Consider the following 142,967-nt stretch of genomic DNA (forward strand, 5'->3'; position numbering starts at 1 on the left):
CAATGCGCTCTTGTCCTAGGCTGCAGTATTTTGTGTTGTGTACATTCATTAAAGTATTATAGGAATGAAAAGTACTGTTGAAAAAGTTATTTGCAAACTGTCACAGCATAAAAGAACACTTGGTTTAGTGGGCTGCTAGGAAATTTAGTGAGCTGTTAAGAAATTTAGCCGATGCATTTTGAGTTAATATATGTTTTCCTTCAGATGGTAACTTCTCAGTTATCTTGGGGTGGAGGTTGCACAGCTGTTGAAAGCTGTTGAGCTTGTTAAATCTCCTTTCTTAAATATGGTGTATCTTTGTTGTTGTTGTCCTCAGTTTCAAAGATGTTAAGAAAAGTTCACAGATGGTCTGCCAGTTGAGATGGCAATCTGCTTAAACATTTGAGCAATCCAAAGTGGTTGTAGAACGTATCTTGGGCAGTGAAACTGCTTCTGTGACAACTTGCCAAATTCAAGGTATGAGGAAGATTCAAGCTGAGTGGCAGTGGGAGGGGAGGAGATGGTTAGTAAGAGACTTGCTGGAAGCTGCCTATCTGTGTCAAAGGGTCTCCTGTTTGCAGTTCTAGACAGGCACTGCTGACTCACATCTGAGCTGACTACTTATGCTGAGAGTTTCTAACAGATTAACTCTTTCTGTAGCTTTTGCTAAACAGACTTGGCTTATCTGTAGGTATCTGTAGAAAAGTATTACATGGGTTTGTACCATGTTTGTTGTGACAAAGTGCAGTTCTGGGACATAAACTATTAGCTGACTTAAAATAGAAATGTCGTTGGCTTGTGAAGCATCATGGAATTATGTATCCCATGGGAAAACTGGGAGGGCAGTCCTGTATACACATGCTGCCATATGCCCTGGGACAGCAGATTCCTTTTAAATTTTTTTTTCCTTCTCTTAGAACTGAAGAGCGGCCAGAAGCAGTTTCTGGGGGTTTTCTTGTTGGTTTTGGTTTGTTTCAGATCCAGACTTCTCTTCATATTCTCCCTTATCACAGCTACATGTTCTCCTGGAAGGATAGGTACACCTGGACACATGGGTGTAAAGACCAATTTGACTGGACAGCTGTTAAGTTACACAATTAAAGTGCAATGAAAGATATTTAGGATATAGAATTCCAGGATGAAGCATTTGAACAGATAGCTAGGAAACAATTTTTTGTCACTTTGGTGGGAGGAAACCTTATGTGGTAAGGTGTTAATAAACTATTTTGATACAGTTATTATGTTCTGTTCAGACTTAAAGCTTAATGAGACATTTAAAGTATAGTTATTTAATTTGTGCTTCAGAGTGAGTTTTCTACCCCAGATTTACATTCCTTCCCCTTTTCTACCTGTGTTCATCAAGGCCTTAACTTTCTTTAACTGTGAGAGATTACCTGTGGCTGACTCATTTGTTGCCACACAAGCCAGAAAAAGGCCATTATGGAGTCATCTGAAGCTCTTCAGTATATCTTGATTTTTGTCAGTCACCTGTACTAAGATGCTAAGATAACTTATCCCAGCCCTTAGGGCATGGTTAGAGCAGGTCCCCATAGATGCATTTACATTAAAAAAAAAAAAAAAAAAAAAAGAAAAAAAAAAAAAAAAAAAAAAAAAAAGAAAACCCCCGGATGATAAATATACGTATCTTAGGTAGTTTGATAATTTCTAAAAAACAAAGTCCTCTTCTCTTTAACTTTCATTTGAAATGACGATAATTGCTCTGCTAACTTATTAACACTCTCTCTTGACCTGTTTTCCCCAGATGAGTTCATAGTTGCCAGGTGTTTTGAGAAGCATTGTGTTAGAATCCACAGACACTCCTGGTTTCTTCTCACTGTGGGGTTGTTTAAGATGAGGTAACATTCTTTCCAGTGAGCTGTTGCATTTTATGATTGCTGGTTTGGAGGGAACTTGCACCAGCTTGCAGGTGTTTGGGGTTTAGTTGATCTGGGATGCTTGCCTTTACAAAGTACCATATGTGTTAAGGGAAGAGATTCTAGCTGGAATGTGTGGAATTTCAGTAAGACTCAAGTCATATAAAAGGCATGTGCTTTAGGTATGGGAAGGTACTCCTGTTAGTGCTGTACAAAGCATGGGATAAATAGTTGCTATGTAAGCTGTTGGTGATTATACTCAGAAATTGCAGAGCTGAACTTTTAAAACAGTTCTAAAGACTTCACTTAGTGCTTGTGTTCTTATGCCCATTTGCTATTAAAATACGTGAGTCACCTTATTTTATTTTAAATAATTGTGTAGGTGATTTGCTCCTGTAATTCTGTTATAAGGCTATACATTCCTATCTCCCACTGCTGCTATCCCTTTCCCATTTTGAATTGTCATTACACCAAATACAGTTAGATTCAAATATTTCAAATATAACTTATTATAAGGGGTTTGCAAATTTTATTATTGTCTTCCTGTTATTCTGACTTTAAAAACAAAAATGTTTTCTTAAAATCATGTCATAAACTGTCATTTAAGAGAGTAAATTATGTGACTCATGAACTCATTTGAGATGCTAGGCATGATTACTTATAAACAAGGATTGTATTTTTTCCTGAGAAAGGGCTTTAAAGAGATGAGAGTGTTCTGAAATTTTATCAGTGTTTGAGGCCTGATGGGGGGGGTTGTTTGTTTTTGGTTTGTTTTTTTTTCCTAGTCTATATCTGCTTTCTGGAGACTCATAGTTACGTTTAATTACCAAGTGGTGGTTACTGCCTCATCCAGAACTTAGATGTGAAGAAGATTAAGTCTGCATTGTAGCAAAAGGACCAAGACAGGAAATATATAGCTTTTTCTGATCTGTCCTTCACACACATTCCAGTGAGGCTTGCTGTTTTCTCTTGTGTGAGAGTAAGGGGAATGGTTGTTAGAACAAAAACAACCAGTCTGTCTTGGATAGATTTGTGTTACGAGACTTTGTGTTCCCAGGAGACTATAAATTTAGCATGCTGTCTGAAAGTTTCTGATAGAGCTATGAGATCCAGAGCATGACAGAAATGACTGGCCTGTTACTGATGGGAGCTACCAAACAACTGAGAAGGGGTAATCTCCTTGAAATATTTTAAACAAACTTTCAAATAGTGATGGGGGAATAGTTGAGCTGGAAAGAATACTGCCAAAGGCAGCTTTAACATAATGGCTTTAACAAGTTAGCTCTCAAAAAAGTTTTTGTTCCTTACCAAGGTAACAAGACTAACACCCTTCTACAATCTCTGGCTCATAATATTACTCTCCCTTCTGTTTTTCCTTTCTAGTTTCTCTCTTACTTCAGTTTGCCTTTGAGGTTTCAGGGTTAAGCGCTGCTGGATAAATGTTAGACATACAATTTGATAGCTGTTTGAAAAACATTCCTTTTTCATGAATTTAAACTGCTTGCTAAACAAGTCAGGCCCAGATCTGGGCAGCTGTTTTGTCTGTGTAAGGACTTCTGTTGCTGGTGTTGCTGTTTTGAGCGTTCAGGGCGGTAATGGGGGAAAGAAGCCTGGCTCTTTAAAGGGAGAATGCCATTCAGCAGGATTCTCAATGTGTTCTACTTAAACAGAGAGAGGCTGCTCCATGAAGGAAAGATTGCACTATTTCACAACAGTCAGTTTCTGTTAGTGCTTAGCCAGCTGAATCCTAACTTTGGGACCTTTGCTGCTTCTGTGGCTTTCTATAACTCATTTTTATTGGAATACTATCAGCCACTTCTGGAGCTGTAGCTCTGCCCCTGCCACGATCAATACATTGCCACAAAGTATAATGAAGGAATGTGTTGGAATACATCTGGTAGTGAAATCTTCATCTTCCTTGCTGGTCAAATGAGCAATATCCTGCCTAATGCTGTAAATTTCATCTGTCTCTTCGTGCTCACCGATAGTGCACACGTGCATACTTCAGAGAGTTAATGGATATTCCTGGAAACTGTAGGGAAGATTTCCTTTCCACTTGGGTCATACTGCTTCCTCTTACATTTCCATATATCACAACAAAAACAAGCATACCTTCTGCTAAAAATAGGTGTTTCCTTTATTTACGATGCATATGAACATTCAGAGTAGGTGGTATAAAGCAAGTTATTTCTGTCACTAGTGTCTCTGAATGCTCAGGATACAGTGCACTGCTGCAGTTTCTTTTCATAAAGATTGCATAGCAAGAAGGAACATTTTAGGCCTGCGATTTTTGCCTGCTCTGGCTGCAGATGTAGAACTGCAAAGGTGGCGTTGGAGCACTAGAGAAGCCCAAATGAGCTGATTCTTGTCCTTTTGTAACACACTGCTGATGTACAGTGTGAAAACCAGATACATACTACAATATCATCACTTTAAGGGATTTTCCTTCATTGTTTAAAGCTGCTAAATGAGTTTTTCCTGTCTCCTTTAAAGGTCCAGGTGTGTTTGTGTGTGGGAAGGAAAATGTGCTGCTAAAACCTGCCATGCTCTTCCCTCAGCAGTCGAGCAGCTGCCGGGGAGTTCTTGTATCTTAGTGGTAGAGAAGTCCCAAAGTTATTTCACATTAGAGGGGTCAGAAAATAGGGCTTAAGCAGTTTTGCACACCTAGCTACTCATTTTTATGCATACTGTTGTGGCAGGACAGGGATTCTGATTTGCTAAAAAGGGATTTAAAATCTAAAAATTTGTCTGTCTCTTAGATGTGCACAGCTCAATATATTTTAGGGCTTGGTACAAATATATGCAGTTAGTTACTTAGATGACCTAAAGAGAAATGATGATGAGCCTTGTGGAAAGATGGGGAATAAGGGAATGGTGCTCTGGGGACAGAAATGTTGGAATTAGTTTGTTAAGATAATTAAATTATCTGTTGGGCAAATTACTTGAGACTCTTTAGAGACCAAGACTGAATTTCCTTTCTGTTGGGAGCTAGAATCATCTAGTGAGGAAAGACTTAATTCTATTTTTATCTTTTACTCAATAAATACTTGGCTGTAAAATTTTTGCCTACTATCCCAAATAATCTGAAACTGATCATATGGATGTGGGAAACAAGACTGAATTTTTTTAACCCCTAGTCTGGTTAGATGGAGGGAGTGATCCATGGTGGGAAAAGTCTGAATGACAAAGGGCAGATTTGTTGTTTTTAAGAAGCAGACGCTAGCATCTGTTAGAGTAGCTCAGGTTTAGTGATCAGCAAGGGGAGTTGGTTAGGGAGCAGTTTAGTTATTGAGAAAAAGGACTGGCAAAGACTGAAGAAAAGTGACTGATCTATCAGCAGGATGTATATGTCTTTGGCCATGTTGTTTCAAAGCTGAGGATATCTGCATGTTTATGTTAACACTGGGTCTCCTTGTCCTTGGAACGAAATTGCCTCATCAGCAGAGCCCCTTAGGGGATTGCAAGTCTACCCAAGACGTCATCCTCCTCTTATAAAAGGGGGAAAACTGCCAGTTCCAGTGTCTGTGACCCCGTCCTCCCCCTCCCTTCAGCTTACAGAGCATCAAGGGGAGGACCTTCTGCAAACTTCACATCTTGCTCTCCCTTGGAGTATTCATTTTTGTCCTCGCAGTAATTTGACCCTGGGCTGTTCCAACTTGCCTGTAGTGAATAAGCAGAGGACTGCATATTGAAAGACTTGAGTTTTCTCACTAGGAACAGTTTTCTGATAAAAGGATGAGAATGTCTTGGAAATTTTGAATGAGATTAAGGTTGAGAGGTCCTCTTGGATTACTTTTTTTCTTTAACATATCTATGCCTATATAAAGAGAAGTCTTTAAGGGCTTGTAACTGTTGAGAAAAGAATCAACATGACACTGCTGGAACCAGAAATGCAGATGACAACACTTCAATCAGGTACCACTCCAAACATATCCTGTGGTTAATTTTTGCTAGTGAATCATGGTTGTTGAACTGTATAGGAAGTGCCAGGAGGCTGTGTGACTTCAGATAAAGACAAATCAGAGAACTGTGGTGATTTCATATGCAGGTTGCAGATGGGTACTTTTTGGATGATAAGTACGGTTCAATTTTAGAGCTTCAAAATTCTCTCTTCTTCCCTTGTTGGTCTCCAGTGTTAAATTTATGTGGCTTATGAAGATGAAAAAACTCCAATCAAAGCTAAGACTTCATCTAGAGACTTGTTCCTCCACTTAGCTTTTCACTGATTTATGTGTTTTTACTGTTAATTATTTTTCTGATTAAACATATTCTTGTTACTTTGGAGAGATTTTAAATTGTGTAGTTTAGGAAAAACTTGTATTAGAAACTTTCCAATATTTGTTTTGCGTCTGGAAAGTCTGTTTCCTTGAGAATGGCAGTGGTTTTTGTTTACATGATTCATTGGTAAGTACTGGGGCCTTCTGGTGATACTGTGCTTACCCCTTAGATAGGTACAGGGTTGCATTTCTCACATGTTAGCCATGCTAGAATGAGAATTATCTGTCAATGGGAGCATGAGATACTTCTGTAGGGTGTTTTTATCTGGGGCTCTAGGACATGATGTAGTCATGAAAATAAATATATATATAGATATATAGATATATAGATATAGATATGAATGGCCTTTGTTTTGTGGATGGGAACAGAGACTGTAACCTTGGTAAGATTTGACCACAACCTTGTAGTAGCCTAGGAGTTGGGGTTTGTGTACTCTTAATCTCTTGGGCAGCCTTGTCTGAAAAGCAGCACATAGGTAATGCCACAAGTGTGAAGACAAACTTGTTCCTGAAAGTCAAATGCTTTTTCATTTCCTTAAGTAGTGAGTGGGAAAGAGACACATAAAACAATAATTTCTTAGTTTAATTCCCCCCCCCCCCCCCCCCCCCCCAATTGCTGGGGTTTTTTTGGTTATTTTCGGTTTGTTTTGTTTTTTTAGGTTTCTTTTCCTGAATTGACCACGTTAGTTTCCCTAACTTAATTTTGTGTGTTTTTTAAATATCTCTGAAAGTTTTTTATGTCTATAAAGATTCTGTTTGACCTTTATTTTATAGTCCTGACATATTCTTTGTTGTTTAGAGAACCAAAGTATGTTTTTTTGTATCTCCTGTTGTAGATAGGAAGGACAGGCCTAGATCTTATGTAGTGTTTGTCTCAGTTTAGAAGAGGGTTTGTACATAATACATCATTCCTGTAGCTGGACTCTTGCAGTCTGTGACTTTGGAGTTAGGGTGTAGACACTAACAAGGTGTTTGGTATTGAAGAGAATGCATAGGGCTGGATAGTATCTTATCTGGCTTTGTGGGGAAGAAAGCTCTTATGTGAAGGCCTGAAAAAAGATGTTGACTTTAACATGCTTTATTTCTAATAAGTTTTTTAATTCCCCCCCCCCCCCCCCACGCCAACAAAGAACAGCCATGAAATTTATATTTCAGGGTTCCTGTAATTGAATTTGTGCATTATATTCTCAGGAAGGTGACATAATTAAGGAACATTTGTAAAAATTAGGAAAACTGCCTTCATAGTAGTATTGCTTTTTGTCAAAACTGTGTGGTTGTGTTTCTTGTCTCTCCAAATTATGGTAACTCCTGAGGTTTTCATTTAATTCTGAGGGTGAGAGTTTCTCCCACTAAAGAGTACTTGTATGGGGCTTTTGCTTAAGTCCCCTAACCCTAGTCCTAGATTATGCAGGGTTGTTCTGTAATGTTGAGGCAATTTCCTGGCAAGCTTAGTTTACCTTAATGAGGGATACAGATTTATTGCACCTCTTCCATCAGCAGCCACTCTCTCCTCTTCTGGATCAACCACTGCTGGAAAAATCTTAAGCAAGAAGTAGGTGAATGTTTACATAAATGGATTCACAAGATTGGTGGGGAAATGGAGTGTGACAACAGGAACATTATAAGTTTAAAAAATTTGTCTTGAATAGTGGATTCTAGATACAAGTTTCTAGATAAGGAAAACAGCTACTTGATGATGAGGCCAATTTGTTCAGTTGTAATACTTAGAGACTTCAGATGATGTTGGTCTCTGCTCTTGTTTGGCTTAGCAAGGTAGTTGTGTGTTGGGCAAACTATTTGAGACTTCAGAGGCTGAAATTGGATTTCCTGTCTTTTGAGAGCTAGAATGAGGAAAAAAACTTAGCTGAGGAAAGACTTAACTTCTCAAATCCTCTTCATCCTGATGTTCATCTCCAGAAGCCCTACTGGAAAAATGGAAAATGGAAACAGTTGTCCCAGTCAACTCCTCAAAGTTTCCAGACATCCACTGAAGAAATAGGAGAATCATGGCCTAAGCTGGGTAAATAAATTATCCTGGTAGAGTTTACACAGGTTGCACTCCATAGACCAAAAGTTCTTCAAGACCACAGGTCATGAGTGCTTACTTACTGCTTGGGTATTGATGGGAGTCCACTCAAGAAGCAGGAGTAGCTGAAGCCATTGCTGACTCAGGACATAGTGTCTGTATTCCATGTTGGTGGGCATGTGAAAAGCAGCTCCTTTTATGCTAAAGATGAGAAAACATTCTTAATGTTTTGGAGAAAGAAATGAGGGGGACATTACAGCTTTACTCTTCTGGAAGCAGAATAGCTTAAGCAGAGAGAACTGTTTCTTCAGAACAAAGAATAACTGAAGCAAGAATAATATGAACAGTGAGGTGCATATTGTATTAACCAGAGAAAAGTTAAAAATGCCTGTCAAACTGAAAAAAAGGAGGAGTAAGAAAACCAATGCAGGTGGTGACAGCGGAGGAAGGAAAAAGTAAAAGTGAAAATCAAGGTGAAAAGACATTCCAAAAAAGCAGTAGACCCAGGGGGAAAAAAAAAAAAAAAGCAAAAATAAGACCAAAAATGTAACAAACTCTATTTGACATCTCATTGGACTACTAAACTTATTTAAAGAACTGGTGTTACTGATCCAATCATTCAAAAAGGAGACATACACAGTGGGGTGAAATTCCTCATTCGGTTTCAAGTGTGTAGTTTTGGAACCAGCCCTGTGCCAGTTTGTGTGTTTTCATTCTGCTGACAATGAAGCTGATGTGTGATCTGTACCAAGCTCTTAGCAGTGGGAACTCTCTCTTTAGTGTTTTTTTTCTCCAAGAATCACTTGGTCTTTTTTGCTGCCTTGACTCTTTCAGCATCTGAATCATTTGTTTTCTTTATATTTATTTGCTGATTCCAAAAGCTTGCTGTTTCCTTCCCATTATATACTTCAACCTAATCTCTCCATGTAGCCTCTTTTTTTGTTCCTCTGAAACCTTTTTGTTATTTGTTTCATTATCTAATTATCCCATATAGGGATCTTGCAAATTCTTTTGCCGTTGGTCACTTTTCAGTCAGGATATGGACTGAACAAAAAATAGTTTTTGTTGTTACCTGGCTTTGTAACAGACTGGCCACTAAAGGAATGAGCAATGAATATTATGTTTTCTTTTCCTTTTTTTTTTTTTTAATGGAGAGGCAAGAGTGCTAGAAGCATACTTTATTTTGGACACAATCTACAATTTAATAACACTTAAATATTTTTGAACAGCCATATGAGGGACTCATGCAACTGGGGGAAACCTCAGGAGTCTTGGGTGTGCCTCTATATGCAGGTTCTGTGTTTAAATAACAAATGCAAACTTTCAAATATACTTTCACTTTCTTTTTAATTTATTTGGTTTTGTCACAAATTCCTTTTTATGGCTTCTAGCAGGTGGCTGGGCAGAGGTGTGCATGCAGTACACATACAGAGGTGCAACCACCCAGAGAGAAACCCTAAATTTCAGGTTGTTTTTTGCCAACGTTTTGCATGGATGGAGAAGAGTTATGGCCTCTTAGGGTCATGTGGAGTCTAACAGTGCATTGCCAGAATTAATGGATGTTAGCACTTGGACAAATGGCTACTTCTGTTAATGAATTCTATTTCCTTATGGTTTTGCTCTACTTAAAACCTTTGTTTTCTGTTCCGGGTAGCTTTGGTTTGTTTCAGCGCACAACAATGTTGTTTGCAGTGTCTTGGTATATATTGAATGTTAACAATTGTCCCATTTCAATCTTCTTTCTGTGAGTATACTGAAAAAAATTAAGATTTTTCAGTGTAGGGTAGTCTATTGAATAGCATCTTTGGGTTTTGATATGTTTGTTTTGTTGACCTGCTGAAAAAAAAAGCTTAAAGTCTATTAGATATGAAGACAGGTATGCAAACCCAGAAGCAGGTGGTTCTAAACTGTCAGAAGTTTGGTTTAGATGAACAAGAGGGTTTTTTTCCATGCATGCTTAGAGAACAAAAGAAGAGCTGTTTTGAAGTCAGCACTGTAAATGAGCACAGAAATAATTTAGTTCTCTGTAGTGGATAAAACTTGACTTCTGTGGTCTAATTTGCTTTGTATCCAGCTGGTTCTGAAAAAGGAACAATTCTTTCAGCTAAAAATTAGTGTTATTTTGAATCAAATGCAAAACTTCCCTCATTTTCTGGGGAAAAGTTGGATTTTTGAGCTACTTTAGCAGATTAGGGATATATTAAATTCAATTTAGAAAAAATCAGCGCTGATCCCTTAATTCTTTCTTTCAAAACACAACCGCCAGGCTCTTTTTCTTCCCTCTTTACAGGATTTAAGTGCTTTAGGGATGTCAGCTGCTAAACTGCTTTTAAAGGGAAGAAAGGGGACAGACAGCATATCTGTGTATTCTTAGAAGGGATATGTCCCCCTCCTCAGCTCTTTCAGGAGTGGCAAATGTCAGAGCTGCAGTTTGTTGTTGGTGTTCTCATTCCTGTTTTAAATAGATTTGAAATTCAGTATTGGCTTTTAGTACATGAGGAATGACCTTTCCTTGATGCAGTAAAATGCTTTCTAACTTCATCTTGTCTTTTTCAAGCATCAGTTACGTGGATTTTTTTTTCTTTGCTGTTGTTTCCATTTTCTAATGAGAGGTTTTTGTAGTTGTGAAGTTTTTTGCATTTCATTTTGTTTGAATAGTAGAACTTTTATTTTTCTTCTCTTTTCTCCCTCCCTCCCTCCCTCCCTCCCTCCCGTCCTAGAGTTTCTCTCCTTCTCCCTCCCTCCCTCCCTCAACTTGGAATTTCAAGATTGCAGTGAGCTCTTGAATCAACACAATTGGGATTTTGGTTTTGGGTGGAGGGTGGAGCTGAGGGGAGAACATTCCTGGCTCTATAGTTTGCATCATCACTACTTTAAAAATAGAACTTTTGATTTCTGTTTGGCATCGATGGCATTTGGAAATGTAACCTTTTGTATCTAGGTAGAAAGTTCCTGGGAAGTGTAAAGAGTTCCCCGGTTACTGGTGCAGCTCCCCGGGTGTGTATATTCTGAGTAGTGATAAAATGACTCTTCACTGGCTTTTAACCAGAATCCTGCATGTGATTCAAAGACTGAACAAAGCTATGTGAACCTCATCGTCATCATGCAGTGGGAATTCTTTCCGAAGCAGCAAATGGGATGTTCCTGAAGTCAGCTTTAAATATGGAAATTTTTGTGCTGGAGCTGCAAACTGCACAAAGTTCTGGGTTGGCTGTTATAAGACGTGGAGAGAGGAGTGCACAGCTGTAAGCTGCACATTAGTGAGTTATTCCATTCATGAAAGATCTGAACATAACCTTTTGCTACCTTTTATCCTGTGATTAACTATTGAGTAAGCAAATCACAGTGTGATTGTGTTAGCCAAAGCAGAGTTAAAGGATTGTACTGAAACTAAATATATAAAGGATGCTTTTCTTTTTTCTATTTTTTTTTGTGTCAAGAATGACAGTATACAATAAAGAGTACTCATTAAAATAATTTAGTTGAGCAGTACCTATTTCTACTGACAACCTTAAACTTAAACAAGAAACTCCTGGAACTCTCTTTAACCCTGTAGTAAGTATTTGTTGAAGCATTAAATCATCTTTTGAAAATAATTTTTTTTTCTCCATCTGCTTTGAGAATACTCTGTTTATTCTTTTTATACAGCAAGTGTTACCCTATAGGTTAAAAAAGAGAGAGTAGGAAAACAACCATTCAGGCAGCTTTTTGCCCTTATCCCTTCTGTGAAGTAAGATTAACTTGCAGGGGGACACAGACAGGCTGCACTTGTTCTAAAACAGTAAAGATGTGGTAGACACAAAATGATTATTCACTGACTGCTTTGTCTCATAACCCTTCTTATGGCTTCAGCTTACTTTAAAATCCAGCTTCTGAGAACTAACTTTAGGGGTGTGTGTGTGAGCATTTTAACCAGTTTCCAGCGTACACAGTAAGACTGTCATCATCATACTGCAATTTTTGGTATCATTCATCAATTGTTATTAAAAACAAAACAAATGTTTAAAATGCATGTAAAATCATGTCAGGTTTTTTTAATATGTTGTAACTGTAATCAAAACAGAGTCTTCATTTCTGTGAAATTAGTGCATTATGTATAATGGGCCCTGTTTAGTTGTTGTCATCATACTCTGAGTTACCCACTCACATGATGAATATGAATCAACTTTTCTTTAGGAGCATAGTTCAAATGCATTGGAAGAAAGAAGTGAAAAAGGATTACTTTAATTAGGTTCTTATTTGGGGTCTTTAGGCACACTTGTACAGGAATTATTATTGATTTTGTATCTAGGCTCAGATTGATAATTTTTATTTTTGTGATTCAGGCAGATCATAGTCATCTTCATGGCCTGCCACTGATTTAGGTTCTGGATTAATATCTGAGTGTGTGCTGTGCTGAGTCTCTAAACTGGTATGATGATTACAGCACATTCTTTGCCCAAAGGGATGCACTGCAGACACACATCTGTTCTGTCTCCCAGTTACCTGGTGATTCCTTGCTATCCAGTGTTTGCCAGATTTTAGAGATGACTAATGTTTAACAAAGTGCTCAAGTTTCCATGCCTGTGTGATAGCAGAAATTTACATTAGTGTTTATAATCAGGATTTTTTAAAATAATGGGATCCAAGTCTACATTTTGATTGTAGACATTAAAGTACAATTTTTTTGTGTCTAAGCATCAATGTAAATCAATCCCTAATGTTCTAATGTGTGCTCAGAGCTGTATAGATCAGTGGTAGGGATTATAGGTAAGTCTTGAGGTTTTGGGAATGTCTCTGATGTTATTGTTTGATATTATGTGGAAGCTACTGTAAATAAATTTTTGTAGTAACCTGTTTGCTGTCTGCTTTTACCAGTCTCAAATGACTCCTACACCACAAAAATGCTTCCAAAACCAAACAAAAAAAACCCAAAATCTGAAGTAACCTACAGCTTCATGTTGCATCTGGATTCTCCTTGCTGCGGAGCTGCCGCACCTCGGTTCAGACTTACAGCACCCTCTGCTGTTCTGACCTTAGGGCTCTTCCAAGGAGAGACTGGCGTTTCTTCCAGATTGTCTTTTTAAATGGAGAGACCTCAGCTGGCTGTCGTGAGTTGGTCTGGTTTTTCATTTGTGGCTAAGGAAACAAGAGCCCTGCTTTATGGGGGTGAATCTTTGCCTTAGTAGAAGAAATATTGACCCACTTTCCCCTCAATTTCTTTGTCAGGAGAATTTTGCTATCAAAATCAATATAGAAAACTGGTTTAATTACATTGGCACAGTTCCCTTTTGTGATTAACCTTAGTGTGGTTTAAGAATGCTGTCTAATGTAGCAATAGTTTAGGTAGGTAAGAGTCAAGAAGCGATGGAACTGGAATTACTCTTCAGGGTTGCAGAGCCCCCTCCTCTGCTGCTGCAAGTAATCCTGTCATATAGTCCTCTACAAAAAGTTATTGAGCACTGCTTTAAAAAGTGTTAGATTTTGCACTCATGCTGGACAGCTGTCCTAGAGTTTCTCTCCTTGGTTAAGTCTTCTAATTTTCAATATTAAATGTGTCGGTGGGTTTCAGTGCAAATAACTCATTGTAGTTTAACTGATGCAAACCTTAATGCAGGCAAAATATTCTCCCTAGAAGGAGCTCCATCTACTTAAAATATTCTTAAAGTAGGCAAGTGCTAAAATAGTATCTGCTAATGTGACCTGCTTAATGGTTTTTTTTGTATCTTTCTGTAGTGATGCTTATTTTTAAATCAGATCTTCTGTGTAGTGTTAATGATGCTTCCCAGGCATTATGCACAGCATTGGATCCCCAACAGGATATGAACCTATTTAATTAACTCATGTGAAAAGTAGGTTGAGAAATGTATTTGTAGTTCTTTGTAGTCTTCCATTTTCTTTGCCCTGCTTGTTTTTCCTCAAAAAAGAGTACATTCCAAATAAAGAAGCTGCAGCTTCCAGTGAAGCACAAGCAGGCTTGATGAGTCTGTAATCACAACTGACCTTGAAGAGATTTTTTTATTTTATTTTATTTTATTTTTACGTTTGCTGGAGATACTCTAGTTGAAGCTCTTGTTCCTTGTCTGTGTTTTTCAATATTTGAGATTTGGACTTTGTGTTCACTGATGTCAACTCAAATATATGCCTTTTGAAAATATATTGAGTGTTTTTGATTTATTAAAGTTACTATGTGACACTGAGGTACCACTGATGAAAAATTGCAACTTGCGAAACATTTGCTTCAGAAAGTACCTTGAGCTTGACTTACTGCAAAACATTCCCTGAGCTTAGAGTCTTCAATGTTCTTTCACTAAAAACTGAAATAAACAGAAAACTTTTCAGTATACCTTTGCTGATTTCATGTTACCTCTGAATAAGTAAGAACAAGATCCAGATTAATAGACTCCTTTTGGATAAACCACTGTTGCTAATCTTACCTTGAAAATTGAGAGATTAATGAGAGTCTGGAATATGTACTGTATGAAAAGTGGTCTCTAAGGCAGGAAAATTTCAGCCCATGTAACAGTCAAAGCATCTTTTAAGTTAAAGCTAGAAAGTTATTGGCAACTTTAAATGGTCCAGAAAAGAACAGCAATTTGAAACAGACTTGCAGTGCTCTACAGAATTTAACTTTTGTTTGTTTGCTGTTTAATTTATTATGATTTCTATATAGTGCACAACATACAATCTCCATTCTGGGATTTTAAAAAATTTTTTTGTTCTTATGATTATTTTTCTTCTTCTCTTTGTACTGGGCTTTTGCATTATGGTGACAGACAAAGTGGCTGCATATAATAAGAGACTGCTCCACTCCTCCCAGTTTTCCTTGGAGAGAGGCAGTCACTGTTTGCTGTGGTTGTTGATTTAGTGCCTGGGAAGAATGAGGTTTTTTTGGACCCCTTCCTCATCTCTCTCTTGCTAAGGGAGCCTGCGTCATTGAGAAATGTTTAACCTTCTGGCCCTGAAGCAGGACTGGAAACTTCGCTGCAAAATCTAGAAGCTAAAACTGGATCTTGCAAATGTTATTTATGTGAGCTGCTCTTTCCTTTGATTTAATTGGGACAGGAGATTGCAGAGCTTGATTTAGAATTTTGAGTAGCATCTAATTTGGAGAGTTAGCAGGGGGGAAAATAATTTCTTTAGTGAAAAATGGTGAGTAACTGATTTAGGGGAAGAAGAGAGAAGAACTGGGAGCAGAAAACGGAAAAGTGTGGGAGGACTTAGTGGAGAAAATGTCCTAAGATCATAATTCTGGCATTGTCAAGTACTTGACTACTTCTTTCTAACTTGTATCAGGAGGCTGGCTGTGTGTAGTTTTATTCCTGTAACAGCAGTTGGTTTTGTAGAGCCAGGGGCCTAAATTGTGGTGGGAACCTCATTTCCAGGGGGTTGATTTAATAGCAGATACTGCTTCTTGTGTATGTCTTATTTTCCCAGACTGCCCACTTTTTCCTTCTGCCTCCTCCCCCATCCTGGACCATGAGGGTTCTTCTAACACTTCTGCAGAATTTCCAGATGTCTGGCTGCCCTGCTGCAACTTCACTCCACTAACCGAGAGGGAAGAAGACATTCAGAAATCCCAAACATTTCTGCAGCATAATCATAATAAATCTGACATATCATGAAACTGTTGTACTTGTGCTAATTAAGTGTCTAGTGTGCTTGTAGTACAAAGAATAATCCTGATGTGCCCACAGAGTGTTGATTTTATTTCACATGCTCTGGCTGTCTATACACAGCACATGCCTGTATGTTTATCTTCAAGATATTCCAAACAGAAATGTGGCAGCTCTGTCTCTTGGGACCCAATATCTTTATGGTAAACTAAACTAAAGAAACTAAATTGAAACAAAAAATTAAGAAGCTTGTCTCAAGGGTGAAATAACACAAAACAGTTTAAATTATTTGTCCCAATGATTTGTTGTGAGCAGTGGAAGGGAGGGGAAGGGGTTGTACTTTCCTTCACTCCTGTTTTGTAGCAGCAGTAGCAGCTCAGTGCACCTGCTGCTTAGCCCCAGCTAGCTTGGACAACTGGACTTTCTTGTGAGGCGTCTAATTCACTTTTGAAAACAAAGCCATTAAAACCCCCTCACTTTTCTGATAGATCAGTGACTCTAATTAACTCACTGAACTTTCTTATGAAACCTAGGGCCCTCAAAAAGAAGGAATGATTAGAGCATTATGCCAGATTATTTCATGTGGCTTGGGTAATAGCACTTCAACTCTGTACTGAACAGTGAAGCTGAGGAAGCAGATAAACAGTTTCAGCTCTGAAATTTTAAGTAGGGTGAGAAAACTACTGCATTCTAGGTCATGGAGCCTATAAATGGTGGCAGTGGCTGGGTAGTAAGTCTAAGAGACAGAAAAGATGGGCCAGCAAAGAATAATATACAGTGCATGATAGACTCAAAATGTTAAGAATTAAATTAGAAATGAGTGACTCTTAGGAGAATATTAAAAATATGAGCATTTCCCCAGTATGAGGTTTGCCATGTTAGAATTTGCTTTGATTTTACTCTGAGGTTACCTATTTATGAACAGACAAACAAGTCTCTGGAAAAAGAGTGGTTACACATCTCTCACAGAATGGTTGAAGCTGGAATGTTGTCTTCCCCAGCACCCCTGCTCAAGCAGGTTCCCCTAGAGCCAGTTGCCTAGGACTGTGTTCAGATGGCTTTTGAATATCTCCATAGATGGAGTCTGGCTCTGTGCTCTTTGTACCTTTGTACCTTTCCTTCAGGTTTTTAGATGGATAAGCTCTGTGTTACGGCCATGGCTCTCCTGTACTGGGGACCTCAGAGCTTGAGCCAGCACTCCAGGGGTGGCCTCATCAGGGCTGAGCAGAGTAGGATCACCTCCCATGATCTGCTGGGAGCTACTGCAGCCAAGGATGCCTTCCTTACCCTTGTTTGTCCTAGGGCACATGGCTGTATCATGCTCAACTTGGTGTCCTTTTCTGCCAAACTGCTTTGCAGCCGCTGAGCCCCCAGCGTGTGCTGCTGCAGCCTCCTGGCCCAGCCAGTCAGTTTTCAGTCCACCTCAGTCTCCTCATCAGGCTCAGACTTACTTCATCAGCTTCTCTGGGAGGGTCTTGAGGAGGCAGTGTCAAGGCCTCACTGTGTCAGGACAGACAGGCAGACAGAACCCATTGCTCTCCTCTCTTGCACCAGGTCTGTCTCTGCATGCTGTAGCTTAAACCTAAAGACAGATTTGCTGTTGTGCCCAGGGAAAAGTATTTTCTGATAGGAGAGAATTGTGAGTTCATAGTCAGCTCTGGCCTTACTATAGCATAGTTGCTAAAAGTAAGCATATGGCAATGTCTGTTGTGTTAAAATTGGTTTTGTTCTAAAGAGTTTGTTCACAAGTGACTTCTGTTAAGCCGGCTGTTAGATGTACTGGCAGCGAGCAGCCACATTCTGCCAGATCATAACAACTGGCAGCCATCTAAAAAACATTTATTTTCCCTTTGCATGTTTGTCTCTTCAATTAGATCCTCCACGTGTTTGCTTTTATGCAGTCCCACCTTAATGGTCTCTCTCGTGTCTGGATTCATAAAGTAGATCCAGTAGCCAAGGAAGGGAGGATATGTGGATTTCTAATTCCAGTTCTGACACACAGACTCTGTTATATGTAAATCTCTCTACTTGTGTTAACCTAGTTTATCCAACCAAATTGTTTTTTGTTTTTTGGGTTTTTTTTTAATAGATTTGAATTTATTAGAATGCATAAATGTGAGGTTGTGACTGATACGTTCTGGTAACTTATACCAAAGCAAGAAGGGAAGATCTTAAAGGGGTGTGAGGCAGCTAATGGAAAAGTGTGACTGAAGAGACTTCTCTGCATATTGTTTCAGGTGAACTTACAGATTTAGGAGGAGGCAAGCAGAACAAAAGCTGATGTCTGAATCAGAACATCATGTTCCAAGCACACTTTTCTTTACAGTTATAAGCACTTAGGCTATGTGCCTTCCAATGCTTTTAGGCCAGTTGGTGATTTAAACTCCTAATATTTGGCAGGTTTTGCTGGGGAGAGGATACGCCCTCACAGATACTTGCCTTTTTTCTTTGCTTTCATGGCTGACATTACCAGAAATCCTGAACGTGAGATAAAATTTGTGTTAAGAGTAATCATGCGCCTTGCAAAGGAGGCCTGTATCTTTGTCCCCCCTTCCTTTAGATAAAGGAAAGTAAACCTGTGGTTTGGTTGATACAGAATAGGATTCACTTAAAAATGTAGTCTATGGAGAAGGAATGGTAATACTGTCAGAACTGCATCTTCCTACAGTGATAGGCAAGTGAGTCCCATGAAAGCATTAAAGGATTTCTTCCACCATAACATGACAAGAATATTTTTCTTGCTAATCAAAAGCTGAGTGATTTAGCAGCATCCAGGTAAAAACTATCCCAAATTTAGTCTAAAATTCTCCCCTTTTTGAGATTTGTGCTTTATGTTTCACTTAAGGTCTGAAAGGTATGCATGTGTGGAGGGAGGATGAATCCATACAAGACCCTGGAAGTTCTTTCCAGGATCAGTGTGTTCATATCATGAGTTTAACCGTGTCATGGTTGTGTGCCTTGACATTGTCTCAGGCTCATTTTGTGTTGTAGCTATAGATGACAAAAACTCCAACACACTATACATTTTTATAATGGAAACAAATTCAGTTGCTGAAGCCACCATGAGAGCTTGAGATTGGCATTGATATATCCAGGGAATAGCTGAATTTCAGCACTGAAGGAGGAGTTTGAGCATTTGATGTTGGAAGTGATTTATAGATTTTTGGCAGTGCAAGAACTATACATTACACATTATAAAGAGAAATTTATTTCCTATCTCAAATAATCCTGACAATAGCAGTTTTCTACTGTGAGGTGAGATGAGCATCCATGATGAGGGAAAAGGAGGCCACTGCTTTTGCTGGCAGCTGACCACTGAATTGGTTTAGAGGTGTCATAAAACTTGGGTCTCCTACTCTACCTTAACCAAGCCTCTCCTATTACCTGATTGTGACAAAGGACTTCAGCCACTTTCAGAGAAAAAGTTAAGAGTCAAAAAACTCCACATCTAAAATTATTAGGGTTGGCTACTAACTTATTAAATGAATGGGATGGTTTATGGTCTTTTTAGAATTATATCTCCATTAGTAAGTTGTGAAAAAATCTCTGCAACCTTAAGGAAAAGATAACCTTTAATAACAATCTAGATTCTGAGATTGCAATTCTGTATCAGGTTAACCAAGAATAATGGTCACATTAAGCCTCAACAGTGTTGTTACTGCCCATGTAAGCAGTGTGTTTGGAGAAGGAAGTAGCTTTCTGGCCAAAAGTCAGTCCTGTAATGAAGGTTTACCTAGTAGCAATTCTGCTAGTATAAGCTGAGAAGTAAATGAAGGGTTTGCTAGTCCTTCCACAAGCAGTGTGTGAACACAGAGTACAGCCTGGCTGTTTCCTCTCTTGTTTAGGTACTTTAAAAATAGACTGCATTTTCCAAGTGTTTGCAGGTAACCTTCTTTTGCAGTAAGTGCAGTAAGTAGGAGGGTTTCACAGAGAAGAAACCTTTTCTTGCTTTGTTTAAAGGATGTGGGAGAGAGAAGTGTAGGATAGCTTTTGCTCAACAACCACAGGAATTAGTGACATAACTTCTCAAACTCTTAGACATGCCTTAACATGAGGGGAAGGGTATCTTCCTCCTGTCATTTCCCAGTTACTCCCTCCTAAAACCAATTTACTGTTTTAAGACAAATTCAAATTGCTTCCTTTTCCACTCTATCCCGCTCACTAACCCCCTTGGTCTGGCAGCCAGAACTTCCTCTGTTTTTCTGCTCTTGAGAGCAAAACCAAATGTTTTGGACTTTGCTATTTTCACTTGTTCATAGTGGTTTAAATTAAAGTCTGGAATATCTGTAAGAGGAAATGTTTTGAAATGTTTTGAAAAGTCTTGTGCTCAGTGTTCTCCACTGGTCACAGTGTATACTCACATGTCAGTGCTGTTCACTTAAGAGTTGGACTTGATGCTCTTGTGGGTTCCTTCCAACTCAGTATTCTGTGTCATTCTGTGTGTGTGATTTCTGCAGCCTCTGAGTGTTCCTGCTTGTGGGCAGTGGTGGGGAAATGCACATCTGCACCTGTGTGAGCACATCTGCCTACCCCTGGAGAAGCTGAAATTATTTGGGGAGCATGTGGGTGAATTAGCAGTTTAACTGTAGGCAGGAAGGCTGATAAGAACAATTTTAACTCGAACCTTGAGTGACTGTCTCTGGCTTGAAACCTCTGACTCTTTTATAACAAGTAAACTATTGATCTTAGGTAAGAGCAAGGAACTGTTACTTCCTTTGGTCTGAGTAATTATGTTAGAGCAAGTTGGGTAATAGCTGAACTAAAGGAATATATGGAATTCTGTTGTGATTCCCGCTGGAGCAGCTCTCAGTTAAGGCCCTGCACTGGAGATACTCACCCCACATTTGAGATGTGGTTCTTGATGTGTGAGCTCTCACTGTGAAGCTCGTTGGCTTAGCCAAGGTAATTTGAGCTAATCTTTCTAACTTTGCACTGGAACAGAGTGAGAGCATTCATACAACCAGTTCTGGGGGGCTCACAATGGGGTGGTAACTTGAAGAAGGGCTAGTAACTTTGAACTGTAAAGAGGTATGCAACAGTGTTTGCATCTAACCAGAAGTTATCAACCAAAATGGTAAAAATAACAAATAAGATGTGCTTGGATATGTGTTTTTCATTTACTTGCTTGTTTTTGTTGGGCTTATATGCACAGTGGGCTGTAGTTGTTTGGGAACTGGTTGTAAAACTTCTTTCTCTTAATCCCTCTGCTTTTGTTCTACCCTCTACTGTGAAGTTTTCTGTCATGGACCGAGTCCTTCCACTGCTTTGGTCAGAGAAATCCAGCATTTCTTCTTCTCTGGGCTCAAAATCTCTCCTTGGGCAGCACCTTTTTGTAGTCAAGGAGTGTATATACAGCTTTTTAGAGCATGGAATTGACAGAACTGCTGTCAGTGGTTTTCTGAAGAAAATCCATCTAAATTAACCAACTTGTCTTTAAACGTTGCACCATTTTCTTTGACCATATAGGTGACACCTTCTGAGCAGATGTTACCCTCATGTAGTAGTATCAGGAGCATGTGCTGCATAGTGCTTTTGTTTGCACATGATTTAGAGTATTACAGACCTCTGGACCATTTCCTTCTCTTTATCACACCCAGCCTGCTCAGTGCAGTGGGTCCTGGAGGGAGGGAGGAGGAGAGGCAGGTCCATAAGTGAACCAACATCTTTGCTTCCCTTCCTCTCTCTTTTCCCTCTTTTCAGCCCTTGTAGCAATATTTCTGGAGTCTCTTTGCAGTACTGAGCTCCTGATCTAGGGAGGGGAGAGGTGGGAAAATCAAAAGTTTTGGCTTTGTTGTGGCACACTTTGCTCCTCAGGTCTGCAGAGCCTGGGAGAGAGGCAAGGCTGAGTTACTTATTGTTAGCAGAGGGGGATGGGATTGCTGCTGCTGCCTTTCCACACCTCACTTACCATGTTGACTTGCATTGCTGGTTGGAAACTGCTTATCTATGGAGTTAATCAAATGCAGATCAGAGTTGCATTCCTTGGGCTCAACTGATTCTTCTTGGTCCAGTGTTTTGCAGATAGGGATCGAGGATTTCATGTGCTTTGTGTTTTCAGGGAAAGGCAAACTGACATCTTGGCTGAATCCCAAGGAATGGAGTGGGTGGCAGAGTTTATATATGGGCTGGGGGTTGATTTGGCTCTGGCTGCTGTGTAAAGTTCACTTTGACAGCTGAAAGATGCAGAGAGAAGCACTTTCAGAATTAGAGACAGTGAGGTAATGAGAAAGTGACATAGGAAAGGAAGTGGAGGGGGGAAGGTGGGGGGAAGGGAGGGCTCAAAACTCGCCTTGACATCATCTGATAGGTTTTCCACCCTGTGCAGCAGCTATTTTTATGCTTTCAATTCGCAGTAATTACAGCTCAATGACAGCCAGCTTGCCAAAAGCAGGGGTGGTGGTATATCCCAGAGTGGGTTGGAGGACTGAAGAGCTGCTCAAAAGCTACAACAAAAGTCCAGGTTCCCAGGCATGATTCCTGCTGCTGTGACCTATTTTTACATCTGCATGGTGGTTTAGCTTTGGCTACCTGTCATGTCTAGGAGTTTTCTCAATGCTGAATGGCAGCGCTAGCTGTCACCAGCTGGTTGAAAATACAAGAGTAGGTAAATTTCAGGGTCTTCCTGAGAACTGGAGAAACAAAAGTGTGCGGTGCTCCCAGCCTCGCTTTTCTTCCTCTTCCTAAAGGTCATTGTTGGTGGGAGGCATTGTTGGTGGATCCTGGGAATATCCACAGCGAACTCACATTACATAGATGTGATCCCTAGCTGAGAAATAAGCAACACAAGTGTCAGTGTGCAGTCTGTATTTATTTTGAAGTATAAAATGAATTGAGTTGTAAGACATCAGAGCTTCACAGTGATGTAGTGCAGCATTCTATTATTTTCCCAGCTTTTGTCTACTTGCTAGAAATCTCAATCAGATCTTCAAATGTGGTGGGCTCATACTTCTCTCTTAGGATTTATCTGGCTTAGACCTTGGCTGAGATCTCTCTCATGTTGCCTGAGTAAGTTTTTAGCAGTGCATTGTTTATATTTCATCACTAAATTATGTGCGTGCATCATTGCAGGCGTTGTGTCCTGTGAGAACGTTATTGTTGGGGGAAAGAGGAGAACCTGCATTGAACTGCAGAGAGGACTGGAGGTGAAAGGAGGAGAAAAATGCACATTTGAAGGTGGTGATGGAGATTATGAATACATTTTCTATCTGTTTAATAATTTGAATTTAAAAGTGCAGTATTTTTGGGGGGAAATAAACTAATGATGCAGTTTTGTGTTACAGCTGAACTCATCTAAAGTCTACTCTGTTAAGATTGGTGTGGCCCCTCTCTCCCTTCCCCTGGCTTTTGAAGATAGAAAGGTACAAGAAATTAATTCATTAAAATTTAGGTGTATTTGAGGTACCACTACCTACTCATTACTTTGAGTGGTACCTGAAATGCAAGTGCTGCATTCCATGCCCTCCAGGCCTCAGAAGGAGCAGCAGTATCCATGCAAGCCTGTGTGCTCCTGATGCAGCATCTTGAGTAAGAATACATCCACATATTCTGTGTCTTTTTTCACACTTGAAAGTCAAAGGATGTACAGCTCAATTCATGTCTCATGGGCAGATTATGAAAACTGGGCCTCATGTTTTTCAGATGAGAAATCTGTGGCAAATACTTAGGTGCCCTTGGTAAAGGTGATTGTTTTGCCAACAGCACTTCTGCCAATTCCAGGGTAAAAGTTGTGCAAGACACTGAATGTTGGGTGTGCATTAGTGGGGTTGATCCTACTTTTCTGGAGTGGTTAAGCAACTGAAACTGTTGTTGGAATTCTAGCTCTGCTGTGAAATGGGTTTTCCAATCAATTTCCAGAGTAACTGTCAGAGTCACTTGTTCTGACAGTGCATTGATATTTCTGTCCATGTGATCGCTGATCAGACTTTCACATCTCTTACCAGTACACCAGGATCCACTAAAACAAATCAAACTTTAAAAAACTTTTCTATGTTTATAAACAAGTGGGAATGGTATCAGTGTTTTGTACAAGACAGGTTGCTCTTGGCCTTTACCTCTGTAGCTGCATCTTGTCATTTTTACCATCCAGATGGTATATTTTTGCCAGGAAAAGTAGGCCTGGGTCTGGCACTGGATAATTGTTTTTTAGTTATTACAATTATGGGACCTCCCTGCTCAGAGTTTCAGGCCTGACTCAGTGTGCAGTTTTGTGTTGCTGCTGAAAGGGGAGGTCTGGACAATGTGTTGCTTTATCTTCTCCTTCATCCTGTCTTTGGAACTCTTGTGGTGTGCTGGGTCTCTTTCCCAAGGCAGCTCTCCGCAGTGCAGTGACTGCTAATGCTCACGCAAAAACAGGCTCTTCTATTTATGCAGTAATTTGACCTTACTGGCTAAAGTTCACTGTGACACTGAACCTTCACCTGACTTTTACAAATCCTAAAATTAAGATGAAAATTTCTGTTGAGTATACGGTGGTAATTCAGGAGTAGTGCAATTACAGAGCTTTATATTATCACCAAAGGTGTATTTTTGCTCAGGGGAAGCCTGGAATTTTGATTCTTTCCTGGGTGAAGGTTGGACATTTCAAAGTAAGACGAGTACTGTTGAAAGTACTCAGAAATGTCACTGATGCCATCTAGCATTTGGTTGAACACTACTTTTCTTAGATATTAGTTTCATTATTAGAGACATTTTTTCCCTGATGTGATTCCAGCCTTGCTTTATAAAATGGCTTGAATGCCTCTCAAACTGTTTGGAAATGAGAAAATTTTGTCTTGATTGGGATGGGAATAGAATATGAATTGGAAACTGTTCCTGCAGTGTTTAGAGTATTAATCTTTTTATTTTTGTAATGTCCATGTGGTTATCTTAGTTTAGGTGTGTAGGATGACACTGATTACTATTCATCTTTTTTTTTTTTTCCCTGGAAAGATAACACGAATACTTTTTTTAGGTATATGTAATCATTGGGTTTTTTTGATTTTTTTTGATTTTTTTTTTAAAAAATTTTTACCCCAGACTTCATTGCGCTTCTTATGATTCATGCTTAGCAAAATTAAAAACCACCATAGCTACCAGCTGTACTGGTGAGAGTACCTCCTGGTTGTTGCTCAGCTGGAATGTGTCTTTCCCTGGCCACTTCTAATGCCAGTGCCATGCTGGGCAGTGTGTATAACCAAAATTTGTCAGCCTTGTGGCATCTGTTCATGATACACATGAAATAAGATGAGGTGGCTGCCCCCATACAAACAGAGATTCTGAAGTTCTGGTGCTTGCAGTAGAGGGTTATTGATTTGGGGCTGCAGATTACCTTCAGGTAGGTGTTTCTACTAGGTTGGGAGAATGGATTTAATGGAAGAGGGGGAGAGAATAGTGCTTGAACAGCAGTAGCCTGCTCTTACCTGCATGTGGTCTCAGGGCAAATGCATATGAAGACTCTGTTTCTCAGATTATCAGTTTAGCTTTCCCCACAGCTAGTACTCTTGTTTCTAAGGGTTTGAGCAAGAAGAGGGAAAAAGCACGTGGCTTCTGCACTCCGACAGGGGTATTCTCCTAGCTGTGCACACAGCGTGCTTACAGTTGGGAGATGCAGGGGGAGAGAGGGTTCTGCTCTATCACATGATATTGCCTGTCTGGCAGGTGTCTGCAGTGTGAGTAGAGAAACCAACTGTTCACTATTTTGGGTGAATGAGGTTGGCTGTTACTGCAAGTGGCCCCACAAAGAAGTCCACGCATCTGTTGATAAGCAGTGCTCTGCATACTGGGTGCCCGAATGCTTATAGCTGCTTGCTGAAACAGTGAAGTTTCTGTTTGAGCTTTGAGATCATAGGAAGGAAAATTTTGCCAAGAGCCTTGCTGGTTTTAATCTTTAGATGTTGGCTGTCAGGCTTTGTCTGTGCCTACAGAACCTCTCTGTTCTGATGCAAGCACAGCCTTGGAATCGAGCAGTAAACTGATTTTTTTTCTGCTCTACCGCTTGGTGCAGTGACCGAAACCTGGTAGAGAGGAATTGCAGTTGGGTCTCTTGGATTAAGGATTAAGCACCCCTTCACTTGCCTGGACGTCTCCCGTATTTCAGAATCCGCCTTCAGGTCCAGGGATTTCCTCTAACATGTTGGATAAAGCCAAGACACTCCAGCCTGCCTATGTGGGGATTGTGCCACTCGCAGAGACTGTGTCAAAGCAAGGCAAGAGCTGCTCAAGCACGTATCAGGATTCATACCACAGCTTACGAGAAGGTTAGCAGGCTCTGCTCTCTTTGTTGTAGGCACTGTATAATTCATTTGTGGGGGGTTTTGATTTTTTTTTTTGTGTTGTTGTGGTTTTTTTCCCCTCTTGCATATTGAATCTGCCTGTTTTTTTGCTGTCTGGGCAGTAGTCCAGATTTTGGGTTTCCCACTGACTCCTGTGACCTCTTGTCCCTGAGGGTGTTCAAGCATGTCACTTGACAAGCCTGGAGCTCTGTATGAAGTGACTTGCAGTGCTGAGATCTTGAGACAATTGCATTTGGAAATTTTGGTTTCAAACTTTAAATTTCTTCTTCTCCCCTACATCTGTAGGCCTCTTGTGAGCAATGTTTTAAGGCTGTTTCATTAAAGGTGAAAAGGCTTGTTCTGAGTGACAACTATGCCTTGAAGAGGATAAGAGTACCATGTTTTAAGTGTCTTTATGTTCCTGTTTTGAGAGTGTACAAGGAGTGTTGTGTATATATCTAAATGTGATTTTGCTTTAGTTGTTGGTATTCTGCAAATATGTGTGATTTTTTATGAGAATTTACCAATTCTGAAAGATTATGTAGACAGAGAGAGGTCACATTCCAGGGAGTGATATCTAAAAGGAAAGAAAAGGATCTGGAGGGATTGAAAAAGATTGAGAAGACAAAACCAGGCAGTGATCCATTCATAGTGCACAGCATTATAAACATCAACAAACAGGAACTGGGAAAAGATTACAGAGAAAAATGGCAGAACATCACAAAAAGCCAATGGCAAGCAGCAAGGTTTATGTTTTATCAGAAATACTGGATCTGTCTAGCTACGTGTGAAATTTTAGTAGGAACTTGCAGAAGGAAACAATGATCTGGAGTACAGTGGCCTTAGAATAAGGTGATGACTGATTTTAAGAGCGAGTAATGTCATCTGAAAGGAGGGGAAAATAACCTTCTGACATTTTGCACAGCAAAGCAAGATAAAGAAGGGGTGGGTGTTGAGGACAATAATCCAGATAGAATAAGGCCATGTTTGTTGCATAAAGATGGCCAGTGTGTGGAAGAGGATTTTAGCAGTTACATTTAGAGGATTTTTCTCTGGTACATAGTTTAGTCCTGCTGGAGCTGCCAGACAAAACTGTTAGGTTTCTGCTTCCAGTTGTCACTCCCCCTACCAAACTTATTTAACATCTATCAAGAGCTAGCTTGTTGTTAATTTTTAAAAATATTACCATTTTTGTGGCATGTTTTCATTGGAATATTCTTTGTTGAAATACTGTGGAGAAGGAAAAGAAAACTGAAGTCCCAAGTCCTCAAATTCAAGTTCAGGAGTTATAAATCCATTAGTATAGGCAGTGTTCCCAGATTTCTTTATCTGCTTTGGAGACATAGATCTGCAGCACATCAATCTTCAGAGGAAAAAAACAACCCAAAATTTAAAAAAGCCAGAACTTGCATCTGTCCTCTGTTTGCAAGCATTGGTTTTCACAGAAGGTGAGTACTTTGCATTTGGATGTACCAGGTTACATCTTTCATCCAATCACTAAATATCACAAACTGTACAGTGGGATAACGTGTGTAAGGAAAAAGCAATTCTGTCTAATTTTAATCAATATAAAAAGGTTTGCTGCTGTCTCAAGCTGAAGTGAATTAAGGCCATTGAAATCTTGTATAATTCTGGTTATTGGAAAAGCTATGTTGACTCTGCAAAGTCCAGCAATACCATCAGCCTACCCCATGGCTAATCCATGATGCTCTAAAGTCACATGTGATGAGGAAAGCTGCTTTCCACCAGCTACCAAATTAAAGTTAGGAAAGAGAAAGTGATGCTGCCAGCTTCTTTCCTGTCAGATGAAGAAAATAATAACACTTTAGGTTTGCTGCTGCTCCATTCAAGTCTCCTGTGGTCTTGGGATGCCTGTTGTATTTATTCTGTAGCATGCACTGTATTTTGCAGAGCCAGTTCTTACGGGCAGCAGAGGAGCAGATGCATCCATGTGTAAACCCTTATGGAAGTCCAGAATTAGCATTGAACTGAGACTGATGACAGTTGTGTCTTAGTTTTTGGTCCCCATAAAAATGAGATAGCTTAGTTTCATTGTCCCCAAGACATAAAAAGCATGCATTTCTCTTCCTCACTCTTAATCAAACTGGACAAATAAGGGCTGTCTATACTAATGCTGACAATGCTCATCTATTCTCTTAATGGGTCTCATGAGAAGCAGCTATCTGGAATAGACTACATCTTGCTTCCTGATTTCTGGAAAACAGATGTCTCCTAAATCTGATTTATTTCCTTTTTTTGAATTAGGACTTGACATTGAAGTTTGGGAACTGGTGATCCTTTCTACACAGAAATGGATTTGACATGCAGAAGTCAAAGAACTTAAGCTTGTATTTTTCAAAGTATGTGTTGGGGCAGTTATTTGCAAAATTCCTAGAATTCAGGAATCCATAAACATGTTTTCTATTCAAGAATGCCTCGGAATGATTTAATCTTCAAATACTGGGGCCCAGTTTGCAGTTCCTGGATCAGTTAACACAACAGTGTGGTAGCCCCTCATGAGAGATATGAAGAGGGAATTGCAGAACGCTACTCAAAACCCAGTTAGCATTCACATGAGTTTAGCTTAGAATTAAGTACTTCCAAAACTAAATTCCAACTTTTCCACTTCTGTACTACATCTGTGCGACATGAAACTTTTTTTTTCTTTTTCTTTTTCTTTTTTTTTTTTTTTTTTTTTTTTTTTTTTTTTCTTTTAACAATTCTATTTTAGTGTATGAAATACAATAGATTTTTTTCTTTTTTTTTTTTTTTTTTTTTTTTTTTTTTTTTGGCAAGTCCTCCCTTCAAAAGCATTCGGTGTGACTCGGGGCCTGACAGTGAAACTCACCTGTCTTTTTCCAAGATTTGTATCTCAGGGCCCAGACACAGGAACAAGTTCCTGCATGCCATCTGATCTGCACAAACTGTGTGCACATTCCTGGTCCACAGCAAATGGGAGGTAATTTGAGTTAGCTTAGCCTTTGATTAAACTATTAATATCTGTTCAGTACTTTGAAGAGATCAGAGTCGTGCGAGTGCTTGTTAGCGTTTCACTTTGTTCAGGAGTCATCTAGACCTTATTGTCATTACACCTGCAGCACTGAAGGTCCAGCTGGCCCTGGCCCCACCTCATCCAGGAGGGGTCAGGAGACCTGCATGGGTAGAGTTGGAAGCTCCCAGTCCCAAGAAGATCCCCAGCAAGAGGGCAGCCCCTGTGCCCAAGGCATCTCACAGGAATGCAGGGTGACATTTTTCTGTAAAGGGTGATTTGTGTCTTCTGCTTCAGAGTGGACCTGAAGCTGCTGTGGGGAGATGTGTGAGCAATGCAAATTCATGGAGAAGCAGTGTCAGAAACCAGTCACAAAACACACAGATGCCTTTCTGAATTATGGCCTAATGCATCCCACTGTTTGGAATTATTTATGCAAATAGTGCTCTGACACATTAAAACACAGAAAATGTGTTGAATGTACGGGGAGCTGATGTGCTCTGGCATTCTTATGGCAGATCCAGAGGCACACCAGACTCCCTGTATCCTCTTGCTGCAACCACAGCCTGTGACTATGCTTCAAAGTAAGAGGTGCAGTGAAGGTGAGATAATGATATATTTATGTGAAGTGGCTTGAAATTGACTGTCAATTTAAATTTATTTTTGCTTAATAGTGTGCCTTGTTTGACTGTGAGGACTAGAGGTGTTTCAGGGTATTTGTTAACTCTGTGACATGAGTGGGAAGCTTGGGGAAAAGAGTTAACACTGAATGACCAGGGTTTGTGTAAGTCAGTTGTTATCAGTGGAAGAAGAGTCATAGCATTATCCCTGGAGCTGAATTCACATGTTTTTTCAGTCCTGATGCTCTAATGTGTTTTTTATTTTTTTGGATATGACATGTTTTCCCCTCTTGCAGTTTACTAAACTATTCCTGTCAGTGTAATGATCCCCAGCTGTTGCTTCAGCCCTAGCTATTTTCATGCTGGGAATGGGAAGAGGAGGAGGAGGAGAGGGACAGAGGCTAACTTGTTTACCACACTGTGATTTACTTAATTTGTCAAAAATGGCTATTACAGTGCTTTCTGTAGTGCAAAGTAATACTAAAAGGAAAGAGCTGCAGACTTGGCACTGCAAGAGTAAGGAGATGGATGGACTTAACACATGCAGAAAACAGAAAAGAGTAGAAACTGGGTGTGGTGCGATGAGTACAGCTGTCAGTAGCATTTATGCAGGCAATGCTTTGAACTGGTAATGATACCAAGTAAAATTTCCAGTAAGTACTTTCCTGCCCTGTCAACTGAATTTTCTTCTCAGTGGAACTGAGCTTCATATTCAGTGGCAGTGGTGCTGAGGTACTGATACTCCCAGCAACTGGGACACATATTAATAGAGCTTGAAAACACTTGAGTGGCTTTCAGATTTTTGATTTTTTTAAAATAATTATCTGTTTATTTTTCAAGAAAACATCTCTTTCTATACTTCTAAACAGCAAATGACTGATGCTTAGACTTCCCAGGAGCTGTTGAAAAGCAGCTGCTTTTTTTGAAAATGGAACTATGATATTGAAACTCAAACTGCTTTCTTTGATCCAGAAAAAGTGTTTGGAGTCCTTGCCCAAGCATGAGGGTCAGTGACAGGAGTGGGTTTTCCTTCTGCTTTTGGATCCATCTCAGGCTGCCTGTGTAAATCTTTTCTCAGTATTCTATCATGCACAAGATCTGTCAGTAGTCACCTCTGATTTTTCATCATGCAGTCACACCTGCAAGTCATTGATCAACAGCTTAGTCAATATCTATACCAAAAATAAGTGCCCGCTCAGATCTTTCGTTTCATGCCCAACTCCCATATCTCCTGTCTTTTCTGAGCATTGAATTACTGATTTTGTCACCTGCTGCATCAATAAATTTCAATCCAAAAGGTAGAAGCAGCACATTTTTTGGCAAGAACCTCTGCAACCTATGGGTAGAAAATGGGATACGACTCCTGCTGTGGCTTAGATTTATTCAATTAAAATGTGTAGTGAGCCTGTGAGGCAAATTGTGCTGCTTTTTCTTGCAGGAGGCTCCTCAGGATGCATCATCTGCCCAAGGGCATTAACAGGGAGCAGAATTCATCGTTTCTTTCTTTTACTTGGGCTAGTAAAGTAGATGCAATGTTTTTCCCTGGCACTATGTAATATTTACTCACCTGGTATCTCTCCAAACTAAGAGCAGACCTGCAGTAGCTGAAATACCTTGCAATATGGTGGTTGCTAGAAGAAGTACAATTTTTTTTTGCTTGTTGGTGTATTCAGGAGAGACGAGATGGGTAGAAGAACTGTGCAGGTGATCTTCTGCCAGAGTTTATAGTGCAGATAATATAATCAACATTCTTTCAAGTGAACAAAGGTTTGAACTTTCCAGCCTGCAGCTTTGCCATCTAAAGTTATTGGCCTGATGTAGCTAACAAGAAATGGGAAAGAAGTTGGTGATAAGGAAGAGGGACATAAATTCTTTGCAAAATTGACTGTGAAAATTGGTGAAACCCAAGCTTTCTTGACAATCTTATTTTAAAACTGGCTTTCAGAAATAAAGAGCTGTAGAAAAAAAAAAAAAACTTTTGTAAAAATATAGGGTTTTGGGAGTTTTCAGTGGAAGTGCCTATGATGGACTTTTCTCCATCACAGGGACAGGAATCATCTGTTGCAATCCTCCTTACAAAGACCTTGTTCTGTGGTCTCTGCCCCCAAAGGTGGCTCAAAGGCCTGTCACCATTCTGAGGGTATTTCCCATAACAACTGCTGTACCAGCTGGCACATTTAACATCTTTTTGGTAACCTTCCTCACTGAAACACTTGTCAGGCACAAACATTGTGCTGCCCAGCTGGGTTGCTGGGGGCAGAGCTGAGTGATGCTCTCTGGGTGATGGAAGGAAGAGATCCAGTTTTGACTTTCTCTGCATGGAGTTTCTGTAGCTTCCTGCTGCTCTGTGTCTCTGCAGCAGAAAGTGCATGGAGAATACAGCTGTGTTTTTGTAGGAGTGGCAGTAGGTATGATCTTTGGTTACTCACCTCTGCAAATCTCACAGCACTGCTGGAAGCCAGAAGCTCCCGTTGCATAATTTGATCAGTATTGAAAGCAACATGTAACCTGTCCCTGCAAATTGCTGTGTGTTCTGTTTCTTATTTTGGTGGATGTTCTTTTTAGTTGCTTTCACCATCCTAAGCATTCCTGCCTCTTTCTGTGTTACACTTAGGTGTGAAGGTCCTTCTAAGGCTGCTTGCAGCCCTTTTTCACACTCTGATGGGAAACTCTCCCTTTTCAGAAGACAGCATTTTAGAAGTAGATGCTAAACTAACTGTACCTTTGTGTCTCTCTGAGAGACTCTATTACTGCTGCTAATAATATCTGTCACATTGGCTGCAGGCAGTGTAGAGCGAGGATTGTATCTTCAGGACTGACATGTGACAGTGAATCTTAACTACAGCTGCAAACGCTGTCCCCTGCAGCCACCTCCCTGCCCCAGTGCTGCAGGGAGGGACACAAGGGAAACGTGGCTGCCCTTCCCCTGCCTTTGTTCAGGATGTGGATGAAAGCCCACCTCCATTACCAGTTGGAGAGAATCTTGAAGTGTGTGTAATCTGCTGCTGCTGGCAGTCCCCTCTGTGCCCTTCAGCAGAGGACTGAGCCAGCAGGAACATTTTAAACATCTGCAGAATTTGTCCACCAGTCTGAAGTCAGTGGTCATGCAGGCCATTCGGGGTTTTTTTGGTTTGCTGATTGATCTGTTACACAGAATAACATTATTTAAATATTTATAGCTATGATAGCACATTAAGCCTCATAGGTCAAACTGCTCAATGCTGTGGATCTTCCCTCTTGGCAAAAACCACAACAGCCAGTCCTGGAGATGTGTAGTCCAGAGTTTTTTTGAAAGAAAGTAAATATCCATTGAGAAAGGAGGTTAAAAACTGTGGCTAGATGATGTATCATCAGTGAAAAGATTCTGAGGGACTTTGATGTGTTTTTTATGTGTAATGCAAATTCTGGGAATCAGCTTCCACACTGGGCTCCTGTGGAGGAACTGATTTCTGCTGTAGAATGATATGATGGGCATGGCTTGCAACGTTTTTTACAAGTAGCAACAGAATTCTAATAGAATTTATACTTAAGCAATAAAGAAGGTGTCAGACTGTCAGAGGCCAGGATCTTTATTTGAACCTCAGATGCCATGACTGTGTTCTTCGCAGTCTTTGAGAAAACAGCAAAGATGTTTTTAACAACCATGAGTTAAAGAAATATGGTAATTCCTTGTAGTATCCATCTGAAAATTCTTGCTAAGAGAGAATCCTGGGGCTTGGATAGAAGCTGGTGAAAGGAATGCTGACTAGATAGGGAATGCTCTGAGTCTTCCTTTTGCATGTAATATGCACCTTGGACAAAACCACTTTTGTTTCATGTCCCACGAAGCACAGTGAAGCAGCTGAAGCTGGGAGATGCTCAAGCTAGCTGATTTATAATTATAAGGCCTGGCTTTCTGAATTCCCGGTATAACTAGTTAAATATTACTTTTAAAGAACTGCAGGTTTTGTATTTAAATTTGCAAAGTTCTAAGTAATTTTTTCTACTACTTGTGGTAAAACACATTTGCTCTCATTTGCATTTGGTTTCAGTAAACCAAAGATCTTTAGGTGGTTAAAAATCCAAAATGGTCTTGGAAATACAGAATTGTTCCATGTTTTAGTGGAAAAACCCAAAACACAGCTCATATGTCAAGGTGTCCCAGCTGAAATTTTGCCAAAGAAATTCTGTGGTGTCTTGACCATTAGATGATTCCTGTGAAGGGAACTTTCACCCTCTATCTGCAGAGGGTGCCCTGTGGCAGAAGGAAGGCTGAGTCACTGGGCCAAACCCAGTCTCAGAAATGTTTGAGGAAGTTTGTGACCTTGATCTATGAGGCTGTTTGTGCACTGGAGCACTCTGCTGTAGTAGAAATTGAAGTATGGGAGGTGAATTATGAAGGAAAAGTATTTGACCGTATCTCCTTTGCTGCAAGGGGCATGGAAAGATTTGCTCATCAATTTTAGTGTTATAAACATATTGAATCAATCATGTGTTTTATGGATGTGTCTGGGCACTGTCTCAGTGCTTGATTTTCTTTCTGCTTGTAAGAAACCCACAAAAACACATCCCTTGAACTCAGAGTTTTAAATACAATGAAAAATTGTTCAGATTTTGGCATACCTCAAAACACTTGATTTTTTAATACTGTATAGTTTTTGGAAGAAAAATATAAACAACTCCTGTGTAGCATCTTCATGGAAAATGGAATGGTTGGAGCTCTTTCTTCTTTTAGGCAGAGATACCCCTATCTCTCCAAGAAAAAAATTTAAAGGGTCTGAACTTGTGTTTCCCTTGTGTAGCTTGCCTTTTGTACTGTCACCTTAGTAGACAGCTATAGATCTAATTGTCAGGATATAGCAACCCATTCCTTCTTTTTTCTTCATTTGTCCCCATCTGCCATGTCAAATTAAATTATCTGGGAGAATTTCTTTCTAGAGTCTTCTTTGCAGGCTGGTTAAGGGCAATGTTAGTTCCTCCTTGTTCATTGTTCCATGGAAAAATACAAATCAGTATAGACTGTGACTCAAGTTTACACAGGGAAGTGGGAAATTCTCTGTGTTTTTCCCTCCTCAAGAATTCTCTTCCAGCTATAAATAGTAACAATGGATATATAGATGGCATCAACAAGTACTGATTACAGTTAATATTTACTGTATTATGATACCAGGGTCAATTTTAGGTAGACCTTTCCACCTAGGTATTTTGTTACAGGTCATCTTGTTGGATCATGCATGGTGGCCAGATTCCATGGAAATGGATATGTGCCTAGTTACTCACATGCTTAGTTTTCACCTAGCCAGTACTACTGAGACAAAATGATTTTATAAGAATCAGTACCCTGCACAGAAAGGAAACCAACTTTTCCTGTTGACAAGCTTGTTGTGCATTTTTACATGTTGCATATCTTACTAAATATACCTTGTTGCATGTATTTCAGGTGAGTTTCTTAAAGTTGTATTTTAAGAGTTTCAGCAAGTGCTGAGAGGGATTATAGGTGTACCAAGATTTTATGGTTAAGAATGGGCTTCTGTGTGTTCAGTAGAAACACTTATGTACTAATAGTAACAAACAAATCTGGTTTTAAAATTTGAGTATCAAAGAAGACAAAACTGGCATTGCATTCAATGTAGCAGTGAATAAAATTGCTTTAACCCCTAAATCTTAAATGTTTAATGGAAGTGGCAGGAGTTAAGTCATGAAGGAAGAAGGTAAAGGTAAATACTGAAAAATGCACAGCAACTGCTAGTCTTAATTTTAATTAAACATGAAAAGAACCCTGCAAAATTCAGCATAACTTCCATGGTTATATCAAGTTTGCATTTATTTGGAGTCAGGTACATGAGTAGCTCCTGTGAAATAAACACGTTCAGTTGTGTGCAATATTGAGACCAAAACTCAGAAGTAACCAAGTAAACTTCTAAGGCTATGAACTGGTTCTTCCTCTAGGATCTCCACATTTTACCACCAAAGCCAGTGCTGACTTGAGCCTTGGAGTAACTGTTCTGTCCTGTCTAGATTTAGATCATATTATGTCTTGGTAGCTGGATGGTGCTACTGATTTTGTTTGTTTTATAGTGCTGTGTCCTAACAAAACTAAAATTGCTGTAAATGCTGATTTGATCTTCTAAATACAGTTTTTAATTAACATTAATGCGATGTCTACATTTATCAAATTTGATATTAAGCCTCACAACTGGCCTGCTGAGGTAGCTTGTTGTTCTGTGCCCTGTGAGCCAGCTACCTTGTGGTAAAATGAGAATGGAAATAGATCCTTTTACTTTTGACTGTTTGCTTCTGATTTCATATTCTTTGGGGAGCACTTTCCTCTGTAGGCTGGGATTTTTCATTCTGCTAAATAAGCTGTATCAAAGAATCTCTATTTGTCTCCACTAAGAGAACTACTTAATGCCTCATAACATTGACTCATTAAAAGATAATGCAGTATTCCACCATCCTTTGAAAACATCTGTTTAAATTTTTCCTATTTCACATTCCTCTTCCAGTGACATCCTCCCTAACCTGTTTTGGTTTTTTTTTTTTGCCAAAACCAGTCTTCTGGAATTTGCTCCTATAGACCATCAACAGGCATGTTACACATGCCTGCTGCATGCTATGTCAATGATTTTATATGACCCAAGAATATTTTGAGCTGTAGAAGCTTAGAAGAGTGTGATTTTATCAAGAAACGAGTCCTTCTTGTTCTGAGAGTGACAGTCAGTTCATTTTCTCTTTTCCTTGTCTTTTTGTGTTCTTAATTGACCAGTCACTATTTTTTTTCTGTACTTTTCATCTGCTTTTTAAAGCTGCTGGGCATTTGAGAGCGTGCAGGCTTTTAGAAGTGCTGGACAGTCAAAAACAACACTGGTGTGATATGCCCTCCATTGCATCCTTGAATTATTGCTAGTGCATCCACTGTGAAGTATTTTGGAAGTTGTTGCTTTGGAGGTGAAGAAACTGTTCTGTTTTTTAAGAATCACTTGATTGAGGGTTTAGGTCTACCTCAGGCAGAATCATACTCCTGTTCTCACCTGTACAAATGTTTCATGCTTTCATAAGCTTCCTAAGAGGATAAGAAATAAGAGGTGGTCATGAAAAAAGGTTCAAGTCCTCTATACAAGAACTCTCTATGAAGCAGTGTTCCCCAAACTGGTCCAAGACACCTTTCCATCTCAGCATGTTGCAGCAGCATGTGCTAATTTCTGCATTTCTCTGAAAAAAATCTACTTTCATCACTCTCAGAACCTGCAGTTTGGAGCTGCTCCCGATCCCAGTTTTGTTTCCTGTTCAGGATGTGCTTCACAAACCTCCTCTTCGGGCGTGGGGAGAGTGGTCCCAGTCCTGCTTCTCACAGAGGGAAGACCACAGCATGAATATAAATAAGTGGCTTTTGCCTCTAGTGTGAAAGGTTGTTGTAACAGTTGAAGAGACCAAACCAAATTTTCTCTCTATTCTTTACCCTTTCAAACTCCATTTTCTCCCTAGCATGGTTGCTAAGGAAGAGCAGAGGAAGCTGCCTGCATTTTAATAGCAGCCCTTGCTGCTTCAGTAGAGAAAAGACGAAGTGGAATGTGAGATAGTCTCAAAAAGTAAAGAAATAAACTTCTGCTTAACTCTCCCTTTGTGCAGACTTGCTTCAAGCTATTCTTTAAAATGCATTGGGATGAACAGAAGCGTATGGCTGCTGCTCCCACTAACAGTGGATGCTTGCAAATTGTGAGGATCAACACTGTGTCTGCTGCTTCTCCTTCACCCCACAGAGGGACATGAATTTTTGGCATCCCCTTCCCAGGGTAGCAAACTGTCAGATAATCCCTGCAGTTTGGGTGTCATTTACAGTCTGCTTCACTTAAATGCTTCTCTGTTAACTGCACAGTCTGCTTAAATGCAAAGCCAGCATGTATTCCCCATCAGCACTGGGGAATGAAATGGATTTAGTGGATTAAAATGCTGTTAGGCTCAGAAGATTGCCTTTAAAAAAGGCCCAAAAAGTTTGCTTTTCTTTGTTGGTAACCCCCATTCTAGCACATTCTGTGTGGTGTGGGGTATGTTGTCAACAGCACCAGAAAAATGCAGCTCTAAAACAGAAAAAGGAATCCACCTCAGCAATTTAAGATTGAAAGTTAATTTTGACCATTGTATTCTCACTCACTGATCACAAACTATCACAGCTGTTTTTTTTCTTACACCTTCTTGTGGACCCTACACATAATTTAGTACACGAACAGCCCTTGGCTGCCTCTGCACAGAGAGGTGTTGCAACTGGAGTTTTGTAGATGCTGCCCTTGCTGGTGAATCTAATCTAGCTTCCTGTTGAAGCATGAAAAAATCTAATGCAAGTCAACATTTGTTTTGTAAGCTGGCACAGCTGAAAAATGCTCAGAGACCATTTTTTGGTGTGAGATGAAGTTTTTCTTACCACATCTCCAAGGGACTGAATTCAGTGGGATATAGCTTCCACAGAAAACAACAGCTGGTGTGCTGCATATTCAAAAGCTGAATTTGGCATTTGCTTCTGGTCAAATGTGACTATTTAATCAGAAAGTAGGAAAAGAATTCTCTTCTTAGTGTAATTAGAGGGGCTGCTGGCTGAGTGGTAAGTGGAAAGGTGGCCTCCATCCTTCTGAGCAGTGGTTACATGGCACTGTGATATTTGAGGTGGAGGCCCCGGTACTGCACAAACAGCTGTGCCAATTTTCTTCAGCAAATACTCTGTGTCATCAGAGTTGTCTTTCATTGTTGCATATTAAAATTAAGTTGCTTGCATATGGTGTTACAGAAATTGGAGTGAAAAATTGGAGAGTATGTGTGGGCTGCAGATGGTGGCCTGGAGCCACATCTCCTTAGTCCATAGTCTCTGACCCTCCCCAAGTGAACCTGCTCAGACCTGCCCAGTGCTGGGCCAGTGAAAATGCTCCTGCAATTCCTTTGACACTACAGAAGGGTAGAGGTGTTGAACTAACTGGCAAGTTCCTATTGCAGCTTGTATCAGTGCTGCCTTGTGAGTTTTAAGGGGATGCTGTAGCTGCTCAGTGCTTTCGAAATGGGCTCTCCAGAGGTGCTGAACAATGTACAAATAAATGAGCATTAAATTGCTTTTTACTGTCTTTACTTACGCTTGCACTTTCCTCGACTTAGATAATGAAGTTGGGCTAATTTCATTTGTTCTTCAGTAGTTTTGCTTCCTAATCACGTGGTTTATTCATTGGGTTGCAAGGATGAATTCTTCTATCAGCCAGACTGCTTTCACTGAATTTACAAAATTGATAAATCGCTTCTGTGAGCATACAGCCTTTCTTGTTAATACACAGTTTGTGTCTTGCACTCTGCCATTTTGCATGGGTATCCCAGTCTGAATTCCAGGGAGTTCTGCCTCCTTCAGTCCCTCTGTAGGGTTTTGTTTGGCTCTAGCAGCCTTCCTTCCTTCCTGATCTGCACTGCTGCTCATGCTGTCCCAGTTGTAATCCACCATATGGCTGTGCTTAATCATTACCTTGGTTGGGTGACCTTAAGTATCACTTGGGATTCCTGGCAGGAAAGGTTTTGCAGAAATGTGAGCACAGACTCCCTTTGGTAGCAAGTCTGTCTTCAATATAACATGCACAAGGTCTCCCCACAAGCTGCAGTTCACAGCCGTGTGCTTCTTCTTGCTAGTTTTTAAAAAACAGAAAATACAGGGTATTTTATTAATTTCTTGTCACAAACCTGTCCTGGTACGTGAGACAGTCTTTGAAAAGAGATTTAAATTTTATTTTTCTCTGTTGAAATGCTGAGGTGCAGAATCTGCAGTCTAGTTTCTGCAGTAGTTCTAGTCACGCTGCTAAATGCAGCGTGGTTTAGAAATAGAAGGGCAGGCATGCTGCTGCAGATTTAGGTAATGAGCTGCAAAAAACAACTTAGCTCATCACAGATATCTGCTCTTGCTTCTGCTTACTACCAGTGCACCCCTGAACTACCACCAGAGCTGGAGCTGTCCTGAAAGTTCCCCTGTGGGTGCAAGCTCTTTATATGAATTATATACTGTTAAATCTGAGCTGCCAACACCTGTGGGTTGGTTCCTTGTTGAGAAAGTTTTGTGCTAAGACAAACACAAAATAATCATGACATGCTGTATTTTACTAATAGGGTGACTCTGTTGGTAGTGGCTGTATCGATATTATTTGTCATTTAATACATTTCCCACCTTCAAAGTTCTCCTCTACGCTTCTTAAACTGCTGGCAGTGGTTCTCTATCCTAGCTCACAGATTTCTGTGGAATGTTTTCCTAATTCTTGGAATGGTCCATTAGTGATATGAAAACATTGTTCAAAATTTAATTGAGAACGTTTCATAATTGTGAAATAAATAAGTTGTACCCACCTTTGAGTGGGAAAATCTGACAAGCATACAAATCCCACTAAATATTGCATCTGGTAGAAGGGCATCATTTGGAACTTATTTTCTGGCCAGCAGTTATACACCGTTCTTTGTATGAACTGATTTATTCTTAATTTGAAAACTAATTTACAGGTTAAGTATAGGGATAAAGGAAACAGAACATTGTCCATTAGTGACTGAAAGACTTGCACTTCATTCTGTCCTAGAGTAGCTTTGAATTTCTCTGGTCATTCTAGCCCTTTGGCTGAGCTCCATGTACAACAGCCTTGGACTGGTGCTTGGGACATCTGTTAATCTATATATAGGATTCACACACTTGAACATGTAAACAGGTGATCTCCTAAATATATGAAATGGCATTGGGAACTCCAAGTACTTAGTTAAGCCAAAATGTATTTAGGAGTGAAATAATCCTTTTTGCCCTCCTCCCTGCCACAAAAATAAGCTGTATTGGAAAAAAAAAGTACCTTATGGCTGATTATAACTTGTGCTTAATGTGTAGGTATATACATTCATAAATTACTTAGTGCTTATAAAAAGGGTCCTGAAAATTACTTTTTTTCCCCCTGTTCCTCAGTTTAGTTCTCTTGACAGTTGCTAGTTTCTTGTTGTGAAAGGACATAGGGTTTAAAAATTAAAGGTGCATATAATGGGTAGAGAAAATGGGTAGTAGATGGTAACTAATAAAGAAATAAGATATCTTTAGAAAATTTGTAAGGGAGGCTGCAGTCAGGAAGGGAATTTTAAGTCATTTGATGAAGTCTCTAGCAGTCTGACTGAGAGTCATTTTAAATAAATCTGGGAACAGCAGGGAGACTTCAGAAGAGCAAAAGACCGATAACGTTTTGCATCACTGCTGACAAAGGGTGAGTGAGTAAAGAGTGGCTCATCTGCTGTCAGTTCCAGGAAAAAAAAAAGATGGAAAATTTGATCAAGAATTTAGGTGGTATAAGAATAGCAGTATAATCATGCTGATCAGCTTTTCAGTTTGTGAAAACAGATATGCCCAAATGTGATTCTGTCATTTGGATAAGTGAAATGTGGTTGCTAGGGGTTTTGTCTAGGTGCAACAGACTTTTGTAACATCTTTAACTTAGTAGCATGGTGTATTTTGGTTTTAAGAAGTGTATTTGAATTTAATGAAGTACTGCTTAATTGAATTAAGAACTGATTGTAATGATAGAAAGCAGAAAAGTATTTCTGGTTGAGCTCAACCTGGTGCAGTCTGGAAACACATGCAAGAGGCTGTAACAGTGTGGACAGAACAAATACTAGTGGAGGAATAAATTGTGACATTAAAAAAAATAGTTTAGATCATTTAGGCAAACTGAGACACTTGAGCAAAATGCACATTAATATGGGTGACAATACAGATGTGCATCCAGGAGCAAGAAATGCCAGCCACACATGTGTGGGGCGTTTTTAGCTGAAAATCCCTGGCTGGGAGGTGAAAGGGAAACAGTAGGTGTGGTTAGAAATGTGAGGGAAGGTAGATGGTTATAGCAAGAAAGTGGCTAACAAAAAGAGCTAGCACACCTTACTAAATGTGTAAACAGAAGAGATGAGTAATAATGAGATTATCTGCTGGGGAGATGGGCCTGCTGCTGTAGGTTTGTGCCTTGCCTGCATACATTTAGTAAGATGTGCTAATTTAGGGTGTGGATACATGGGCTCAGTAGGGAAGCAATGCCATGCAGGGAGATTCAATGGGCTGCTCCTGATGGGGCAGAAATCACTTAGTGGCAGTGTGCTGTGGGAAGGATGAAGTGCTGGCAAATACCAGGGGTCCTGGTTGTTCCACTGCAGCTCCTGGCTACGTGGCCATCCTCTTCAACTCACTAATGCACAAACTGGTGCCAGTTTTGACTGGGCTGTGCTCTCTGTCAGTGAGTCCATCCACCAGTCAGGGGGACATGAGAGGTGATGGGGGGAGTGAGAGATTTGACACGGTCTCTCTCAGCAAGGTGTTAGATCAAGATTTGGGTTTTGATAACCTCAAAAGGAATCCAGCAAATGAGAAGCTCTGTGAGCTGTGCTAGCCCTCACACTAGCACAGAAGTCAGAGAGCGATCTCATGCTGGGTGGGAGGAAGAGTCTGGAACTACCACTTCTGTTTGCAGTTTCACAGCCAAATGAAGGGCTTGTTCCTTCCCCTCTCTGTTCCCTCCTCCTCCTTCTGGCTCTTGGCTGATCCCACACACAATTACCATGGTGCTCTGTACATCCTCCTCCCCTCTCTCACTTCCATGTACTAAAAGAAAGTAGTTTCCTGCCCAGGATGCATATATTAAGAAATCATAGTTTGTCTTGAGAAACAGAAGAGAGGTAACTTGTTTGCACACTGTGTGCACAGAGGTGTTTCCACTGGTAGGAGGTACTCCTCTCACTGTCATAAACAGTTTCAGGGAAGGGTACTTCAAGAGTCAGTGGACGTGGAATCCAGAAAAATCCAAGAAGAAAATTAAATGTGATTTAAGTGAAGGTGATTAGGTGCTATGGAAACAACCATAGAAAGGAAGAGATGGATCTCTTTTTTTGTACATATGAAGACCAGAACCCATTTTGGAAGATGTATCTTAGTCAAATGCAAACTGCAGATAGGAGGTTGAAAGAAACAGGTAAAATGTGGTGATGTCTGTAAGTAGACAAAATGGCATCTTCTTAAATTTTTTGATCTCTGCTTTAGGGAGCGTACAATACGAATTTGGATATAATGTATGAAATTAATGTACTGGACAAACAAAGTACTTAAGAAAGGAGACATAAGGGTTATAATGAGATTGTATAGTTAGACTGTAGAGAGCAATTTTGCTCTGTAGTGGTTCCACAACATTCGTGTGGACTTTCATTACGTGGGCTATAAAAAAGGCATAAGAGAAATTCAAATTAAAACAGGGGTGATGAGATGCATTGCATTCATTTTATAATATTTTATGTTGAGCATGCTTAGGAGTTTGGGCTTGATTGCAAATGGATTCAGTGATACTCAGGTTGTCCTATTTTGAGACGTGTGTCACATTCATGTGAATTTTTTCTTCAGTTTTGAAAGGTTGCTTTCATATGGAAGGTGTCTTTGACTGTAAGAACAATCTAGAATTTTGCTTTGATTGTATAGTTTAAAGGGAAGATGCTGTTATAATCTAAATGTTGAATTATTTCTATTCCAGGGATTTGCACTAAAAAATCCCAGCTAATTGCATTTCACACAGGTCACGAATATGTTCTGTTATGCTAAAATAAGTAGAAAAAATTCTAGTGATAAGGGGATTCCTTTTGTAGTGGAAGGACACTTCTAGATGTATCTGTGGTATTTCACTTTCACGAGACATTTCTGAAGGTGAATTTCTGAGCTGAGGAAGGAAATCAGCCTTGTAATTTAGAGTAACGACCAACAATTTTGACATATCGTTTAATCTGCACATAGTAATTAGAGTTTTCAGGAGTCATTAGCAGCTGGGGTGTCACTCTGTGTTTATTGGAGGACTGTCAGCTGGTGTTTCTCTTTGTTTGTTTTTTAATATTAATGGTTTGGAAAGCAGTTGGAGCTCTAGAAAGAACTGAGAAACAGGCCTGGCTTTGTGGATTTTTATCACCCTGCCAAGACCCTGCGCAACTTCCTCTCCCCTGGCTGCAGCAGCCTACGGAAACCTGACTGCTGGGGGCCACTTCTGCAATTGCAGCAGGGCAGGGCAGCAGGGTGGGAGGGGGGTCTTTTCCTTCTGCTGCTCACCAGTGCCTTGGCATCCAAAGAAGAAAACGAGATGCATTTGAAAATGTCTCTTCAGTTGTTTCTTGCACTGATGGGTTTCCTTCTCTCCCTTCTCTCTGCTGTCGTGCAGTGCTGCAGTTGAAGCTCCAGCAGCGACGCACGCGGGAGGAGTTGGTGAGCCAAGGGATCATGCCGCGTAAGTACCACTTCAGTTCTTTCCTTGGCGGCTGGATGCATGTTTTTTGGTGGAGAATGGTTTCCCATATGATTTGAAAGGTCAGGTTCTCCTCTTCTGCTTGGAAAACATCAAGTGTGAGAGCCCCACCCTGTCCCACCCAGCCTGGTCCTTCCGAAGTGTTGGTGCCACCTCCGATACTGAGGAAGAGAGCAATGGCTGCAGTAACTGTACTGCAAAACTAGGCTGGTGCTTCATCTCAGTGCACAGTCTTCTGGAGAACATACTCTGTTAGAAGTGCCATATATACTTGACCCATGCTGGTAATCACTTTTAACAGGCTTCCTGCCTCTGCAGTTTCTGTTCTTACAGTGTGGCAGCTCCCCAGACCTCTGAGGCACTTGTAACTTGGTGTGTACATATTCCATAAACTGACCAAAACCAGGCATGGTGTACAAGGTGTTAACCAGCAAGGGACCCTCTTTTATGTTTGTAGCTAGAAAACAGTTAGAATGAGCCCTATGGGCATCAGTCATTGCCCTTCTTGCAGGGAAAGGCAAAATCTCTGCAGGCTGAGAACACGTACTTTCCTGGGTAAACAGAGAGGATCTACCCTAAAGCCAAGCTTTCAGTGTCAGATTAGCGTTGGAGAAGGTGTTTTTTTGTTTTGCTCCCCTCCTTCCCCCAAAAATGCAAAAGAGGTGACAAATAAGTTTTGTCATGCTTTGGTACCTCTGAACCAGATGACTTACAGGTAACATTTTGAAGTAAGGCCACACAGCAAATGTTTTCTTTTTGAGGTCCTCTCAGTTTCATGCAACAGCTGTAGTAAAATGCAGTGGATCAGATATGTATTTTCTTCTTTCAAAAGCTTTCCTGCTGCCCTGTTTCAGAAGCTTTACTTGAAGATGGTGTAGTAATGAGGATTTTCTCATTTCTTCTGTTTATGGGGAGTAATATGACACAGTGCTGTGACTTAGACTTCGCTGAGGGCTGAAGGTTGGACTGGCAGCTCTCTGACTGAAGAGAACCTGTCAGCAGCACTCTGTCAGCTGAAGTGGCTTGCTGGATGGCAGTGGTGTTCTTTAAGAGGTTTCTGGGGCCCCTGCTTAAAATTTGTGTTACCAAAGCAAAAAGAAAAGATTGTGCTGTCTGGATATATCGTACCTGTTGTCTGTTTTTTAATCTGAGGAGCTTGTATACGAGCTTCTCCAGAATACGCTTACTTGCTTTTGGATGAAAGACTCGTGTCCCAGTAGCTGCCTTTTTACTAATGCTTCTCAGAAGAAAGTGTTCCTGACTTCTTTGTGGTGTCCTGCTTTAGGTGGATATGTATGCAAATACTGTATTAACTTATGTTCAGTACTGGCTTTCTTCAAAGTGTACCTGGCCAAACTTGTGATTCCTGAGAGGGGTCTGTTTTCTAGGCCTTTTGAAAATGAGGCCCTTGCAAGTCATTGAAGTAAGGCTTCCAGAATAATTAGTGAGTCTTAAATTTATTTAAAACATAGTCTAAATTACTAGTCTTTGCAGATTTGTGCCCTTTATTGCTTCATTTATATCTCTTACATGTGAATTTTGTGATGGACCAAAGAAAAACGCTTCGTGAAAATACTGGCAGCACATTAAAAGGTCCTTTCTGCAGTGGAAAAAGCCTCCTTTAACACATCTGTTCTAAACATGATTTGAAATTGGTTTCTCCCAAGTAATGGTATCATTTACCCATACCTGCCAGCTGGAAATAACCACACATAGGGAAATGTTTAAAATGTAATTTGCCTGGGGAGTTTTTGAAGGGAAGATCAGATGTGAGATAAATTGTGATACATAAAGAAAAAAATCCCATTTTTAACCTGAGAAGTAAAGAGGATGACTAGGGACCATGTTCCTCCAGAAGGCATCTCAGCACCATGACAGCTCTACATCTACTTTCAGGAGTTCCAGAATAGATTTTTTTTTACTGCTGGGAATATGCAAGTATCCTGTATTCTTTCTTCCTTTCTTCTCTCTGGCCTGTACCTCTTGTCAGTGAAAACACTGAGGTGCTTAACCTTGTTCTGCTGTCATCTGCTGCTGGGCATGGCTGTGCTGGACTTGTCTGTCCCTCTTGAGTTTGTTAGCCAGGAACCACACAGTCCTTCGTGATGATTCAACAAAAGAGTAAAAGTTGGAATCCAGAGGATGCTTTGGTGCTGAACTAAAAGAGCTGGAGTGCTCTTTGCATGTCAGATGCTGGTTGGCTTCTTTTCTTTCCTTTATTTTCCATCTGGAGAATCTTAACACTCTTGAGAGAACTGTGGTGGTTGCAGTTCTATCTGCATTACAGCTTGTATCAAGAATGTGTTTTTGAAGTGAAGCCCCTGATTGCACCTGCCTGCTGTGCCTTGCTTTGCACCATAAAATGAAGTTTGAGAGCTGGATGAAATTGGAATGAAAGTAAAGTGGAAAATATTCTGCCTAGAGCTAATATGCATTCAGCCCATGGGACCAGACTACAGCTTGTCTGGCACCACACCTCCAATTCACCTTCACATCCAGAGTGGGGATGTCACTTCCTCACCATCAACTTGGTTTCTCTTTTGGTCTTACTGTGCTTTCCTGTGTGTTCCTTTGGATTGGCCTGTGATACAGATCAGTTCCTGTATATCTTGAGGCAAACAGCCATGGAAAAATCCCTGAGCCAAGTGTGGGAGAAGTGAAAGGTTTTGTTTTACATGACAAGCTACGGTACTGTGCAAACTCCCATTGGTACCTTTGGTTCTCCTGTCTGAATCTAAACCCCACATAAGATTTATTCTGCAAATTGGTGCCCTGAAAGAGAAATGTCACTGCAGGCTTCCATCAACACAAGTATTTTGGACACTGTAAATATGAGGAGTGGGAGATGACACGTTTGTGTCACCCTTAAGTGAGAGTAGAGTCATGCTGCTCCTGCTGTGCTTGTTCATAACAGAACTGTGAATTGCTTACTTTGTCCCATGTGGAATTTTGTTTATATGGTAGAGTGGAAAGGCAAATGTCTCAACATTTTTTTACCAAGTACACTTAATCTCACTTAACCTTCCCAACCCACCAGCCACCTACAGTGGGGCTTTGCTCCACTGAAAGATTAGTGTATTGTAGCAAGAAATAAAGCATTTATAGGCAGTGAAAAATGATTCAAAATAATTGCATTTTGTGCTTCATTAATTCTTCTTGCTTTCTGTTACCACTTTGTGTAACCTTTTACTAGTAGCAGGATTCATTAGTTCAAGATTAAAATTCTCAATTGCCCTTAGAAAAATGGTGGGAAGCAAGTCTTCACCTGCAGCTGACATATCTGTGATCTGAGTTAGAATGACAGTATCTTGAAAAAAGGAGAGCTGGATTTTTATGTTTATTCAGGTTTTGGCCTATTTTCTAACAGTGCAAATAGACAAGCCTTTTTGCTATTTGCATTTTTTTGTAGCTATGCAGAGATGATTTTCATCTTCTTGTCCTCACAAAATACAAGTTATACAAAATCTGCTGTCTGTGCTCAACTCTTTGAACTATGTTGTGCTGTAGAGGAACAGTCAGATGCTGTCATTTTTTAGTATTGAGGTTTTAAAGGTTATAGCTATTGTAAAGTTTTTGGGGGGAATGTCAAACACCCCATTTTTCACTCTTGAAGACAGTGTTTAAACAGTAGCTAATGCACATCTGAGTAGAAAGTGATGTGGAAAGTATCTTCAACTAAAACAGCAAAAAATTTTAGGGGAAAGACATTTGGCAAACGTAGCAGTAGTCTGTAATGCAAAATATGTGGCTCTTTTTCTCTTTTGCAAGATTTAAAGCTTCACATGCCGTTTGTTTCATCCATCAGGATTTTGGTCTTTGGCTTCTGGCTGCAAACACTAAGCAACACTAAGCACAGGCAAGAATGCAAGGTTGTTGTATGACACAGTCCTGCAGGAAAGCTGTTTTGACCATCACATCTATCCAAGCAGGCGAAGCAGAAGTAGATAATTTCTGGGAATGTGCCTTGTGTTTCTCTGTAGTGGTGCTGTGTGAGTCTCTGAAAAATGACACAGGCGTCCTTTGAAAAGGGCATTGCCTGCCCTGGAAGCTAGAAGGAGGCTGCTGTACAGGCTGAGAACTTCCAGGAGCTTCTTTTTCACTTCAGTGTATCTGATGTTCGCCAGTTTTTGTGCCCACATCCACCTCCTCTGTATGTTTGTGTTCTGGGATGCAGAGCACGTGGCTGTGTGTAGATCCAAAGAGGATGGAATTTGTGCATGGAGATTCTAAAGGGACTGCTTTAACAGGTGCTGAGGTGTTTCTGTGCCCTAGGTCTGTGCTACCAACACTGGGATGCAGTTTCTGCTGGGATGTGCAACCTGCTGGATGCTCGAGCTTATTTCAGAGTACAAGAGTGCATTTTGTCCTCAGACTCCATGAGGAGAGCATGCCATGGTTCAATCCAGCATGTCACATGATTAGAAATTACTGTAATACAGCAGGCAGTCTAATGATTATCATCTCATTAGCCTTTCATATCACTTGCTGCATTTTTTATTAGCGGTAGGGTTAGTGGACAAAATGTAATATTTGTTATAAAACTAAAATGCAGTGTTTGCTTTTTTGGGAGTCTGTGAGACGTTGCTTAGAATGAATTTTGAAGGAATTGCTATTTAGTGGAGACAGCTGGTGATTTAAGAGTACAGAACACAGGTTATGCTTTGGCATATCAGTGTTGATCATCATCTAGACAAAGCTTGTAGTAGCTGGGCTTCTGCATCCAGCACAGCTACCATCACAAAAATCTAAGGATCTTTGAGATACTGAATTTGGGAAGCAAACTGCTTGCCACATGTGAGTTTCTAAGGTTAAATCATGTCTCTAGACTTCAACATCTCAACCCCAAGATTTGGCCATACAGTCACACTTGTGTTTGTGTAGAGGAGCTAAAAATGCTATTTCTGCTTTAGCCTTTACCTGATAGTCTAACCACTTTTCAGTTTAGAAAAAAAAAAAAATTAAATACTTGAAAATGATGCACTTCTAGCTTTCTTGCTGCATGGCTCTGTAATTAATATTTATGTTAATATTTTCTCATTTATTCTTATTTCTAATTATGAATCTTGTTGACTTATACTGTGTGTGCTAATTGAAGGAGACCTGTCAACCTTTGGTTCCTGTTACATACAATAGCTACAGTAGAACATATTAAATGTCAGAAACAAAACAAAAGCAAATAAAATTTTATAAATTTCAGCTGTTAATTGGCAGTGGGAGCATCTTTCTGTGTGTGTCAGAGAAAGGAGAGGCAGCAAGCTGTTGGAACATGAGAGTAACCCGCAGGTGTAGTATTTTTCATGGCAAGAGTTGTTCTGCCATCATGCTGGTGACTTCAGGGGCAATTCTTCATGCCTCAGATATGTTTTGTCTTCTACATAAGGGCCAGGATAGATGAACTGCTGCGCCTGGGTGGAGTTCTACTGACTTGGAACTGTTGTAGCGTGGCTCCACAGCCGACATTTCAAGGTTGTGATGTGTTCTGTTAGAGCTGCAGCTAAACCCATTGCTTTAACACCCTGAAATATCTCTTGCTGCTACGTAATGTGTCCCCGTCATTCTCTCACCACTTTACATACCAGATCTTTGTAGTGACATTCCTGCAGTTTTATGGAATCTATTTATAGTAATCAAGCAAAAATACAAGTTTTCACTTGGCTGCCATTTTATGCCTGCTGTTCTGCGCATTGGCAGCTGCTTCTCTTTCATGCTTTTAAGCTGGAACTGTAATTTCATTTAGGACAAGGAGTTAAAAACATATATGTGGAATGTAAATAAAGCTGCAGCTAGACTTTTAATATACTCAGTGTCATGCTCTGAGAGTAACACTGGAACACTGAGCAAGTACTGTAAAATTAAAAACAAAAAAATAGAGGACACTTGCTGTAGCTGTCCTCTCCATATTTTCTGTTTCTGGTGTGTTGCACAGAAATCTGTAACTGTTTTTATTTTAGTTTCATTGTATACCTATAACTTGTCTCCAAGGAATTATTTGCTGGTTATTTGACTTTGATAATTTTTCTTAGAGCACAATTTCAAAGCCTTCAGTCTTTGTGTGTAGAAGGCTGGCTGTACATTTAATCTGAGAGTCTCATTGTTATAGGACTAAAAACTGCATCTGCTTTTCTTTTATTTTTAGATACCTGTCTGAGTAGGTTCTCCATGTGTCTGTATGATCTGTGATTAATAAGACACAATTGGAGTAGTAAAGTCATTGTGTTAGGATGGAAATGTGCTGTTTGCCCTTTTTGAAGCTGTAGAAGGAAGACCATGCTCAGGTGTTTGATAGGCTGCATGTGGTCCTTGATCCCTGCCATGATAGAAGGTTTAACTCTGCCAGTTGCAAGAGAAACGTGATAGTTCAGAGGAGTAAAGTCTGACAGGCAATGCAGTTGTTTCCCTTTGTGTTCCCACAGTTGTGTTAGCTTCATTCTTTCTTGTTGTCTGGGAATGGTCTCTCATTTTTGTGACCCCATACCTTTCTCACCCTGGGCACTCTGGAAAGTTATCAGGCATGAAGTCTGGTCCACGAATGCATGGATCAGAGGGTTCCTGGTAGATGTTCCTTATGTCCCTTTTCCTTTCCAGTTCGGAGGTGGCATAATCCTGATTGTAATGAAGCTTTGCCTTTTTTTATTTCAGGATTTAGGTAGTGTCTTTTGAATGCAAAGAGTTAATGGTGATGGATGGAGCAGATTATACATTATTTGTATTTGCTGTAAATGTTTTTTGACACAGAGCCATAGCCATAGTCATCCACAGATCTGATAACTGTTACCATGGGTGACAATTTCCATTTTGCTTCTAAAGAGGATGAACTTTCTGAGAAATTGCACATATGTTAGATTTTAAATTAACTCAGTGTTGGGCCTTGGAAAAATCTTAGTCCTTTCTGCCAGTAATTTCATGTTTACTGTGACAAACGTTTAGGCTTTTCACACAATTAATGAAAATCTTAAACTTCAGCTGCATCGGTGGGATACTCTGTACTGAAGTCACTGCCAGTCTTGCTGAAGGTGGGCTCTGGAGCAGTGCCTGCTGCAGGCCCTGGAAGCAGCTCGGCTGCGAGTGTCTCCATGGTGAGTGAGCTGAGGCACACCGCAGCTCCCCTGCCTGAGTGCTCAGCAGCCAGGGCAAGCCCAGGGAGGGAGCTGGGAAGTGGCTCTTCTTGGGGAAAGCAACTGCCTGAGCCGTGCAGGTTCAGAATGCTGAGCCAGGAGAAGGGCTGGCTCTCTAAGGCGGGGTGTCAGGAGGATGTCAGGGAGGCAGGACCTCAGCTAGGCTTGCACAGCAGCCTGGGGCTCACAGGCGATCTGCTAGCAGGGACTTCGTTTGGCTGCTGTTTTCTGCGTGTGTCTCTGTTGACTGGAGTAGCAGGGCAGTGCTGCTAAGAGCTGCAGCTCTGTGACTGTAATGCTGTGCTTTGGCAGTGCTGGCAACAGAAGCAGCATGGGAAGGATCCTTTCTCCAGTCTTTCATCCGTTTGGGACTGGGAACACTCATAATCCTTCAGTCACAATAACACTCTCATTGAAGGGTGTCACTGAAGGGCAAGCTACATCTGTTTGAATGTCAGAGATGTGTTTCTTACCTTCATAAACATTTGCATTGACTTTTTTATGACAGTCTTAATTTTGAATTTTCTGAGTTTATGCATTTTGGGATTTGAATAATCACGATTTACCAGTTGTTGCTTTTCCCCCTATCTTTAATTTGTTACTCATATTTTACCCTTAATCCAAGGTCATTTATCAGTGTTGAGGTATGGTATCAAGAATTCTGAAGTGTGATCTGTTCTGTGTCTTGAGTGAGAAACTTCCTCAGAGCTGCAGATGGAGAAAAGGATACTCATGGACATCTCCCTTCTCTCAGCTGTGTATTCTCCAGCCCCTTTTCATATTTCTGCAGCACACAGCAGCAGCTCTTTGACACTGCCCCACTGGCAAGATGACAACCCCTTCTGTGCATGTGACCCAGTTTTTTAATACCTTTTTCTTCCACGCTGTGAGAAATGCTTTTTGAACATGCTTTTTGAAAGTGGGGTGAAGATGAAGGGAGGAAGAAAGTGCTAAAACTGCCTTGCTCTGTCGTTCAGTTCTGTGTCTCTTAGCAAATCCTATGGGTGGGAGCCCCACCCTCAACCAACGGCGGAAGTCATCGAGCCTATTTCCAGTACTTGTCTCATCTTTTTACGAAAGCATAGTAAACAAGAGAGAGAAACCAGAATTTGGTTGAGAGCAGGGGTATATAGCTGCAGCAGAAGGCCTTCTGTCTTTCTGGATTAAATCAGCATATCTGAGTTAGGGTTTGGATATGTCTCTTTGTCATAGCAAAGGAAGGTTTCTCCTTTCCCTTAGGAATGAGTCTAACTGAGGAGCAAAGTATTGACTCAGTATTCTGAATTTAGCTGTAGCCTTTCTACAAACATTGTGTGTTGTCTTACCAACTGATTTGCAGTTGAAATATCACCTTGTTGTCTATGATGAGCTAGATACTATGGCCAAGGACAGCTCATGTGCTTCCTGTCCTCTGTCAGTCTACAAGTCTGACAGCCTCGAGTAGTGATTTACTGATTACAGAAGGCTTTGCAGCCTCTGCTTCCCACAAAGCACTTGAGCTATGAGGATCTGTGCAGATCCTTTTGCCTTTCTTTCTTCCCTCTGCTTGGTTCCGTGCAAACCTCAGTGTCTTCTGTCAGCTGTATAAGCAAATGCAGAGTGTATGGGTATTTTGGCCTCTTTTTCTCAGCAGTTGGGTCAGTCCCCTTCCCCTGCTGTGTTTCATTCTTAGAGTGTCTCAGTGTGCTTCTGATTCCACTTATTTCTCACACTAGGTGACAGGAACTCAGAGTCTGCCTATGAATATCTTTGAAAGCTTTGCATGGCTAAAATCTGCTTTTGTACACTGTGGGATAAGCCCTGAACAGAAATGTGTGGGCCATTTTACCCAGCTTTTTGTCTCTGCTGTTACGTTGAAGATTTGGATTTGATTCCTGATCCTTGATTCAGTCTGTTGTTCATAGCAGCACCAGTTTGATGCTTTGCAGCAGTGTCTCAAGGCCTGGCTGGATGGGACTTGGAGCAATCTGGTCTAGTGGAAGGTGTCCCTGCAACCATAGCAGGGGGGTTGGAACTACATGATCTTTAAGGTTTCTTCCAACCCAAACCATTCTGTGGTTCTGTGATTCATTCACACTTTGCCATCTGCAAAATGTGGCTTGGACTGGAGGAACACTGAACTCAGGCATTGCAGTTTGCACCCTGTTTCATAGGAATTAATACATTGCTTTGAAGTGAAGATTAGCAACTTTCATCTCTGGGCTTTATATGGAAAGGTGTGGGTGAATGTAGATGCTCTTGTGTGCTGCTGCTTGGTTTTGGGGGTCAGGTGCAAGAACACAGTTGCAATGGATAGCTGCAACATATTTGAAGCAGGGTGGAGGCACAGAACAGTTGCATCATTGATGTGCAGGGAGGTTTCTCGTGGTAGCTAAGGGTGTGGCCACAAAGATGCTAATACTTCAGGAATTCCAGAGATGAACCCTCAAAATGCTCCACAACAGGCAGCAGAGAGACTAAAGAAATAGGATGCTTGTGGTAGGAATTTCATGAGATCCTTGCTAGCCAGCCCATCTGTGGCAGGAAAATCAAGTCCTGCTGTCAGTCATCTGAAGGTGAGGGGTAAAACTCATCCTCCTAACAACAGATGTCACAAACTGCCACAGTTGTCCAAGTGTGACAAAAGTGTGAACAGCTCAGTGGAGGTCACCTGCTGGACTGTGCTGTCCCAAGCGCCATTGGTGATGCTATTGCCCCATCTGTCACTGAGCCTTTCTTAGTGCTTGTTGGGCCATTTGTAACACCAGGCTGTCTTCCTGTGGTGGATGGGGCAATTTGAAGATGTGGGGGCCATGGCTCCGAAGGATGGGGCTCCTGCTAGAGTGCTGGCCTTAAACTCAGCCTCTCATTTCTGACTTTGTCTGGCAGGGCAGTTGTGCTCAGCTTTGCTGACACTATTATTTGTGGAGCTGTGCTGTAAACCAGCATACCAATCCAGGTTAAAATAACTCTTTCAAAACAACTGTGATCAGAGTCTACAGATGATTTTGTCAGCATAACCAAGGGCTGACATGCTTTGACCCAGACCTAGGTACAGGAATGAGGGAGAAATGGAACTGCAGGTTACTGAGGCTGAAAATGCCATGTACGTATCATGTAGAAATAAAATCAAAATGCAGCAGGAGGTAACCTAACTGAAATTGAGCAGAAGTTACTTCTGCATTGTCAACTATTTATTTTCTGCATACAGTGGAAAACAAAAAAATACCAGCTCATACTGCTGTTGTAGTTTGGCAAGTTTGGTGTTTTTTTTCCTCTGGCAGCACTCAGTTCTCATCAGGGCTCACTCAAAGGTAGCTGGACAGTTAGGTCAAGGATTCAAGTTAAGTTTGGAGAGGAGCAGGTGCCATGGAGAGGTGCAGGAGATACTTTATGGCAGCAGTTCCATAGCAGAGCTCCCTGTGCAGTACAATTGGAGCATCGGTGGCAAGGCAAAAACACATGGGACATGGAAAGCGGGGAAAAGGAGATCACTACTGAAGCTGGATCTGCCAGCAGACTAAATATTTGTTGAAATGCTTCCCAGGGAATTCAGGGTATTAAATGTGGTTTTGCACTTCTTGGGTTTAGTAAGGTGCTTGAAACAGCCTTTCCTGATGTTTTTGGAAGCAAGCTGGGACTACTTGAAGCTGCCCTATGCAACTTGTGAGGGAACAGGATTGGAAAAGGCTTGGTGTCAGACTGGGAGGCTGAGTTGAGCAGGGTTGTTGGGTGGGATGGGAAGGGAGAAAATCAGTGTTTGACAGGATTCAGTATTTTCAGTGATGTGATGTAAACAAAGGAACAGTCTGCCTGGTTATTAAGCTCCAGGTTAATAGGCTGGGGGGAGGACAGGAGTGGGACTCCCAGTGTTGGAGAAGCCAACAACATGAGTGAAAGAGAAAGGCAGAATGTCCACATTTTGTAACACCTAGTCAGTGGCTTGAATTGAGGATGAGGAGTGGCTGGCTTGGTACCAGCTCTGCAGAAGAGGATTGGAGAGTGGATGGTGAGACAAGCACAAGTGAACGTTGTTTGTTTTATGTACAAAAACAAGGCAAACTGGCTGGGACATGTGGCTGAGAAGTGTTATTGAATAATCATTTATCTCTATAACAGCCAGTAAAGCCTAGGCTGGAATATGTACCTGGTTCTGGACACTAGGCTTCAACAAAAATGCACCTCAAATGGAAGGAGTCCAAAAGAGACTAAACAAGCAAAGGTCTGGATAATGTTACCTGCAAGGGAAGGTTGAAGAAGCTGCCTTTGGTAATTTTGTATATCAGAAGATTGTAGGAGAACTGAAATTTTCAAAAGGGGTGGATGCAAAGAGGAAGAAAATAAATCGTTCTCTGTAATGTTTGCAGGCAAGGTGGAGAACAAAGAGTATAAAATGTAGGAAGGAAAATATAAGTTAGATATTCAGAAAGGTTTTTGAATAGTAAAAACATTTGTGTAGTGATAATTCCTCTGCAATAATGCTACATTTTTTCATGAGAGGTCTCCAAGAACAGGTTAGACAAACTACTGTAAGGAAGAGTTTAGTGTATTTTACGCAGGCTGAGCAGTCAGAAGGCATCAGGTGATTGGAATTTCCTCATCCCTAACCATCTGTGGTTGTATGTGATACTTCAGGTCCTAAGGGCTGGGGACAGAGTGGGAATGCTGCCCCACACCCCCTGGTTTGCACAGGTTCTGCCCCACCAGCTCAGCCACTCATTCACATACAGTGCCAGAAGGAGCCCCCACAGCTGATAGGGCAGAGAAGGGCAGAGCTTGGGCAGTTTTGGATACTTGTGAGTGGAATGGATGGAGCAGCACTCTGGTGAGCGACCCAGACTGCTTATGAGGCACAGGAACAGTTTTGCAGGGATCAGTGCTAAGTGGCTGGGTAGGATGGGTAGGAGCTGGAAAAGGGGCTTATCTGCACTTTAGGGTCTCCTTTAGACCTCACCCAGACCCTTATTGCTTCAGAGTACTTAATGGGATTATATTTTTCCTTTTTTTAATTTGCTGTAGTTAAGTTAACAGAGTTACTCCACAGCTCTTGGTTAAGTAGTCATTTCAAAGCAAAAAAATATGCAAGGATTAGTTAACTTCAAGTGGAGCATGATTTTACAATAGACACCCTGTTCTGACATATCAACCTCATCCTGGATTGCTGAGGGAAGCAGTGGAGGATTTGTGCCCTCTTGACATTTTCAGAGGTCAAATATGAAGTTCTCTGTCATGTTGCCAGCCCAGAGAGCTACATCCCAGTGCACGTTTCAGAGACCTGGTCATGAGTGTTCTTTGCAAGATTGTTCCTGTGGCAGCTCTGTGTTACTTACTATTAAATGCATGCGTGTTTTTTCTTTTTTCCTTCTCAGGGATTCTTCTCTTGCTTTGTTCTTCTGTATGCAAGAGTTTTCCTGGACTGCCTATGACACCAGCTGAACTCCTGCAGTTGGCTTTCCTGACCATTAGCTGTGGTCAGGGAAATGTCACTTAAAGTTCATCTGCTGCCTCATACTGACAGCAGAGGTAGGCAGGAAGGGGAGAGTAAAGAATTAATTACTGCTGCGTCTGCGCATTCTGCTAGAGAGTTTTTGAAGACTCAAGATGAATCCTGCTTCGCTTGTCTCCAGGGTAGATGTTTCTGCAGGTTTAAATGTCGCTTGCTCTCTTTGTCCAAGTGGACCTGAGCTTTTATTTTGCTTTTGTGTGAGATGCCCACAGTGAAAGGAAAGCAGGTTCAGGTTCAAGCACATGGGAATTCACAAGCAGCTCACTCGACTTGAAAAGAGTATTGCTTGTTCCTTGCTCTTCATTGAAGTGCCATGATCAGGACACCTCATTGCAAGCATCAGCTGAGGCCTTGTTGGTGCCTCAGCTAGATGGGGAAGTTTTCTGCCTTATTTTTGTAGTTATTGCCAAACAATATCCCTACCATACCTCTGATTTATCTCAAAGTGTGTTTCACAGCTTGTGTAAATTTCTCTGGTGATTTCTCTGTAATCAGATTTATGGAACTAGTCTGAGCAGGAACTATTTGCCCCATTGTTGTAGGGGTCTGTATACACACTCACTGTGGTTTTCAGTTATTGTTAATTTATTCTACAAATTATTCTTCATTCACTTCTGTACTCCAAATCCATCTACGATGCCTGGCATGATCAGAATTCCTGCCATGTGGACTGAATTCTACTTCTTACTCCATTGATGTGAACCTAGAGGTGATGCCTTTCCCTGGTCTTAAAAAATTGAGAGCCAGACACGGTTAAGGGATAAGGGTTTTTACTCCAGTATTTTAATAAGGATCCTTATGGTGCATCACTTTGCCGAGGTGGGATGTGCCACAATGCACACACACGATAGATTGTGTATACAATTTACAGACCTCACAAATTAGCATATCCAACAAGGATGCCCCAGTGGGAGGCCTGGATGAATGGTGTGATATTTCCCCATCTGAGGAATTCCCCCATGGATGTGACACATCTCTAGTTTACAGGATATGTTCTAGGGAGGACCTTGGTTTCCCAAGGTAGTGCAGGGCTTTCCGGCCTCCAGCTGCGAGGCCTTTAGGATGTTTGGTCTCCTGGCCTAACAGAATGCTAGGACAATTCTAAATTATCAGACTTAAGGAATTACAAGTATGCATCCTAAGAATATTGAGGATACGTAAAAGGTATATAAAAGAAAAGGCAAAAAATCATCTTGGTATCAGAAGGAGACTCTATATTTCACACAATGTGTCTTAAACCTTTCTGTGGCTGCTCAGTTTCATTCTGTAAGAAAGAGTGTGGAAGGCTCCACATGTGTTAGAATAGTTTCTTACATTGTGTTAATGCAGGGGCTTCTATTTAAGTCTTTTGAGACTTCATTATGAATTTATATTTGAGAAGTACTTAATCACTAGTCTGAAGTGAAAAATAATATCAGCAGGCTATTTTTCACAGGACCTAGATGCAACACTTCAGAGTTACTAACTCTATGAGCTTAGTTTTCTGTCTTCAAAAGGCTTGCAACTTATCTTTTAAGCTGAAGTTCTTTAACTTTTCTGTTTAGCTGGATGGTAATTCAGATGGTTTAAGATATGAGCAATTTAGAAATATGAAAAGAAATTATTACACTCCCTTCAGTGACTTAATACAAACCAGAGTGTGGTCGTTTTTAAAAAACAAAAAAACAAAAAACAAGCTACTTGCAGCTTCAGGGAAACTGTGAGGAGCTCCTGGCACCACCAGCCCCCCACCCCTCTGGTTTTACTGTGGGACGTGAGCGTTGTGTGCTGCAGAGGAGCCAGGCAGAGTGAGAGATTCCTCCAGGGTTAGTGTGGTCCTGGACAGCAGAGGATCAGTTTCTTAAAACCTGATCCATTTTGGCTCTGGTTTTAAACAGGGCCCAAGGGGGTGAGAAGGTCTGTTCTGTGGAGAGCTGAAGTTAATTCCTCAAGCTGTGGTTTTCTGTCACTACACAGACAGATGTACTTTTCTCTCCCAGTGTCCCTATTCTCACAGTAATTCCTCTTACAGAGTGCAGTATTTGTGTGCTGTGGACCCTCAGGGTTTGCAGCCAGTCCTTGCATGTGTACAAAACACAGGCCCAGATTCTGGAAAGACCTGCAGCTTCCTTTAAAAGATTAAAAGATAGTAAAGGGGATTTACAGTTCATTAGCATTGTCCCCCATCCTTCCAGCAGTTTGACCTCTTCAGTGTTTCAGAGCCATTCCCACAAGGGTCCTGGATATTTTACTCTCTACTGAAGCTTGTAAAAGGCTTTTTTTGGGGGGCTGTTTCTGAATCCTGCTCTTGGACCCAACTTTGGGAACAGTGATTAGTTTGACTAGGAGTGTACTTGTTAGGCACTCCAGTGGCCCACAAAAATTTCAGCTCAGTTCCTGTGTCCCTGTGCTGTCAGATGGAGTGTGGCACTTTCCATTGCTTGGTACCAGCTGCAGATCTGCCTCAGTGTGTTGGAAGATGCAGGAGGCAGTTGCTGTGGTGTGTTTGTTAACTTAGTTGGCCTGAAGGGTTGTGCAGTGAGAGAACTTCCATCATTCTAATTAATTTTCTAAATGCTTTTCCTCTCCACAGCTCTGAAAAGTCCAGCTGCATTTCATGAACAAAGAAAGAGTTTGGAGCGTGCCAGGGTAAGATGCAATATAATCTTTAATGTTTTGGGCAAGTCAGGAATAGTATGTCTTGTGTTTTGGGCATCCTGTAGCTGCTAAAGAGATGCAGAAGGGAAGGGTGCATATCATGGATGTAATGCAGCTTTCTGTAGTCAGAGGTGTATTAGATGGGGTGTTCTGAGCTTGCATGTGGTGCTGGTTAACCCTCAGTGAAATGGTTAAATCCATTGAAAATGGTGCCTGGATTTTCCCTGGAGTCATCTTTCTGGAAATGGCTGATACTCTTCTTCCCCAATGTCCAGGCACTTGACATTTTTATTTTTATGGTGTTAGTTTTGCCCTTAAATGCTATTAAATGCTCTTATCATGTGGAGCTTAGTTCCAGCTTTGAGGAAAGTTTCTCTGTTACCTGCACATGCAGTTATTACCTAGGAGAATAGACAAATTGAAAATTCAATAGAGAGGATCCCCCCAAAAATCTTGTGACACTGAAATCACAGACTTGTGGCTCTACAGAAAGAGGAAGCCAGGCATCATACTTCATGTACCACCTTTTCTAACTGGGGAGTTTCTTGATAATTTCTGTTCCTCAAAAGGCCTCTGGGGATATTTTTTTCTGATTAGCCTACAGTGGAATGAATGTTATGACTAAGTTTTGTTTGAAAAGTGAAAGCAACATATGTAAAGAAAAATAACAGCTGTGATTAGAAACTGCAAGGGAAGCCATTTAAACTGTGGAAGGATTGCAACAGGGGCTTTGCATTAAGACCAGTGACCAAAGGGCTTTTGCTTATTTCTCTTGTTTTCCTAAAACCTTACTAAGTTAATATTTTTATGTGGGCAGCTGAGCAACTGTGGTGCAGTTTTCTGACCGACTTTAATACTTATTTTCTCTGAAGGCCCATCCTGATGTCCAGTACTTACCAGTCTATTACCTGCTGCTTCCAGCTTCCCATTCCTCAGCAGTGTAAAGAGTAACATGTTCAGCCTGTCAGGGTCATCTCTGCACATTGCTCCATAACACTTTCTCTAAAGACAGAGCCAAAAGCAGCTCTGGAAGTGAAGTCAGCCTTGTCACAGCATTTAGATTCTGCCCCCCAAGGGACTGCATGGGGTCTTTAGCTTAACAAATAACACATCTTTAGTCAAAGTAAAGAGTATGCCCAAACTACAAGTCGGCCCTGAATGCCAGCAGTACATGAAAGTATTTTCTGTGAACAGTGGATCCAGTGCATTTATCTTTCACGTAAAAAGAAATCTCATGGATGTTTCTCTGACACAAGTTAGTGGTGGTGCATATACAATGGGAAAAGGACTTCAGCTCCTGAGGACGTCCTTCCCAGTTTCTGTTCTGTGGGGCAGCATTGCACAATTGACTGAGGTCATTACAATAGAAGGTCATCTTTAGAGTAAGCTCATTCTCTGGATGCACTGGGACAGGAGATAGGTCCCTTCTCCGTTTTGTGCTTATTTAGATCTCAGTAACAGCTAAAGATGGTTGTTTCTTTTCATTGTGCTGTTCAAGAGTCCTTCACTCCTGTGTCTGATCAGCTGAAAGTGGTTCTTGCTTGTCTGTTTTTGCTGCAGACAGAGGACTATCTGAAACGCAAAATCCGCTCCCGGCCAGAGAGATCAGAGCTGGTTAGGATGCACATTCTGGAAGGTATGGCAAGTGCTGAACATGAAAACATCAACAATAAACTTTATTGTAACTACCTTTTTAACAGCATTCTGCTTTGCCTCTGATCCCCAAGGCTTCCTTCCACTTGGGAATGGGCAGAAGATCATGCCTGTTGCATGATTCCTTGAGAGGGATTCAACTCTCTTTGCTTGGAGATTATTCTCAGTAAAATCTGTTGTGTGAATTCAAATTGTGCAGTTTTGTATAGCTGAGCAGCAATGAAATAGAATGACCATGGATTGCTCTTCTGCTAAGGGAAGACACTATAAAATGTCCAAGAGGGATTGAGGCAGATTTGATGTGATTAATAACAAACCTCAGCTTCAGAGAGGGAGCGCTGTGCTGCTGCTGAGCACCAAGCTTGGGGCACAACCAGGGGGAAAAGATGAATGAGAATTGGGTGGCATCAGTTTGAGAACAGTGGATTTGTCAAAAGGGCTACTGTAGTTATCTCTATAACCTAAATATACATAACATCTCTCATATCTGTAGTGCATAGTTACCTACTGTTATCTATCGACTGTTTTTCTGTAGTTACCTACTGTTATCTACAGTTACCTTTCTGAATAGAATTAAAATACTGCTGAAGGGCATGGCTTGACCATTGTTGGATTGATGCCATTTCACTTACTCTTCCCCAAACAGAGACCTCAGCTGAACCCTCCTTGCAGGCTAAGCAGCTGAAGCTGAAGAGAGCCAGGCTGGCAGATGACCTCAATGAGAAGATAGCGCAGAGGCCAGGGCCCATGGAGCTGGTGGAGAAGAACATCTTGCCTGTGGAATCGAGCCTGAAGGAAGCTATTATTGGTAAGGTCAGAGGAAGGTCTTTGTGGAGGGCATTTCCCACATGTGGCTGTGATTACCTATCAATTCACCTGCATGTCTAAGAGAGTGCAATTCCATGGCTGGTCTCATTTTCTTGGCCCAAAACCACAGGCTTTTGGCCCAAGAATTCGAAAAAGCATATCTTCCTCTGGCCCAGATAATGATGTGGAGACATTAAATTATAGGGAATGTGGACATTCCAGAATAATATGAAAGCAGCTGTATACCCTAAAAACTTGAGAGACTGTTGAAGATTGAATTCCCTAGATTGTCTCCTTAAAATCCCTCTCTCAGTATAACATGTCAACAACGTTGGTCAGGGAGAACCCACTGACTTAGATCAGAAGGGGAGACAGAATATAAACAGGTGTGATGAAACAAAAGATGTCTGTGAACTCAAAAACTTCAGAGGATTCAACCCCTTTAAAAATAAACCAGAACAGATGTAAATCATGCCACTGCCATTCCAAGGGCTGAAAGGAATGCTGAGGAATGGCCTTCCCACTGTCAGCAGTGCTCTTTCCTGTCTCCCCAGACTGAGCAGTCTGTGTGTCTGTGGTTATTCATCCCCTCAAACACGCACAGCTACTGTAAAGACAAATGGGACACAACTGGAAGCAAGATGGAATACTTTCCATAAAAAAGGAAAAGGATAGTGTTGTGAGAGAGCCTGGCTTCAGTACTGAACAAGAAGCAGTTGAGGAAGGGTGAACTTGTGAACTGAAGCATAAGAGATGTGGCTTCCTTCTGACAGAGCAAAGTACATCTCTGGGTTCCTCTTGATTTTAGGTGAGGTGCAAATGACAGTATTTCCCTGCTTAGCAGGATCAATTTGAGAAAATGTACTTTGGTACATTGCAAGTCTACACTCGTGAATTTATCTACTGGGCATGTAGATGGACAGAAATGCTGATAGCAGCCAGGGCCATCACTTAGTCCATAGCCTTTATTGCTTGTAAGTCTAGAGGATAGTTTGGGATTCTGTCTTCCAAGACAGAAGAATCCAAGAGAGATTCTACCTTCCACCATACAGGATGAACGCCAGAGAAGCCATGATTCAACCTTATACTGTCCAGTCTTCTTCTTTGGTGCCAGATGATAATGAAATAAGCCATGCCACAGAGCTGGGTTTGGGCAGACCTGAGTATCTCTTCTTACGCTCACTGATCTTGCCAGGCTAGGAAGCCAGGGAAATGGTTCACCCCAGTCCACACCATTTTATTGTATTGATAGATAGTGAATGTAAACACTTAAACCTGATCCAGTTTGGACTCTGTTCTCTCATTTTTAGCTGCTGCTGTAAGCACAGCTCTCTACATGCCATCATTGTCTTTGTGAAACATCTAGTGTCAAGCCAAGTAATTTCTTATTCCACTTTACGGACCACGATTGATGTTTGTGTTTTTAGTTGGACAGGTGAACTACCCAAAGGTTGCAGACAATTCCTCCTTTGATGAGGACAGCAGTGATGCCCTCTCCCCAGAGCAGCCAGCCAGCCATGAGTCCCAAGGCTCTGTCCCATCGCCGATGGACTCCCGGATTTGTGAGCCTCTCCCTGGCACCACTGGTACATCACTAGCTCAGGTGAGAATGTGGAGGCCTCCTGCAGTGCCCTGGAGCTTCATGCTGATTTGTGGCAGAGGAGCCTAAAAAGTGAGACTAAGTCTTCCCTAAGAGGTGCAGCCTGTGACATTTCACAAGGGTCTTAGTTCTGTGTGGTGTCAGTGACATCCTCCTCTGGTTATTCACAAACCCTCATGGTGGTGTCTTGTAGGAAGTGGGCAGCCATTGCTTGGTGATACAGCCTATGTGCAACTGATCCCAGCAGGAAATGCTGGGAGATACAGGTGTTGGATTTTGATTCTTTTTCTGCCCTAAGAAGTTGTACTGCTTCTCAGGGACAACTGAAGCAGTGGGTTAAAGGCATCAGATTAAAGATTTGAAGCCCATGCTCCTTCCTTCTAAGTGGATACTTCCTGCACTCTGTTAAACTATTTCTCTCCTCTTGTGTGTATTCATTATGACTTTTTCTGTCCCTGCAGGGTTCGTCCCAGTTGCAGATTAGTGCAGATTCCACTGAAACTCTTTTCCTACCTGAGCAGCCACCTCCACCACTGCCACCTCCACCTCTTCTGCCCCCTAGTCTTACCAATGGAGTGGCTCTTACTGCTGCCAAGCCCCCACCAACACTCATTAAGGTACTGTTTTGGCTGATGTCTTCATTGTTGTAGTCTAATGGGAGATAAGAAGGTTACTTTTAAGCAGGTTTGGAGTTGGAAGTATTAGATTAACAGATGCAAGTGGGGGAAACATTTCTCACTAGTGTCTTCCTCTGACACTAATTGTAACATACTTAATGGGGTTTTCTGTTCCATGGTATATTCATCTTCTATAAAATGGATGCTGAATGCAAAATGTTTTGAAACAATCAGTGTTATCTATAATTAGAGTCAATGAGTCTGCACTTGATGAGCAAAGGATCTGGTGTGCTGGGAAAGGTGACCTGCATTATGGTGCAGCATAAGCTGCTGCCACTGTGGTGTCTGTAATGTCTCAGAGAAGCATGGAAAGACCCTGAGGTGAACAAACTAGAGAATTTCAAAATTAAAATCCCACTGTGTGTTCTGGTTTACATGGGGTATTACATTATATCAGTGTTTCCATTCTTACTTGCTTCCTCCTTTTCTTCTAAATAGCAAAGCCAGCCCAAGTCTGCTAGCGAGAAGTCTCAGCGCAGTAAAAAAGCCAAGGAGTTGAAGCCGAAGGTCAAGAAGCTTAAGTATCATCAGTATATTCCCCCGGACCAAAAGCAGGACAAGGGAGCTCCTCCCATGGATTCATCCTATGCCAAAATACTGCAGCAACAGCAGCTCTTTCTCCAGCTTCAGATCCTCAACCAGCAGCAGCAGCACTACAACTATCAGACCATCCTGCCAGCCCCACCTAAGTACGGGTCCGCAGTGGCAGGTCTACTTAGCAGCACTCTTACCAGAGACATGGTCTTCTGGGTGTGAGGGGTGGCCACGGGGTGTGACAGTGTGACACACTCAGCCTCGTAGGTTCCAGAGGGCCTCAAAAAGAGCTGGTGCAAGAAATCAGACCAAAGCAGCTGAAGTGAGTCGGTTGGCACAGCAAGGGGCAGGGATATAGTCGAGAGCACTGGTGTGCTTCAGAGTCTAGGGCAGCACTAGTGACCCAGATGTTTCTGAGTGTGTATGTTTGTGGACAATGAGGGCCTCTGGTGTCTTTCTACTGTGGTTTTGATGTCTGTGTTCTTTCTTTTCTTGCAGGCCTCCAGGAGAGCAGCAGAGTGGTGCCAGTGCCCCTGCCGTACGCAATCTCTCTACCACAGTCAGCAGCACATCTTCAGTATCTTCTGGTTCTAGTGGGCTGATGAGACAAAACAGTAACGCTGCGGTGGGCAAGCCTGGCCCTCTCCCTGCCAACCTGGATGAGATGAAGGTAAATGTCCTGTGAAGCTGAATAGACCCTTTCTGCCATTGCCAGTGGGCAGTACTGAACGATGTTGCTGCTGGTATCTAACTGATAGTTGTTCAGTTAGAAGTTCTCTTAATGTTGCCCTCTTTTTTCCCCCCTTACCAGGTAGCAGAGCTGAAGCAAGAGCTAAAGTTGAGGGCCTTGCCTGTCTCGGGCACAAAGACGGACCTGATTGAGCGTCTCCGAGCTTACCAAGAGCAGAATGGTGCAGCCAGCCAAACAACCCCCACTCCCAAGCCCAGCACAGCAGCCGTCCTCCCTAAAGCTGCTGAAGTGGTGGTGGCCTTCCCAACTGCCAGGCTGAGCACAGGGCCAGCCCTGGTCACCACTGGCATTGCACCAGCCGAAGTAGTTGTGGCCACAGTTACTGGTGGTGGCGTGATGAAGTTTGGGAGCACAGGCTCAACTCCTCCTGTTTCTCCAACTCCTTCTGAGCGCTCGCAAATGAGTACAGGGGATGAAAACTCAGGCACTGGAGATACCTTTGGGGAGATGGTGACTTCACCTCTGACCCAGCTCACCTTGCAGACATCTCCAGTGCAGTTCTTGGTGAAGGAAGAGAGCTCCAAGTCCGCCTCCTGCGGCATAAATGTGGCACCCAAGTCAGAGTGGTGTGGTGCTGGTAACAGCAGAGATGCAGAAGTTAGGGACAAAGACCAGATGCTGCAGGAGAAGGACAAGCAGATTGAGGAACTCACCCGCATGCTGAAACAGAAGCAGCAGCTGGTGGAGATGCTTAGGCTGCAGCTGGAGCAGGAGAAGCGCTCTCAGCAGTCACAGCCAGCCCCAACAGCTGCGGGAGAAGGAACAGCCCTCGCCTCCAAACCAGGAGCGTTTGGCGCCCAGGTCAAGAGTGAAAATGGTTTCCTGAGTTGCCAGTGTGCGAAGCAATCCGGTGGCCAAACAGACCAATTCAGCCCTGCACCAAGCGCTAGCCAAATGGACACTTCGAATCCAAGCCCGGTGCCAAAGAAAGCCGTGATGGTGAAGCAGGAGGAGGCAGAGCCGCCGTGCCAGTCCCACAGCCCGCGGCTTTTCCTTGGCCAGCAAGGGAGCGCCCTCATCAAGGGCACCCCTCCCCCCACCCTCATCACTGACTCCACAGGGACCCACATTGTCCTCACCGTGACCAAGCAGAGCGCCGAGAGGCAGGGCCTCTCTCCCCACGGGATGGCAGGGAGCAGCTGCCCACCCTTGCAGGTAGGCAAGGGTCGGATCCCATCACTGCTGCGGGCAGTCGGTTCCTCTCTCCTTGTCCCACTCAGGTTACCATAGGATGGCCTCACGGGGTGGAAATTCAATACGGTAAATACTGAAAGGGCTGAGTTGCTCACTGTAGTGGTTGGTAGATCGTGGCTTTGTAAAACAGAGCAGTGTAAGCAGATCTTTGGCAAAAAGACTGGAATTTAACAATGATGAGCTGTGTACAGCAATGCACGATGCACGGCTCTGTGCATCACAGGCTGTTCAGCGTTCTTCCAAACGCATGGTTCTGCCTTTTGTCAGGCAGGACCTTGGGCTTGGACTACAAGAGTTTGCTGCTACAGTTCACTGGTTTTTAACAACTATGCCCGTGGTAGTAAAATGAGCAGAGTGTATTTCACCTCTTGTCCTTAACTGTAGAGATCGTAGTTGGAGTGATAGATGGGTCATCTTATCTACCAAGAGGTGAAATCAGACCCTGGGAGCAGACTGTTTGCTTTTTGGCTGCTCTTTGTTTTAATGCATGTCAGTATTTCAGTGTTAACAGAGTCTTTCATCAGAGATGATTTACAAATCCCCTGCTGGCATGAGCTCAGCACTTAACAGAAGTGTTCCGAGTGTTCCTTCCAGGAAGGGATAAATATGCCCAAGTTTGATGGCATAAGTCAAACCTCAGCACCTTCCATGACATCAAAGATAATTTTCATTCTCTGCTGATACATTTCTTGCACTTTCTGCAGAGCAAGTGGCAGTGTCTGCCATTAGTGACAGGCACTGAGCAGGCTGCGTTTGCTGCATAGCAGGTGAGATGTCGGCAGCTGTCTAAACATCAACCTTGTCAGCCTTGAAACCCCAGAGTATCTCACCTGAGCTCCACCACTGCTCTGCTAGGCACAGCTCCTCTGTCAGGTCTGGCAGTCCTTGAGGCGTGTCATGGGCAGCCCAGGGATTTAAGCTGGTACTGCCTCCTCTCTTATGACTCTCAGTCTCATCCAGTCTGATTTCTCTGCTCAGGGAAAGAGAAGGATGGAATTTCATAAAGAATGAAGAGTGGGGAAAAAACAAACTTATGAACGCTGTAAGAAGCCTAAGCCCTGTGTCCATGTCATGTCCGGGGAATAAGCTCTTATGGATACCCTTTTCTTTCCAGAGCGTACAATCATCACCCGCTAAAACTTCCAGCCAACTGCCGTGTCAGGTACCTGCAAACACCCCTCAGCAGCCCACGCAGCAGCAGCAGCAGCAGCAGCAGCAGCAGCAGCAGCAGCAGCAGCAGCCCAGAGGACCAAACCAATCTAAGGTAGTTCACTGCCTGCTCACTTTTCTCCCTTGGTTTTCTTTGCCTGCTGCCAGCATTTGCACCCACAGGCAGTGGGTACAAACCTACCACATTCCAGTGGGTGTTGTCTGTGGATTAAAAACAATGAGGGGCTGGATTGAGCAGCCTTGATTCACAGGGGTGTTCCAGATTCTTGAAGGACTACTGCTGAACAGAAGAGGTGGCTGCTGCTTGGAGAGAGGGTGGTGTGGATCGTGTGGCTGCTGCTGAAGGGGCATGTGAGCTCAGAGGGGTAAAAAGGCTGTGACCTTTTAGTCTCTGGTACTGCTGAGCATGCTGTCATTTCCATTCCCCTGCCCTGAGCATGCCAGTTAATCATCACTTTGTGAAGTGCTATACTGCTTCAGGAAAAAGAGCACCTCTGCCTTTAACTCTCTCCAGGTGCTGGCTGTAAAGAGGCTGTGCTGTACATCTCAACCCTTTCTAGCCTGCTTAGCTGTCTCTCTAAACTGTAATTAAGATAAGGTACAGAAAGATGATGAAGAGTTTTTAGAGCTTGGAGGATCATTTCCAAGTCAGTTCCTGGAAAGGGTATGAAGACAGAAGTAATTTCTAGCATATTTAGAGTGAGAAATCTACTTTGCAAAGGGTCAGTGCATTGGTTTGCTTTGAGACCTTGGAGAAAGTGGAGGAGGTAAATAAAGGCACCTTTTTCCTTGGAGTTCCTTAGCCTTTGTGCTGCAGAGGTGTCTGTACTGACTCTTCCAATCCTTTTGCCTCCCTTTGGGGTCAGAAGCCAGGTCTGCAGGTGGTCACAGGCCAGCTGGCCTACACCAAGTTGTCTTTCTCAGCACCTCCAAACCTGCAGCCTTTCTTCCCCAATGGTTTCCATAAGCAGTCGCTGAAAATTGGTACTTCTGGTAAAACCAGCCCACCCAGTGAGCCAAAAAAGGTACCCTGCCAGCACACCCCATGGCCTGTGCCATGCTTTCCAGCCCTTCTCAGGAAGAGTGGACCTCAGCAGAGCTGGTCTGGGGTCGCTCCTCTACCTGTGGGTCACAGAACAGATGAGCAGCTTTCCAGGGAACACAGGATGGGCAAAGGCATCAATATGTGCACGCATGAAAGTGGCATTCAGCTGCTGCCCAGGGTTCGCTGCTCTAGGGGAGCAAGATTCTGTGTGGGTCATGCATAGCTGCTGTAGAGGGAAAGGCCTGATCCTCCTTCTTATGGGCAGTTATGTGCTGATTCATCTGGTAAAGCTGAGTCATGAGCACCACTTCCTGCAACACTTCTTGGGGTTTCCTTTGGAGCTGTGGTGCTGCTGAGTGCTCTGGTGCTCTCTGCCCACCAGCAGGCTGTGAAACTTGCTGCTAAGTGAAGCTGGCTTGTGCGTCCAAAGCAGGCACTGTAGAGGGAGGTGGGTAGAAGGCAGGCCCTGGATATATTGCACAGAGTAGGCTGAACACTCAAGGGAAATGCCCTTTCCCCTCCAAAGTGATGCAGGAATCCCCCGCTTGGATAGACGAGTCTCTCCCCGTCCAGGAGAAGTGAGGAGGTGGTTTGTGGTGTGGCTGTATTAGCATTGGAAAAATCAGCTAAAGATTTCCAGCTGTGAGTCGAGGGGAAATTTGTCTTCTTCCCCTGCAGTCAGGGCATAGTGCACAGAGTCCAGGGAAGGAGGCAGGCTGCTGTGGGCAGAGCAGTGCAGACTGCTGTGCAGTGCTCACAGGGAGAGGTGATGGTCTCTCAAAGCAGCTGTGAGACAGGAGTTGATGGAGGATTTTTGTTGATCAGGGCTTTTCCCTGATTTGCATTCATTCCCTCTTCTGCCCTCATTCTAAACAGTCCTCATCACAGCCTGGCTCTCCTGCTGCACCTTCCCCCTCCCAGATGGACCTGGAGCAGCAACAGCAGACGCCGCTTTTTGGAACTCCTCCACCTCCTCTTCCTGTTCCCTCGGTCCCAATGAAAGAGCCACCACCAGGCTATGAAGAGGCCATGAAGCAACAGCCAAAGGCCCAGGTGAGAGCAGTTACTCTCCCTGGTTTCCTTGAAGAGCAGATGAAAAGTTGCCATTGTAAATCTGTTTAGTTTCGTGATGTGGGCCAGTGATAGGGAATGGAGACACAGCTGCACTTTCTTGTTGAACATTCTCTGGGGGGTTTGGGGCGAGCCCTAAATCACAGGTGAAAAAATCCCAAGCCGTTCATTGCCATTGCTGACCATACTTTCCCAGCCAGTAACAGAGGACTGGTGTCACGTCATGGTGTGCTCATTCTTGCTAGAAAACAGCCCCATGCCTGGGGCAAGGGAGGAGAGCCAGCAGCCAAGGGTGTTGCTGGAGGTGGAGATTCCCCTGGTAAATAGGAAGCTAATGCTGCACTTGCTCTTCCCAGGAGAACGGCTGTTCCAGCCAGCAGATGGATGACCTGTTTGATATCCTCATCGAAAGTGGAGGTAAGGAGACAAAGCCAGCATTTCCCACAGTCCCTGGGTCTGAGTCTGGGAATTGCAGAGCACAGAGGGCAGAGTCTGTCATGGCCTTACTCTCTTCTACACTGTTCCTACCAGTGCCTTTAGCACTGGCAGTAGTCATTAAGGCAGAGGGAGATGTCAGTCAGGCCTTTATATGATTCTGTGATTCTTGATGGCTCTGCTGCATCAGATTCAGGCACATCACTTCCAAGATACTGGACAGAGATGGGATTTTGTGGAGGTGGGCTGAAAACTCCCCATAGCGAGGCAAGCACGGGCACAGGACGTTTCCTCATGCCAGCTGGTGGTCAGTGATGGCTTAGTCTGGGGAGGGTGTCTGTGGCCCTGGTGGGTGGGAGGGAGGGAGCCTTCTGGTGTTCATCCAGACTTTTTCTTACCTGGCCTGTTTGTTCTCTCTACAGAGATTTCTGCTGACTTCAAGGATCAGTCGTCTCCAGCTGGGAAGGAACCACCTGTGGTCCCAGCCTGTTCCCCACCGCCCAGCAGCCACCACTCCTCCGAGCTGGCGGTGCCGGTGTCCCTGGGGCAGCCGGTGCTCGTGGGCCGCCTGGAGGACTTCCTGGAGAGCAGCACCGGCCTCCCGCTGCTGACGGCAGGCCACGACGGGCCGGAGCCCCTGTCCCTCATTGATGACCTCCACAGTGAGATGCTGAGCAGCTCGGCCATCCTGGACCACCCGCCTTCACCTATGGACACCTCGGAATTGCACTTTGCTCACGAGCCATCTGGGGGCATAGCCCTGGATCTGGCTGAGGCTAACTTGGACAGCATGGACTGGCTGGAGCTGCCAGGGGGTTCTGTCATGAGCCTGGCTCCCCTGAGCACCACGGCTCCCAGCCTCTTTTCCACAGACTTTCTTGATGGACATGATCTGCAGCTGCACTGGGATTCTTGCTTGTAATTCTGTGAGCAGAGACTGAAGGGAATGGGAGTGGGAGGGCACAGGCATGCAGAGGGAAGAGGCCAGTCAACCAAAAAAAAAGAAAAAAGAAAGAGCTCCTAGTATTTGTACTCCTCCCCTAACAGCGTCCTTCCTGCGTGAAGCCGGCAGTGGGCCAGGCCAGGGCAGGGAGAACGGCTTCTGGGGGGGGAACGAGGCAGGAGGAGCTGTGGGGCTGGCGGCCTCCTGCCCACTCCACAGAGCCTGGCCCAGCTGGGGTAAGAACAGAGCCAGCAGCCCCTGGTCCTCCAGGCAGGAGCAATGGCAGCACATTGTTCCCTCAATGGGACAGAGCATGACTGGGCCTGAGCCGTTTCCAGAAGCAGCACTCTGCGCCTTCCTGGGATTGGCGGATGAAGGGGGTTGTGCTCCCCCAGCATGGTTGGTCTTAACGGTTGTGGAAGGGGATTCTACCTCTGGAGCAGGACACAAAGGCAGGAGGGCTGGCTGGGGCCCAGAGCAGCTGCCCTCTGCACCACCTGCCATCTCTCAGGGGAGGGTCTGATCTGCCACAGGGCTGGGAGGAGCTGGGCAGAACAGGCACCTTCCCTAAATGTAGCCAAAGGGAACCAGGGCTCCCCACCAACCTGGTAACGTCTAAGCTGGTTTCCCAAATATTGCTGAGCTTGGCATTGGCAGAGGCCTGCCGGCCTGCCTGCTAGCTTCACTCACTTTGGGCGGCAAAACGGTTTTTTAAGGTGCTAAAATCAGGTCCTTATATGTTAAAACTGCTGTCAGGCACAGCCCATTGCCCCCAGCTCCCATGGCACTCGTGATGTCCCCAGGTGAGCAGAGCAGTCAGCCTGGGCAGGGACACAAAAGTGCCTGGGCATCCTGGGGAGCAGGTGAGGGGCACAGCTGATCAGTAACATATCACTGGGGGCCACGTGCAATCTGTCTCTGCCTTCGCTGTGTTGGTGCCTCACTGTAGCACGTGCCCCAGTGGAAAGCAGCAGCTGGGAATGGATGTTGGACCCCATAGGCAAGGAAGGGGAAGTGGGACTGCAAGAGTGGTGTTGGGTGGCACAGCGCAGGTCCTGGCTCAGTGACTGTGAGGGCAGCTGACCTCTACTATTCCCCCTCTTCTGTCCCACAGGGTAAAAGGCAAAAGTAAATGGGTGCTTACTTTGAGCTGGTGCCCTGTGTCCCGGTAGGGCCCCAGGCTGGTGCCCTGGGGCAAGTGCAGACTGAGGAGTGGGTGGACAAGCCCCCAGGACCTCAGAGCCATGACGATGCCATTGCTTGGGCAGGGCTCTGTGGTGGAACACCAGGCTTGTGGCTCACTCTTATGCTGTTACTCCTGTTACTTTAGAATTCCTGTGTCAGTAGTAATGCACGGCCATACTGAGCAGGTGGGACACGGTTTACGTGAATGTGGGCACCTCGCCACAAGGCTGTTCCTGCTTTGGCCCTGAGCTGGGTCCAGGCTGCTTCTGCTGAGTGAGGTGGGGGAAGCTGTGGCTTCTGAAGTCATGCAGACTGAGGTACTGACCTGCTCAGGCAATTAAAGGATCAGCTGCCATCCTTCTCAGTATCTCCTTGAGGATGCTGTCCCCACCTTTCCCCCATGCTGGGCTGCAGAGCTTCCTGCTGGGGAGGGGTAGCTGTGAGCCATGTGCTGCTTCCCTACAACTTTGGTACCTGGTCCTCATCCCAGGGAGAGGCTGTGCCACAGGGGTGCTGGTACCTCTGCTCCATGGTGAGGCAGGTAAATGCCAACCCTGCATAATGTGCTCTCCCTCAGCCACTGAACTGGCAGCTGGGTGGGGTCACGCCTGTTTGCAGCTGGGAGACACTCCTGCTTTCCTGAGCCCTTTGCTTGTTAACTGATGGGGAGCCACTTTCTTAATCATTAGCAGGGGGAGCCTGCTGGCAGCTTCCTTTCTTACCCCTCCTCTCTCCTCTGGCCCTGAGCTGTAAGCAAGTTGGAGCCTCTTATCTGCCTTCCTCAGTGTCCGGGTTGGGGAGGGCACCACCCCCCCACCACCCCCCCTTCTCAGAGGCTTTCTATTCCTCAAGCTACAGTGTCACATCCTAAAAATCAGAATAAAAGAGTCTGGTGAGCACCCTCTTTATCCTTCTGAGCCCTCCCGGAATTCTCTCCTGGTGCAGCCCAGGTGCTCACTGGGATCAGTGAGTACTTAGCAATCACCTCAAGAGCTTTCACCAGCTCTGCCTGGGCAGCTGCCCAGCTGTGGGGGCAGGAGGCAAGGAGTTCCTAAGGAAGAAAGTATGTGGGGAAAGAGAGGCTCTCCGAGATGCTAGGGGGAAAATGTGAGGCTGCCTGTTTGCCAGACTCAAACAAAATCAGGTTCTTCAGCCCATAGTTGCAGTAGCCCCCAAAAAACCAGCTGTGAGATTTCTTTGGTACAAATAATTACAATTCTGCAGCTCTTAAATAAAGAAGGAAATGATCACTAAAGTGATCAATGCTATGAGCTCCTAGAGGAAGGTGGGAGCACTCCAGCTGCAGTCCTGGCCTGACCCAGCCCTAGTTCCTTGCCCCAGCCAGGTACTCCATTGATTGGCAGAGAGATGCCAATGCCTGATAGCAGGGTAGCCCTTCCCAGAGATTGCTGGTGGACGGCTGAGCTGGCAGCTGCTCCCTTTCATCTTCACCCATCCACCATCATCAGGTGTGAAACTGTAGGAATTTAATGACCCTGACTTTGCCCAACATACTTGCATTGGCTGAAGAGCTTCAAGGAGCCCAGAGGATACAGAACCATGAGCCTCATGTTCTGAGGAGCCCGGCTGACCTGTGGGAGCCCCTCCCTCCAAGGGACTTCTGCCAGGAGAGTGAGTGCTAACCCTGTGCCTGTGGGCAGAGGGGAAGGTAGTGCCTCAGCCCTGGAAATGTTAGAAAGTCTTTTCCCCAAGCAGTGCCCAGAGCAGGCTTGCCCAGTTCTCTGCTTTCTTACTATTATTTCTTTGAATAATAGTTCAATAGTTCTTTGTTGGAAGAGGTATTCCCCTGGACATACATTTTTGCACCCATTGGGAAAAACGAAGTCTGATGTTCTGCCTCTACCTTGAATGTAATCCTGAATCTTTCTGCTGTAACCACTACTTGTTTGTAATGTGTATTTGACTAGCACGCACTCTCCCTTCCACTATGCAGCCACTGGCGAGGGGTGATCAGCACCATCAGAGTCGGATGGTGTTGGGGCATCAGATCCAGAGCGAGTATTCAACTGGAAAAGGATAAAAGTGACAAGTTAATGGGGGAGAGAATGGATCTTTAAATTGAATTATTTTTTCAGTTACAAATATTTGAAGAAAAAAAATCCATTTTATTAAAAAAATTCCAAACAGCCACATTCTCAAAAACTTTTCTGCTATGCTGGTGGGAGGGCTTGGGGCCATTCTGCCTTTTCCAGCTAAGGGTGGGTGGGTGATCCCTCTGTGCCTTTCTCAAACCTGAAAAAAACAGTTTAAGTGGTGGTGGCTCATCCTTCTCAGCTGCAGGGAGATTGCCTCAGTGTATGGAAATTACCTGCCCTGAAACCAGAAGCAGGTTTTACCAGGGACAGCTGTTTGTCTCCCCCAGCCCAGCAGGCTGGTCTGGACTGCAGGTAGTGGTGAGGTGACACTGCCCCTTCTGCAGCCACATTCCAAAGGAATTATCTTCACTGAAGACGCTCACTTTCAAATCAGAATATATGCTGCAACTTCCACCCTCCCACAAGCTTGGACTTCTAACTTAGTTCTCCCAAGGGCCTGTGCCCTCTTACTGTCCCACTTTGCAGCTCAGCTTACACCTGCTTTTTCCAGAGACACTTCTTGTACAGACAACACTGCTGTCCCCACCACCCAGCCCTGCTTTCTGCTAGCCCCTCTGCCTTTCTTAAGGGTCCTCCCTCCACAGTGTCCCTACAACCCATAGTTTCCAGTATTTCTGGCTTTCCTGAGGCTCTGCTGTGGACCTGCTCTTAGGGCTGGTAGCAGAGGCGAGGCAGGGCTGCCACTGCTGGCAGCAGAGCTGGCTCTGCCCTGGCTGCTGCCTGACCTTGTGAGCTGCTCCAATGCAAGGAGCTCCCTCGGTGCCAGCACAGAAATGGGACTGCCAGTGTCAAATGGCAGAAAGGAAAAATTAAACCAAATCCTGGCCCTGTCAAAAAAAAAAAAAAAAAAAAAAAAGACAAAGCCCAGCACTCTCCCAAGACGCAGTTTTTATTTACAAACCCACCAAATAAAGGAAAGTAAGAATCTAGTGTCATCCCATCAGTAGTTTGTGCTCACAGACAAGCGCTTTCAGTAGAAAGTCACAGACTCCGTATCCAGAGCCACCACCACAAAGCAGCAATTCTCCACTCCTGACCCACCTCCCCGTTGCCATCGCAGGGCACGGAGGACGAGTTAGTCTCCCTGAGCCAGCTCCAACCTAAACCTTGTCCTGAGCTACAACGGTGCCAAAATATACATGTTCCTGGAGTAAATTTACAGCTTTTTGGTTAACAGTAAAAATCATCTCAAGACTAAAATGACAGCATGAAATACTCTTGTTTAGAGGAGAGGTGGTTTTTGTCTGCTCCCAGAGTAGACAATGACCATCCCCTAAGGCTGTTACAGTGGTAACAGGCTGGTAAATTTGGGCAACTCCTGTCAACACCCCACACCAGTGCCAGGGAGGTGGGATGAAACTGATGCCAGTTCCCCCTTCTTAGCTCCAAGTCAAAGGAACTTGTACATGTCTCCCTAGCAGAGGGGAGCCCTTGGCCGCCATGGGGAGGGGATGTGCTCTCGCTGCTCCTGTACAGCAGTGAGTCTCTCACCAGCCCAATTCCCCACGCAGCTGCAGTGCCAACTGTCAGTGGCACCAGCTCTCATGGATCAAAGCCACCCCAAAAGGGCCATCTCTTCCCCACAGCTCCAGCCACAGAATGCTCACATCCCCACAGGTGACTGCTGGCCCATGGGGCAGAGCACAATGCCTCCAGCCAGGCTGCTCCCCTGGGCACTGCTGGGGAGGCAGGGCCGAGGAAAGCAGAAGATAGGGGTGGCAGAGATGTGGAAAACTGGGAGGGGGCACTTGCTTTTAGTAGCCAGAACACACTTGTCCCTTTGCAGCATCACCCTCAACCATCAGCCCCCTCGGGTCTGCAGCTCAGCCTCCTGGCACTGCTCCATCTGTCCCAGGTGGTTTGGCAGCCCCCAGGGGGGATTTTGTCACAGATACAAGTGGGTGGGGTGGGGAAGGGCAGGGGGTGAGACATGATGGGGTGGAGGAGAGGAGTGTGGCCATTGAGAAGGTCCCCAGGATGGGGCAGGGTGGGGGTCACCCATCTATGTCCCAGCTGAAGAGATGGTGCTTCACGAGCATGTCTTGCACCCCTTCTTTCAGTGGCTTCTTCTCCTTCTCCTGCAGGATGACACAGAGACCCAGGTCAGTGCACCACACCCAGAAAAACAGAGGTTTTGTCTGCAGGCAGAGCCTGAGGGCACCGAGGCTCTGGCACCCAGAGCAGCTTCCTGCACTTCCCACCTTTGCACAGCTGGCACAGCGAGAGGCCTTTAGTTTGGAGAGCATCGGGGAAAGGGACACTTCCCTCTGCCCCAGCTGGGCAGGCAGTCCCCTCTGCCACCACTGCCCCACAGCTCCTGCCCTGGCAGGGAAAGCAGCCCCATCCACAGCCTCTGGAGCTGGCTCCAGAGGAGGCAGATGATGGGCTGAAGCACAAAGCTGGGAGAGGGAGGCAGTAAGTGAAGCCCCTGGCTGAGTGAAAGAATGAGAGATGCCACCTACTGACCTCCCTCTTTATTGGCAGCTCCCAGTCCTGAGAGAGGCTGAAAGCAAATTTGCCGAGGACTCTGCAACAAAACCAGAAGAGAGCGATGTTAAAATGGACCCCCAGACACACTCCCAGCCTTTGCCACAACTGCTGCCCCAGGCATACAAATACACTGTCTCCCCAGCTTGTCCTGGCATGCCACTAAGCTCACAAGCATGAAATTCCTTGTTTGATGGTGTTGAAAAGACAGCAGCAGTCACTCATTCCCTGTTTTCCCCTCCTCACTGGGCTTCACATCCTCCCAGGCCCAGGCTGGAAGAAGGAGCTTGAAGATGTAACTCAAGTGCAGCCCCTACAGAGCCTGGAGCGGCAGCACAAGGAGGCAGCCCCGGGCTCTGGGGGACTGCAGAAACGCCTGGCTCAGGGCTGCATGCAGCTGGCAATGGCAGGTTCCTCTAGAAAGCAGACCCCTTCCTGCAGCACCTCAGAGTTCTACAGCGCCCTCCCTCTCCCTGGAGCAAGAGAAGTGTCCTGCAGCAGAAGTGCTCAAAGGGGCTGGCACGGGGCGCTCCCTTGCTGGCTGGGAGAAGTAGGACATAAGACATGAACCAGTCCCACCCAGTCCTTTGGCTCTGCCCACTGGCACTGCCCCCCCTGCTGTGGGACACGGCAGCCCAGAGGGGGCAGAAACCCCCTCCCATTCAGCAGCAGGCTGAGAACAAGACACCCTGAAGTGTGCACACACAGGCCTGCTCTGGCTACAGATGCTCCCACTGGGGCCTGAGGCAAGTGGGTTGTGCACACAAAAGCCAGCTTCCACTGAACAACAGCAGGAACCAGGCTGGAGCAGGGCTGATGCCATGGGATTTTCCTTCCAGCTCCCTGGGACTTCACCTGGCTTTGCAGAGCGCAGGAGGGCCAGGAGCATGGATGCCTGGAGCCCCAGGGATGTGTGCCCTGGGCTCCAAGTGACTGCCTTGTGCAAGCTCAGGCACTAAAGCTGCTTTCAGCCCCCGACACCACTCCCTCACCTAACTAGGGAGTCAGTGGGTGACTGAATCCTTCCCAGCCAATGACTGTCCAACTGTCTCCCTAGGACATTCCCTGCTCTCTGCTTGGACTTAAGAGTGCTTGGCAAACGACATGGAGAGCAGTGGGGTTGAAAAGGCAGACTCTCCATCAGAGTAGCAGGAGGCAGGCAAAGGCTGCCTGCTTGTCACAACAGGACCCCAGGAGCCAAGCTCTGCTCTTGGATCAGGCAGGCACAGTGCCTCACGATAAACTGTCCAGACATTTCCTGCTGCCTCAGCACACAGCAGGAAATGTCTATGGCTGGGATGTCTGGGCAGCCCATGCTGCAACTCACTGGAGAGGGCCCAAACCCAGCCGTAGTGAGGGCCACCTCCTGCTGAGGAGGGGCAAATCTATTCCAGACACTGGCATGGGGACATGCCACAGGGACACTCACCTCAGCTCACATTTGATCTGCACCCACCCAGGACTGCGCAGGAACGACCAGGGATGGAACCACTTCTCCACAGTCTGCAGGCTTGAGCACAGCACCTCCAGCCACAAATGCAGCACCTGCTCGCTGCAACAATGGGGTATAGGCTTGTTACTCAGCTGCAGCCAGGAAAGAAATCCATCCCTCTAGGGTAGTCTATTTTCAGACCAAGACTTGACCCCCATCCACAGCCCTGTCCCCAGTGGGAACAGGATAACACCGTAAACTTGTGTGAGCCACCCCATACAACAGGAACTCCTTCTTCCAGCTGGGAATCAGGCCAGCACAACACACAAGTCTCTCCCAGTGGCTGCAGTGAGAGGGGGGATAAATGATGCTGTGGCCTAAGATTGAAACCACTGCTGTGCTTAAGCCCACTCTGTCCCTTCCCAAGCTCTTTGCAGCCAAAATGCCGAGGGTACCAGGGCCAGATGACTCACTTGAGTCCAACACAGATAAGAGAACGAAGCTTCACATCCATCTGTGCATGTGCAGCATCGTGTGTCATGTTCACAGCCTGAACCGCCTGTAGGGAGGGAAGGTGTGGTTACTGCTGGGCAGCCACTTCAGCAATACAGCAAATGCTGCCCTCCCTGGAGCTCCCACCCCCACCAGCGAGCGCCCCTGCTAGCACCAGAGGGGCTAAGGGAAGCCTAGGAGACTCTGGAGCATCTCCCTCCAACAGTCTCCACAGGAAATATCCCCAAAGTAGGAGCTGGGCTCGGGGCAGCACTCACCCGGTAAAGCAGCTCCTCTGGAGTGAGGACTTTGCCATCTTCATCAAGCCTGTAAAGATCACAGCAGAGACCCAGCTAGCTCCAGCCACCCTGAGCACATAGCAGGCCTTTCCTGCTTCATGGCCCAACAGCTCTCATGCTACTGCTGAGCCCAGAGGTGCCCCCAAAGTCTTGAGAGCCAGATACAGACCCAGAATCAAACACAGAGCCCCAGGGGAGGGAACAAGAGCCACTGCCAGCCCCAGGTCAGCACAGACACAGCAGCCTGCTGACACCACACCCAGAGGAGCATGGAGGAGGAGGGCACAGACCTGTAAGTCTTGCAGAGCACAAGGCGAGAATACACGGAGTCAAAGTCCCGTTCCACTTCCCGGCTTGCAGCCTGGAGGAGCAGAGGGACACTCAGCAAGCCTGCCCTACAACCCACCACCTCAGCCCTCTGGCAACACTGCCCCACAAAAGGCACTGGGACATCTCACCTCTTCAATGAACAGCCAAGGGTGGCAGGCACCCCCCAGCAGAGATGGCTTCTTCAATCCATGTTCAAATATGGACTTCAAGGCTGGACAGAGTGTCCCTCGCACCAAGTCTGTCACTCCCTCTGTGACAGAGTCATCTCCAGCGATGGAGTACTGAGGAACAGAAAGAGCCAGCTCTCAGCGGGCAGAGCATGGAGGTGGTCCACTCACCTACGCCTCTGCACAGACCATCTCCACTCCCAGGGAGTGTGTGCCTGCCAGAACCCCTTCCCCTTCCTCTACCCGTCATGCTCTTCCATAAGGCCCCATGTTCTGTGCTACTGCAGGGGATCTTCTGAGACCTTTGTGTTCAGGTGGTGCCCAGGAGACCCCACAAGTCATCCCAGCACCACCCCAGCAGCATTCAGCACATAGGAATGTGATGGTGTGATGCTGACTGAGCTAAGGTGTGGAGAGGGACTTGCACTGAGGGTGTCTGGGACTCTGTAAGCTGCTAAAAGTCAAGACAAACAGAATCAAATAGGAATTTCCAGGTCAGGGGGAACACCACTTTGAGGTATCATGCTGATACTCTGCTAACACTCCCATAAATGGGATCCTCTCTGTTTCCACAGTTAGGAGCAGAAACACTCAGCAGTGCAGGACATTTCTCTGCACAGAGAGGTGATCTGCATCTAAGGAGCCAGCCCTGAGAGAGGGGGAAGGAAACGATATGTCAATATTGGCATCTCTCTGGGAGCTTCTCTAGAGGGACTTGGGTCAGCCTTTCAGCTCTTCCTCACTCCCCAAATGCAGAGAAGAGAGAGAACTGGGCCTTCTCCACTTCCCCTGAAAACTGCTAAGGTCAACAGCTGCTGATGTTTGTCTCATACACACTACCTGAATCTTGAGGACACACTGAAGTATCTGCTATAGAAGTGCCATCCTATCACTGCCAGCTGTAAGAGGAACTAAGACAGGTTGTCAACTGGGCACAGCTGCTTGGGTAGAATTTGCTGTCATGGTCACAAAGCATGAGCAGGATCCATAGGTACAGGCTCAAAGGAGTAAAAGAACAAAGGCAGCTGGGAGCAGACAGAAACACTGCCCTGCAGAAGACATAACCCTTTTTTAAAATGTGAAGTTCTTTCGTAATTGTGGGGTTTTTAAGTACCTCTTTACTCCGCTCATCCAAGATCTCCACAAATTTTGCAGGAAACCAACCTACAAAGAGTGAACAAAGAGATAAGCCTGACAAAGATACTGAGAAATCCTTACACAAAGCCCAGTGGGAGCTGAGAAAAAAAATCAGAGTTCATAGGGCCTACCACCAAAGAAGGAAGCAAGCTGCCTCAAAACCACAATAACTAAGGCAACTGCATGAGAAAGCCAGTTGCAGGACACTGCCCACATGCAGCGGTGGTGACATGCACCCAAACCACCCCATGCCAGGAGGATGGAGCCAAAACCTACTGCTTGCAAGAAGTGACCAGGTCACTGCTGCATGACTGCTCTCATACATTTCCTTGCCCCTGGCAGATACTCTGGGTACTGGCAGAGCCTTTGCTGCCAGAGCAAAAGCCCCATTCTCCCCAGTGCAATCCATCCTGTTCTCACCTCTCAGTCCATTCAGCTCCCCCACCCAACAGTGCTCATCCTTCTGGGAAATGATCTGAAAAAGAGGGAGTGGAAAATACCAGTTGAAGAGGTTGCAGTGGCACGAGGGGTACAGCTGCCTGGCTGTGTGCCCACAATGAGGAACTGCTTTCTTCTCAGCTGCTTTGCCAATGTTCACTTCTCACATAGCCCAGGGCCTTCAAGGGCACAAAGCTACTGCAAACATCCTCTTCTCCCCAATTTTTGATGGAATGCTCACAGTTAAATGCAAATGGATGCTTTTACAATTCAGTGTGTGGTGTTAAACTAGGACTTGGGTTGGACCAAATCCATCTTTTGCACAGGTGTCAGGAAAGGGACTTTGTGGCGGCAGTGAGAACGACCTACAGGAGCATACTGCCTCATTCCCAGGCAGTCCCTAGGAGCACCAGCTGCTTCTCTTGGGCTCCTCACTGTGCTCTGAGCTTATCACCCCCTTCTTTCCCTGCAGGAGAGGTAGCACAGCATCCCTAACAAGCTGGGTCTGCTTGTCCCCCCGGTGCCTGTCCCCAGGCCGACACACCGTAATGATGTCGTTCTTGCGGAAGCCCAGCTCGTCGTCATCGTGGCGCTCAAAATCCAGCAGTGCCTTGGCTCGGCGGCGCCGGTTGCGGGAACAGGCCACGTAGTTCTCGTGGTCCCGCTGGTGGCTCTCCATGCTGTAGTATGGGGTCAGCTACTAACAGCCATACCCCTGACAGCAGAGAGGAATCAAAGTGCCAAGGCGACTTTAGGACTTGGGTTGGACCAAATCCATCTTTTGCACAGGTGTCAGGAAAGGGACTTTGTGGCGGCAGTGAGAACGACCTACAGGAGCATACTGCCTCATTCCCAGGCAGTCCCTAGGAGCACCAGCTGCTTCTCTTGGGCTCCTCACTGTGCTCTGAGCTTATCACCCCCTTCTTTCCCTGCAGAAGAGGTAGCACAGCATCCCTAACAAGGGACTGCTTGTCCCCCCGGTGCCTGTCCCCAGGCCGACACACCGTAATGATGTCGTTCTTGCGGAAGCCCAGCTCGTCGTCATCGTGGCGCTCAAAATCCAGCAGTGCCTTGGCTCGGCGGCGCCGGTTGCGGGAACAGGCCACGTAGTTCTCGTGGTCCCGCTGGTGGCTCTCCATGCTGTAGTCTGGGGTCAGATCCTAACAGGCATACACATGACAGCAGAGAGGAATCAAAGTGCACAGGTGACTTCCAGCTATCTGCCAAAGCTTGCCTGCCCATTCCCAAACCTTTTCCTGCTCCTAGACAGCAGACAACCTCTCAGCACAGCCCTCCACCACAGATGGATTAAGCAAGCCTCACCCTCCAGCCACTACTCATGGCATGTTCTTTCTCAAGCCCACACATCAAGAGCATTTGAATAGCCCTGTCGTGTGTTGAACATTCAAAACCCATGCCTGGAGCACACAGCAGTGCAGATCCAGCTGTTTCCACTCACAATTATGCAGTTCTTGGGATCCACACACTGAAAGTGCCGTGCCACCTGGAGAATGGCCTCACGCAGGTCAGCCACCAGCTCTGTCTGCTTGATGTTCTTGGCTTTCAGTGCCTCCAGATCATCATCCCCTGGTGGAGCCCATGCAGCCAGAGGGAAGACAAGGGAAGTAGAACAAGTACATGGTATTTATTTTTTTGTTACTGTTAGAAAATACTGGTTCTGAAGAAACCAAAAAAGCCTAACATCAGAAGTACCTAAACTAAGGCAGGTATTTATTGCCAATCTATTCAATAATGTAAATAGTAGTTACCAATGTGACTGCATCAAATTTTAAGGAGATGATACTTCAAACTGCATATGGAACTGGAATATGTCATCTTTGATCTGTCTGGGAAACTCAGTATACCAAGGTACTACTTTAGAGAAGTGTCTATAATATATAGTCAGCTAAAAGGTGGGACACAAGACTGGGGAACTTCCAATAATTCCCTTCAACTGAAATTCTCTTGAAACTGAATCAGGTTTTGGTTGAATTACTTCTGATATTTGTATAACTCACAGGCTGAGAGCACATTCTTCACCGAGTCTTGGAAAAGATCTGAAAAACCAACACAGCCCACTTTCCTGTGCCAGTCATGAAGTCAGAGCCACGAGAGACCTCAAACTCCTTAAGAGCCAGACTTCAAATGTTTGGGGTGTACAGAAATGGTCATGAGCCCAAAGTAAAAGTTACCAAAGCATCTTTTAACTATCACTAATCCCCCCAGGAGTTTTGAGAGCCTATGTCTATTACCTAATGCAGAAAGATACCTGATGGGATGGATTCTTTAGACAGTTAATGTATCTAAATGCCTTAAACATTGAGTACATGATGTTTGGGAACAATGAACCATTTGCTTATTTTTTAAAAAAAAATCATCTTGTACTTTCATATAGCTATTTCTGCTCCCTCTATAATATACTGAAGATGTGGTAGCTTGATTAACAAAATTAACATTTAAACTGATATATTTATTCACTGAACTCCAATGTTTGTACAAACACAGCTTTTATCCAGGAGCCAAGTAAATCACTGGCTAGCAAATTAGTACTCTGCTTATCTTCTAGCAGCATTATAGAAAACCATATGAAAAAAGCATGGCCTGAGCTACAGCTGTTGCAACAGCTATATACACATTAAGCTTCTGCTAACTGAAAAGTGATTAAGAGTATCTCTTAATCATGTGATCCTAATTAAAAAGACCCAAACTTTAGGAACATAAATAAAAGCAAAAAATTAGATATAAACTTATTTTTATAATTGTTTTCTATTTGCTACATTAAATTATTTGAGATACATAACAGAAAATTGAACTTTGCTTCTGAACAAGAAAAATTGTGGGGCATAGTTACTCCCAGTCCCAGCAATAAAAAAAATAACAAAATCTCCTCCTCTGTATCCAGGGGTAGGTACAGAGCATGCCAGAACTCTCACTATTCAGAAATGCAGAAACTGAAAATAGATAGGTGAGCATGTAGATGTCGGGGGTTCCCAGAAATTTCATGCTGCTAAAATAGAATGCGACTAGAGAAGAAACTAAACCACAGCTACACTAGCTCTGTGGGCTGCCCTCATTTACATAAGATCATTGATTCTTTCTGTCATCTCTCAGTCCCATCTGGCCAAAATACCATGCTCTTCCCTCTGCACTCAGATCAATCCTAGCCAAGCACAAGCAGGAGGTGTGGGGAGCGAGTTTCACACTCTCCCACCTTAGAGTGGGCATGGTACAGAGGAAAGCAGCTGGCGTGTCCTGCCCCAGACTCACCTCACTGCACTCAACATGTACACTTTCAAACTTCAACACACACATTTCCAAACAGGAAACCACACTGCATGATCAGCCACACGTGAGCAGGCTCTACTTTGAGCCTGCAAAGACTGACGAGCTGCACAGCTCTGCACAGGAGGAGCTCTTCTGCATTCCCTCGCTGCAATGCCCACACAACAGGAAAACGCCTCTTGCACATTCTGCTCTCCACCAAATAATCTTTCATTATTTCTTTATCTTCCTGCACTGTAAATCTGGTTAAATTCAACTACAGAAGGCCCGGACCAACCTGATTTAGCATGAGCAAGAGTCTGCTTCAAGCAGGAGACATTGGAATACAGATACTGAGAGGTGTCTTCTAAACAAAAGTGCTCTTGTGATTCTATGACTTCTGCCCAAGTTACTACCACATCTGAATTCACTCGAAGGAAGAATGGAGCTCTGGGTAAGTTCTTCTTCCCTCCCAGATGAGGGCTAAGTACCAGTACTACACAGCAATTATCACAGGCAAGCAGACTTTACATTTAGGATTGACTGTCAGTTCCAGTAGAGGGTGAATTTATCACATACAAGCTTTCCTTCCTCTCACTTGGGCTGAATTTTTCCCTTGTGGTCAACTGCTGCAGGACAATGACAATTTCTCAGTTTTAACCACCATTTTAAATACTAAGAATAATGTTAGGTAAAACACATGATGGTCATTGTATAGAAGCCCCCATAAAATAATAAAACTCTATCAATTATCTCTTTTCTACCACTGATGCATTTTGAAGCTTGAACTTAAAATGTATCTTTTTGTGCAAGTCATAACTCACTATCACCTCCATAAAAATACTCAAACTGTCAAGGAGACTGAGACACAAGAAAGGTGTGTGTGGCAGCCAAGTTCCTTGCTAGTTCAGTCTGTACCTACTGTATGATAACGTTACATACAAAAGCTCTGAGTTCAGATTGCACAAGCAACCTTCCTGCATTTCTTCACTTCTGCATGCTTGACCTTACAGCATCATGGGTATTCTATCATATGTTTTCTATGTAATTTTCTATGTGCTTGTAGAAAACCCATGACAATATATCAGCTTCCTGGAGAACATGAGAAAAGCTCCTCTATGGAAAGACCAGTAAAGCCCATTTTTAAATTTATCCAGGCCATTCCACCACAACAGGAACACTGTTTGAGCCCTGCAAATTCAGTATGTTGTCTTCTTCCGGAAAAACAATTCCTGTGGTGACATGTGGCAATTCCAAGAAGGCTAGCCAATTTCAAGTGAGGTGATGACACTGAGGCTTACAGCAGAAAGGGCTCTTATGGAGTCAAGAAATAAGTTACTCAAACTCCTGCAAAAGCTATTCTGACTGTGCCCTTTCTGTACATATGTTGGCTTGGCTCATAAGTGAAGAAAATTATGAGTCAAAAGCAAGACTTCTTCCCCTTGTTGTTGAAGTCACAACATCAAACTCTCAGAATAAGTAAGGGAAAACATAATGATGCTTTCATTTATAATTTTGATGAGTCACACACTAGACATCCTGCCCTGTCTCACAGAGATGTTCCTGAATTGAGCAGAGTGAGATCAGAGAGTACCACATCCAGCCTGTGGATTGCACAAGGTCTGCCAGAAAATGTTTGACCTTTTGACCTGTGCAAGAAGGACATTACAGCTGGGCTGAGCTGCACCTCCTGTTGGTCCACTATTCGTGGACTGCCTAACCTAAAATTTACTTTCTAAGCTCAGATCAAAGAAATCAAGTAGTAAACTGCACTTCTTCCTTCTCATCCTTCAGTTCTGACTCCCTTCTCTCCAATCCCTCTGTCCCAATGTTTCCCTGCTTTGCCTGCTCCCCTCCTTCCTAAGCTGCTACAGCCACCAACTACACAACACGAAAAGCACAGGACTGTCCTTACCGAAAAGCAGAGAGGTGATGCCGGATTTCCTGCGCTGAGTCCTGCGTCGCACAATCTGTGGGAGAGGGAACAGAGAACAAAGTGCACACATCAGGACAGATTTCAGAAATAAAATAAAGCAACCCCCCACACCAGTCAGCTCTGGGCAAGGGGTCCTGACAGCTACCACTAGAAGGGGCAGGCCAGTGAACTGGCAGTTTTAAACAGGAGTTGTTCTAGTCCTAATGCATTGAATCAGCTTTACTGCTCCATCTGCTCCACGTGCAACAGGTTATGTTTACCTTAATTATTACAAAAGCATAACTGAAGTTCAAGAATCAACCACGATCCATGTAAATAATTTTAACTCTAATTCTATTTGTTGCAAAAAGCAGTTCCACATTTAATTGCATATAAATTTCTAAGCAGATGGGTATTACATTTTAGAATTGCCTGAATGTCTTGTTTGCAACTGTAGATTTTAGTCTAAGATTAAACACAGGTGCATTTTTAATTTGGCTCCTCAAAAGCAGCTGCTGCTGTTTTTTCACTCTACCTTCCAAGGTTATTTTAGTGTACCAGTTTCTTACTAACAGATTAAATTCAGTTCCTACTCTGTATGCTTTAAGAAAATTCTGCCAAAAGCTTATGTTGTTTCTTTTAGTTTCCATTAATGAAATGGATCACATTTCATCATCACTCTCATGAATGATAATTACAATCAGTGCTAATATCCCTTTCATCTGAGTATTTATCAACCAGGACAGAACTGGCAGCATGTCATTGACATTTTCTTCACTGGGTAACACTCATCCTGGAACCAAAAATCCTCTCAAACAGCAGAACCTCCTGCTCACAAACCGTAATTGGGTGGGAATATGTAAGGAATGGTAAAAAGGGACTCTGTGCACTCACTTTGGATAGGTTGTTGACCGTGGTGCTGGAGTTGAGCAGCTGCCCCTGCTCAGCGATGAGGTAGGCCAGGTGTTTGCGGCGCTGGGTCTCCACCGCCACGTCCGTCAGCGAGCCAGCCACGCGCATGGCCTCTCGCAGCAACACATCTGCGTCTTCAATCTGGCTCGGGATGTCTGACAGCGTGTTGAAGATCGAGGCAGAGTTCTCAGACTGGATCAGCTCATCCTCCTACAACAATACAGGCATTTTTGCCTCATGGAGGGGTGAACATGACAACTGTGCTCCTGAGGCTGCTAGATGCAGTTTTACATTCCATGTATAGCCTGGGCAGGTACAACTAGAAAATTCCATTAAAAAAAGCTGCAACAGGAAAAGTCCTAGCTACTTTTGAGAGGGGAACAGCATCTTCTACTGCTCTATTGCACTCTACTCCTAGAATTCTAGCCAGCATTTTTTTGAATCACAGCATTCACCATTGAAATGAAATCAAATCAGCACGGAAAACCAAACTCAAACCTATTCTGCACCGACCACTAGGACTGGTCACAGCAGGGATCTTGCTAGGGATAAGAGAATGGGAGCTGCACTCTAGAGCACCATGTCAAACTGTGCTCCACCTTCCCCTTACTCCCACCAGGATCACCCTTGCCCTTCACACAGCAAACTGAATACAAAACTGTTTTTCACATAGAAAAGGAAAATATCAGGTCAGCCAAATCAAATGCAGTCAGGACAATGCTCATCTCTTACAGCATTCAAGCAATAGCATCCAAACTTCCGAGATGATCCTAACTTTGGCTTTCTCTTTCCTCCCAGATTGTGCAAAATCAAGAGGTATCTCAGTTTAGGTTTAGATACAGTGGACAGGTTGGGATCTAGACTGATAAAATCAGCTGGTGGCAGGTGATGAGGTTTAATTATGTGGCAACAAATTAGGTATGCATGGGAAACAGCATTCTCTAATTTCAGTGAAGTTTTTCACAGCCTCCAGTTCTGAAGGCAGCAGGAAGTTGTCTTCCCTAACACACTTCCAAACCACATAGAACAAGAGGATACAAAACCTTCTTGGCCCTAAATCTCAGAATTGAACAATAAAGGCAGGAGAGGAGTTGGGAATTACCTTCATACTTAGCATGCCCAAAGTGACTTGGAACAGCACCAGAGAGCCCTCGTAGAAGAAGAGGTCCCAAATACGCAGCAGCAGCTTGATGTGGACAACACTAGCAAAAGAGGTGAGGAACCAGTGCAAGGTGATCAAGGAGAGCTCTGTGAACAGAGACATGGAAAATAATCACAACAAAGGAAGTCAGTCAACCAGTGAAGGTGGACTCTCCTAAGGGCTTTCCTCCATGCATTGCCTCCAGGGTCAGGAGGTTCACTCCTCTCCCTGCTGCTCCCCCTTTGTGGAAAAAAAACAATACTCTTTGTCTGCGTGTCACCTTGGCAAGAAATTTCTAGGGCACACTTTTACCAATGTCGTGCTCCTGAAGCAGCTTGTCCAGGCGGGGCAGGTACTGCACGATGAGCTGCCGCAGGACACGCTGGTCTGTCTGCACACCCATGAGGGTGGTGCTGAAGTAGGAGGCAGGAACCAATTCCTCAATGATAGCACACATCATCCAGAAGGCATCTTCCTCCTCCAAGAAGAGTAGCAGAGAGGCAGCCACCTAGGATTTTGAAGGAAGAAAAACTCTATGTTCTAGGAGGGAACTCTTAAGAGTAGAGAAAAACTGCATATTCTAAGAGTAGAACTCTTTCCCCACTTTCTCACATGGAGAGATGGACCAGTATCTAGGTGACAAAAATCTTCCTTCTGCAGGAGCTCTACTGCAGTCTCTACTGAAGGGATTTCTCCTCAGTATAATGACTGCCCCTTCCCCAACAGATGGATCAAAGTCTTCCATATCTTTGGATGTATGGTGCTACTCTGCTCTCCCTTCTTCAGGAAAAGTATCAGGTGAAAGGGATTTCTCTTCAGGTCACCTGGAGACCACAGTATCTGGCAGCACCTCAAATCATTTGCTGCGGTGTAGCAACAAGAGACAAACTGATCCCTATCACAAAGACACTCTGAAAGCAAGTTACCATGCCAGTGCCCTGACAATATCCAATGTCTGGGTAGAGCCAGGCAAGTCCCCGTAGTATCCTGCGCAGCCGTGGCACCCCGATGCTGTTCATGTTGGAGAAGCAGGCGTTGCTGGGCATTGTGCGTAGCAAGTCCTTTTCAATCTGTCAGGCAGCCATAAACAAGGACAGAGTCAGCTTGCAGCATCTGAAAATCTGCTTTCAGCTCTCTGCACTTCCCCCAGCCCCCTGCCTCAGGGAACTCTGCCTCTCCACACCCACCCGTAATCCTCAGGCACCAAAGAAGATGTCCCTGTCCAAGCATCTGGGGTCAGCTTAACAGCCTTCACTGACGTGTGGGAAAATGCCAGTGCAGACAGTGGCTTGCTGAATCCCTAGAAATACTTGCCTAAACTCAGACCCTAGTTTCACCACTGACAATAGGAAACAGACTAGTTGGGAATTACATCTGCTTGGATTTCAAGCACGCCTTCTCAATGAACGTATTCCAGAGAAAAACCAACAACCTGGTCAAATCCGTGAGGTCAAAGGAAGAGGGAAAACAGCCTTTAATAGTCTTTAATAGATGTTCAGAAACATTGTGTTCGAGGGAAGAAAGGCCCTCTGAAAGCAGCTGCCACAATCTCAAGGGAGTTGCATCTGTCAGCCTTTCATCCTTCCCTTCCCTCAGTGACTATGAGGATGTTTGCTGAGATGCAACTGCAACATTTTTCTTATCATAGCAGGGAGCTCCCGTGCCTTCAGCCTAGGCTGCAGTACAAGTCAGCAGTCACCAGATATCGCAGGTAAAAATTAGCACTGACTCCATGATTCACAGAAGGCTGATCAATCTATCTTTATTAAGAAACCCATTGCTTTTATAGATAGTTACGATACACGGGTACTTCATTGGTCCTTTAATTAAAACACAATCACCATTGGCTAATTAGGAAACCACCCTTTGGTAAACCAATTTCCATAACACATTCCATATGTTCACAACAACAGGTGCAGCAAGTTAAGATAAGAATTGTTTCTCATTCTTTTCTCTGATCTTCTCACAGCCCTTCCCAGAAAGGCCTGGGAAAGTTGTCTGTTGCTCTCTGTGGCCAGAGAGCTGCTGCCACATTTTCTAACCCTTTTCTTGCTGTCCTCGGAAAGAGCAGAGCTAAACAATTCTTTTTCCAACAAAACAGAGGAGAAATATGCCCCACAGGATTAAGCTTTAGCAGGATTTAACCACACATCCTCTCACACAGCACATCTTGCCCTTCTTCCCACTCAGCACTAGGAAGGATCTCCTACCTGTTTGGCAGCAATGGTTTCATCGTTAGAGCTGTTCTTCACAATATCTCGATATGACATCTCTGAGTTCCTCTTCTTCTGCAAAGCCCCTGAAAGGCGCATCCACAGCTGGGGGGACAGGGTGAACAGAGACAGAAGTCACTCAGCCACAGAAAGCCATCATCTGGCAGGCTCTCAACTGCTGTCTCGAGAGATCCCATTCCATGATCTCTTACTCCAGGCAGGAGTGCCTGCCCAGAAGAGGCAGCATTCTCACCTGTGGCCTCATGCTATGTGGGATGCCGGCCAGCACCAGGGAGCGCAGCTTGTCTGAATGTGGCAGGGTGACCTCAATTTTGTCCCAGGTGAGGTCGCCCACATCATGGTTGTGTGTGAATTCCAGATGAGCCTGCCATTTGAGCCTCTGCTGTGGCTCCTCTGTCAGTGGGACCCCCAGAAGCTTGCTGGAGTTTGGCTCAGCACCATCTGCTTCAGCAAAGGGAAGAGAAAGGAATGGAGACAAGTGAGAAAGGGAACAGGAGAGGAAATGAACACATGACAGAGTGGGAAATAGGGCCATCTGAAAAAAGCACGTTCAAAACATTCATATCTTCCACGCATGAAAAGGCAAAGGTTGGTTTCTAACTGCCTACTCCATGCAGCAAATTTTATGATCATAAGCAAAAGGCTTAAGACCTTGAGAACTAAAGAAGCTTCTAAACTAAAGTCAGCAGGCTTCTAGTCTCTACTTATGATTTAGACCACAGTGTAGCTGGAATTAGACAAGATCCTGGCAACAGTCACCCTGCTGGGTTTTGTAAGGATCTGTAAACCAGGCTGACAAAAGCATAGCAAGCCTCAGAGCTGGAAAGCAGAAGCGATACACTCATGGAAGTAATGAGGTGCAAAATGTTAACTTTGGGGATATTTAATCACCAAAAATGCTTTAATAAGGACACTTCCAAATTCACAATGAGAAAGCACCTTAACCTGAGGCTGGCTTCCTAAAATAGATACTTTAGCAAAAGGACAGGTTTGACATAAAGCACTCTGTCCTTCATCATATAATACATCCCAGCAATGCGCTCCAAATCTTTTGGCTGATTTTATAATACAGCTAATATTTTTTTTCTGGCTAAAAAAAAAAAAAATCTCTGTGTTCTGTCCTCATCTTCAGGTCATTGCTTCAAAGAGGATCCTCTCTGACTCAAGGTGCCTCAGGGCACACATGCAAAGAACTTCTGCCCTTACATTATACAGCCTGAGCCCTGGGAATGACCCCCAGAGCACATGAAACAATTTCCATATCTCCTACTTTTTTCTCTTTCTCTTTGCTAAGGCAGACAGCTTGTAGTTTAATGCTCAGCTTCAACAGCGCTCCATGTCTCCTTCTATTTGATGGTCTGCGTCCATAGCTTGCAGAAAAACTAGGATGTAGGTTTTTCCCCTACAATTTGCCCTACACCTTGCTTGAGATGCTGAGGTGGGCAGAACATACCACCGCTCTCCTTGGCTATGAGTTTTTCAGCAAGACAGCAAATTTTACTGTGTCTGCTATGAGCCCTTGCAGTGCTACTGAACACAAAGGAGATCCCACTGTGAAATGGGAAAGTTGCCCTTCTCCAGCATGCAGCTATTAATGGAAATGGTAACTCTTCAACTCTTCTCCCTCTTCCCCATGGCACAGCATAAGGAGATGGAAATGACTGCTGCATAGTCTGTGCTCTGGACTTCCATAAGGCCAGCACATCTAATGCACTTGACTACAAACAGTAGGATACAGAAACAGGTGGGTAGACAAGACTTAGCACAGAATGGCTGCAAAATCCTGCCACACTTGAAAGCATGGGAGGAGCTGAACACAATGCAAGTGGGAGGGACGGGACTGGTTTTACCTTCCTTGTCAACTCGGAAACCGAATTCATCATAGCGGAACTCTGGCTGCTCGACGGATTCTTCTTTCTGGGAGATGGAAGGAAGGAAGGAAAACAGACATTTTCAGCAGTTTATCACTGAAGAACCAAACAGAGACACACAGATATTGCCTCATCCCACCACTGCCCACTCTGTGCCCTTTGAGCAACTAGACCCCTTGCCCTTTAATTTTTAAAGCCTCCCACCACAATTCCCAGCTGAGGAGATGTTGTCTGCCGTTGCCATTTTGACTTCTCCGTGGAAAAAAACTATAAAGATTTTCCCAGCAGGACTTGAGCTCAGCATCTTATCAAGATCAGAACTGGAGGTGAGCACAGCCCTCCTTCATGGACTAAGGAATATACACACACCAGCTAAAGTGACCTCTACTGCCTGCATCACTAATACACAGCCATCCTTCCTGTTACTTCTGCACACACATTGCAAACTCAGCTCCCTGCACCACTCCATCTTCTGCCTGTTGCTCTCAAATTTCCTTTGAAAGGCAGCAGGCAAAACTGGGATTGCACCTGTGATGCAAGTCCAAGTTATAGGCCAAAGAAAATTAAGGTCCATGACCCAAATCTCAACCGTGCTCATGGCTGGCATTGGGGCGTACTGGGGGATACACACTGGAGATTACCTCCAGGATTTTTTTAGTAGTAAAAACCTACTGCTCTCTCCCCTTTCCTGCAAGCCCACCTGCACCTCCTGTGGGGACTCCTGCAAGCACTACAACCAGACAGCACCTAAGAAGCAAGAAGCACTGCCCACATAACTCCAACAAAAAGCTTTAATCTGCTTTCAGCAAATACTGTGGCTAAATTACAAAATTCCACAGCTGCTTCCTTCCTTCCTGCTCTACCCACCTGGTGACAAGCTTGAAACTAGCATTTCCTGCCATGCACAAGTTGACCAAAGTAGCTTGATGATGACAGAGGCTCCCTGAGGGTGTCAACATTTTTACAGTGGAGCAATAGTTGCAAAACAGCAGGGAAATAATTCAGAGAAGTTTCTTTGTGCTCTGCAAGATCCTCTTGCAAAAGCCAGGATGCAACCACAAAACTTGTGAAGTCCATAACCAAAGCATTGGAGGAAATGTGTACCTCTCTCTCCTTTTCCCTGTGGCTTTCAGAGACCACCAGAAAATACCAGGTTCCCTCTACTTTTGCAGAGCCAGAGAACATCCTCACCCTGTCCCACACTGTACCTGTGTGTACTTTGCCAGGATCTCCTGAGGCCAAATGCTGGGTGTGAGTGCTGAGAAAGGACCCCCAGCAGAGGGAGTGTGATGGCCTAAAAACAGAAAGAGATCAACACATAGCAGTGAAAATCTGGAAGAACACCCTTGGAAGATACACACTCCATACAGACTGTTCCAGCATGGGAAGGACTCACTCATCAGTTTGTTGCTACTGCTACTCTAAACATTGAGACAGCTCCCACTTCACCAGGGAAGCCAGTAATTTCTGATGGTTTTGCTCTTTTTTATTGAGCAAAAGGGCCAAATGGAGTTATCTCTAAAAAAGCAATTCTTAGGGAAGAGAAATAGTTCCATGGCATCACATGATCACTCACCTGGCTTGGAAAAGCTGTATAATCAGCAACAAGCCAAGGATATCATCATCAAATAAATATTATTTTAGAAGTAAATTCCTCCTATGTACCAGCACCAGCAGAACTCCAGAGTTCCCTGAAACTGTCACTCAGGCACCAGAATGAAAAATCAGAGCCCTCGGAAACATACTCAACTGTTCCCTTTTTTTCCCAATGGGAAGTATGCCTATAATCTTGGTATTTTGTGTTCAACACAAGCACCCTTCCAGTGTCTCAGGTAGAATCCCAGTGAACAGCTTCCCTTGGAATACAAGCAGACATTGAGTCTTGCAATTGAAGCAGATAAACAATAGAAAGTCTTCTGTTGTTCTATCAGCAAGACCAAGGTCTACTCGGCCTTGAAGCATAGTCTCCCCCATGGTTATGTGCCCTGAAATAACCAGCTTGACCAGGAAGGAAGGTTAGAAAAAAGTACAAGGCGGGAAAGTTGGCTTCTCTAAGAAGGAGAAGACCTAATTTTAGCGAAGCTTCTATCTCAGAAGTCCACAATTGAACTCCAGTTATTCTTCAGCATTTTCCATGTCCTAGAGCTACCTACCATTGTACAGCAAAAATCTCTCACAGTCATTGTGAGCCACTCACTTTGGGGGAAGTGCTGGGGAGAGAACAGAATCAAGCAAATCTTAAGGAAAAATGGGGAAGGCAGAACACATTTCAACCTCCTTCCTCCTCTCTGTTCAATGGCTGAAAAAGCTTCTACATTGTAAAAGAAGGAACTGAGTTCACCTTGAGTGAAAATGTCCTAGGTCACAAAGTTTCCTCTCTCTCAATCTGACCACAAAGTAAGTTCGTGTAAAGAATGGCTCTTGGAACCAAAAACCTTTGTTATGAAGTTTCAGCTGAAGACAGAGCAAGCAAGGATACTGTGTCAATTTCTGTGTGCTCACCTGACATTGCACTAGGCTGAGTGGTACAGGTGTCAGCAGGTCCAGAAATGCTGTCCACAGAGGTGAGATGTCACACCCCTGTTATAAAAAGAAAAAAAGTGTTATGAGAGAATTCAATTAACATCTAAGAACATGGTGGGGGACTGACAGACCCCTCACACACAACTTCCTCATGTGAAAATTAAATTCCTTAGTATACAAGAAATAAATTCCAGAGACTGGAATTTCCTTTTGGTTTCATACTTACTGACCAGCTAGAAAGAGCACACTGTCATTTGCCCAATTTCTTGTGGAAATAACAGCATTGCTGGTTGGAAGAATGTCAAAAAAACAAGTCAACTTTTAACACCTTTTCAATGGCATACAGTGAGTCCTTTCTTTAATGATGTAAACTAAGAAAATACCCCACACATCATCATTCTCTGAAGACACTGACCATGGAGAAGGGACAGGAGTGGTGAAAAGGGTTTAAGGGGTAATCATTAGATGCTCTAAGTCCAAAAGAGACTTTAGGAGTAGCACCACAAAGCACAGGAGTAAAGTGTGTAGGGCTGCAGAATACAAGTCCCTGAAACATGTGGATGTGGACAAGATGCTATCAAGTACCTCTGCAATGAGTCATGAACCAGGCTCCTCTGAAATAATCAGGCAACAGAGCTCCCCTCCTTCTTTCCTGACACTAGTTAACAGCATATTTTTTATGGGGATTTCTGTGGGGATTTCCAGGAAAACAATGGAATACTTCAATAATCAGAGAGATTCTGGACTTTAAGATCAACCTTACAATTTGTGTGTGGAACAGCAAGAGCCACCTCTACCGAGCAGATAAAGCCAGTGCTGGGATAGATCAGCCACTCACACTTCCTTGGGAAAGAACCTGGGAGAAACTAACATTTGCACACCTAGGATGGCTTTTCCAGCTTCCCTTTTCAGTAAAGCTACTTATGACTGTAAGCTGCTAAAAGGAGGAACCCCAGGGATTCATCCCACAGGCCCTATCCAAGTCGTTTCACAGTTCTGATTAGTACAAGGTTATATTGCCTTTGCATCTCAGTGAACTTTCCAGTGAGCACCTGCAGCCAGGAACCAACTTGCTGCAGCTCTCCAAGATAAGCAGCTGCAGAGCACTGTAAAAGCATAAAAAACATCTGTGTCTGGGAACACAAATGATAAGGTTTGCTCCTTATGGATTTAAACAATTCTCTGCCTGAGAAAGGCCAGCAAGGATGAACAGACACTCTGATCCATTCTGACACTAATGCTTAGGGCAAAAAGAATCACAAACAAACAAACAAATAAAACCCAACTTTTGTTTCTGAGAAGTAGTGTTGTCCACAGGATGGTCAGTTGCATATCCACCAGCTCTGTAAATGTTTGTGTGTTCTTCCCTACACTCCAGTCCCATTTTTTCCCTTAGCACCAACTCAACTCTTAGTAGTTGAAGACACAGCAACAATTACAAAATGAGCATCTGCATGCTCCTATTACATGGGAACACACAGTGCATGCACCCCAAGAAGGTAAATTGGCTGACATTACTTACTTCCCTTTCAACATTGCTGAGAAGGTATTTTGATGCTTTTTTCACTGCCTTGCAACCATGGCTGTCTGCTCCTGAGCCTGCAAGGCGTCCTTCTCCCCTGCCTTCTCCGAGCCCAGCGAACCCTGTTTCCAGTGGCTTTTATTAGGAATGCAGTCACCACGTGGTTCGTCTGCCACGCTTGTCATTGTCTGTGCTCCGAATCCATCCTCAGTGCTTTGAGCTTGTGAGTAGAGATTCCCCTCAGCCAACTAGCAACCTTCATTGCACGTACAACCACTGCTGACCCAACCTGCTGCAGAGGAGCCAGCCAGGGCGTCAGGCACGTGGCTGAGAAAAAACCCCATCAAAAGGGAATTAACCACAGTGCTTGGAACAGGGCAGGAGTGCTGAGTGAGTCTCTCCTTGTCCCAAGACAGGTGTAGCAGATGGAACACCCTCCCTTGCCCACGTCATCACGTCTTGGCCTCCGCCTTGCTGGGGATCACTCCCCTGCCTGCTCTCCTATCCCTGACATTAGAGCACTGAACTTGGTGGGCAGGTTTTTCCTGCCCCTGGTTCCCATAGAAACCTTCCTGCAAGCACCCATCTGGGACAGAGGCCAGAGAGAGTGTGAGGCTCACCTTGCTGCTGACATGGTTGTGCAGAAGGGCAGGGTGAGCAGCAGGAATCACACCAAGGGAAGACTCCTGCTGTGGCACATGGAGACACTGCCCTGGGCACTGCCCTCAGAGCCAGGTGTATCCAAGAGAAAGTGCTGAGGCCACTGAACCAGTCCTTCCAGCATCACAGGAACTGGGAAGAAGGTTCCCTGACACAGTCAGGCACCACCTAGTGTGAGCCAGGAGGAGGATATCTCATATGTGGGATTGACATACTAAGGTCTTTCCTTTGACTGACTTGTTATAAACCTAAAGCAACTCTCTAGCTCTCCTAGCCAGGAGATAGCAAGTAGCAAAAAGGGCTGCACAAAGCTTGTGAAACCACACGTGGGAAATTGCTGTTATTTGCAACCTGTACAATTCTGAAATAAAGCAACAGTAAGAAATGCAAAGGAAAAAAATACATCAGATGCAACAAATATTAATGGCAACTCCCAAACCCTCAGTACTACAAAATTAAAACCAGTTTCACACACACATTAAGGAACATCTCCCATATTTAAAGGCAATTTAAACTTCTTATATGAAGCAATTTTGGTCACACAACAGGTAATCTTCATATTTTGAAACAAATGTATTTTTTGCTAAAATGCAAATAGCACCTGTTAATCACAGATTACTTTTTGAATTCAGAGTCCAAAACAAATCACACCACCATTGTTTCCAGCCTGCTAGAACACAGGTGTGAGGTACCTGAAAAAGAAGACTACAATGGAAACATGAAGTCAGCATCAGGTACAGCCATTTGAAGAACTCCACCTGCAACACTTTTGTTGGAGTTGCAAACACACACCATGAAGGATTATGTCCAATTAGTTTACTTTCTAGTGCAGGTGTCCTTTAGAAATTGATGTTTGCAAAGGAGTCCTGCAAATTTACTTCCACTTGGAAATAGTGTGCCTCCCCTGGACACACTGGCTCTTCCCCACAGCTGTAGTATGAGACATTTCAATTACCTGGCTTCTAGCAAACACCAGACAGCAACCTCCTGCTGCTTGTGTTTTACCTGCTTGGCCTCTTTTGCTTAGGTGATCTCCACCTAAGCCTGTGGTGGTAAGGCCCTGGATGTGCTAAGCACAGAATTACACTGTCTGGAGCCTTTCAGTAGGACCTTTATTTTGGGACAGAAACTCTTTCCCAAGAGTGTTCTTGTCCCACTGGTTAAAAAAGAAAAATCGACCAAAAAGGCAGCATACCTCTAGCAGACTGTGCAGAAGACAAACATTTTACCAAGCAATGTTTTTGCATCCTGAAAACTTCACAACCAGTAACTATGCAGAAACCTCCACTGAGTATTGTCAGAAGGAACAGAACAGAATTCTTTCTAGAATAATTTTAATTCACTGTTACAAGAACTGCACCTCTGTTCTGACAGTTACAACACCTCTTTTGACAGTAAGCTAGCATGGGAAAAACTGTTTTCCTTTATGTTTAATGAACAGAAAGCAAAAGCATATGCAGTAAATCCCACTGCCACAGCTGGTTTCCACTGTTCTCTATTCTCTTCCTTTATTAAGAAAGAAAGTTTTGGAAGAGAGAGAAGTGATTGAAAGTCACAGCACCCATCAGGAAGCTATGCACGTAGGTGTAGTTCTAGAAGCCTCTTCCAGCTCAGCTTTTGAAATCCCAAGTAGATTGAATCCAATTTAACATCTCCCTCTCAGAAATCAGACAAAAGTTCTGCACTGAACCAGGCAGTTCAATTCTGTCTTCTCAAAACCAGAAAACTTATGTTTTCCAAATTATAATCCTGATTTGCTCAGTGAAATGTCTAAGGGAACTCTCAGCAGGACACCCTTGGCCTTCCTTCCCTTCCCCCATCAGCGTCTCCCTCAAGTCAGGCAAAGGCATATCCTGGAGCTGCAAATGCCATTAGTCCACAAGTCAATATTTGCTTTGCACACAGAGTCAGAAGAGAACTCCAGCCTCCCAGACAAATACATAAGCGAGCAAAGAGCAGCCACACACCCGACCAAGGGAGGCAGACAGGATGCAGAGAGCTCCTGTTCCACACATCCTAACTGGCTGGCTTTGTAAGAACTGGAATCCCACACAGACACTGGTTAAGGAGTCAATATGATGTTAATGAACTTGGCTCATCCCAAACTTCCTGTCTGAGGCTTACAAACCATGACCAGCCTCACACTGCTTTGGGTGTTGAGCAACATTTATGGCTGGAAGTGCGGAAGCGGCCTTCAAGCTTTCTCTCTACAACATGACTGGGAATAAAGAGCTGGGAACTTTAAATGCCCTCACCCCACTTCTTGTAGTACTGGAAGTGAACCAGAGATGCACCAAAAGCTTAGGGCAGATCTCAAAAGGGGGATGAGAGACCTGGAGAGCAGCGAGGTGGGCAAATAGGCAGGATGCTGAGAGGTTACACCACTGCAGAGGCACCACCCAGGACTCCAGTGCTGCCCAGTCATCAACTGGGATCACATACTGACAGCAGGAATGTGGCAGGGCAAAGTATTTCCTCCCAGCTGCCTCAGGGCACTATAAGAGCAACAGAGGCAGCAAAAGGTAAACTGGAACTCTGTGTCTCCTGCCATAAAGCACCTTGTCGAGTCCTGCCCTCATTGGAAATGTAATTCCATGCAGAAAGGTAACTAAAAGGTACTTCCATGTAACAGTTCTGCTCCTTGCACAGCTAGGTGTCCATTGCATCTCCATTTTGAAAATAAGGATGTGAAAAAGTGGAATCCTGCTTCCTACCGCTTATGCATTGGACAGATGGATCACAGATGGACTTCCTGACCACAGCTCAATGTGTCAACCTTGTCTCAGAAACACCCCTACGGAACACCGACTTATGCAGAATGCAGATATCCTACACATCAACAGATATTTTATTTCCAGAGCAGAACTGCCTTTTATTTACCTGGCTCCAAAGCAAACAGCATGCCAGCTAAGCATGAACTGCACCTCTGTGGAGAACCTCTTGTTAGCCAAGACCCTTGGGATCAGAGGAAGAGGAGGAGTTTCCCCTTTCCCGGTACTCCCATTATTTGAGTGATGAAAAAGTATGTGACAGGAATAGAGAGTGCTCCTTGCAACTCACACAGGACGACTACAGTTGAGTACATGAACAGTACATTTTTTGGGGTTTTCTATTTGCATCAAATGAAATTAGAAAGAGAGGCCAGGATACAAACTTGCATGGTGCTCACTTTCACTGCACAGCAAAATTCTCCTTGCTTTCAACACAGAGGCAAGAAGACCTGTATGTGCCAAAAAAGGCAGGCCTGCAGTCACCCCAGCCTTCAAGGCTTAGGGTAAAGGCAATTCCCTGTTAAACACCACTATGCACATATAAACCAAAGGTTTCTCATTAGTGTCTAAACATATCTTCCACGAGGATCAAGTACTGCACAATAAATGGGAAATTTCACCTAAATAAGCACAGGGCTTATTAATAATACCAGGGCACTTCTGCAGAGCTCTACAGAAATTTGCTTTTCCAAAAAAATTTCCGAAGAGTTGTTTACTTTCTGGTCCATTGCAAGACTGTAAAAGATGTCTGTCGAAAGCAATCAATCACAACTGTCCAGTTTCATTTGAATAAAGAAACTTGAAAAAAAAATTCCTGTTAGAGATGTGGGGCTGTACCAACCAAAGAAAGGTTAAAAGACATACTGACAGTTACCTTAGGTCAAGTATTATGAAGTCTTTTATATCACATCCCTGTCCTGAGTGGTGACAAGCAGTGCCATCTGAGGCTGTCTCCATCAGCAGTCCTGTAGGCTCACCTGGGTGCAAGTTTGATTCTCAAGCTGGTCTCATCCTACTGCTCCCAGTGACAATGGAACAAGGGCCTGAACAATGGCTCCTCCTTGACAGGGCCTCAGAGGATTGGCAGAGGTTTTGCTGTTACCTTGGTGAGGCACAGGCTCATTTCAGGTCACTCTCCTGCAGCTCTGTTTTGTTACTATTTGCTCCGGTATTCGCAAAAAAAAAAAGTCAGATTCACTTTACAGGACTCTAAGCAGGTCTTGTTTCATTTGGCTTCAAAAAATGGCTTTTAAAGCAAGTATATTCCACAGCATTCAAAACTTTTCCTTCAGGGCTTTGTCTTTACAGGAGTCAACTTTCTGAAGAGGTTAGTAACACTTGAAACACCTCTCAGGACTGTTTGCAAAGCTCTTATCTAGCATGTCATGTTGGACTACTTAGATCTTGCTCCCTGAAGGAATTTATATGCACAGATAACTTAAGAGGAAAAAAAGCAAAATATACAAGGATTGTTAACATTTGTAACAAAACAAGACAAAACCTCTGATATTTCCCGATTCTGGCGAACAGGAAGATTTCTTCTCCAGAGAAGAAAAGGACTGTCAGGTTATGGACTTTCTTTCTCATCTCTGAATCATCAAATACTTCCCAACCAGCACTAACTGGGCAGTAACAACAGTTCTTGTAGTCATACTAATACCAATTAGTATGGTAATGTCCACCAGTTCTGTAAATGTTTGTGTGTTCTTCCCAACACTCTTCTCTTCGCCTATCTCATAAAACAAGCGTGTTTGCATTTCTTCCAGGGTGTTTTCCTTAAATCAGGAACAAAATTGCTCTGTTACCAATGTAACTGGTTACACTCCAGTTTAAAAAAATCTGAGACCTCCCCAAAGACAAATGTGGCAAGACAACATCCTTCTCTTCCCTAGCCAGTGCCAGCAGTAACACAGCTGACAAGTGAGATTTTCCCCAGCAATCCCAGATACTCAGCCTGTGTAAGCTTTATGTACCAAAACCCTTGACCCTGGGATAAGAAGTGGCAGAGAAAAGTTTAGTGTGGCTGAGGACACAAACCTGAAGTACCAAAACCTCTCCATCTCTTAAGGGACACTTAGGACACCACACCCACAACACAGCACAACACAGAATGAAGCTGTTTGTTCACCTCCTCCTACTGGACAGTTGCAAATTCTCTGCATCTTATCCATCTGAATTAGGGTAGGATCTAGAATAACCAGTGTGATACAGATCACCAGCAAGGGTCATTGCTGATTTAGCTACAAAAGCTGTAGCACCACATACACTAAAATATAAAACACCTTAACTTTACTACTGCAGATAAAGTTGCAATACTCCTTAGGATTTATTTTTAAAAAGTTTTCATTACTTCTGATGTGTCAGTGAGAAGTTTGCAATTTAGAGCCAGGAAGAGGCATCATTCCAACCACTTGCAGAACAGTTATTGCCTCAAACACGGTATCACTAATTCCTTGTCAAAGCATCCCAAATACCAAACACCGGAAACAATTGCACAACACACAAATCAACTCACCAAGAATGGGACTAAGACTGGCAGCTCTCACACACATCTCTGAACCAATAATCTCTACTGTTACCATGTCACCTTAGGTAAGACACAGTATTTTTTAAAAGCCAAATATTTTGATTGTTGCCTGTCTTTTAATATTGTCAAGGTTCTTTAGAACACTGAGGTTGGCAGAAGATCCCACCTTGTGGGAAAGCGACAGGTTAAATGCACAGCAAAGAAGAAAAACCTAAACATCAGCAGAGACACCTAAAATTGGAGAATTACTTCTGGCCTGAGCAAGTGTGCAGTACGTTGCTCACCTCAATTCTATCATTCCCTGATCAGTGCAATTCCTCCAGAAATATGCCCCTCCCCTCTGCTGCCTCTCAGGAATTCCTTTCACCCTTCTTCAGAAGAAGAGTCACTAAGAATGACATCTCCCTAAGAATATCAAACCACATTATCAAAATTTTATCATAATCAGGAATTAAGACAGGCAGTATTTGTCATTTCACTCTGTTAAACACAGAATGAACACTGTATTAACATGACACAACCAGTCTCCACCCTGACCTCTTCAATTACATGTCATGCCTCTTCTCACCCTCTTCATTTCCTTTTACTTTATGAATTCTCCAGAGTAGGAATTCAGCCTTTCTTTCTGCATAGGGACAGTCACACACACATTGTGTGGATCCAGAAATAAATAATGAAATTGAATTTTGTTCCAGTGGCTGTTTCTTTCCAGGCCGCAACTCCAGACTCCGTAGCAGCTGAAAAACTAATCTAGAATTCAGATTATCCAGCAAGCAACTGTATCATGATCAACAGCTCAGCAAAATCACAGCAGTGCCCCACTCCTGCTAGGCTGACAGCTCCTTCTTGAGTGATTTAAGAGTCTTGCACTACTATAAACCCACTGATCTTAATTCCAGTAAGACTGCTTTGCTCTTCCATCTATTTGCACTAAAGGATCCATTTCCTCAAGGCACTGTTCTTCCTTTATTCCCACTTCCCCCCTTAAAAAGAAAAAAAATCCCAGCAAGCCATCAAGAGTAGGGCTGAGACATCATGAAGTAGGAAGCTATGACATCACATAAAACCCCCACACACCAACACTGAAACTGACTTGTTTAGAAGGAAAGCACCTGCTTAAATTCAGGCATCCCTCAGAAAAATCAGGAAGGAAGCAAAGCCACACATAGGAAATTTTTTCTGTCTAGCCCTTACCAGTTCTGTGAAGACACATCAAGAGCCGTCCCGGAGCCCACAGCCACTGCCTGCAACGAGATTTAAATCCGCGTGATTGTGGCTCTTTGCTTCCTTGGATTTACATCACCAGGTACGAAGAATTACATCTGCCTCCTGCTCTCCTTCTAACATTTATTACAGCTGACAATCACAGGGCCTGCAGCACGTCTATTTGTGCCCATTGCCTAGGGGATACTGCCATGTTTCCATCTGTGTTTCGTGACTGCTCCTTCCCCCCAGCCAGACAGGAGACAGACTGTCTGTCCTCCGGGGCACTGGGAAAAGGCGCAGGCGTGGAGAGCAGATGAGTATGGCAGAGCAGGACCCCCGGGAGTCGCAGCCACGGCCAGGAGAAGAGGCGGGTTAGAGGAGAGCCACGTCCCGGGGAGCAGGGGGAGCCCAGCCGGGGGAAGCGGAGCGCAGGAAGAACGTGCCCCGGGCAGCGCAGACGGAGAAGCACAGCGTGAGTCACTCCCGGAGCCAGACCCTGCGTCAGCGCGGCCGCTGCGCGGAGCCTTCATCGGGCCGGGGTCCCTCCCGGCTCCCCCGCCCCAGCCCGGCGAGCGGAGCCGCGGCCGCGCACCCCCGCCCAGCACGCAGCCCAGCAGCGGGGCCGCCCCGGCGGGCTCGGCCCCCCGAGGAGCCAGCAGGGCAGGGGCTGCCGGGGTGAGGTGAGCGCGGGGGGCGCCGCACAGGTGGCGCAACAGCTCCTGGGGAGCGCCCCGGCGCGGTGGGAGTTGCGGAGCCGAGAGCCCCGGGGGGAGAAGGGCGGTCCCCGCCCGCCCCGGCACGCACCTGCCCCGGCACCCACCTGCTGCCGCTGCCGCCACCGCCGTCCCCTCAGGGCGGGCGCCCGGCCCCGACCCGGCGGCCCCACACGCCGCTGCCGGGGCGCATGCGCGGGAGGCGCGCGGCGGCGCGCGGCGCGGCGGGGGCTGTAGGCCGGGAAGCGCGGCCCGGCAGGCGCGGAGGAGGCGGCGGGATGGCCGTGCCCAGCACGGGCACGGGCTGCAGGGACACGCACCGAAGGGCCCAGAGCGTGATCGGGCCTCACGAAGCTGTGACGGAATCACAGAATCAATGAGGTTGGAAAAGCTCTCTGAGATCATGGAGTCCACCCTCTGACCGAACGCCACAATGTCAGCCAGCCCATGGCACTGATTGCCACGTCCAGTCTTTCCTTTAACACCTCCAGGGACGGTGACTCCACCGCCCTGTCTAATCACCCTTTCTGTGAAATTCCTCTTAATGTCCAACCTGAATCGCCCCTGGTCCAGCTTAAGGCTATGCCTCCTGTCCTTTTGCTGGGTTGCCTGGGAGAAGAGACAAACCCGCACCTGGCTACACCCTACTTCCAGGTAGTTGTAGGGAGTGACAATTCCCCTAAACATCCTTTTCTGGAGGCTAAACAACAGCAGCTCCCTCAGCTGCTCCTCATCAGATCTGTGCTCCTGACTCTTCACCAGCTTTGCTGTCCCTCTCTGGACTTGCCCCAGCACCTCAATGTCCTTTGTGAACTGAGGGGCTCAGAACTGGACAGGACCCAAGGTGTGCCCTCACCAGTGCTACGTACAGCTGAACACCTGTGAGCTGCTCCTGCAGCACTGCTTGCTGACCTCCTCCCAACAACCAAGCAGAGGCGAGAATTACATCTCTGGCTGTTGTTGCTGTCGTCACTGCCGTCACTGCCAACGCTGCAGGAAAGTAGAAAGTCAGGTCCCAAACCAAGGAGTGGAAGTCTCCTAAGGGATTTGTTTATCATGCCAATTTTCTAGGAGGATGACTTTTCCTCTGCACCACTGCTACTTGTTTTAGAATTTCCAGGAAAACAAGTCCAATAGCTCACAGCTGGCAGCCTCTACCTGACAAATACTTATTTCTAATGATGAGAAAAGATACTGTTCCTCCTCTCTACACAGGGTTGGTTGGTTTTTTTTGAGGAGGAAAGAGGACCAAAAAAGGAGGACTTACGCATCTGTCTGTTTTCTTTCTTGGCTTCAGTAATAGCCTGAAAATGACGAGGGTTCAATTAGTTATCCTTTTCAAACAGATGGCTAATTAAATGTTAATAGCACAAGCAAGCAAAATGTTTTAAACACCATCAAACTCGCAAACGTTTGAGACATTTTGAATGCCATATTCTAGGGGCAAGGTAAAGCCAGAGCAGTCTCAATGGAAGAAGATCACAGCCTGAAGCTTCCCACTGCTCTTAACTACTTAATAAAGACAAGCCTTATTAAAACATACAGTATTTTAAAATCCTCTTTCAACAAGGATGACCTGAAGGACACCAGGTAGCCTCTTTCAGTTAGTTCTGCTTTTTAAAATTCTCTTTAGCAACCACACTTCAAAAATCATCAAGTAATCCTTACCATGTCACCTCTGAGGGTCTGAATAAATAAGAGGCCAGAGAGAGAGCTTTTTACTCCACTGAAGCAGAAGAAATGCTCTGTGATGTAATAACACTGGAAGAAGAGGTAAGGGATATCATTCCAGATTATGTCAAAGGGAAAAGAATTTGATCCACTAGTAAATGTCCAGTAAAGCACAGACATTACCAAACAGATCATTCATGTCAGAAATAAAACTGAAGTTCTTGAATTTCTCTGCCATTCAATGAATTCCAGTACCTTTTTTATTTCGTTATCAGACAAAACTTGTAGTAGAGAACAACTTTCACATGCCAGAGTCCAACTGCCACCCATAATCACACACCTACAGCCAAGGACCACAATCACAGCCAGAACACAGTGACTGGTTTCTTACCAACAATTGTAAATACGATTTTCAGAAGCTACAGAGCCACAGCTACAGTATTAAACTAGGAAAGGAGCACTGAAGGAGCACCAGTTTGAGCCATCAAGTTCCATGGCCTCCCTCTTTCATTATTTCTAATATTTTGGCTTGTTTGCTCCCTAAGTCACAGTACTCTGAAAGCCAGGACAGACTTGTCAACTTTTGAGACACCTGTGGAGAAAGTTTCAGGGCATGGAAAGAAAGATGAAAATGGGAGTGGGCTCAGATCCCCTTACCTCTGCTCTTCAACAAGTCAGTCCTACATGAATGTCAGGCAGCACCAGGCATTGCTCCTTGATGGTGCTGTGATAAAGTTACCTTGTCACAACTGAGCGTTTCTCAGTAACTCAGCATGCTACAGATAGAGGCTTGACCTCCATCAACAGTCAAAGACCTCCATCAAACAGCAAACAAAGAATGAAAAGCCCATCTGGAATGAAGGAGGCTGTAAGCTCTGGGGGCTAAATGTACTGTAGAGAACCAAAAGAATGTGACACAGTAAATAGACGTGGGTCAATAAGGCTTTTATTATCTTCCTGTACCCACACACATTTGCAGACTATACCTAAAGTGCCAGTTCAACTTTCCCACCCATCTTGCTTTGGTATGGAATCAGTGCTGGTCGAACCTCCTCCTTCAGGAACTTTGTCACCTGTTCAAGATGAGAAAAATAAAATTAGGAAAAGGTCTTGCCTCCTCCTCCCCATCTAGACCTGCTTGTCTTGCTGGGGTCTCTCTTTCACAGAGACACCCAACAGTCTGGTATGTCCAGGGTCAAAAGTGTGAAGCCACAGGGAAGAAAGTCAAGAAAGCCAAGGAAATCAAAGGAAAAAAAATGTGTCTTCCTTAGTAGTATGGCTAGAGCTATATAATATGTACACTCTGTAGCAAACATTGCATTACAACCCACATTGCATTACAACCCACAGCCTCTTTCCACTACTTTACCTGTTGAGGAGCACGTCCAGTGAAGGAGGAGGGATCCAACAGGCTTTCAAGTTGTTTATGGATGGGGCTGAAGTAAGGATCAGCACGGACACGGGCAATGAAGTCATTATCACCCCCTTCCTGTTTCACAACAGCTGCTGCTTGCTGAGAGAGAACACGAATTTTCTCGTGGCAATCCTGTAGGTACAGGGAGAGGAAGATGGAAAAAGAAAAAAGTCATTCCATTGCTATTGACAGCACATGTTCATCTCACCAGCTTATGTGGGAGGAAAAAATATCTAAGTGTATTGCCCTGGACAGTGCAAAAACAAGATGCAGTTTTGACTGCTGTGCTTCACGTGCCACTACAATGAAACAAGATTTTCTTCATCCTTTCACATCTGCCCTTTGAGGCTAAAACAGTCCAAATGTCACATACATTCCCTGTTGAACTGTAACATAAACTAATGACACTGGAATAATTTATACTTCTTCAAATTTCCCAAATACTCTTAGGAGTCATTCTAGGGCTTGTTTGTGGTTTTTTTTCCCCAATTGTAAATAATGTAAAACCTACAGATTTTGAAAAGGGAGAAGAAAAGAATCTGTCCAACTTAACAAGTAGTGAGACTTTGCAAACCATGGCCTACATAAGGATAGACTGAGGAAAAAAAGCCATTCCTTTGGAATCAACCCATTCCTTTGGAAAGAACAAGGGAACCCAACTGTAGTCAGGTACCACCTGCAAAATCAGATATTGCCATGCTGGTCCTAAAATACAGCCATGTGACTGCATTTACAGCTATGCAGGAATCTTCTCCTTAAATGTAATGTCCTTGATCTACAATCAGGACAAAAATAATCCTGCTTCCTCTATCCAAATGTCATTTTGCTTCACCACTGACCTGCCTCAGGTGAACACATCTATCTTCTGGATATTTAGGGGAGGAATCTGTTTAGTAGTGGGGAAAGGAAGTGAGTTTCAGTGCTATGAGGTGGGAAAACCTAGAAAAGGTGCTGTTCCAAAGTTCCCAGCACACAAAACCAAAACATACGAATGTGAATATGAACACCTTCTACAAAGTACTAAGCCCTATGGGTATGTAATTAAACAGCACCAGAAAGAAGGCAGGTCAACAAGAGACACAAATGAATCACAGAATGTGATTCATATGATGTGACCCTTAATGCATTTAGTCAGGAAGCTTACTCACTGACCCACTGACATCAGAAACACAGGGGGAAAAAAAGATGTTTCCTGACTAATATAATGGGGGTGATTTGCCACAACTGTTTCAGAAAACTGAAACCACATATATTCTGCTCAAATCTTCTATCAAACCCTTTCATTATTCTTTCAAGTTTCACTTCTATCCTTGATGTGAAAATAATCATAGAAGGAAAAATTATTATCTAAAAGGTAAGTGAAAATAAGGTGTTTCATTAAGATGGAAATTCAATGATCAACTTTGACCTGAACTGTGAAGTTAAATGATCAGGAAATATAATCTAATTGTGTCTGGGTTTATTTACTAAGGAAAATATATAATTACAGTTTTCTTGAACACAGGAAGCTGAATGAAGGAGTAAACAGAGTGGTTAATATATTGTTCTGAGTTAGGGAAGAATGACACATGAATGAGTGATTCAGAATGGTCTTACTTGCTTTTTTTGCTAACAGTACTGATTCATCCTTTTTTAATTTATAAGGTAGCCAACTGCCAACATGTTCCATTTAAAGAAGCCTGGCCTGTGTTCCAAGTGCCTTCAAACACTTAAAAAAGGAAAACGCCTACTAGTATCAAACATAAAAATAGATCTCCCTCTTCTCCAGCACAGCCAGCCAGATTAGCCCAAACACACAGTGTTCCTAACAGAAAATAGGGATCTCCACAAGTGCTCTCCCCTCAGAGAGCAGAGCCTGGCTTTGCAGCACCAGTGTAATAACTCTGTGGGAGCAGGTGAAGAGTGGAGGAAGGTGAGACAGGACAAGAGCCAAGACACATTTGTTTCTCAGGAGACAAACACCAGGCTGTAAACAAAGGTAATTTGGACACTTCATTTGTACCTGACGATTGCCCCCAGCCTTCACCATTGCCATGATTATGTTCTCTGTGGCCATGAATGGCAGCTCCTGCCGGATCCTTCTCTCAATCACCTTAAACACACACACAAAACAAACAGGAAAAAAGAAACAGCATTAGAGAAAGTCTATAGACGACTGAAAACTTTGCAGTGAATTTTTTTTCCTCTCCCCTTGAATCTCTGGGACTGGACAATGGTGACAGAATCACAGAAAGGTTTGGGTTGGAAGGGACCTTTAAAGCCCATCTACTTCAACCACCTGCAATGAGCAGTGACATCTTCAATTAGATCAGGTTCTGTCCAACCTGATGCTGAATGTTTCCAGTGATGGGACATCCACCACTTCTCTGAGCAACTTATTCTAGTGTTTCATCACCCTCTTTGTAACAAAACTTCTTTCCTATATCATCTGAATTGTTCCTCTGTCAGTTTAAAACCATTACCCCATGTCCTATTATAACAGGCCCTGAAAAAAATTTGTTCCTATGATGCAAAGACACATTGTCATTTTGAACTTAGCTCTGGAAATCCAGATATTGAAGTTGATAATACTTAGAAGCCATATCTTGTACGAGACATTAGTTTGGAAAAGATGTCCAATAGGTTTTTTTTAACTTGTAGTAAGTTCCAGGACTGGACGTGATCTGTCTTGACAGTATCTTTTGCTGCTGAGTTCTACAGGTCTGTTCTGCAATTCAGGGAAAAATATCCTTTGTGACAAGTTTTGTATTTACTCTGTTATTGGCCTCACAAGAGGCCCCTAACATATGTCCTACAACAGTGAGAATATGGCAAGAATAGAGCAAAATTCAGAAACCATTTGAACTAACAAAAGGATGTAATTCTTGGAGTGGGAGCATTTTTGTACACTTTGGCACAGTTGTAGCATTACCAAGGAGGTTCATTATCTCCTGCTTTACCTTTGGATACACCACAAGTCCCTCGGAGACATTCTGCAGTGTACTCAGAATGATGTCAGCTGTGAGGAAAGCCTCAGCCAGACACACGCGCCTACGAGACACACATACCCAGAACCCTGGTCAGCAGCAAAGCCATGCTCCAGCCCACCTCAGATCCTTCAGCTTCTCTACACAACGTTCTAAATAGCATTACTGTGGCCTAACACTGGAGCTGTTCTCTTTTTTTTTTTCTTTTTGGTCAGTAGAGAGGGAAAAGGGTGAAGGCACACACAGAAAGCTCCAAGATAATTCAGTGATTACACAGATAGGAAACAGGGCAGCAATCTACAGGATCTTCCCCTGCGTGTTCTTCGTTGAAGTGTCTACTACTGATCCTACCCTCCAGCAGTAAGACATGCTGCATGCTCATGCTGTGCCTGGCTGTGCTCAGTGGGGAATTTCCAAGGGGATCCATGCGTTTGGTGAGGGCTTCCTCCAAGAAACCAGCTCCTGGTCACAAAGGAGGTTCCTGACAAAAAGCAGAGGAGGGAAACAAGAGGAGTAGTGGGAACTGAGCTGTATCAGGCAAAATGCTCTTCATCACAATGCAGCAAACATAGCATCATCCATCTGTGACAGCAGGGCCTGGCCCATCTTAAACTGTGATCTTTTAAAATATCCTCGTTCTTAAACCTTGTGCTACATCTAAGCCCTCCAATTCTATCAGAGTGCCTTAAAACAACTTTGCTGGATTGTAGATTGATTGAACTTTCTCTGGCTTGTTCTCCTTCCAAAACACTATAGCTTTAACAAGAGCACAGATTTTTATAATTGGTTAATGAAGTGGACAGATGAGTCTTTCTATTAGATAAGATGAAAGTAAAATATTAAACATTCCAGTACATCTCTCAACACTTGGTAGCTATTGGGAAATAAACACACCATATCAACCAGCATGCAATTTCTTAAATTTACATTGTTTTCTGCTGCCTATGCAGCTCTTTTTTTAATGAGGCTAGGAGCTGTGAAGTAAGGTCCCCCTGGGAAAAAAAATCTTCTATTTTTTCGCAAAATGTTACGCAGCTATTATGTTTGTGGAGACATTTTAAAAATAACATTCTTGTCAGCAATCTTAATGCTAATCTAGCATTAATTAAGCCAAAACTGCTGCTGTTCATTGTCTCACAGGTGCCATACCTTAGAAGTCTAGAGATTTCTAAGATTCTAAGAGATCAAATTCTGCAAGAGAATATGACTTTGAAACTAAAATGTTTCAAAGGTAGATATGAGCTTTATGCAGACTTAGTACTAAATAAGACAGAAACATTGAATTTAATTGCTGTAATTTACTTGATAATAATTGTAGATAACTTCTGCTCAGCTCAAAATAGTCAAAACGAAGAATTATAAAACAAAGCAAAATTTGCTGAGTAATATCCTAAAGACCTGCACAGATTTTAATGAAACTTTTTAAAACATAGAGTAATTGTGCTCTTTCTCCAGGATCCAATTACTTATTGTAAAGAATATTAAAATATGTTTTTTAAGATTATTTGGAAGGTTAAGGTATTGGATTATACTCCAAAAACTGAAAAAAAAAAAGCAGGGTCAAAAAACTCCATGCAAAATAAGGAGCAGAATTTGAGAAATGTGATTGCTGTAATACTGTGCTATTGAAACAGGAAGACTATGAAAGCAATCTATTACCCTGGCTTCTGTATCCCTCCCTTTCACTGCTGGTTTACTTTACAGAAGATCTTGACATTAAGAACCTAACAGTTTTTATCTGATGGTACAGAGGAAACCAGTTTGTAGTCTCCAGGTTCTATTGAGACTGCTTTTTGTCAAGGTGGCATTTTGTGGCTTTAGTTTAAAGGCAGTATTTTCTAAAGAGGCCAGAGGACCTTTCTGCACAAGGCCAGCTGCAGCTGCTGCGGAGCACAGTGTGAACAGACCTGTTGGCACTGTCATCCAGCGTGCGCTCAAACCACTGCACGGCGGCCGTTTGGAGGGGATCCATCACCAGCGTCATCAGGTGCCGAGCCAGGCTGCAGCAGCGCTCCGAGCGCATCGGGTTCCTCTTGTAAGGCATGGCACTGGAGCCTGTCAAAGCAGGAAAAGGGATGCAAACAGGGCTACAGAAGGAGTGCTGCATTCAGGGAGAAGAGATGAAGGGTCTCCCCCAGGAAAGAAAAATGTGTCAGGAATCACAGTTTTGACTAAAGCTTCAAAATACAACAATTTTCTAAGGGCATTATATAATAACAAAAATGACATCACCATTTTCCCCTTCGGATTAGGAACATCTAAATCTGGGCAAACGAAAAGTGAGATGACCTTTTTGCAGTTCTGCAAAAACAGAAGTACTACCACATAAAAGGGACAAACGTACTTTTAAATGTTGTATTTAGCACCACCTCTCTAGGCTACCCATGGCAATCTTAGCAGCGTTCGAGCCTCCATCTGCTCAGTAACACTGTCCTTCAAAGTCAGATGCTTACACTGCTGCCTGTTGCTCTAGTGAATGGGTATTAAAATCATCCACAGAATGTAGAATGGTACAAGTACCAGACAGGACTAAGGCTTAATTCTCTGATTCAATTCTATACAACTATTTTAGGGACCCGAACTTTCTTTCAGCCAAGAGCCAAAATGCAACATTTGCTTTTCCCTTTCTAGCAGCGTCAGAATCACATCATTGGTGTTCTTCCGGCAAGGGTGCAAGGGTCCTCCCTAGTTTCATTGTTCCTAATTGTCTGCTTATAAAGATCAAAATGCTGAGCTGGGCTGAAAATCTACTTTCCAGTCAGCCTCATGAGGACTGGAAAACATGAAGCACTCCTCAGACCCATGTCTGCCTCACTAGGCAATGGACATACATGGCTACTCCTGCTCTCCCCACAAACACAGGGAGTGCACAAAAACAAATCTGATTTTAATTACTTAATATTCAGAAAACTTTAGGTAAGGGTGTTTTTTTTTCTTTTTCCTTCCCCCCTCCCCTCTTTTCTTTTTCTTTTAAAAGGATTGAAAATACTAACAATGTCAACTCCAGTTAATTTAAAGAAAATTCTGCCAGTGACATTTCTAAGTTTGTTTAGAAGGCCACACCAACATAAATGAAAAGACACATACACCGGTCCAGGAAAACTCTCTCATCCCTTACCAATCTGGTCTTTCTCAAAAGGCTCCTCTATCTCCTTCAGGTTGGCCAAAAGACGAATGTCAGTGCAAATCTAGAAAGCAAGCATGAAAAATTAACAAAACAGAACAGAACTGACACCCACCAATGTATCTTAGCGTTACTGCTCTCGGAGACTCTTTGCATCTATGTGCAAGAAGTAAACTGGGGACAGTGAAAAATTTGACAAAAAAACTGACACTGCAATCGTACTTCCTGGCCTAAAAATGTTTGTCAAGACAACACAGAAAACAGCATGTCCACTGGATTAGATGGGAAAAGGACTCCAACAAGGGCAAATGCTTGCAGGGAATAGAAAACAGATCAGAAGAGAACACTGAAAATGCATAACAAAAGTGCACGGTGATTTGCAAACACAGATAATGTGTGCTCACTGAACTGGGAAAAAACCAAAACAGAAGAAAATACCACAGATCACTTTAGCCCAAGAGGAGGAAGAAGGAGGGAACAGAGATAAATCAATGAAAAGAATCCACAAGGACAGAGAGAATAACACCATTATCAGAAAGGCAATTAACTAGGAGGAAATGGTGAAATTTAAGAACTCATACACCACTAGGAAAGACATTTACACTAATTGGATCAATTTAGCATAGATTAGACTAATATCTGGTGTGGGAGTTGTTAACCCATTTTAGAATCTGCTCAGTTAACTTGCTTTATTTGTCACTGGTTTTAAGATCTTTGAGATTTGAGTAACAGGCATGTACCCAGCGGTGAATTTTCATGATCACAAAGAAGACAGCTGAACAAGGAACTTGAGCAATATTTCTTGAGCAGAGCATTCTGCACCAAAGCACCTTCTCTTCAAGATCTGAAACATTTCTCCTTCTTCCCAATGTATCAGGATGCTAGGATGCTCACCTTGTGTATAGAAGCCCCCAGACTGGCCAGCACAGCCAGGACTCCAATATCCACCTTACGACTGTAGGTCTGCCCTGTGACCATGTAAGCCCTAGAAATAAGCACAGAAGTTGAGTGTTCCAGCCAGGCACAACAGTACTGCAAGACTTTGAGCAAGCAGTGACATGGCTCTTGAAGTGGAGGGCTGTCGTTCTGCTCAGATGAAAACAACTTTGGATTCAGGCTGTCAATTTCTTGGGGCAGCATGCAGGTGAGAGAGAGGTAAACAGAGGAAAAGAGACAGTTGTGCTTTGACAGGGAGACAAGAAGAAGTGGCCTATTTACAAGGTGAAGCTTCATGCAGGAAAATGCAACTGGGAATGGAAGGGGGAATGCAAGGGGGAATAAGTGAACAGCAGCACAGATGTCGGTTTGGCAACCAGGGGAATCTGGGCCAACAGTCCCAGCAGGAGTCACACACTGCTAAGAATGCGTGTTACATACCGCTTGAATCCTGCCTTCTCAGTCACTAATCTGTCCAGTTCTTCAACCTTGGGGTGAAGTGAAAAAAAAAACAGAGCTCAAAATACAACTCAGCAAGGTCAGCAAGAGCAAAAATGATCTTTGCTTTTCTAAGTTTACTGTCAAAAAATCTTCTGCTTTCTGTGAAACATCCCTTCCCAAATGCTGCTTACTTTCACAGAGCCTTGTCAATGATCCAGAGGGATCAGGGTGACATTGTAAATTTAATGTGAGTATCTCAATGTTCCCTCAAAGACAACAGCATTCCAGAGCAGAAAATTGCCAAGACTACACCCTGGGCTGTCTGACGTACTTTACTGTGGTCTCCCTCAAAGAGCTGCAAGAAGCTGGCTTGAGTGCCAGTGGTGCCTTTCACACCCCGGAAGCGCAGGTCATCCCGAGCCCGCTCCAGGTTCTGCAGGTCCATGCACAAATCTTGAATCCACAAGCAGCAGCGTTTCCCCACAGTGGTGAGCTGGGCAGGTCTGAAAACAATCAAGAACATAACAGAACTCATTGAGGATTTGCCCAAGCACCACACTTCACTGCTGAGTCTGCCATTAAGAGTTCCCTACAGATTCAGCTCTATTGACTCATTTGAGCAGAAATTAACAAGATTTGGCTTAGGCAGAAGGATGTACCAATGTCAGCAGTAAATGGTACTGAAGATGTAATCATTCCTTTCAGGAATAAGATGGAATTACGTTACCAGAAACCAGCAATTCTGTGTCCAAGTGCCAGGCGGGCGCCCCCTGCCGGCCTGCAGGGGCTGTGCCAGACTGGGGTGCATCTGTCCCCACCCCAATTCCGCTCACGGGGGGCACCCTGGCTGAATTACAGCACTGGTATGAACCTCTCAGCACAGAGACATCTGCATTCACTTTGTGATTTTGAATTATTCCTCTCAGGAACCTTTCCTTCTTATTTATGAAAATGTGTTCCTCAGCCTCTGGGCAAACACGCTTCAACAACGCTGTCAGCCAACACTTCGTGTAAAACCTCTACCTTGGAATAAGTAACTGCAAGCTTCAGCTACACTTCAGTCCCCCTGAAAATGCTTTGAGGCAAAACCAGGGGTGTTTCTGGAAATCACTTTCCAGAAAGTGAAATATTTCAAATTATCCACACGAACTCCAAAGAAAACTTCTACACTACTTCAAAAACCATACACACATGAACAACGTGCTCCTCATTAAGCTCAGACATAAAAAGGAAGCTTGTAAGATCTGGAAGCAGGGACAGGCGATCCAGGAGGAATACAAAGGAACTATTCAACACTGCAGAGATGGGGCAAGGAAAGCCAAAACCCACCTGAATGAATTTAGTATGGGATGTGAAAGGCAACAAGAAAGGCCTCTGCAAGTACACAAGCAGGAAAAGGGAAGGCTAGGGAAAACAGGGACGTGATTGTAAACAGAGTAAAGGCCCTGCTGACAAACGACACAGAAAAGGCTGAGACATCAATTATGATTTCACCTTATATACACTTCTCTGTCCTCTTTCCAAAAGCCCAAATAAAACTAACAGATACTCCCCCAAAAAGTAGATGAAGAGGGCTGTAGGACTAGAGCTGATGGAACGGACACTGCATATACAGCAGGACAATAAATCAGAGACCTGACCTGATGCTTTCCCTCTCCTTTGGGAGAAATATTAAAAGTGCCAGACACAGAGTCTGACATGACCTGTGCTTAATTTCCCTGCCTCTGCTGTTCCGTATCACCGGGGTAGAAGACTCAGGCTTAGCTCAGGGTATAGTTTAATGCTTCTGAAAACAGTCTTCGTGAAGCAGGAAATTAAACTTCCCCAAGAACAGAACCACCCAGATCTCATTATCCTTGGACTCAGCATCTGTACTAACAAGTAGGCATTAACAAAACTTTCCAGGCTGCAGCGGAAAATAGCTAAAAATAAAAATAAAGAAAAACAAAGAAAATCCTGACTGGAAGACAGGCTTAGTGCAATTCCCAGTCATGCTTTTTTGAAACAGCCCAGAACATGCACATCTGTGTTTGCCTGGAAGTTATCCTTTATATGAAGCTGTGTTGAAGCAACTGCTGACAGCTAGTCAAAGCAACAGTCCAATTTCCTGAACAAGCCTGGAGTCAGGCACATACGCCTTTTCTGAACCATCACCTGGTCAGAGATGGGAAAAAGGATGGCAAAAGAGCAGTAGCAGGTCAATTTAATCAAAGCACAGACAACAAAAAGAAAGCAAAGGCTGATGGTTACTTACTGGTAGTGAGTGAAGCCCAAAGCAGGCATGTCAGCATACTTCTCAGCAAAGTCGGCCAGCCGGCTGATCACCCGTGCGAGCTGGTGGAAGCAGGAAGGATAGAAAAGAGGTGGAATGAGAGAGGAAAAAAACCCAAACAACACAGCAGAAGTTTGCATGCTCATGCACAATATTGTGAGAAAAAGGGGAGGGAAACCACTGTGCAGGAAGGGGCAGTTGTGCAGGGAGGGAACTTGAGGGGCAACTGTGCAGTCCCCTCTAACTGCAGAATATGGTACGTTTCAGTTTTTCAGGGCATGCATGCAATTTCTGCTTGCTACAAAACTCAAGCAAGAGCTCACACAAGTCATTGGATTTGAGCTCAAACTAGTCTAATCTTCATGCCCAACCCAATCCTGCAGTTGGTTCACCCTTGGGTATTTTCTTTATTCCTGGAACTGGTCAGAAATAAAGCTGCTAGGGCAATACTTGACACACGTACAGTCCGGGGCAAATTGGATGCCAACTCATTCAGGTCAGAGAGACACCACTGCACTACACTCCTGCTATATTTGACCTCAGAAATTTGTATTCTATAGTTTCTTGAATGCTGACAGACTCCTAGGAATATAGCTAAGGATAAGACTAAGATAATCTTGAAAGCAATACAGTTGTATTGCTATGTAGTACCTGTGGCACAGATAAACACGGAGCTGCTTGTAATTCCCACTGTGAGCAAAAAAGCTCTGGGAAAAGACTTGAGAAAGGAAAGGAAGGGAACTTCACTTTTTTGAGAACAACCCAGACAGAAAGCTCCTCCTAGCTTCCCACAAAGGTTTAGGGAAATCCAAGTTAAAGACAGGCTATTCACAGGACATGAGTGCTCCCCAATTCTGAGACACTGCAGAACCACCTTCTCACCTTGGGTAGCAGGAGATTAAACCCATCACGGAGGACAATCAAATCCTGAAAGAAGCAAAGAAAGGAACTTTGGGCCACGTTTAAAGGACCAGACATAACAGTTTCTCTCAGAGAGGACCCAGATTATGCTTTGTTGATTCAAAAGTCTCCTCTTAAATGATTTGCCTTCCTTCTCATAACAGAGCTTGCACTGAACTTTGCTTATGACAAAAATGCTGGATCCACCACTGCTCCTTTTATACTGTCCATGGAAAGTCATAAATGGTGGAAGACCTGATTCCACCAAGTACCTATGAATGATTATTTTGAGGTCTTGGGATTGCCCACGGAATGACAGACTAAATCATACGGTCCCAAGTGGAAAATACAGGCTCTGTAGGCTAAAGACAGCAGGAAAGTAAGCGGGCTGATGAGGCACCAGTTGTCTTTACTCCTTCTTTTGAAACTGAGGTACAGCTGGGCACAGGTGTCACAAGGAAGGTGATACTACCCAAAAGCTAAACAGGTTTGCAAAGGAGTAGAGAAAAAAATAATCACATGGCAGCTTCTCATGCAACAAAAGCAGCTGTGAAGTTGCAATGGCTTGAACAGTGGAACAGCAACATATACTGAGAAATAAGGCTTCAGCTTGCGCTCTGTTGTAGATGAGGTTCTTCACAAATATTTTACAGCTCTGTAGAACAGTGGTACTTCCTTTTTCACTTAACACACTGATCCATTCTCTTCACTACTGAAAGCTTGCTTTCCCCTGAATTAGGCAGGGGTTCCAAGTAGCAATTGAAAGCTCATGGACCTTGTTCTGTAAGTCAGTGAACTCTTGTCACAGGGGTGTAACTGATAAATCACACAGTTCACATGTTTCTTCATGTGTTTGCAACTCCCCTCTTATCTCCTTGAATATTTAACATACAAGCAGCGGTTAGGGAACAGTTTCCAGGTAGATTTTACTTCACATCAGAAGAAAGAAGGCAAGTGAAGGATGCTTTCCTAGGGTAGCCAGGTTAAAGAACTGAATTAACTTCAACAGAAAAATTAACAAAAATGACTGAAAAATCCACTTAATATTTTATAAAGAAAAGTTTATAAAGAGCTATAAAATAAACAACTGTAGCTTTGTTTTACCCAGCTCTGCAGGCAGGGAACTGGAAATAATACACTATTACCGTGTTATCCCCTACGTAGCAGGAAGTTGCTCCAAGGTGGATGATGGCTGCAGCTTTTGGACAGCAGTGGGCAAAGGTGTGCACGTGGGCCATCACATCGTGGCGCAGCTTCTTCTCCTCCTCTGCTGCCATCTTGAAGTCAATGTTGTCCAGATTTGCTTCCATCTCCCGTATCTGCTCATCAGTGATTGAAAGCCCAAGTGACTGCAAGGGGAAAAGAACTTTCATTGCATTTTCTCTTTACCAACAAACTGAGACAGAAGCTGTTTAAATAATTTACTCCTGTCTGACATCTCCCAGAAGTGTGACAATTTGGTACAAACGAGCTGTAACAGCAAATGCTTTCATTCTAGGGTTCTCCAGCCTTTTCCAATGGGATAGGACAGTGTTCATTCTCAGATGTTCCTCTTGGGCTTTGTACCTTCCTCATTCACGTAAAATTCCTGTGAAAACTACAAAAATTAAAGTACATGGCGCAGAGTGATATAAAAATAGTATAGTTTAAACTTCTTTTAATGAAGTTTATCTTCTGGGTAAAGAAAAATCCTGCTAGCATGTGACTAAATAGCTTGTGTCAAGAAAAACTCTCTGGACCACAACTAAACCTATACAACTGTAAACAGGGGGCTTAAAATATATGGAAAGGTGCATATGTTTTATACGTTTGTACCTTTTCAAAAGTCCTGTAGTACCTCATCTCAGACTGAATATGAAACCTTGTGAAATCAGTTACTTGATCTGGAAGAAGGAGATGAATGCTTCTAGTTCACGTTCGAAACTAATTCAGCAAGCTGACTTAAAAACAAAGATATCCAACCACAGATTACACACTGGTGTAATCCACTAAGATGAGAAAAATGTCTTTTTGTGATACTGAGAAAGTAAAAGTGTCACAATGAACTTGGTATTCTGCCTTTTCCAAATTAAAATACTATTGTCCTGTGCATGAGTAATGAGAAATTACCAATCAGGAGGCTTCCAGGATTCAAAGTATTTAAAAAACTGATTCTGTTCAGAATCAAACTGACTGAAAAAATGGTTTGTAGATAGGGAACCTGGAATTGAAGACAGCAAGTGAAGCAGATGTGTTCTCAAGGACCTCATCAGATAATTAGTACCCAAACATACGCTGCCACAAGCATATACATGCCTGTGAGCGTCCAGCTAAACGGGGAAAAGCACCTGGTCCCAGACTGCTGCCTTTGAGGTGCACTGGTATAGACTGCAACTGCCTAAAAGCACAGGCAGCTCAGCAGGCAATAATTCTTGTGCCAAGATTAAAATCTCATGCCTTGCTCAGACATCCGCAATCCTTTGGGAAAAGCTGATCACAGCACACAGTCATAGAGAGAGGAAAGCAATAACCCCCCACAAGGGATGACTTCGTGTGGAACATGTGCAAGGTAGGGTAGTGGCAAGACAAATGATGCTCTCATCTGTCCACAAGCAACGTGTGAGTCTCTTCCCTATCAGCTTTTGCTGATACTGGCAGTACCTTGGGACGAAAACAAACATCCTTCAAACCCATGTACCTAAGAAAATCAAGTAGGAAAACTACATAAGGAAGAACACGAGGCTTTCCCCAAAGCACCACAGGTCAGTGAAGTCAGCAATGAACTAACTCTCTGCCTTTAGGGTGTCAATCTTCTGAGACTGCCCCAATATTTTGATGTGCCACTCTTTTCCCCAAAGCACCACAGGTCGGTGAAGTCAGCAATGAACTCTCTGTACTGTGCCTTTAGGGTGTCAATCTTCTGAGACTGCCCCAATATTTTGATGTGCCACTCTAACAGCTATGACTGTTCATCACTTCTCCTAAAGGATGGGGCAGAACAGGCAGATGATGTGGCACAGCACCTGCACACAGAATGAGAACACTGGGTGTCCATCATATGACAGAAAATTAATTAAACTTAAAATGGACAGAAAAAAACAGAAGGAGGGTTACTAAAGAATGAGAGAAAACATTTATATTTCATATATGCAAAACATATTGTAAGTCAGTTCAATGCTGCAGGATGTCAAAGCTACTTCTACGAAAAGGGAGAGCTCCAAGAAATTTGTACTTGACTTTCAAAAAAATTTATGCAAAAAATTAAACTAGTGTTTTGGGATGGGTATACATTCAGACACCTCAGCTCTTAACCCAAACTTTAAATACTGTCAGTTGGGAAAATATAAGTTTTTCTTACTAATCCCACACTTTGCTAAGCCTGCTCTTTCAAACTCCTGCTATTGCCTGCTGAAAGGAGCAAAACACTGTATAACTTTCTGACAAATTCAGTTTCTTCTAAAATAATTCTTCCATTCTCATCTCATATGCTCCAAGTGGACCACTTGAAAATTCCACCTATTAAGTACTGTGAATATTGAAGGCATGCCTGGCCCTATACTTTACCTAAAATTTTATCACTAAGCTGCACATCTTCTGTCTTACTACTCCCTGCAACTTTAAGAAAACCTATGATTAGAGCTTCCTAGATCTGATTTACCAGAAGACAAAAGTAAGCATTGCCCGCAGTTCATTTGTTACTGTTTGGTTTTTAATGTATCTGAAAAGATAAGCTATGTATCTTCTAAAAGAATGACCCAAGAAGCAACACATTAATGCCTTGGAAGTGAGGACAAGTGCTGCAGTAAATTGCCATAGTCCATTTATTACCTGGTATTTGGGTGGGTGTTCTTTTTCACAGAAATACTGTGCATCTTCTGTAAGGAACCTACAGAGAAACTTTGTATGTGTAACTAACTGACCACTGACAGAGATAACAGGTGCTGGAAGTAGCTGACTCTTCCTTCTTTTTAGTCCAGAGATGACATTAGATTACAAACTGTTCTGGAATGAGGAGCCAGATAAAAATAGTAGTCTCCCTCTTCCCACTATGAAAAGAGAGCTCAAGGAATTGTAAGACCTCTCTCTACTTTCTGGGAACAAAACTCTGGGGTGGCAATGGGAGGCAGAGCAAGGGACAATAGATGGGGTAGCCCAGAATTCAGGATTTGGGAATGGAAACCTAGAAGCCCCAGTCTGGTTCTTCCAAGCAGATTGCTTCTGCTATTGGGCAACTCATGTATTCTGTTCTTGAACAGAAGTAAAAGTGATGATTATCTGATGGAATCGATACAACTATGTTTAAATTGTCATGCTTTCAAAATGCAAAGCTCCTGAAGCGTGCACTCTAGTACTGACACTTATGCCAGATGAGATTTGTAGCTTTCCCACACCAGCATCTGAACTGTGACAAAATCAGGCATGCAGTACTTTGGAAAGTAACTCCTATTTAGCACAGCTGTGTAATTGCATCTTCAGCTTCTGCAACATGACATTGGTCCAGCATATTATTGACAGTGCTGCTGTAGTGATACTACCCTTGCATGGAGAAGGAACATGGTAATGACACTGAACACACAGTGCACATTCTCCAGCATTGTGCTTCTCTGCCCTTGCACTCACAGTAACAGCCAGACCTAGAGCTTGAATTGCTTCTAACAATCCCAGGGCTCTGAAAACAGAAATTGGACTCTCTACAAAACAAACAGGCTCCTATTGAGTCTGAAAGCTAAAGCCATTCTGTCAGAAAGAGGGGTGGTTTTGTGTCTTTTTTTTTTTTGGGAACACATTACAGCTTTTTCACTGTCAAAAACCTGGTAAGAGTCACAAGGAATCAAGTCAGTGCAACTTAAAAACTGACCGTGTCTCAATTAAGATGTAATAATAGCTGAACATGTATCACTAATTAGGACCAGACTCAAAGAGTTTAGCTTCAAGTGCACGTTAAAAAAGTCAACTCCATATCCTCTGCTAACACAACAGCTTGCAATCACATGGACGTACTCTCAGTTGCAGCTTCCTAACAGTTGAATTAATGGTACACAGTACCCAATCTTTCCTGGTATTACTTTTTTTTTGTGGCACTCAGCCTACCAGAAACATCACCGCTACTTGCAGGGTAAATGCACTGCTAACTTTGGCCAAAAGTAAACACTTATCTCGGAAAAAAAGGGCTATCTGAGAACAAACGGCCAGAGATGCAGGGGGTGGTCCGGTTGGCACGGCCAGCCAGCCATCGGATTGAATGGACAGCGGCCCTCAGCCGTCACACCTCCTGCAAAGCAAACAGCCGAGCGCTCGGGAAGGACACCGCTGTTTGCTCAAAGGCAACCCCTCGCCAAAGATTGCTTAGCAGAGCTTTTACAAAACCAATTCTACAGGGCAGGCAAAAGTGCAAGGGGGAGGGTACGAGGCGAGAAGAAATGATTTGCTGAGGGGCGACAGGAGGGATTGTGTACAGAGGGTTGATAACCCTGAACCCGCAGAGCCCCCACCCCTCGCGCCCCTTTCCTTCCCGGAACGCGCCAAAGGGGCGCCTGGAAAGTTGCTTTGCTCCGTTTCCCGAGGGTAGCTCCGGGAAGATACGGCCGATTCCCGGGCCCTCATCTGCCAGAGCCCTTAAGGGAATCGGGACGTGAAGACGCCCCGGCACCACGCTCCCCCCGCCGCGGGCCGCTCTGCCCTCAGCGCCCGTCCCGCCGTTACCTTCTCAGCCTGCGCGAGGTAGAGCCAGAGGCGCCGCCAGGTGCCGAACTTCTTCCTCTCGCTGAAGTTGTAGGCCATCTCGGCACTGGCGTAGCGCGACACCAGCGGGGAGCGGTACCGCGCCATCACGTCCTGCTCCTCTCCGGGGGCCGCCATGGCAGCGGTAGCGGCGGCTGCAGCGGCGCAGGGCAGGCGCGGGCCCGCGGGATAAGGGCGGGCAGAGGCCCCGCCCCGCGGCCTCAGCCACGGCGGGCCCGGCGCCCCCCCGCGCCCGGAGGCCAAGGCGGCCCGAGGGACACAAAACGTGCACAAAACACGAGCTTTAAATGCTTAGCAGCCAAACACATTTATTAGTATTTTTTTTTCTTTTTTTCCAGGAACCCAAAAATAGTTTGTAGTTATAATGTAAGCAACTGAGTTGCACATAATACAATCATATCTTTCAAAAAAAAAAGAACAAAACAAACAAACAAAAAAAAAAACAAAAAGAAAAAAACAAAATGAAGAAAACAAAAAAACCAAAAAAGCTGTTTAAAAGCCCAAAAAAAAAACCTTCAGAAAACTTATATATAAGTATTACACCATCTCTCAGTTTCAATGAAATGACGACGACTTAATTCTTTATTACTCTTAACTTGTCACACTCCAATAAAACGTCACCCTTTTGTTTGTTTTTTTTCTTTTTTTCCTTTTTTTTTTTTTTTTTCTAAATCCAGCATGAGAAATACAGTACCTGCTATGGCAAAAATACACATAAAATGCAACATTTCAGCTTATTTGTACATTAGTAGAGTTTAAACATTTTATTGGTTTTTTTTTCTTTTTAAGTGAACCAGTGATCTTAAGTACCACTATACTAAAAGTAAAATAAAAATATAGAAAAGGAGGAAAAGGGGGCAGCCAGCCTTACAAGAGCACCTTCTAAAGTGCTGAGTTTCTGTGTCCATGGAAAACCCTTAGGAAGTTCAAACATTTCTGAGAATATGGGATGGAAATTAAGATGAAACCTGGATATGCAAGACATTGCGTCATCTCCTCTACATTCTCCCCATTTGTCCTGTAATTTTCCTTACTGCACACTATAGAAAGAGGGGAGAAACCAGAACTATGGTAAGAGTTTAGTAAAGGAAGCCATTTCAAGTATAAGAAAAAAAAAAAAAACACTTACAGGTAACTTGCAAATAGCATCAATATACACACAGCCACTATTTTTATTATTACAATGTCTGCTTCTGGGGGACAGTGTTTCAGGCAAGAGGACTTTAGCTGTACCTTCCTGTTACCTATTTATGTGCAAAGTAGAAAAGCTGCCTTTTCTAATCCAGCCATATCGGACATCAATGATTTTCTATTCAGCCACCTCATCCCTCCATTCCATACGGAGAGAAGAAGGGGGCATCATTTTACCAAGAAGACCAGATGAAATGAATCTGTTTCTCCATTCCTCTTCCAGACACACCCTTCTCCCATTACTTGTCTGCAATGAAGAGAAACTCCCGATGCCCACCAGTAGCCAGTTTCCTGAACAGGTAGAAGGCATTTACCTTTGTAAACATAATCCCTTATGTTTGTGGAACTCAAAAGCAGCATTTCACATCTCCAGCCGAGCAGTGGAGATGAAAATAGATCAGAACGCTCCCCTGCCACTGCTTTTCCTCCTCCCCTTTCCTCTTCCGCACCCAGGAAGATTACATTTGGTTATTTTTGTTAGAAGGTGGGTGTTTTTTTTGGTTCTTTGAGGACAATACTTAGCATTTAGTTAAAAGTAAACATCACAGAATTGCCATAAGCAGGTTTATACTGCTGTTTGTTCTGCTTTCTAGATGAGAAAGAAAGAGCACTACGCATCAGATGTTCTGCAGGCTTTAGAGCAGATGTGGCAGACAACCAAGATACCTCTGTGTGTAAATCCCACAGGTGCACTTGCATCACTTCAGCTTCTTTCTCTGCAGAATCACTGTATACACTTCACCTTGATTACTGGCAGAGATGGAGAGGGTGGCGTAGGGCAACAGTGGAGAGATGCTCCTAAGGCCACGGGGAGCAACACAGGACAGAGAGGACCAGGGAGTGTCAGACAGAAGGGTTTCAGGTACAGAAACCATGTTCTTGATATTTCAAATGACAAATTCCAAGAGGCATGGGCTCATATGCACATCCCTGAGACGCACATCCAAGAAAGAAGAAACAGGGACCAAGTGATTAAGAGAGGAGCAAGTCGCAGAGGTTCCCTGACGGCTGTGGGATTTACCCAATGAAGACCTCGTCCCCCACCACCCTCCCAGAGACATTTTGGGAGAGTTGTAAGGCATATACACAAGCAGCATCTACTATCATTCCCTCTGTTCCTACGTTCTATTGGCAGGTGATGGCTTCTGTATATTGTGGACAAGAAGAGACACTGCATTTGAAGTGTGACTGGTAACACACTGAAATTAACTCAGGGAAGGACACAGGAAGCTACTCTGCCCTTCATCCCTGGAGCAGCAGCATAAAGTGGCCAGGTTCTTCATCTTACAGTCCCTCTCTGGAACTACACACCACCACCTCCCCTTCCTGATGGCAGGAAAAATGTGTATACTTGAAAGATGACATTACCAAAACTGCCTTTTAATGGCAGGGAGAAGTACACAAACTTTTTCTGATTTGGTGGTCTGGTGAAAGAAGCAGCAAGCTCAAAGTACTTCAATGTTGAAGCTTACCTAAAAGTACTGGAGACATGTGACCTGTAGCAACACTGGCATAACTACATAAAGGAGAAGAAGAAGATGGAAACAGGCATAAAGACTCAAGAGTATGAGTAACTGAATCTCTATCAACTTCTATCATTTATGATCTGAGTGTCTAATGGACTCAATAATTTAAAAAATCAAAAGGGTTATCTCCTTCCACACAAGCAAACAATGTAAAAAGAACTAGTGATCTTGCTGTGAAAACCTCATAATACTTCTATCATGCTTTTTTCTTTAAAGCACTTAACAAACATTACTAGTTGATCCTCACAAAACCCCTGTGAGGTAGGTAAGTATTATTAACAACCCCGCTTTACAGGTGAAAAAACAAAGGCAAAGTAGTTAAATGACTTGCCCAAGGCAAGGGAAGAGTAATGGCCAATGTTAAAATTCAGGAGTTTCAGGCTTCCCAAACCTATGCTCAAAACCACCAGTTCAAATATCTTTTTACAAAGGAGATAACAGATGAAAATAAAAGCCCATCAAGTTTAGAAGAAAAACTAAGATTTAAAAGGTTACATCAGAAGGGAAAATGTACCACGAGGTATTTTTGTGAATGAGTTTAAGTTTCTGATTTTTTTTTTTTTTTTTTTTTTTTAAAGGCATTCTGACAGAGTGGAACCCTGATAAGATCACATCTGCAAGGCAGGCACAGATGCGAGAGTGATCATCAAGTCTGTTACTTATTACAGTACTGTGAATGTCAACAAAAATAAAATTGCTGCATGAAAACACTGAATACAGGCAGGATAATCTCTCAGTTTATGATATTTCACCCAAGATAATGCCAGTACCATGGTTCACCATGGACAAAGGAAAAAGTCAAGTCAAAAGGTCCCTATTATAACGTTGGAGAGAGCAGTGAGATCTACATTTTTTCTGAGGAGACTCTTCCTGGAAGCTCAGCAAGCTTCAAGGAATGCGCGTAATTCACAATGATTACATTTTGGAGATGTGAGGAAGTAAATCCTTTTTAATGACCATTATGATGCCACCTTTTAATAAAAATAGGATGGCTCCTTTTAAATAGAGGGGACCTGGTATACATATCAGTCTACTTTCCCTAGAATTTCACATACTGTTACCATTAGTGCTAAGTCACTGGTAGCAACACCAGACAACAAAACACCAGTAGCTGCTGCTGTTGAAAATACACAGTCCTCATAGCTTGGCTTTGATCAGCACTAGAAAAAAGTACTGTCTCCACCATCCTGCCCACAGCTCCTCTGTCACTGTATGAAGAGTACCAGAAACAGCAGCAAAGAAAATGTTAGGGATAAGGAAGCATGGATATCAAGGACTAGCCACATTCCAACTCTCCTGGAAGAGCACAAGGATTGCTGAAATGGAAAAGGAGTAGTAAATCAAAAAAACCCAGTGCCTGTGGCAGTGGGTTTCCTGAGCTTAACAAGGGCCAGAGCACAGGAGCTGGTGGGTATTCTCCAGGTAGACCAGGTGTCCCATTCACCCTTCAGGCCCTGGGTTAACACTGTGTGGCTGAATTCACCCTGGGAAAGGCTGAGAGCTGATTTTGTTTTTGCAGCCAACATTGGTAATTCAAACCTCTGCCCAGTTATCCATTGGCCAGCTTCTGACAAAAGGAAGGTTCTTATCAATTCCTTCTTAATTCAAAGCTATCACTTCCCCACTTCCCCAAACTATAATGGATATGCCATGGACACAGAAACTCCCGAACAGTTTAGCAAAGTATCTTTGTCCCCTACACCCCCTTTGCAGAATGCATAGTTTACAATTCACTTACAAAATAAAGAAGCAATGCTGACCACATATGGGACCTTTTTTTTTTTTTTTTGAAAAAAGAACAAACAACCTCTTCTTAAGTTCAGTATCAAAATTCACATTTGCATAATAATACATTTCAAGGCCATTAGAGAGGAATGAGAGCGAAGCAAAGAAAACTGCAGAGTCTCTCCTCTCTTTGTCTTCCTGAATAGAGCTGAGGGATCCCACTGGAGTTTCTTTTCAGGGTGGGAATTACAAAGCGCTACAACAACAGCTCTTGATCTCGTACACCTCATGTTTTGGGTGGGACGAAGAGGTGAATTATTAGGGAAAAAAAAACAAATGGAAGGAGACACTGCAGATTCCCATGTTTAGCTACAAACAGCTTTGAAGAAACAAAAAATTACTTCAGATTTTTTTTCCTTTTAAACACTTCTACCTTTCCATTTCAAAAACTTTTTTTTTTTTCTTCTTGTGTAATACCCTGTTCATTTAAATGGCAACGTTAAGTGTGCTGGAAGTTGAAGGGTTGAAAAAAAAATTCCTGTTTTGCTTATCAGGACACGGGCAGAGAGGGTAAAAGTGTGCCTGCACCCACTATTTAACAGAAGCTACAAAACATCATCTTCTCTACATGTATAAATTTGTCTCAAACATCACTGTGTTCAAATTCTCCAGTGCTTACAAAAAACCAAAGCCACACACACTCACACTCATGCATACAAACATAAAGAGAAGCCACATTATACATATACAAACTCAACCTGCAACGCAGACTAGCCTAAAACTATCAACAGCTTCTGTGTGCATCACATGACATCCCTTCGCACCCCCCACCCCAATCTCTACCACATATGAATACGTATTGTGCAGTGTAGAGACCAGCCAATGATGCTGCTTGTCAAAAGGGACCAGTGGGCTGCAATCTCAATGTCTGACCTCTTGAAAGAATGAATTGACCCTTGTCTCCCCTCTAGCCCAAGCGGTCTCCTCAATTAGACAGTCACTATACTCACAAAGGCACATTCATAAATACCACATTTAACTTACTGCTTGTAAAAACATAGGAGGAAACGTTAAGCGCTTATACCCCGACCCATTCCTACTGACCCAGAAAGTATCACAATAACATATCACTTGGTGAGACCTTACTCCACCTTCAGAAGGTACATATTAAAGAAGTCTTCAAACACCTCTTTTAAATTTTTTTGCATAAATGAATGCTTTTTTTTGTTTTTGGCTTACATATTTTGGAATACAGCACACTCACTATAAAGCTCTGTTGTAAGGCTACCCCCTAAAGTAAGGCTGTTCTACCTTGGCTTGCATTTTCACTTCATTTTGCTTCTTTTCCGCATGTCCCCAAAACAAAACAAAAAAACCCACACAGCGCCTTATATAGAAAGGGTAAGCCAGATCTGGCAGGGATGGGAAAGAAAGCACATAATATCATAACCATGTCACTAAAATAGCTATCCTAACAAGCTGTGCAACCTCAACAGAAATTGATGAAGAAAATGATCACTTATGGTTGGTTGTGTTTCATCTGAAACAGGAGGAGCTTCCACCTTGTCTCAATTAATAAAAACAAACATAAAAAAATGAGGAAATTAGTTCTGCAAAGGTAACAACATACACTAACAGCCAAGAAGAGGCATTCAGTGCTCAAGGAAACATTGCTTGCCGAACACGGCCTCCTTGTATTGCGCACTCTGCTCTCTTCCCCTCTGCCCACCACAGTCAAGAATGTTTGCTGCTAAAATACTTCAATACTTAACGCTGGCTGGCACAATGCATTCTTCCCTTTTTTTGTTCTTCTTCCCTGGAGTGCTCTGTACTACTTTACAGAAAGGCTGCCAGAATCAAGTCAAAAACTCCCTTTCTCACTACAAAATTTACAGGAACCCTAACACTGCTGAATGTCACCAGTCCCAACTATCACACAAACAGGGCAAAAAAGGCTCTTTTGCAGAGGGCACTTGATTTGCTAGAAGCTTGCTAGGACTCTGGGAGACTTCTAGGGAAAAGCTTTCCTGCATAGCTCAATGAAAAGCAATGTGCAGGCAAACAGTCAATGCAGATGTTGCCTGCTGCACGCTACAGATGAAACTGCATCTCTTGTGGCCTGACAAGTTTTAAGAGTAGGCTCCAACCCACCAGGAGCTTTTTGTAGCACAGATGAAACCTTAAATCACTTTTCACACAAGGATCAGAAGCTACAGTTACTACATCACAAAGTTTAAGGTCACGTAACACCACAAAATAGAGCGCTATAATTTTAAACAGGACCCTGACTCAATTTTGACAGCAATGTAGACAGACCCTTAAAGTCTACTGTAGGCAAAGCTCTGCTTGATGAGTCACTACAAAATGGACCTGTTTCCTATTATCTACTGCAAGGGAACTTTGGTAAAATTCAGCAACACTGGTATTTACAGTGATGGGACACTTATGCAGAACATTGTGAAGGACATGGACTAGGCACGGCTGCTAAAAATCTCCAGTTTGGCTCCTGTCATTCAGTCCAACCAACAGGTCTACTACAGCCTAATGGTTGCTTTGTGGTTTAGGTTTGGATGTGAATTGAGGACAACAGGGAGTACCAACTCTGTCTACACTGGGAAACTTCACATATTTCTCCCCATTACTGTTACCATCCTTCTGCCACAGGTGGAAGTCTAGTACTGGAGATAAAGGGGAAGAAAGAGTTTGGGTTTTAGATCTCTGTATTTTGATCACAGTGGGAATGACCACATCATCTAACAGTATCAGTTCCTAAAACTGCAAAGCAGTGGCAAATAAACAACAGAACTGAAATGATATTGTGTGCAAAATCAATTTAGACAAACTAACAGATTCTGTGTATGTTGCTTCAGATTCAGGACCAAAGTTGCACATCAACAGCATTTGTTTATTGTGTTTTGGTTTTTAAAATTAATTTCAACGTAGTTGTCTTGGTATTACTTTCCTGCCCACAAAGCATGCATGCATATTTACAATTAAGAAAGCTGCTTCTGTTAAGGGAACTTTACATCTTTAGGAAAAAAAACAACCCTACTTTCTACTCGATCAGGACTATTATCCTGAGATGTTAACCAGCCTCCACAAAACCTGCATTTCAATCCATTTGAGAACCTAGATGCTAAGGTCACATGATTTACAGTGAAGGCATTATATGCAACACACACTGGAAACACAACAGGTCCTCATATGCTATGTTAACCCCGATCCAGCTCATTTCATTGACCAGGCTTTTCAAATCTGGGTACCTCAGATACAAACAGTGCTCCTCTTTAAAGTCAATAGAAAAACAATATGCACAAACAAAATAAGAAACTTAAGAGCTACATCTTAATAATGAAGCAAAAAACCCAACCTAACCAAAATTTCCCCCCAAAAAACTACAGTACTATTTGGATGCACTATTAGGACACAGTGGAAGATGTGGCAGCATTTTTAAGGAGAAAAAAATGGGACAAAGGTTCTAAGGAATAAATGCTTAGAAACTTCATGGTAAAAATAGAAAAAGAGGCCAACTTAATAAAAATTTTTAATGGTTATTTAATCATTGAGGTGGTAATCCCATCCAGCTTTTTGAAAACAACCTGTCTATATTGCAAAGGTAAAAACGTACTTGGCTTAACATTCTTACTCATTACAAAAGCCACTTAATGTGAAGCACAAAAAAAACATATATAAGAAAAACCTGACAACCTGTGATTGTAAAAAAACCCCAAACCAATAAAAACCCCACTCTCAAGACTGCCAGGCAAGTGTCCAGGTAGAAACTTAAAAACACTGGGAAAAGATGGTAAGTATTCCAAAGCAAATGTCAGAAGTCTAAACACAGGTTTCTGAGCTGTATGACACTTTGTTTTGCTTGCTAGACTCTGCTGTCACTGCTAAGACAAAATCCTCAAATGGAGCAAAGAATTATCACACAAATTAAAAGCCCTCAGCTTTATAGACACTGCAAGATAGGGTAAGCAAAGTGGCTGGATTTTTATCTGGAAAGAGATGCCTTTAGTCTATTCCAAGCTGTGCTCTCCCCAGCCTCTTCTCCCTACCTTGCCAACATGTTTAAACAAGATGCTGCCAACTCCCTCCTGGGAACAGTTTTGTAGAAGCCCAGAAATACCCTAACATCAATTCCTGCTGACTTTTTGCTGTTAGGAGCTCAAATGGTAACAGAAATATTACAGCATTAAGCAATGGGTGTCCCCAGCAGCTGAGTCTGATTAGCACAACTCTCAGACAGCACATGTAATGGTTGGGAGTGCCGTGACTAAGCCACACAGATCTGTCAACCTTAGCTGGAATATAGACTAATGTTACTTTGATAATGTAGGGAAACTGTCACTGAGGAGACAGTCACTAACACCTACAGGATGCACATTCAGAAAACGAGGAGCAGACTGTTGTACTACAATACGTTTGGACCCAGCAGACCGATGAAACTTATGACTGTCAACCCTTCAGCAGTCAGTCACAATCCACTTTCAAGTGAATGTCAAGTCCGTCAGCTTTTTTGACTAAATGCTATGGTTTCCTCTCTTTTAGGACACTGCTAATTTGATAAAACACAGCTTCTGGCAAAGCACTCATTTTCTCATTAAAAAAACCCAATAAAATAGAATAGAATAGAATCCTAAACTTTCTAAGTAAACCCTCCTTCTACTGGCCCACGACAGGATTTTTGAAGCACGTTATTATTACTACTGATTATTTTCAATAGACTCACATGCACACGCAGCACAACATGAAAACACTGGGCAGCTGCTATGAGAAAGACAGAATTTGGCATCTGATTTCTTTTATTAATAACAACAACAACTTATCTCAATTACTATTAAGTAACTCATTGCACGACTTGCTCACGCGGCATGCTCTTCTTCCCTTAAGAATGGGCACATCTATTTCCATGGAGTGGCTACACTGCCTCACTCTGCCTCGTCTTCCCTCCCCTCCCCTACTGTAGGGCATGTGGGTGCATGTAACAAGGCACTAGCGCGGTTTTTGTGGTTTGAGCCGAGCCGTTTCAGGCGGAGTAAGCCCCTGACCCCTAGAGCTGGGAGGCAGAAGTTGGCCATCCCAACACTGAACTCTTAAGTTCAAGACTGTAAGCCCTGACAGCCAGCAGCAACAGGGTGAACAGAGGAGTTTAACAGCTATTTCCCTCATATAAAATGAAACAGAAAGACTGGGAGGTGTGGTGGATGAAGAAAAGCAAGCAGCAAATCTCCAAGTGGGGAATTCAACTGACCAAGTAGCTGAAAACAGGGAAGTTGATTTCCAATGTACATTTTTGTGGAGTTTTTCCATATTTTTTTTTCTGTACTGAAAAAGGCAGGTTAATAGAACTACTTCATTACTGAGTATTCTGTCAGCACTGGTTTTCTTTAGCACTGCTCAGAAGTGGTTCAAAGAAGCACCATCGTGTATTTCCTGCTAATTGTCCTAACCGAGGATTCTTTCAGTTAAACTCTACTGCATTTTAATAAGGTTTATACTTTCACTCTGCTTCAAAAAGGTGCTTGGAAGAATATTTTAATTTCAATCGAGAGGGAATAGTAGGTTTCCATTCACACACTTCTCTTCTCCATGCAACTGCACACGTCTGCATGAGTAACAAAGCACAATAAATGATAACCCTTCTCCCACAAATTGTTTAAGATTGCAATGAATTCCTGTTGCTGATATTGAGAAGCTTTCTTAATGTATCTTAATTTAGAAAGTCTTTAAAATTCTTGATCCCTTGCTTGACAGTAACATTTGGAGATTTTTTCTTTTTTTCTTTTTCTTTTTATTTTTTTTTTTTAGCATTTTTATTTTAAAGTAAAAACTTTCAAACATTTTGAAGATTCAGGAACTTGTAAAAGTTTATCAACAAGAAACAGCCATCTATCTAGGATAAGGTTAAATAAACCATCTTCAAAAAACTGGCTTCCTACCCTAGAATTCCTGAGAATGCTTGCAAATTTAAAGCAGGAAAATAAAATGTTAAAATAAAAACAAAAACACTGTTAAATGCTCCCAGAGTTAGTCTTCATCTAAAATATATATATGCACTTTTTGGTCTTTTTTTTTTTTTTTTTTTTTTTTTTTTTTACATTTTAATTTTTTCCCTTTAAGCTTACAATGGAAGAACAATTTAGCTTTTCTTTTTAAATATTTCAAATCCCTCATTATGTCTTGTAAACAAGAGGGGCTCTAGCACCCGGCTTTCACCGTAGTATCGCAATGAAGTCAACTAGCCCAAAGTGCAGGAAAAGGGACCATAGGGCAGGTTGGGAGAGAGAAGTGAGGGTGGAACACAGCAATGAACCAGCATGTATAGCAAATCATGTGACAGAACAGACACTGGCTTGCTCAGGCCAAAGGTGCTTCGCTAGGAAGTACTGCTGGCACAGGACTTTTAAGAACCTGCTCTGCGTGTCCGAGCGTGCTTGGTCTTTGAGCAGAAACAAAGCTGTACAGATGCCTGAATGTGAGGGTTACTAGCCAGCTAGCAGGAGCTGAAAGAGAGCATTTTGTTTCTTTGTGCATGGTGGGATAGATGGAGGAGACACGACAGGAAAGTAGTTTCCAAAGGGGCCAGAGTATGCTGCATACTCCAGTTTGCTAAACAAATACAAACCTACTCATACTTTTTTACCAAATAACGTTTTGCATACAAATCTACAGGCATGTGTATATGCAGCATTTCCCTCAGTCAGTCTTCCTTGTGACATTGGGGCTTACACAGAAAGGGCAAATTAAATTAAACAGCCATGTAATTCCCTAGCCCTTCCCTCCCACCCCCAGCACACAGGCATACACACACGCACACACACACACGCGTGCACCAACCTCCCCCCATGACTTGCATCTGTTTTTGCTTCTGCCCACCAAACCCATGAGTTAAATGCATTAGACATGGTCATATCCTTCAATGAAAAGGCTGAAGAAACAGACTCCCCTATCTGCCCCCCTCCGCCAGGTGATAAAGCACTGCTCCCTCGGAGGGCTGGAATGGACAGGTATGTGCTGGTACAGAAGGTCGGCACTTTGTTAGACAGTGTAACAGCTGGACAATGCTGCATGGAAGTCCTAGCACTTATGGAAAAAGTACCGGCATCTCTCTTCCCTCTTGCCCCGACCGCACCCCCACAAAAAGCTTCCTGCTTTGTGTCAAGGGATGTTCCTTCAAGTCTGCTACAACTCTTTTCACAACAACAGGTCTTAAAAGTTTTGTTCCCAGCGCACACATGCACGCACACACTGGCTATCACTGTGGATTATAGGTCACCCCTATCCTGCCCAGAGTATTACTACACTGACGCTAAAAAACCCCAAACCTTTCCTTAAATACAGAAATTAAAAAGCAACAGTACAGAAAAAAGTAAAAACAAAAAAACAAAAAGGTGCAATACTTCTTTAAAAAAAAAAGTCTTTGCTAGTTATATACCTCCCTAAGCAAAACCACATACACAGGAAAAAACACAACACAGAGAAACAAAAGGAAACCTTTGAAGTACACACTGGTTTAAGAACATTCGTAAGTAAACGTTTCTGTCAGTGATGGTCTGGCGCTGTAATGACACCAAGGCCTGGCACAGGTAACGCTCACCATGAAGGACGCAGGAAGGAGTTAGCTGCATGTGCTTTCAGGAGATGAGGCAGGCTGGCCGGCACTTTGCTGACACCATTTAGTTTTTTGTCAGTTTTAATAGAAGCAGTAAATCAACTAAAAGGCTATTTTGGTTGGGCTGGATTTTCAAGCCTTTGATGGATTCCTCTAGAATGAGTACAGGTGCTTATTTTGGTTTGGGGGAGAAAAGAAACACTTTTTCTTAAAGGTACTGAAGCTTGCAAGAGACTGAAAAAGAACATTTGTCTATCTGCACAAAAAATGGCAATGTCTTCTTTCCTCCTCTCTTCCCCTTGTTGGAAGAAATAAATGGCTTGCATTATAACAAACACTCAAGGGTTCATTCAGTACAAAAAATCCACATGCAGACACAAATAAAGATATTGTTACTCAAAAGACAACATTGTTTCCCCTCTCACCAAATCCTTTGGATATGGCAGTGTTCTGCTCTACCACAGGGTTAGAACAAGGGCTAGGAAGCAACTATCCACTCTGTATGATCTGCAGATTTGAGATAGCACCCTGCTAAAACGAATTTAAAAAACCTACTGGCAAATTTTAATCCAGCCCAACTGGATTCCGCTTCAGCCACAGGGACTCCACCATGCCTGTCTTGCTTTCAGAATCAAGACATGCAGATGGCCGGCCAGCCCGTAGACCATCAGCAATGCAGCGTTTCAAGATTATATATATAGAGAAAAAAATGCACACACACAAACATGTGCACACGCACTCACACAGAAACAAGCACACGTGGGCAGTTACATGTGCCAGAACACACTGGTACTTATCAACCAGCCAATCACAAAGTGTTGGTTTTTTTGTTTTGTTTGTTTTTTCGGTTTTGTTTTTTTTTTTGTGGGTTTTTAATTTTTAATTTTTTTTCTAGGTTTTTTTTGTTTTTATTTTTGTTTTTAAAGTGAGGCTCCGTCAAGTCTTTCCCTCCCCCCCTTATTCTTTTGAACCCCTTCCCAACCCCAACCCAACATGGTAGACCTAAGGACGGAAACACACCCAGTGCAAACAAAGTTAAAAAGCTATTTTTTCAGTATATATGTTTCTTAGCAACAACTTCCGTATAACATGAAAAAGTGAAAAACTAGAAACTAATTTTTTTAATTTTTTCTGCTTAAATTTAAATGGTATGTGTACTTGCTTCACATTGTCTTTCTAAGTTGGCGTTCACGATTCAAGTATTTCAAGAGTGATATGTTCTCTTTTTGGATTCATATTCCAAACGAAAAAACTGAAGTTATATAAGGGAGGCAACTATGTGCTCAGACAGTCTGTCAATGACCCACCTTTTTTTCTTTCTCCGTTTTCTTTTTTCCTTTTATAAATGTATTTATTGCAAGTTGAAAAAAACGAAAAAGGTCAAGTTAGTGCTGCTGCTGTTCCAAAAAAGGTCACGAGGTCAGAGTTGAAAGTTCTAAGTTCAGATTGAATCCGACCCTCCTCCCAGAAGGTCTCCAGGTAGTAAGGGAGCAGGGCTGCCCATTCGGTGTGGATCCTCTACGCTTGGGACCCCCCACAAGCTTGAAGAATAGTTTGGGGGCCCCCACAATGAAGCGCCAGTGAGATCACCCCCACTGCTGCCGCCGCCACCACTGCTCCACTGCCCAAGCCCTGTTGACCCACCAAAGAGATTCAAAGCAGGTCCAACTGGATCTGTCTGGTTCTGTCCTGTCTCCAGGGATTGCCAGCCCGCTGCAGGTGCACTCGGGGTTGCTGCAGGTGTAGGGGGCTGAGCTTGTGCCAAAAAGCGACTAACCTCTTCATCTGTGGCAAACTCAGCCAGGATGGTAGTGTTTCCCAACACACACCTAAAGGGCAAGGTACACATAAGGAAAAAAAATTAGTTAGAGCCAAAAGGTAAGGGCAAGGGATTCAGAAAGCACAGGAACAACACTAATAGGTGCCCAAACCAAAGGCGGTATCGGCTATGTTGCTACAATGGACTGGACATGGAAAACTTCAGCTGTTTTTGACAGTGAAACTCACTCAAAACAAAAAACTTCAATTTTATACAGGGAAAAACCAAAACAAAAACACCCCAACCCCCTTGCCCCAACATTAAGTTGTGCCTGAACAAAATCTTAACAAATTTAAACTATGGTTCTGAACATTAACACCAAGAGCAATAAAAGTGCCTATACCACGTAGGTAAATGCACCTATGCCACCTTTCAAACAAAAGAGATGAAGAACAGGTTAAAAGCCTTTAGAATTCAGAAGACCAGTAAAATTAAAAAAATTTCACTGAGTTGAGGGGCTTACACCACCAATCCCACATCCTTAAAGATTTTTGTCTCAAAAGCTTGCTTACATGTGCAGTGCAGTCTGGGCCTTGGCCGCCTCCTGTTTGGTGTTATATCGGATGAGGGCGGTGCCCTGGGTCAGGTTCAGATGGAATGTCAGCAGTGGGCCATGCTGCATGCAGATCGTCCTCAAGGTTGACCCATCAATCTGAGCAAGAACAGCCAGGATGAAACAGATATTTGTAATTATTTCTCTAACATACTTTAATCCTGACTTCGTCACAATAATTGAAAAATACGCTGCTCTCAGAAAGAAAAAGAGATTAAAGCAGTGGGAAGAAAACAAAGGTGACAGAAGCTGATTTTCAAACAGGAACTGGTATGCCTTGACTTCTCACAGTTACACGGAGTTTGCTTTAGTATGGAATAATCTAAATTATCTTTCCTGTTCGTTTACAGCTTGAGTCCAGTCTTCCCTCTTTCACTGAGTTTCTTACACTGTCACTATCCTTACGCTGACAGCTTTTCCAGTAATGAAACACAACTTGTACATCTCACCATCTTCAGTCATCAGAATTTCTACCAAAGGAACCAGAATGTCTTAGTCTCCAGCTCTCTGATTTCAGCAGAATGTATATAAACTACTTTTTAAAACGTTTTTGCAAAACCGGAAATATCTCTACAATGAAATTTTAAAAAATCTATTTTAGTGCTTCTTTGTCTTTGTGGTTTATGAAACAGTGACAGAAAGAGTCAGTGATTTTGCTGCCAAACCCACCAATGTTCATTCCATCTGAACTAATGTTTTCACAGCAGTTGTTGCCTACATTCCTTCTCCAGCAGTAACAGCTTGTTACTTACCTCCAGTAACAGCTGTTCTCCCAGGTGTTCTGTACAGACAGATTCCATTCCTGGTGTGCCACAGAGACGTGGACATACGAATGGGATCCGTATGTGCAAATACCTAAGGAAGTGCTACTTTCTTCCTTCTTTCCTCCCTATTTTATAGCACAGCTTCAAATGAGGGAAAAGGAAGTTGTGTGGTAGTACAAATATGGTCAAGGTCAAAACAGAGAACCTTGAAATGAACATATTGTTCTTTCCAAGCCTATGAGTCTATGAATCCATCTGAACCTTCACACTTCTCTCGCTAGTGTACTGATCCACAATAAAGAAAGAATCCATAAGGAGACAGTTATGATCTTTCCTACTAACTTAAACGCCTCCAAAATATATTATTCTTCCACTTATTAATTCCTAAAGCAGCACTGAAGTATTTTACACAAGTCAGACTTAGAGCTGTGCTTTTTGCTCATACCACTTCTTCCTTCACATCAAGGTAAACAGTGTTTTTTACACAAGGAGCACAGCTCATCATTTTGGGTGATCTGCTGGAGACCTCAGCTTTTCCTTTCACATCAAACCTTTTTTGCAGACTGTAGAAGCAAGGTAAATTATCTGGCTGAACAGGGGACTCTCTGTCTAGACCTCAGGGTACTGCTGATAATCATATAAGCTGTTCCTAGGCCTTGAATACTAATTGGGAATGCTGAAACCAGGATCTCCACAGAATTCATTCTGAATGGCAGCAAGCTTTGAGAATACTTGCAGAAATAACCTAACTAGACTGGTTTTGGCAGGAGCGCTGGAAAAATTCTGTGGTTTCACTATGGAAACACTAAAGTGAAAACTGGCAGTTACATCAATTTTCTTATTGACAACATCCCAAAGAACAGCTATAAACCATTTCACATTATAATCATGAACTTTACCCTCACTTCTAAGAAAAATATTTCTGTTCAATTCTTTTTTGTAACTCTTAAGTAAAGAAAGGGGTTAACAGTCACATAGCAAAACCTGAACATCTAAAAATTAGCTGAAGAGAGTACAATAGAAAAAACAGTCAGATTGCAGCTCAGTTTAGTAGAAATATGTTATGTATGCTCACAAATCTGATTTGATCAGATTTTATTCAAAAAGAAACAACTGAATAATTCACAAATCCCTGCTAAAGCAAACAAATCCCCAGAAACAACCACAGAAAATACCTGTGGAGTGAGATTGTGAAGAACCAGCCAGTAGCTAGGACGAACTGAGCCACCATCACTCCAAGTAGATGCTGCAAATTATAAGACAGAGCAATCAAGACAGATCTCATACAAAGAAAAACCATCTTTCTTTACAGTTAGGTATTTCAGAAAAATTCAGCATTACCAGCCCTGTTAAAGCATGAAAGACTAATCTTCAGTCCTGAAAACAAAGCCACACCTTTGCTCACAGTTCACATCAAGATTAATTTTACTAGAGTTTATCTTTGTGGAGTTTCTCACACAAAGAAAGCATCTAGTCTTGAAAGGCCCTATGTAGCAGGTATTCTCTTCTGGCAGCTCTCAGCCCTTTTTCACTCATGCCCTGCAGCAGGACCTGGGATTCCACCCTGCACCGCCCCAATTACTGACAGCAAATTTCCATTTCAAGAAGAAACTCTCTTTTTTCCTATTACCAGACAGCTAAACTTTCTTTCCACCACTGGCGCTGTAAAACATACACTGCTCAGGTCTGATCAGTGGTGCTACCAGATGATTTGTTCTCACCAGAGCCAAGCCTTGAGTCCTGTGCCCCCCAGCCCCTGACCGATCGGGGTGCTGTGCTGTTCCATGGAGATGATGGTTTGGGGTTGGTCAGGCCAGGAGGTGGGCGGGGCAGCCCTGTAGTGTTCCTTGAGGAAATATGGTTTTTCCACATCTTGTTGGAGAGATGAGTGGGATTGTGTCCTATGGGATCTGGGGACCACGTTGATTTGTAATCACTGAATTTTGCTAGAAGATTAAAGAAATTGTATGTATTAGAGAAACTTGTGAGATTAAATACCTGTCCTATCACACCACGTCTTTTGACTGCATTTATACTGGAGACAAGTGCAAAACACAGGAACATACAATAGTTACTTTATCATACCAAAAAACCCCCATGCTACATGCAAGTTAATATTTGATTATTTTATATATGCTGATTAAAAAAAAAGTAATATACCAGGATAATTTATGATAATGTAGCTGTCTGCAGTATGTTACATCATTAATTAGATGAACTGCAACTTTTATGTCCACACTACATTTAATCTGAGAATTTCTTAAAAGCTTTGCCACTACTGACCTTTAATGAAACAACCTTCTTCATAAAAAAAAACCCTGCAGAGCACTGAAAGCAGCATTCACCATTCTTGGTCTACTAAGCTAATGTTACCTCCTAGAGATGTCCTCCCTACAAGATCAAAGCTCTCTTGAGAGTCACAAACCTCACACAATATTGACACAGCAGAACCACATAAAGAAGGCTGCTTAGCTGTGTGATGGCTGGATTTCTAAACAATCTTGATAGCACATTTTTTTTACTAGAGAGTACTACTAATAGGCAGGTGCCTATTAGAAGACCTATAGTGGATATCCTTAACACATTTCAAGAACTCTTTATAAAGAAATGCAATAAAAGAGAAAAATAGAAGTGCTCTCCAAAACACCACTATTGGTCATGAATATTTGTGAGCTCTGCCTAAAGCAGTTTTTTAAAAAAGGCAGATTGCAAATTCTCCCACAACTTCTGACACCAAGGGACATTTCAAAAGTAAAAATTCCTTGAAAATTCCTCATTGTTCTGCACTGAGAACCAGCCAACACAGACATGGCCATGTGGGGGAAAAGGCTGTGTCAGACATTATCTTAATCACAGCTCACGTACGTGTGCGCAAATGTGTGCATTTAACTTCAGTCACCAGCAGACGGTGGTGAATGTAATTTGAAATAAGGTGAAAAACCACAGATTTATGATATGCCAGGGCACCATAAAATAACACATCTGGAAACCAAGACCATAAAGCTTTCAGCATGTATAAGCATGCTTCAATTTACAGCTAGATCTCTGTATTCTTCATGACACAGAAACGGTCAGTAGCAAGCAGATTTCAAGCACTAACCTTTCAAAGTGCTTAAAAACCTGCTTTCACTACACTCTGCTTTACAGAGAGGTGAATTCTAAATTCTCAGTTCAGATGACTGGCTTTCTGACTGTTAAAAGACTCGTGTCTAGCAGACAAAGAAATTGGTATGTGGCAGTGGTCTCATTTCCTCAATTTGAGTATGACTTCATTATTTTTATCCCTTCAGTCTTTCTTATGTGCTAGACAAAAACTAAGCAAAGGCACGAATTTGCTACATGCCACTCCTTTCCTCAGAGGAACCTTCTATGTCTCTAGAACGCTGCACACACTGCTTCACACCAAAGTCAGCTCACAAATGGGTGGCAGGAACTCAGTTTTTCATAAGGACTAAAGAGCACTTTCAACACATTTGGTGAAGATGCTGAGGTAACGCCTGAACACAGCTTTCATTCAGTATGATGAAAAAACCTGAAGTTCCAGCCAGATGTAGCTCCCAGCTCTGTTCTCCGTTATTTATATACAATTCTTCAATTTTACGACATTTTAAAGACAATGATGTCTTCAAGAAAAAATTCTGACATTTGCAAGAAGCTTAAAATCCAAATGGTACATCTGGAGCAAGTATTTCCAGCACTGTACTGCAAAGTGTCTGCAGAACCAGATTTTTAATCAGAAAGTTGTGGAGACCTTCTTATGAAGGATCTGAGACAGATATTTAAGTTTATATACACAGGCCAACCATGAAAAGCAAGAGGAGCAAATGTTTTCACTGTCCAGATTTCAGGGAATGATGAGCGCTATAAAAGGCAAGGCAAAAACATTCCCTTGACAGCACTCCCATGTCCTAAAGCTAAACTAAGTCAAATCATTTACCTTTACTAATACATCCATAAGCAGGTAATATTTTAAAAAATAT

At 43.4% G+C, this 142,967-nt stretch overlaps 4 protein-coding genes across 8 annotated transcripts in view; 1 reads left to right on the forward strand and 3 right to left on the reverse strand.

Annotated features, from left to right (window-relative positions):
* Positions 1-25,485: 25,485 nt before the first annotated feature.
* MRTFA (myocardin related transcription factor A) lies at positions 25,486-74,336 on the forward strand. The gene is made up of 14 exons (XM_041416943.1): positions 25,486-25,986; positions 43,806-43,871; positions 59,062-59,117; positions 60,687-60,762; positions 61,426-61,587; positions 63,014-63,189; positions 63,648-63,803; positions 64,302-64,552; positions 64,896-65,067; positions 65,209-66,303; positions 67,457-67,606; positions 69,434-69,610; positions 69,985-70,045; positions 70,486-74,336. Exons 1-14 carry the CDS (start codon positions 25,860-25,862, stop codon positions 70,983-70,985), a joined length of 3,225 nt encoding a protein of 1,074 aa, XP_041272877.1. The 5' UTR covers positions 25,486-25,859; the 3' UTR covers positions 70,986-74,336.
* Positions 74,337-75,181: 845 nt separating this feature from the next.
* SGSM3 (small G protein signaling modulator 3) lies at positions 75,182-104,532 on the reverse strand. Its single transcript, XM_041416944.1, has 23 exons — positions 104,454-104,532; positions 103,622-103,671; positions 94,927-95,004; positions 93,633-93,718; positions 92,404-92,470; positions 90,786-90,994; positions 90,530-90,637; positions 89,246-89,389; positions 88,632-88,827; positions 88,281-88,426; positions 87,161-87,388; positions 86,267-86,321; positions 82,550-82,677; positions 82,095-82,250; positions 81,073-81,127; positions 80,630-80,679; positions 79,477-79,629; positions 79,309-79,379; positions 78,998-79,046; positions 78,701-78,786; positions 78,225-78,347; positions 76,775-76,835; positions 75,182-76,386 (listed from the first exon to the last, which is right to left on the reverse strand). Exons 3-23 carry the CDS (start codon positions 94,931-94,933, stop codon positions 76,303-76,305), a joined length of 2,262 nt encoding a protein of 753 aa, XP_041272878.1. The 5' UTR covers positions 94,934-95,004; positions 103,622-103,671; positions 104,454-104,532; the 3' UTR covers positions 75,182-76,302.
* A 2,415-nt stretch (positions 104,533-106,947) lies between these two features.
* ADSL (adenylosuccinate lyase) lies at positions 106,948-123,961 on the reverse strand. The gene is made up of 13 exons (XM_041416941.1): positions 123,753-123,961; positions 119,216-119,419; positions 118,053-118,097; positions 117,153-117,232; positions 115,230-115,401; positions 114,899-114,945; positions 114,416-114,506; positions 113,516-113,585; positions 112,305-112,452; positions 110,371-110,461; positions 109,434-109,523; positions 107,387-107,563; positions 106,948-107,090 (listed from the first exon to the last, which is right to left on the reverse strand). Exons 1-13 carry the CDS (start codon positions 123,906-123,908, stop codon positions 107,004-107,006), a joined length of 1,458 nt encoding a protein of 485 aa, XP_041272875.1. The 5' UTR covers positions 123,909-123,961; the 3' UTR covers positions 106,948-107,003.
* Positions 123,962-134,338: 10,377 nt separating this feature from the next.
* Positions 134,339-142,967, reverse strand: part of TNRC6B (trinucleotide repeat containing adaptor 6B) — a 127,659-nt gene continuing 119,030 nt past the window's right edge. For 4 of the 5 annotated variants that reach the window (XM_041416937.1, XM_041416939.1, XM_041416938.1 and 1 more), the window contains 4 exons: positions 140,709-140,933; positions 140,163-140,233; positions 138,183-138,322; positions 134,339-137,680 (listed from right to left, as the gene is read on the reverse strand). In XM_041416937.1, the coding sequence (XP_041272871.1) occupies positions 137,293-137,680; positions 138,183-138,322; positions 140,163-140,233; positions 140,709-140,933 (824 nt within the window). In that variant the 3' untranslated portion in view covers positions 134,339-137,292. Of the gene's footprint in view, positions 137,681-138,182; positions 138,323-140,162; positions 140,234-140,617; positions 140,934-142,967 lie in introns of those variants that run through there. The other variant, XR_005953550.1, reaches the window with a different exon arrangement.

This window comes from Onychostruthus taczanowskii, unplaced genomic scaffold (genome assembly GCF_017590055.1).
Source record: "Onychostruthus taczanowskii isolate IOZ18803 unplaced genomic scaffold, ASM1759005v1 scaffold53, whole genome shotgun sequence".
NCBI lineage: Eukaryota > Metazoa > Chordata > Aves > Passeriformes > Passeridae > Onychostruthus > Onychostruthus taczanowskii.

Bases quoted from the DNA above. Each gene is read 5' to 3' on its own strand.
- MRTFA (XM_041416943.1), top strand. From the start codon at position 25,860: ATGTTGGATAAAGCCAAGACACTCCAGCCTGCCTATGTGGGGATTGTG. The intron at 25,987-43,805 runs GTTAGCAGGCTC...GCTGTCGTGCAG, and splicing joins ATACCACAGCTTACGAGAAG to TGCTGCAGTTGAAGCTCCAG. The intron at 66,304-67,456 runs GTAGGCAAGGGT...TTTTCTTTCCAG, and splicing joins GCAGCTGCCCACCCTTGCAG to AGCGTACAATCATCACCCGC.
- SGSM3 (XM_041416944.1), bottom strand. The intron at 89,390-90,529 runs GTAGGAGATCCT...GCTGCCTGACAG, and splicing joins AAACCATTGCTGCCAAACAG to ATTGAAAAGGACTTGCTACG. The intron at 82,251-82,549 runs GTGAGTGGAAAC...TATGCCTGTTAG, and splicing joins ATCCCAAGAACTGCATAATT to GATCTGACCCCAGACTACAG.
- ADSL (XM_041416941.1), bottom strand. From the start codon at position 123,908: ATGGCGGCCCCCGGAGAGGAGCAGGACGTGATGGCGCGGTACCGCTCC. The intron at 109,524-110,370 runs GTAAAGCAGGAG...TGTGTGTTTAAG, and splicing joins GACTTGTGGTGTATCCAAAG to GTGATTGAGAGAAGGATCCG. The intron at 107,091-107,386 runs GTAAAGTAGTGG...CATCTTGAACAG, and splicing joins CTGGACGTGCTCCTCAACAG to GTGACAAAGTTCCTGAAGGA.